General features: G+C 34.8%; 4 protein-coding genes across 4 annotated transcripts; 3 read left to right on the plus strand and 1 right to left on the minus strand.

The window, feature by feature from the left end:
• Positions 1-625: 625 nt before the first annotated feature.
• On the plus strand, positions 626-18,847 carry LOC123669364 (long-chain fatty acid transport protein 4-like). Its single transcript, XM_045602969.1, has 13 exons — positions 626-829; positions 2,082-2,317; positions 3,341-3,491; positions 6,772-7,009; positions 7,150-7,399; positions 7,773-7,974; positions 8,378-8,488; positions 14,657-14,738; positions 15,199-15,329; positions 15,534-15,684; positions 17,524-17,681; positions 18,044-18,197; positions 18,274-18,847. Exons 1-13 carry the CDS (start codon positions 770-772, stop codon positions 18,429-18,431), a joined length of 2,082 nt encoding a protein of 693 aa, XP_045458925.1. The 5' UTR covers positions 626-769; the 3' UTR covers positions 18,432-18,847.
• An 11,747-nt stretch (positions 18,848-30,594) lies between these two features.
• Positions 30,595-54,400, plus strand: LOC123669365 (long-chain fatty acid transport protein 4-like). Its single transcript, XM_045602971.1, has 12 exons — positions 30,595-30,799; positions 31,449-31,599; positions 34,162-34,399; positions 34,509-34,761; positions 38,075-38,273; positions 41,594-41,704; positions 45,197-45,278; positions 49,427-49,557; positions 50,105-50,255; positions 50,727-50,884; positions 51,244-51,397; positions 52,670-54,400. The coding sequence occupies exons 1-12, from the start codon at positions 30,636-30,638 to the stop codon at positions 52,828-52,830; spliced, it is 1,953 nt and encodes a 650-aa protein (XP_045458927.1). The 5' UTR covers positions 30,595-30,635; the 3' UTR covers positions 52,831-54,400.
• A 1,671-nt stretch (positions 54,401-56,071) lies between these two features.
• Positions 56,072-87,017, plus strand: LOC123669366 (long-chain fatty acid transport protein 4-like). The gene is made up of 12 exons (XM_045602972.1): positions 56,072-56,368; positions 72,333-72,486; positions 73,939-74,179; positions 74,832-75,051; positions 75,570-75,771; positions 76,546-76,679; positions 77,207-77,265; positions 81,112-81,255; positions 82,851-82,924; positions 83,368-83,589; positions 84,193-84,379; positions 85,470-87,017. Exons 1-12 carry the CDS (start codon positions 56,193-56,195, stop codon positions 85,619-85,621), a joined length of 1,965 nt encoding a protein of 654 aa, XP_045458928.1. The 5' UTR covers positions 56,072-56,192; the 3' UTR covers positions 85,622-87,017.
• Positions 87,018-91,740: 4,723 nt separating this feature from the next.
• On the minus strand, positions 91,741-105,139 carry LOC123669135 (golgin subfamily A member 1-like). The gene is made up of 13 exons (XM_045602770.1): positions 104,953-105,139; positions 104,720-104,857; positions 104,366-104,416; positions 103,456-103,627; positions 102,755-102,912; positions 102,036-102,198; positions 101,606-101,757; positions 100,383-100,529; positions 95,702-95,925; positions 95,054-95,210; positions 93,741-93,896; positions 93,169-93,281; positions 91,741-91,915 (listed from the first exon to the last, which is right to left on the minus strand). The coding sequence occupies exons 2-13, from the start codon at positions 104,834-104,836 to the stop codon at positions 91,741-91,743; spliced, it is 1,785 nt and encodes a 594-aa protein (XP_045458726.1). The 5' UTR covers positions 104,837-104,857; positions 104,953-105,139.
• Between the last annotated feature and the right edge of the window lie 726 nt (positions 105,140-105,865).

Raw genomic sequence — 105,865 nt, forward strand, 5'->3', positions numbered from 1 at the left:
TATGAAATTTTGTGTACATATCGGGTAAGTCTGAGAATCGGTCAACATTTTATACCCCTAAGTTATAAGGCGGGGGGATTTAGGGGGTTAATAATATATATGGCAAAACAACAATGATTAATTATTATGTGTTGTGCCTACTACCATCTATGATTGTGAATTATTTTATTTTATTTGTGTTACCGGTAACGGTGCTGTGTGGCTAAGGTGTACTGTGTGGCTACGGTGTACTGTGTGGCTACGGTGTACTGTGTGGCTACGGTACTAAAGAATATAGCCACCCCCTCTCTTCCCGTGGGTGTCGTAAGAGGCGACTAAGGGATAACACAGTTCCAGTACCACCTTGGAACTTAAAAAGCCGACCGGTGGCGGGATAACCATCGAACTGCTGGCTTTGAAATACACAAGGCCGAAGACGGGCAGCAGCGTCTTCGGTGTGACAAAGCCAGCCCTGCAGTCACCAACCCGCCTGCCCAGCGTGGTGACTATGGGCAAAACACACGAGTTCACGTTATTTTTGGCGTAAACTTGTAGAGGCCTATGTCCAGCTGTGGACTGTATAGGGTGTAATGTATGTACCGGTAACCGTAAAGTTAGTCTTAATTAAATCGCTTAAACTGTTTTACATTTATATAATTTCATTATTATTATTTCAGACGATGTAAATATATTTCATGAACAAAATGAAGGAATTGAACTGACAATAAATTGAAGATAAAAAATATATTCAAATATTTGTAAAGAGAAGCTATTTTTTAAAGACACAATAATGTCAAACATCGAAGCCAATAACAATTTAAAAGGACTTGAACCAACTACTCAAAAAACAGTAAGTTTCAGTAATTTTTATCGTAGTTATTAATTGTTTAGTCGTTTGAGTAGCAGTTAGTAGCAGAGAGCTGGCCTATGTCCAGCAGTGGACTGTATAGGCTGTAATGATTGAGTAGCAGTTGTTACAATGACGTGAAATATTTAAAACAACTACTTTATGTATGTAATATAAGTAAGGCGTATTTTATGTATGCGTGTAAAATCATATAAAATACTTTAAGATATATATATGATTAACAATGACTTAAATATTTTACGATAATGCTGCATTAAAAGCAAAAAAGTTAAAAAATCGTTGCAAATTACTTTATAAAAAGCTATTTTACACATAGCTATATACGAGTATGTAAACAAGTTCAAGTAACAAGTTGTCGTCGTTTCTCATATTTTTTTTAGCGTCACATTTTTACTCGATTGACTTTAATTTTGTTTCTCTATGTATATTTTTATTATGATTTTATTTCTTTGTATAATTTAAACGTATATAGGCATGTGTAAATGTTAGAATAGTCTATTTTTACTAAGCAAATAACATTAAAACATTTTTTCCATCGTCAATACAATGATTCTAACATATAAAATTCTTGTGTCGCGGTGTTTGTAGAGAATCGAACAACATCTATTTTTCATCCCCCTAAGTTACAAGGGGGGGGAGGTGGTTTAGGGTGTTAATAATACAAATTTTCGTCATTTGCAAGGGAATCAAAACCTTTGAACAACCTTTGAAAAAAATTTGGTACGAAGCAACGTTTTATAGCACAGATAAAGAAAAAATTGCGAAAAGCATTCATTTTTAACTAAATCATATAAAAATATTTTTAATAATTTTGTTTGTACGGAACCCTCAATGTGCGAGTCCGACTCTCACTTGGCCGGTTTTTAATAGCCAATTAATATAAGTCTTTAAACACCAACTATATACGAAGGTATGTTTTTTTTATCCATCGGTTGCCTTCGATCTATAAATATTAAACGTTTATGATGTCTAATGCGTCATTCAATGTTGGTCGCTTATCTAATCGCAGTCGTTGATAGTGTTTCCTAACGTGAAGTTTATGTTTACGAAACAAGAAACAAAATTAATACTATAAGTAGTTATTTCTTAATTTTATAATTCTAAGGTTATTTCTAAACCTTTATCGATATGGCCGTCATATTCTGTAATATAATTTGTTATATTTAGTTAATTGTTTTCATTGTGTGGTGCGCAATGCAAAAGTAAGGAAGTAATCAGATATATCGTATTGCAGGACAAAGACGTCGAAAAAGGAAAAGGTGGAAAACCTAATGGTGGTTTACCCTGGGCACAAATTATAGTAATGGTATTCGCTGTAGCTGTCCTCATAGCGGCCTGGGCCGTGGCCTGGGTGTTGTTTAACTGGTGGATAGGTCTCATAGTACTTGCAGTTATATCATTTATATACACAATTATCTACTTTTCAAATTGGCTATGGGTTGCTATACAAACAGCTCCAAGAGACTTCAAGTAAGTAATATTGATTTATTTTCCAACTTATTTTTTTAGTAAGTATAAGTCAATTCCAATTTAGTTTTTTTGACCAAGTTAGTAAAAGATTTTTTTTTTGATATATTTATAATAAGTATATACAATATCATAATTATTGTTACAGTCCTCATATTATATGTAAAGTTTATGAAGTGAAACTTTTTTAGGCGCACATGTATAAATATAAACGAGACTTAAAAATTAATTTTCCAAAGAATTTTCATTTCTGACATGTGTACTTTGTACGCGCGCACTTTTTTTTTATAGCACGTTAGAAAATTAAATTAGTTACTTGTTTATTCTTATATTAATTACAAGGAAAAGAAAAATATGGAAATTTATTCGAAACTTCACGTTACCATTATAAAAAAAATAACAGTTTGTAATAAGTTCGTCGGGTCAATGATAGTGACATTTTTAAATGGCAATGCTAAGACATTAAATACGTAACTACTCGAGTTTTAAAGAGTTAAAAGATTTATTTCGTGACGATTCTAATAATTTAAAAATTTTAATAAACTGTTGTTTTTTGGGTAATTATGTTTTTTTAATTAATAAAAAAAAAAAAAAAAATTGGTATCAATATATCGACACAATAAATGTTTTTATTCTTATGAATATTATTCGTATATTCAATAAACAAAATTATCAAATGGGAGATGAAAACACAAAAATAAACTTTTCAAAGATTTTGACAATGTCTGTAACGCAATTCTTCTATTTTAAACATTTCGTCAATGACAAACCAGTGGCTTGTTTTAGGATTTCGACCTAGTGGCGTTATATTTGCGTCACAATCATTTCCCAATGACATATTAATAAAACTATTTTTTGAAAAAAATATGGACTATTTAACTTTATTGTTAAAAATATTAATGTAAATAGGGCTTAATTTTAATAGCACAATAGTATTGAAAATACATTGTTAATTGGTATCATCAATAAAACTATAATTTTTGCTAATTAATTCACAAACTATTAAAATGTAATGAAAATTTTCAGGGCCCTCTACTGCTACATAAAAATTTTAAGATTATCGAAAAAATTCACAAAGAAGAATTGGTCTATGTCGGACATATTCCACGAAACGGTTAAAAAACACCCGAAGAAAATATGTTTCCATTTTGAAGACGAGTCATGGACATTCCAACAGGTATTTTCACTAATTAAGTTCTAGTTTGGACAATTCTTTAAGTTTAGTTCTCATTTATACTTATTGAAGGAAATGAAAAGAAAGCTTAATATATATACCACGCATTGAGTTTGATATCCATTAAACTTAAAAATTTTAAAAATTCTTCCGAAGCAAAGCAACAATATCTTTCTATTAGAATATTCCTCTTTACTGATGAGGATACAAAAATTTCAAAGATAAACTCAGCAGTGCCAGCCCGGATTCAAACCAACGTTCAATTCCACGCGAATCTCACCGACGACCTCGGCTCTGTTGAACTATATATATATGTTACCGGCCAAACCCGATTTCAGGAAAAACTAGTTTTGCCTAGGCTAAACTAGTTCTTCCTATACGTGTTAGGATTAACTAGTATAGCCTAGGCAAAACTAGTTTGTCCTTAACCCGATAGGATAAGCCAGTTTAGGCTAGTCCAAACTAATTTGTCCTAAGCCCGATAGGATAGACCAGTTTAGGCCAGGCCAAACTAGTTGATCCTGATATAAATACGCACACTTTAGGATAAACTGGTATGGCCTAGTCTAAACATTATAGTATATCAAGAAAGTCAAAATAAATGGATAAAGCGAATAAAATACTCTGTAATTGAAAAAATAATCATTTTTATTAAAACCATAATGATTCGTCGTTAAAAATTATGGATAATTGGTAATACAAACAATCATACTATAACAAATAATAAGTGTTTTTTAATAGAAGCAATAATCATATCTCAATTATTAAAATTGTTATTTATTTTTACATGGTTTACTTTGGTGGCACTTAGAATTGCAGAGTATGAGTGCCTTCTTGCACTGGCATCTGTTTGTGGAACAGTTTTTGTAGCAGCTGCATCTCACAAAACCTTGGCCTGATCCAACTGAATGTTTCGTAGCTGCAGTCCTTCACGATATTTCAGAGCCTTGGTTTACATCTGCTACCTCTAAAAAAGTTTGATTGCAAATGCCGAATTCTGATCTGAAAAAATAAAGTAAAAACATATTAGGTACTTTAAAATATCATTGATGCTTCAGAAAGATAGATAAGTAATTAAGTAACAAAAAAAATAAAACCTGCAATATTGTTTCGTCATTTTTCTGAAGAATAACTCCAATAATGTTTCTGAGATCACCTTTGCCTTTGTCAACATCTGGAATCGGTATAGTCACATTATCTCCAATGTTGGCAGGTGGATGAGACTTGTCAGAAGTAGCTTTCATTTTCTTAGCGTGTTTCACAAGATTTTCTGCTGCAGTTGTTCTAGCTTTATGAATGTCATTTTCAGATGAAGAAACTTTTTCTCGATTACTAACTTCGACAACGTTATCATTTCTATCTTCTGTTAGGTTAACATTACGATCATCTTTTATTACCTTCCTTAAATCATCTTCATCCTGAATATCATTTATGATTTCTTGCGGCAAAGAGGAAATCGAAAAGTCCTACTCTGGGTTCTATTCCAAATAATGCCTTGTATGGTGATTATTTTATCCCTGAATTGTAGGCGCGGTTTTTCATGAATTGAACGTATCTCAAATCTTCTGACCATTTCGTTGAAACGTTCTCATTCATCCAAGACCCTATCATATTCTCAATAACTTGATTGGCACGTTCAACTGAGCCCTGGCTTTGACTGTGTCTGGCAAGCTCTCTTATAACATTATTTACAAATTTCCTACCGTTATTAGATTGAAGAATGCACGGCGCTCCTATAGTTAGAAATATATCATTCAAATGGTAAGCCACCTCTGCCGCCCTCTTACATTGTAGAGCGCGAAGCAGAACAAATTTTGTTAGATGGTCTTGGTAAACCATAATAAATTTAAAATTTCCATCTGGTTGTGTCTGAAAATCGATCAGATCTACCTGGCACTTAATATTCATTTCCGAATGAAGAATGGGCTTAGAGACTAATCCTCTTTTCTTCTTTGTTTTATTTTGATAACAGACACTACACATAGATAAATACAAGCTTATCATTTCTTTTGTGATATTGGCATATTTTTTTGATGTTTCAGCTAACATCCTGTCCCGAATTTTTTTTAGACTGTTTAGACTAGGCCATACCAGTTTATCCTAAAGTGTGCGTATTTATATCAGGATTAACTAGTTTGGCCTGGCCTAAACTGGTCTATCCTATCGGGCTTAGGACAAATTAGTTTGGACTAGCCTAAACTGGCTTATCCTATCGGGTTAAGGACAAACTAGTTTTGCCTAGGCAAAACTAGTTTGTCCTGAAATCGGGTTTGGCCGGTAACATATATAAATATATATATATATATATATATATATATATATATATTATTTTGTGTTTTAAACGTGATCATATATGTTTAAGTCATGCCTCATCTATAGTATAAATGCTTAGTTTAAATATTCAATACAAGATTATTTTAGTGCTTTATCATTGTGTTGTTATTGACGAAGGTCACTTTATTTATATGAGTCTTCATATTAACAACATGTAAAACGAGTGTATTAGAATTGGTTACAATTTAAGCAAATTTCATTAAAATATTTTAAAAGTCGAATATTAATGCATTGTAAGTAAATCGTAATTTATTTATATCACCATGTCAATTTTTTTAATTAATTCAACTGCTTTTTAATCATTTCACACGACGGCAAGTTATCGCACTTTTGCACTACCGCGTTTAATCCACGTTTTTAATGTTAAGTATCAAATCTATAGTCAAACCTTTTTTGTCACCCCTTGGGGTTTTGCGCAATAACCGTAGCTGTAAGTCCTATAGCTGTAAAATTCATATTCTAATCTAGATTGAAAAGGTTAAGGTTTTACGCAGAGTGATTAACTGTTGACCTACAATATAAGAATAAAAAAGGTAACAGCTTAGGAAGTGATAAATTTCGTATATACAATATAGTACAATAGTACAATTTATGTTATGTTGATTATTATCAGTTGCCAGCCTAAATCGACTAGCCCGTTGGCACAGTTTGTAGTGGCATTGCTTTCTGCACCTCGGGTTGCGGTTTCAATACCCGCCTGAGTCTGGGTGCATAATTGTATTTGTTTATATACGATTTTTTATGTACCAATATTAATAAAAATAATAATAAAAAAGAAATTGTTTTACCAATCAGCAATTACCTGTAAACGCAAGCGTTTAGTTGTTTACCGTGAGAATAAACGACAGTGTACTAATAACTAAATAACAAATTTCAGACCTTATGAGGAGGTCGATAAATCTTTTAAATATCCATGTAATTCATAGCTACTTTATGTTGATTATTTTAGGTGGAAGAGTACAGTCTTCGCGTTTCTGCAGTTCTCCGAGCGCAAGGTGTAAAGTGCGGTGACACGGTGGCGTTGATGACGAGCAATTATCCCGAGATGCCCGCAATCTGGCTCGGAATCACTCGTATTGGCGGCATTGCTCCTCTCATAAATACCAACCAAACCGGCAATACGTTACTACATTCAATAAAGATAGCTAAAAGTCAATTTGTTATTTACGGTAGTGAGTTCGAATCTGGTAAGTGGAAGCGAAAGTTTTAACAAAGTTTTAGATTCTTCATTTTTCATCACATTCATTACTTCAAAATAATGTTAACAAGAACTTTCAGAAATTATTCATATAATGCAAGTGATTTAAAAGTTAACATTTTATTTCAGCCGTTCAAGATATAAGAAAAGATATAGACGAATCCATTAAAATACTAAAGTTCACTCGTCGTCCATTGAACACATCGGATAGCGGAGTGAAAGCAGTCGACAGTGAAAATGATTTGACCCATATGTTGGAGACCACGCCACCAGCGCCATGGTCGAAGTCTGAAGGAGAAGGCTTTAATGGCAAAATGCTTTACATTTACACATCTGGAACAACGGGACTCCCAAAGGCAGCTGTTATATCTCCTTCGAGGTATTTTTCTATCTTTTCTACTACTAGCATCAGGTTTTCCTAGAAATAAATTCATTTGAGAGATGGGTTGGGCTTACAGATAACAAATCGAGTATATGCAACAACATTATAGAAAAGCCTCGTCTCCTCGATATTCCGAGCACATAAAAACTGTAAACGGCTTACTTCAACTTATTTAAAACATGACAGCCTTATTGATTACTTCGAGTATTTTGTTGGCTTAAGGTACACCCCTTGACTTCGCTAAGCGACAGTGATGAGTCATTATTTTCTTAACGTAAATAGACTATAACAGATGTAATAAAAAGCTACGTATATTGGTTGCACGGTTAGTAATAGGTTTTTTCAGTAATACATTTTATTTTTGTTTCAGAATGGTGTTCATGGCGTCAGGTATCCATTATTTGGGAGGGTTAAATCCTAAGGATGTTATTTACTGTCCCATGCCACTTTATCATTCTGCCGGTGGCGTAATTACTATCGGTAACGCCTTTATCTTCGGCTGCACGGTAGCTTTAAAACTGAAATTCTCCGCGTCGCGATACTTCCCAGACTGTATTAAATATAACGCCACGGTTAGTATTATTACACCGTCTTAAATCTTATGAATTAACTTTGTCTCGTTTTTTGTTTCATAATATTTATTGTTAAAAATTTATCTCGTTAGAATAACAACAGGACTTCGCGTTAGTGGCATACGGCTGTTACGTTAGTAGTCGTGGGTTCGATTCCCGCTCAAGACAAATATTTGTAGTGCTTTAAACGTGATACTTGTTTGTATTTCAGACCTTTGATATTTTTATTCGATTTAAACTCGAATAAGTCCGAGGTTTCAATAGGATACATTTCATTTGAGTCTCATGTTTTTACCATTATTAAATATATAGTAATTATGTAAGGCCGAGGAATTTGTTTCTTTAAAAAATATATAAAGTTTGTCAAATTTTATTCTATTATCTATTAAAAATCGTGTTTCAGGCGGCGCACTATATCGGTGAAATGTGCCGGTATGTGCTCGCTACGCCACCCTCGCCCACCGACAAACAACACAAAGTTCGCGTGGTGTATGGAAATGGCATGCGACCCACTGTAAGACATACATACCATATTAATTACATCATTATACATGTCAATTTATTGCTTGATTTATTTATATCTGGGAGACCTTATCGAGGTAGGTACAGAAGGAAATATCGTCAACAAAATTTGAAGTGGGACGTCTAGAGAAGTACCTTACAGAAAATCGCATATATAATATATAAGTACAGCTCTCAAATAGTGCTGTGTTTCTGTGGAGAGGAAGGTAGCCAGAGCTCCTGGGGAGGGTTGGGGATAGGGTTGGTAATGGGCTTGCAATGCTCATGGTCAAGCAGAACATATAATTTTTTACTGCCCTTATGGGGAAAAAAAGAGTATTGTTTATATAATAACTTATACTAAAGCAACAATTAGGAACTTTCTCTTCGATAGAATTTACTGTTTTGTAAAATTTTAGCTCATCATAATCGCTCTCATAATCTAGCTACTTCAACGCCATCTAGCAGTCCAGTAATGAAGTTCCAACCCTGAGTACTGTAATACCGCTGTTTTTTTCTGTAAAAAAGTTCTCATTATAGTCGTGTTCTGAGTGACTTTTCTGCAGAAGCTAGTATCCCCCTCGCGTTTACACCGCCCCCCGCAGCCCCGCGGTGCCAGTTGTACTCGTGGAGTCCCGCGACTTCACTTGAGGAAGCGGCCGGTGTTGTTGCGCGGTGCACCGTCCCCGCGCGGATGTGGATGCTGAGTGATCCTGCACATCTTTGATAATCAAAGATTCCTGCAGGACACAAGAATACATCGAAGATCCGAAGATCGTGATTACCAGGCGCGGAGGGTTAAACTGGTACCCGCTCGCGGGCGCCTAAGCTAGGCCTCCCCTAGGGGCCTCACCTGGCTGGGTGGCACGCACTGAGGGTCACCGGAATAACCGGAAGCGTCAGGGAAGTCGGTGCAATTCGGACAACCCCTTAAATCATGTCTGAGGGGGAGGAACCACCCCCTCCCCTCGAACAGCGGACCAGGAGAGGCGGACGGTCCGGTATACCGCGTTTCGTCGTTCGCCGCGACATTTTCGACCATACGATCGAACCCGTCGCACCTCCCCCCGCACCCCGCCCCCGGATCAGAATAACTTATGCGGACCGACCGGCCGAGGGAGCCACTGGAGACGCTGCCGCGAACTTCGCAGCCGCCGTAGCTGAGTCTACGGCGAGCGCAGAAGGGGCGAAGCGGTCTCGGTCAGAGGAATCCTCGCCGAGAACCGAAGAGGAGGATGACAAGCGTCCGCGTCTCGACTCGCCGGACTGCGACTCTCCCATCCTAAGGAATGCCGCCGGCGAAGCGCTCGCTATAGCGCATGAAGACCCGCCGCAATCCCCACCCTCTCTGGAGCGTGGCTCGCTTCAGCCGAGGGGTTCGCGCGAACCGTCATGGCCGCGCGACTCAACCAGCTATGCGGCCTTGCCCTCCATGGCGGTTGACACGGACCCACCTCAATCACCATCTCCCCAAGCCGGGCCATCGGCGGTCTCGTACGCGGCGGCCGCCGCCACACCGGCATCGCCAAGGACCCAATCGGTGCAACCACTGCAAGCTAGCACCACTGCCACCACAAAGCCCCCCCGGTCGGGTTGCCCCCCGATTACGGCAGAGTGCCTACCAAATTGGACTCGGCACTTCGGGGAAATTAAAAAGAGGCTTGGACGTGCCGCAAATGCACGACCTATGGGGAAGGGAGTGCGATTCCTGCCCAGCTCTCCAGAAGAGTTTAGGGTGGTGCAGCGCTACTTAGAGGAGGCCATGAAGCAGGACCGGTCAATATCCTGGTTCTGCTACAGCCCGGCTTCGGAACTGCCGTCGAAGGTGGCCATCAGGGGACTGCCGTATGATACGCCGCCCGAGGAGGTGCTGACGGCCCTGCAAGAGCTGGGATTCCCGGCAGAGCGGGCCAAGTGTATACCACCCACTAGGGGCAGGCATGGATGCACCTACTTCGTGCAGCTGGCGCACATGAGCGTGGATGAGCTCAGCCAGCTGTACGGAGTCCATGAACTCCTTTACATGCCCGGTTTAACGATTGAGGCGTGGCGGGGCAACAAGGCGCCCCCTCAATGTCACCGCTGCCAGGGCCGATCAAATGTGTTCGCTGCGCTGGCGAGCACTTGGCCAGGGACTGCCCCAGACCACTCGAACAGCCTCCGACTTGCGCCAACTGCAGCAAGGCGCACACCGCGAAAGACCGAAGGTGCACGGTCTTTAAAAGAGAAGCGAGGAAGAGAGGCATCTCGCTGGCTCCGCCTCGCCCCGTTGCGCGCCAACAGGAAGGCGTACTGGTCGACGCGAACCCACCGCCGGCACCAGCGCCGCAACCAAGGCGTTCAGGTGCTGGACAAAAACTGGAGCAGCCGATTACCCTTACTGAGGGGTCGGGAGAGGCTCCACAGGAAGAGGGACCTGCGGAGCCCCCCTCGACGGAGCCCAGGGCCCCTACTACACTGATTCCGTCCGCCAACCCTCCTACTGACAGAGCCCAGCACCAGGCTGGAGCAGGAGGAGCACAAGCGAAAACCGGAGAGAAAAAGAAAGCTAGGAAGAAGAAGACCAAACGCAGAAGGCGGGCGGCCAGGTCGGCCCGTTCGGAGCCTGCGGCGGCATCCACTCCGCAGCCGAGAACAAAGGCTCCAGGGGAAGAGACAAAGGCCCCAGTAGGGAACTTGAGACTACCGAAAGAGAGGCGTGGGGCAGATGACCAGGTACCAGTTCCAGACACCAAGGAACTGGTCAAAATATTCGTTGAGGCACTAGGTAATATCCTCGTAGCCTATACGCAAGGACTCGACATTATACCTGCAATCTCAGCTGGAATCGCCGCACTAACACGGTTACATTCCAGCTGAGAATCATCTACTGGAACCCAGGCGGCATCAGGGGGCACGTTCGGGAGCTCACGTTGCTCGCCCAGTCGCAGAACGCGCACGTGATTCTCCTGGGCGAGACCAAGCTCTCGAACGACGTCGAGCTCCGAGTCCCCAACTACTACGTGTACCGGCGCGACGAAGTCTCTCCCCGGGGATACCCATATAGGGGTACGGCAGCCCTGGTGCGGAGAGACATCGTGCACGAAGACCTGGCACACTCACCCTTTGTCAGCATACGCACACAAGGGGTTCGAGTGTGTGCCGGAGGGGATGAGGAGCTAATCCTGTATGCCGCCTACAAGCCACCCGGACTACCCTTCTGCAGCGCGGATGTCCAGACGCTGTTTACCTCGCAGGCGCCTTCCATAATCGTGGGGGATCTCAACGCGAAGCATCCGGCGTGGGGCTCTCGCGTGATCAACCCGGCGGGGAGGTGCCTGCTGGAGGACAGCGAACGGCACGGCTACGGCGTAGTGGGCCCAGGAGCGCCTACTCACGTGCCCACAGCCGCTAGCCGTCGGCCGGACGTGCTGGACATCGTGCTGCACAAGGGGATAAAACACCATCTGGATGTCGAGGTCATTTACGACCTCGACACACAACATCACCCTATACTGGTCGCGCTCACCCTCCAGCAAAGTGCCCTGGTACCCAGAAGACCACGGTCGCGGACTAACTGGGACCGCTTTACCAGGGCACTCACAGGGCTGGAGTTTACGGTCCCTGCTTCGACTGATGCCGAAGTCGAGGGGGCACTTCATACTATCACCGGAGCCATCAAAACGGCCCTCGACGAGGCTACCACAACGCAACCCGCGCCATCGATCAGCAGGGACCAACTGCCTATCTCGCTTCGCGAGAAAATACGCAAGAAAAGGCAGTTGCGTAAACTCTGGGCACGCTCCAGGTGCCCGAGGGTGAAGCGCGACCTAAATCGCCTTGCAGAGGAGGTGTCGCGTGCGCTCGTGGCTCTCGATGTGTGTGACTGGGAGGACACCATCGATCGAGCATCCGAGCACGACACGAACTTATACACCCTCTGCAAGAAACTAACCGGACGTGACCTGCCTGTTTACCCGCTCATGGATAGAGCGGGTAACAGAAGATACTCCGCTAGAGATAGAGCAGAAATCCTGGCGGAGTATATGGAAGACCAGTTCTCCCCCAACGCGCCGAATACGACAGATGCAAATGTCGTCCGTCATCACGCGGCAGTCCACGAGACGGTGGAAAGGTTCCTGTCGGGCCCCATCCCGGAGCTCCAAGGAGGCGACCTCATCTCCCTGTCTGAGCTCAGGAAGGCGGTTGCCCGCCTGCCTAAACGGAAGGCCGCGGGACCCGACGGCATACCAACTGCCGCGCTGATGCAGCTGCCTACTGGATGCCTCGCAGCGCTCGCGAAGGCATTCAACGGGATACTTCAGATCGGACACTTCCCCGTCGTGTGGAAGACCGGGAAGATCGTGGTTCTACCCAAGGCGGGGAAGGACCGCCAACACCCGGGAAGCTACCGGCCCATTACGCTACTCTCGCACATCGCCAAGCTGTTCGAGCGACTGCTGCTGCGGAGACTCGCGCCGCACCTGCCATGCGCGAGGAGCAGTTCGGCTTCCGCAGCAGCCACTCGACGTCGCTCCAGCTGGCGAGGGTCCTTAACCACTTGGCCAGTGAGCTCAACAACCAGCACTGCACGGTCGGGGTCTTTCTCGACATGGAGAAGGCCTTCGACCGTGTATGGCACGCCGGGCTCCTGGCCAAGTTGATTGCCACGACAGCACCGCCCGCGTATGTGCGAGTGGTAGCGTCGTTCCTGGAAGGCCGGAGCTTCTTCGTCTCGGTGGACGGGGTGGATTCCCAGCCACGCCCAATCCGAGCTGGAGTACCCCAAGGCAGCTGCCTGTCGCCGCGGCTCTACGCGGCGTACACGGACGACATCCTCACCCTCCGCAATCACTTGCGTGAGGGGGAGGAGGACGTGCTGTTGGCCCTGTATGCGGACGACAGCGCGTTCTTTGTATCGTCATATCACCAGATCGTCGCCACCAACAGAATGCAGCGTCTGCTGGACTTGCTACCGGAGTGGCTGGACAGGTGGAGGATGGCCGTCAACGTTGGGAAGACGGCCGCTCTACTCACCGGTGGCTCCAGGCCGCTGCGTCAGCTGAAATTCCGAGGCCAGGACGTAGAGTGGAGGACCTCAGTTAGGTATCTGGGGGTCGACATCGACCGGAGGCTGCGCATGGTTCCCACCGTCAATCGTGCGGTGAGCCATGCAGCGGCAGCCCGGTCGAAACTCCACTCCGTCTGGACATCTAGACTACCCCTCAGAACCAAACTGATGGTCTACGGTGCCTACGTCCGCTCGCGCCTGACGTATGCGGCCCCGGCCTGGTACGCTCTCTGCTCGGCGCACCAGGCCAGAAGATTGCAAGTCCAGCAGAACCGCTGTCTGCGCCTGATCGCAGGAGCTCCGTGGTACGTCAAGAATGACGTACTCCATAGAGACACCAGGACGCCCACCATGCACCACCCACCACGCGCGCCATGTTTGCTCGCGCGGACAAAGGCGCGTGCGTACATCTCCACGGAATCGCCCCTCTACACGCTAGACCGCCAGAAGGGCGTCCACTGCCACGCGAGCTCCTGCAACCACCGCCGAGCCGACCCAGCGCGGACAGTGGTGGCGACGATCCGGGCGACGCGGGGGAGGACATCCCGATACAGTAGAGAACCTAAATAAGGAATTACCCAAATGAGACGACGACCCCAAGGGCACCGCGACCCTGGCCAAATAGGGCCGAAAGGATATGATCCCGGAGGCGAAGCCCCGGAGAAGAAAGCCCGGGTAAAGAGGGCAACCCTCGAGGCCCGTACCCGGACAGACCCTCGGGCCTGTCAGGAAGACCCGCACACACAAAGTAATACCGCTGTACTGTATCAACGGTCACGTCAATATCCAATCCAATTGACTATAGTTTCAGCTGTTTGGGATTTTTCTATATTTATTGATATTTTTTTCTGTCTATATGTATATATATACTATTATAAATTAAAATATAAGTTTGTTTGCTACGCTTTCATGCGAAAACTACTTAACCGATCATCATGAAACTATTATGCACATATTCTTGGAGGTATTAGAAGTAACCTAGGATACTTTTAATTTAAAAAAAAATTAATGCGAGCGAAGCCGCGGGTAAAAGCTAGTTGTTATATAAAATATATATTACGTGTTAAAAGATAAATCGACAAAATAAATATTCAGATTTTGTACTAAAATATTGTCTTCAAATATTCACAGATTTGGCCCGAGTTTGTCAAACGTTTTGGTATTAAGAGGGTCGCAGAATTTTATGGAGCTACAGAAGGAAATGCAAATATTGGTAACTATCAGTTTCTTTCATTACTTTGCCATAATTATAAAATATATAAAATTGGGTGATACATAACTAGATATCATCGATTATTTTGAAACTGTCTTATTAGGAGGCATATGTATAGTCAGTGCGTTGTAAATATTTTTAATTTTTTTGACATTGAAACAAGCAAACAAACATACAAATCGTAATAAAACAACTGTATCGATATTTTCAATAATTAATTATCGTATTGCACTGTTGTAATAATTTGATCTGACATATATGCCTATAGCCATTTAAAAAAAAATATCTCGACTCTTTCTAAAAATATTAGTTTAGGTTGAATTAACTACGACTAGTTCCAGATCTTGATGACTTCTGCACTTAGAATTGATATCTCTATATTTTTTGATTTTTGTATTCTTACATCTGTATTTTAATAATCGTTACGTAAATTTATTACTATTTTTTCTTTATTACATAGTGAACGTTGACAACAAAGAGGGAGCAATAGGATTTATATCAAGGATTATTCCTTCGGTCTACCCTATCGCTATCATCAAAGTGGACGAAGACACTGGGGAGCCCATAAGAAACTCAAAAGGCCTTTGCCAGGTGATTTACTCCTTTAATTTTGTAAAATAATTTAATTTCTGTTTTTTTATTATTATTATTAATCATTAAAAATTATTGATTATAGAAATACGATTTTAATAGGATTATATTTATTGCGTGGTTAGTTACGAGTAGCAAATAGGTAAGATAGTTGAATGTCTGCTAGTCTTAGTTAAATTAATAATCGATATTTCATTACTTCAGTTGGCTGGACCATACGAGCCTGGCGTATTTATTGGCAAAATATTAGCGAACAATCCGTCACGAGCTTTCCTCGGCTACGTAGACAAAGAAGCGTCTGAGAAGAAGATTGTGAGAGACGTCTTCAGTCACGGAGACTCAGCTTTCATATCAGGTTTGAAAACATTATCCTTTCTATAAAGATCTTTATGTAAAGAATTATGTTTATTTCAAAACAATTGTATTTCATTTTTGAAGAGATTGGTTGTTGCAATTAGACTTTAAACAAACATGTTAGAAATAACTACCGTAAAATGGGGTGAATAGACACAACTTTCAACTTCAACACTGATTTTCTTACATATTTTGTATAGAAGCTTATTAATAAAACATTGTGAAATCGTGAGTCGTGTTGTAGTATACCAAATATGAATCCCAAAAATTAGCGAAATCATGTCTATTATTTGTAAATTGAGAAAAAGTAGGTGGTTTCTATTTACCCGGAAACTGGGGTCAAAAGACACGAGAGAAGGGGTGAATAGAGAAAAAACACTAGGGCTGTCAAATTCAACTTTAATTTATTTATTGAAATAATAAGTAAGAACAAAGACAACATAAATGTATGTATATATTTTATATTTTATAAATCAGTATATGTATATATATATATATATATATATATATATATATATATATATATATATAAGTATTAAGATTTTCAGGAACATTTAATTAAATAATTTAGGAATATAAACATGAGCAGTATATTTTACAAGCAAACAAGCTTAAAAAAGTAACAAAAATATAAGAATGTTTAATTCTAACATAAACTATAAAATTCTAAAAAAAAAACTATATTTGGTAAATAATCTAAGGTTTTTTATAAAATGAGATCAAACATCACAATTGAAAATAAAATTGGGAGCATTGTGATTATAGTAGCAATATAATTCACTTTTGGGGTTTATTTTTGGAAATTAAATTGGTAACTTGTTATACTACCTATTTAATCTGAATCCATTAGAGCATTTAATATATCATCATCACACCTATTATAAGTGGGCCGCCTAGAAATGGTTTTCGTTGATGCTGTCTCAACAAATGTATTTGACAATGTTTTCTTTAATTCTGCATCACTCAGAAGAACAATTCTTTAGGATACCTAGTATACTTCTTGCCACGAGGATCTGGTTTATAAATCCTCGGCATGGCGAACGCAATACGATGTAGCGTACCTGTTTATATTTAATTCAAAAAATTTATAATTTAAAATTAAAAATTTATAATTAATTTATATTAAAAAAAAAATAACTACTTAAAATGGTTTTCTAATAATTAATTGATACTTATAATATTTTTAAAGCACGTAGGTAGCTAAGTATAATGAACTAGTCTACGATAGACAACCCTAAAAAACGTCTTTCTATTAACCCCTTTCTCGTTTCTATTAACCTCTCACTCGTATCTATTCACCTCTTTCTTCGTGTCTATTGACCCTAAAGGCGTTTCTATTTACCCCTTTCTCGTATCTATTCACCTCGAAATTGCAGAAAAATGCCTGCATCCTGATTTCACAAGAAATAAGAAAGAAATAATTGACTATTAATACTTTACCTTTGTATTCCTAAAAGATTAGAAATTTATCTTTCCAAATAAATCAATTCGCTGGGTGAAATCTTCAAAGAACTCAATATTGAGCAAAACTTTTCGCAAGGTCTAAAATCACTATTCACACACGTTCACTTTAACGGCTTTTTTCTTTAAACAATTAAACTTTACGTAAAATTGTGTGTTGTCAACATAAAGGAAAAATACTGCCGTGTAATTAATAGAAGAAATAAACCTTCAATAATAAGCTATAAATAATCTAGAGACAAAATAATGAAACTTCCAGTTTTGTTTCTATTCACCCCGCGATTTCTATTCACCCCATTTTACGGTAACTTATTTCTTTTGAAGAAGTCACAACAATGTTGTATAGATCTTCAACTAAAATGAGTATTACTCTTTCCAGGAGACATTTTAATAGCAGATGAACTCGGTTACCTTTATTTCCGTGATCGAACTGGAGACACGTTCCGATGGCGCGGAGAGAACGTCAGTACCACGGAAGTAGAAGCAGCCATTTCCAGGGTAGCTGCTCAGAGAGATGCCGTCGTTTATGGAGTTGAAGTAAGTTAACTAAATAAAATATTAACGATGCTTTAGCATGTCAAAAGTTTAATGGTATAGGAATCGATGAATACTTTTGATTTTTGTTAGAAATATAAATTAGGCTGCATCAAACTTGTACCTCATGAGTGTGAATGTGAATTTGGTTTTTTCTAAGTGAGAGTATTTTAAATGTTTTATTATAATAATATCGAGCAGTTTAATAAGTTCTCTAATTACTTAATTTTATTTTTCGTGCAAACTATTTAATTTAATTTTGTTCAATCATATCTGTCTTTTAGTGCTACGCATTACGTTTGTATATTTTTTTTTACTAATTGTTAAACTAATTCGCTTTATTCATATTTCTTTTTTCTTTTTAGATACCTAATATTGAAGGGCGAGCAGGCATGTGTGGTATTGTAGACGCGGACGGCACCTTAGATTTGGACAAACTGGCCAAAGATATTGCTAAGGATCTACCCAAATACGCTAGGCCTGTTTTTATAAGAGTTATGGGAGCTATGGATATGACGGGTATGTATTTATTCATTAAATATACATGTTAATTTAAATTTGTAATATAATAATGATTATTTTTTTTTTGTTTTAGCAACATTCAAACTTCGTAAAGTGGACTTACAAAAAGAAGGATACAATCCTAATGTTGTCAAGGACAAACTATACTACTACGACTTAAAATTAGACAAATACATCAGTTTGGGCACTGAAGAATATGAGAAAATTATATCGGGCCAGATAAGACTGTAGTTTTTATAGTATTTTTACATATGAAGTGCCTTTGCTTTATTGTATAAGACAAGAGCTAAATATTAGTGATGTAAATTATGTGAATAACGGACTACTAGATGCTTATTATTGGTTTTACTACTAAAATTTTATACAAGGCATAAGTATAGCGAAGTTACAAGTAAATATTTGTTAAACATGTTTGTTGTAATTTTATTAGTAAGACTGTTTTTAGAATATTTTATATACAGCCATTGACTGATAAGTTTGTGAAGGGGGTAGGTATTTATTTATAAACAAAATTTATATTGTGTCATTGAAACTGACATAGTTTTGAAAAGTATAAATCAAGTATGGTGTTTACTATTTCATTGTTATGTGCGGTTAATTTTGTACGGTTTTAGATAAGTTTTAATTAATTATAAGAAAGAAGTGAAGTCTGTTTTTTATTTTTAAGAAGACCCCTAATATTTAAGTACTTTAAAAAAAAAAAGATTAGCCACGTGTTGGAAGATCTTTTACTTTTCGTCACCATGATTCACTTAATGTAACCATTAAAAGATAATATTGACATTTCTGAGACTGTGTGAAGTCACATAGGTACAGCTGCCCTAGAAAAAAACAGTATTTTTTTTCTAAATGTACACGTGCTACTGTAAGTGCTTGATATATTCAGCTTGTAACATCCCACCGCTGGGCATAAGCCTCTTTCTCGATGTAGTAGAAAAAATATTATTTACTTATAATTATCCCAATATATATCTTTGTGCTATTTGTAGTCGAGATATTTTGTCCTTGTGATAAAACGATCGACCTAAAAAAATTTTACCTCCACGAATTAGAATCGACAACCGCTGGAAAATTCTAATGAATTGGAACCACGTTGCGTGAAAAATGCTGGCAACATTTTTGGCACCATAATTTCAATGACACTACCTAAATTTTATCTCTTCTCCCAGGAACTATACTAAATTTTGTGACAAAAAGTATGACGTGTGCTAACTCGTATTGTGGACTAAAATCATCTTAAGTCTTACTCAAATTACTTTGTTAGTTTCGATGTGATGCATAGCTAAGGAGACTGACTGAGAAATAGACTAATAAAAATAGGTAAAAACACTTTTTAAGTTAAACGGTTTTATGTTAAACATACATTGCAATGTTTAAGATAAATGTACTAAAAACCAAAAAATAATAAAATAGATACAGTCGTGGGAATTATAAACATATGCATAGACTAGACTAAAATAAAACCGTGGGGCACGTCAATTGTCTACAATCGTTGATTAAAATGTTTGTTTTGTAATGTTACACTATAATTAGGCAGTTGTTCAACCGACAAAGATGGACGTGTGATAAGTAGGGCTAGAATGTGGAAACAAGCTAGCAAGCTTGATTATAAGCGAGTTTTAGGGTTTCATAGTGGTGAGCGAGTAGTACTTTTATCATATGTTTTGTCGATTAAAGACAAACTACGAGCAGTGAAACGATACCTCGCCAGCCAGCAGTGTGAATGTCCAACGATAAACTAGTTGAAACATCTCTTTTATTTACATGGAGTGTATAACTATTGGAATTTCCATGAGCAAGAAAATAGTAAGTAATTTCCTCACCGTCTGCGGGCCAACTGCCTATTTTAACGACGAATTAAACGATTCTTCTATCGCACATCAAGTCGATAATTTGTAGACAATTGACGTGCCCCACGGTTTTATTTTAGTCTAGTCTATGCATATGTTTATAATTCCCACGACTGTATCTATTTTATTATTTTTTGGTTTTTAGTACATTTATCTTAAACATTGCAATGTATGTTTAACATAAAACCGTTTAACTTAAAAAGTGTTTTTACCTATTTTTATTTTCTAGTTTTTAGTTTTTATTTCGTATTCTGTTTAATTCATTTAGTGCTTCATTATTGCAAGGCCCATCTTAAATATTGAGGTTGTATAGTGCACTGTATTCTTCTTGTCAAGCCCTTTTATTTGATACCCATATTGGTTGGATTGATAAAAAATTGTTATCAGACATTTGGTAGCGGCGGCCAGCTTAGATTTCAATTTTGCATAGTAAATTGTATTCTACTTGTTGAGACCTTTCATTTGATACCCATGTTGATGGGATTGATAAAACCTAAGTTATCCGCCATTTTGTAGAGGCCGCCATCTTGGATTTTAATTTTATATAGTACATTGATTAAACTGGTTGAGCACTTTCATTTGATACCCATATTGATGGGATCGATAAAACCTACGTTATCCGCCATTTTGTAGCGGCCGCCATCTTGTATTTCAATTTTTTATAGTATATTGTATTCTGCTTGTTGAGCCCTTTCATTTGATACCCATATTGATGGGATTGATAAAACCTACGTTATCCGCCATTTTGTAGCGGCCGCCATCTTGGATTTCAATTTTTTATAGTATATTGTATTCTGCTTGTTGAGCCCTTTCATTTGATACCCATATTGATGGGATTAATAAAACATAAATTATCCGCCATTTTGTAGCGGCGGCCATCTTGAATTTATAATGATAATAAATAAACATAATTGTATTGTCACCAAAATCCAAAGTGTATACAAAATTTCAGATTAATCGGTTGACAGGAAGAGGGTGAAATTTGAATTACTAAATTTGACCCAAGAATAAATAATAAAAAAAAAAATAAAACAAACGGGGTGAGCTAAATAAAACCGTTTAAAAAAGAAGTTTTAGCGTCTGCTTTAATTACAAAATGCACCCTCCAAATAAATTTCAAATTACAGTCAATATACAAATTAATAATAATAAAATTAATTACTAATATAATAATAACATACTGTACTGCACATTTAAACAAAGAACAAAATTAACGATACAAGCGATTATAGTCATAAATTGTACAATTATTGTTTATTGCTAAAAAGCCATCTTCCAGACAACCTGATATATTCAAATGTACTGTTTTGTTTTTACTTTTAGCTTTTTGCGATAAATGCAAGTATTTACTTTGTATCTACTTGTAATATAACGCAATAACGCCGAATCAACGTAAGTAATGTCGAAGACAACGTAAGTAAATATATTTTATACATATGTACGTTTACAATAACTATAAAAAACCTTTATTTCACTCTCTAGGAGTAAAACAATAATAAATCTTCATATAAGCACTTTGGTTTTTAATTAAATGATGGACTTTTAATTGACTTTAAAAATACACAGAGTTCGAGTAAAGTATGAGAGAAAGATTTTTTTTTAATCTTGCGCCAAAAATAATTTTACAATTTAAAATAACGGACTTTTACACCACTATTTAACCCCCCTAAAATCTTTACTTAAGTATTATTAAAATTACCTAATGGTATTATTTTATTTACTTATATAGTACTAGCTAGGCTAACTTTATAATCACTATTTGACTAATCAAACATGCAGTCTTTCTAATAATTGCAGTCTTTGTTATTCGATTAGTAAGGTTTATTTTTATTCTAGGTCCTGAATTTTTGTCAAAACAATTGCTTAAATAATTTTTCGACCCGTTGTTAGATTAGTCGCGAGTCTGATAGCGGATCCAGAAACACACAGAACAAAAGCACACACGCCAAGACCACAATAAACATCTCACGATTTCACGATTTGCTAATATTTGGTTGAATTATTGTTCAACTAGTCGCTGGACTCTAGGTGCTCTACATAGAGTTATACGATTTAATGCTCGATTGGTCGTTGTCAACTAACCTTAATTTTATTTCTTTAACTAGTAGGATTGAGGATTACTTTACTAATATTGAAACATTTACCCCACTATAAATCTAAGCGAACAGCTATTTCCAAAACAAATTCCACAATTATCTGCTCGAATAAAGATGTGAAATGCTATGTGAATTATAAACAAAGATAAAAACGCCACAGCATTCGTTTTAATTCCTAGGCATTACTGCGTTAGAACATAAAAGACGTTGACTACCTAAAATTAACATAAATAGTTAGCAACAATAGATTCAGAGGTCAGTAATTCATGTTCATTGAAATATTCACAAAAACTGACATTTCTAAAAGTAAAAGCTGTGTAGGTATTTAATTATTTTAGTACCTGGATGACCGAGCTCAGCTCGGTAATATTATTATTTTTTTGTAAATCTTGTGTTTTGGAAATTATATTTTAATACGAATTATATACTGATGAAATATGAATAATATTTTTCGATTTTACCGACAATAATAATTAAAAATATATATATACTAGCTGTGCCCGCGGCTTCGCCCGCGTTGAAATCAGTGTGTCACAAAGTTTTCCCGGCACACTTCCAGTTAAACTCTCATTATAATCGGCTTAGCCGTTCCGTAAACCTTCCTCTTGAACCGCATGAAAATCCGTTCAGTAGATTTTGAGGAAATCGATCACATACACTTTTGGGGACTTTGTTTTATAATACACTAACTGTTGCCCGCGACTACATCCGCGTGGTTATGAAGATATGCATTACTATTAAGATGTTTAACGCATTTTTTTTTATTTCAGTCACTTGAAATGCTTATCACACTGAGTAACTTTTTAAAAGGCACAATTTAGTATAATTTAATACTTGTTTTTATAAAACCTCTCTATACACCTCATTTTTAGTTTTATTTTCAGGCTGTATATGTTTCATACAAACTATCAACCCCAATTAAACCCCCTTAGCGGTGGAATATCGCTAAATCTCTCTACTCTACTACTATTATCTACTAACTATAATCTACCTCCCTGCCAAATTTCATCTTTATCCATCCTAGATGGATGGACCTTCCAGCTGTTTTTGGGTTCTCGTGATGAGTGAGTCAGTGACCTTTCTCTTTTATATATATAGATTACGATGTATTATTTGGACACCTCCTCACCATCTATAGAGCATATATTTTAAATTTCAAGTCTCTTACTTCAAAGACAGAACTTTCATACAAATTTCCAAGCCCCGTTTTATCCCCTTAGGGGTCGAGTTTCGTAAAATTTGTTCTTAGCGGATGTTTACGCTCTATAAGGAACCTACCTATCAAATATCAAATTTGTAGCTGTTATAGTTTCGGGGATTTCGTGATGAATGAGTCAATGTACCACCCCCCGTTTTAACCCCGAAAGGGAGTTGATTTCTAAAGATACATTGTTTAGAGACCTCCTCACCATCTATGGAGCATACATTTTAAATTTCAAGTCTCTTACTTCAAAATCATAGGACATTCATACAAACTTGCAACCCCCCATTTCACCCTCTTAGGGGTCGAGTTTCGTAAAATTTGTTCTTAGCGGATGTTTAAGCCCTATAAGAAACCTACCTATCAAATGTCAAATTTGTAGCTGTTATAGTTTCGGAGATTTCGTGATGAATGAGTCAATCTACCATCCCCCGTTTTAACCCCAAAAAGGAGTTGATTTCTAAAGATACATTGTTTGGACACCTCCTCACCATCTATAGAGCATACATTTTAAACTTCAAGTCGTTTACTTCAAAAACATAGGACTTTCATACAAAATTCCAACCCCCGTTTTATCCCCTTAGGGGTCGAGTTTCGTAAAATCCGTTCTTAGCGGGTGTCTACGCCCTATAAGAAACCAACCTGCCAAATGTCAAATTTGTAGCTGTTATAGTTTCGGAGATTTCGTGATGAGTGAGTCAACCTACCATCCCCCGTTTCAACCCCAAAAGGGAGGTTATTTTTAAAGATACATTATTTGTACACTTTCTCATCATCTATAGAGCATACATTTTAAATTTCAAGTCTCTTACTTCAAAAACATAGGACTTTCATACAAACTTCCAACCCCCGTTTTACTCCCTTAGGGGTCGAGTTTCGTAAAATCCGTTCTTAGCGGATGTCTACGATCTATAAGGAGCCTACTTGCTAAATTTCAAGTTTGTAAGTGTTATAGTGTGTGTAGTTTTGGAGATTTCGTGATCAGTGAGTCAACCTACGAACCCCCGTTTTAACCCCAAAAAGGAGTTTATTTCTAAATATACATTATTTGGACACCTCCTCATCATCTATTGAGCATACACTTTAAATTTCAAGTCTCTTACTTCAAAAACATAGGACTTTCGTACAAACTTCCAACCCCCGTTTTATCCCCTTAGGGGTCGAGTTTCGTAAAATTTGTTCTTAGCGGATGTTTACGCTCTATAAGGAACCTACCTATCAAACGACAAATTTGTAGCTGTTATAGTTTCAGAGATTTCGTGATGAATGAGTCAATGTACCATCCCCCGTTTTAACCCCGAAAGGGAGTTGATTTCTAAAGATACATTGTTTAGAGACCTCCTCACCATCTATGGAGCATACATTTTAAATTTCAAGTCTCTTACTTCAAAATCATGGCACTTTCATACAAACTTCCAACCCCCGTTTTATCCCCTTAGGGGTTGAATTTCGTAAAATCCGGTCTTAGCGGATGTTTACACTCTATAAGGAGTCTTCCTGCCAAATTTCAAGTTTGTAGATGTTATAGTTTCGGAGATTTCGTGATGAGTGAGTCAACCTACCATCCCCCGATTCAACCCCAAAAGGGAGTTGATTTCTAAAGATATATTATTTGAACACCTTCTCATCATCTATAGAGCATACATTTTATATTTCAAGTCTCTTACTTCAAATCATAGGACGTTCATACAAACTTGCAACCCCCATTTCACCCCCTTAGGGGTCGAGTTTCGTAAAATCCGTTCTTAACGGATGCCTACGTCTTATAAGGAGCCTACCTGCCAAATTTCAAGTTTGTAGGTGTTATAGTTTCAGAGATTTCGTGATGAATGACCTTTCGCGTTTATATATATAGATTATTATAGATTATAGATTATAGATTATAGATAGATAAACTTAAAAAAAAATATACTTAAATACGAATTAGATGCGTTGAAAAAGGACTCCGTAATAGTTTTTCTCACAAAAGAAGCAACTTGAAAAAAAAGAAAAAAATAATAATAACATCTGGATTCAAACCGGGGTCTTCACATCGGGGATTTCCCATCTGAGCTATTATAAATTTGTACATATTGGCGAAATTTACCTTCGTATTACAATGCTATTGTAATAGTCTTTCATTACCTTTCAGGTACACGGATAAAACGACATTTTCACAAATGAACGACCTAACGAGATCGATTTATCGCCCCTGAAACTAAATTTCATGAAAATCGTTTTCAAGATCAAAATTATATATGCACTTATACAATAATATAATAGTATATATACAATAATCGCTGGTTTAAAGGTATAAGATTTAAATTCTTATAATAGTTTTTATCATAAAATTCTCAAATACGAGAGTTAAATGTAAATGATACCTTTTTATTATAATTATGCTTGTTCTTGTGCTTGCTTATCTTTATCTTCTACCATTTTCCCAATTTTTTATTTTTTGTTGTTTAAAATTAAATGTACCTCTAAAAATAGTTATATTATAACCCATAATTAGTTGTAATGGCGAAAACTTTAAATAAATACAAATTTTCAAACATTTTCTTTATTTTTTTCAATTTATTTTTTTCAAAATAATTATATTAACTATATTAAGTAGAATTTATAACAAAACTGAACCATCGAAATATATTAACGCAAATGACTTCCAACGGCTGCACCAAAGAAGATAATCATTTATTGTGATCGTAATTGTCACGACATGATTAAAAAAAAATTGATATATTCACGAAAACAATAATCACACAAGACCTTACGTTCAAAAATTCGAAACCTTCAATTCCTATTTGGGTAACTACTTATTACTCGACAAAGTAACAGGTACCGGTTAGCTTTGTATGTAGGTCTTGGTAATCGGTAGTGATCACTGAGCTCCGCTACCTAGTTTAAAAGTTATATATTTAATTCTTTGTTAGGTACTATATATAAAGTATTAATTTTATGGTAAGACTTTCTTAGTAAATTTACCACTGTAGTTTCATGAGGTACTAGGGAATGTACTTACAGAAACTAGATGGTGACTATTTGTTTATGAGTCTTCTTTTAGTACAGTGTATTTATTGCAAATGAAGTTTCTACTATTCGTGTCAACTGTTATTATTGCCAAAGGAAAAACATGTTCGTAATTAATTATTTAGGACATGACGCTATTGACATTCATTTTTTAATTCTATTTAGTTACTTCATTTTTTCTTTTTCAGTCTGTTGATGAATTTTACTATTTAACTATAACTAGTTTTTTCCCGCTACTTCTTATGTCTAGATAGTACTCTAAATCACCTATTGTTACTCAACTGGCAATGAAGGAATTTTAAATCGAATCATTACATGTGATGAAAAGTGGATCATGTACAATAATCGGAAGCGCTCATTGCAATGGCTGAACCCTGGCGAGCCAGCCAAATCCTGCCTCAAGCGAAAATTGACTCAAAAAAAGTTACTTGTAAGCGTTTGGTGGACTAGTTTCGGTGTCGTTCTCTATAGTTTTTTTTTTTATCTGGCCAGACGATTACTGCAGATGTCTATTGCCAGCAACGGCAAACCATTATAGAAAAGCTAGCTGCTAAACAACCTAGGCTAGTCAATCGCTCTAGGCCACTGCTCTTTTTTTTGGTATCGCAGGGGAACCCCTTTACGGCCGATGTCCAGGACGCCCGGGTAGGCAGTCCTAGACCGTATGTCGACTTCAGTAACTGGGAGTGCAATACCAACCAAACCCCTGCGGGAGCCTTCAGCTGCTTTAATTGGAGGGTCCCGGATCTGCAGCCAACAGGATCCCTCTAGTGACAGGCTTCTCCTCCATGGAGCCAATGCTGATTCATGACAACGCTAGACCAGACACTGCACAAAAGACAGCTACCAAATTAGAGGAGCTTCAATTGGAATGTCTAAGACATCCACCCTGATCCCCGGATCTTGCTCCAAGATATTACCATTTTTTTCTAAATGTGGATAACTTCTTGCAAGGGAAAAGTTCAACTCTGATGCGGTAGTCCAAACCGCCTTTAAACATTTGATTCATTCCCGTCCGAGAGTTTTTTTTTTGTAAAGGAATCAATGAACTACCTATAAAATGGCAAAAGTGCATAGATAGCAATGGTACATACTTTGATTAATTTTTGGGGGGTGATGGAACGGGGTGTTGAGTTCCTTGTTCGTCATCGCAAAGGGAGGATTAATTTTCAATTCGCAAGTAATACAAAGTATGTAGACGAAAAAAAATAAACAAATGCACTAGTCGTTACTACGATGGGATATATCCTTTCCAACAAAAAAAGAATTATCAAAATCGGTTAATAAACGACGAAGTTATTTAACGAACATACATTTAAAATATAACCTCCTTCTTTTTTGAAGTCGGTTAATAAAATCATAATTAATTGAAATAATAACACTTTAAAATATTCTATGCAAATAAAAAAAAATACACACAAATAATTGATGCTTTAAGTTACTTGTCGGCGTTTCACTATATGAGTTCGAGGAAGGGCGTTGGGTCCACGCTCGAAGTCTCGTCTATACTATTCCGTTTGATGACAGCTCACAAGGACTTACGTAGAATCACTTCCTACTGTTATACGTTAGATATTTTTATCCAGTCCTCTTTTTTAACCGACTTCAAAAAAGGGGGAGGTTACTCAATTCGACCGTATATATGTTTTTTTTTAATGTATGTTCGGAGATAACTCCGTCATTTATGGGCCGATTTCGATAATTCTTCTTTTGTTGGAAAGAAGATATCCCCACTTTGGTACCATGATTAAGAAACCAGGATCTGATGATGGAATCCCAGAGAATTCGAGGAAAACTTTCAAAAATCCGGATAACTCTTTACTGGGTGCACCGATTTTAATGATTTTTAATGTAATCGAAAGCCGATGTTTATCATGTGGTCGCATTTAAATTTCATCGAGATCTGATTACAACTTTTGGAGTAATCTTTGATAATGCGTATTTACTCGACTATTTTTTCGTCTACCGACGTTTTATTACTTGTCAATATAATTGAAGTCGGTTTTTCTTCGTTTGCCTGCAAACACAATTATTACTATACCGAAGTCTTGTCAAAGCAAATCGCAATATACTATAATCTCAAAATTTTATTAAGTTATGTTTTACTATAAATTTAAATAACATTACATCGGTTTCTGTAACGGTTACGGATTTCAATTAATTAATACTAGCGGCCCGCCCCGGCTTCGTGCGGTTGCCAAAACTATCAGTGTTCATTTACTATATTATGCATATTTATTATTATGCATGTATCATACATATAAACCTTCTTCTGGAAGTAGTAGTAGTTTTAAAGATACGTATCATACAGACAGCTGGAGTTTTAGTTACTAATAGTTTCGGTGACTTGAATTGCTAAAACAGAACGTGTACGTAATGAGTTGACTTTATTTTTATCATTTAGTACGATGATGATGAGTCTAGTTTGAGTCTTTTACTCTGTGGAAAATTGTGATGAATTATTTTATTGCAATTATGACTGACGAGTTACGATTAAGGTATAAAATAAAAACAGTACAAAGGACGAGCACGATTTTTGTGTTTGTTTGACCGGATAAACAGTAGGTATAATTATTTACTTATTTGTTTATTTCATCAACGTACAATGGTACGCATAGCATTGTTACAGCTTAGACTAATGTGATGTTAAAACTAGTAATATTTCAGAACACATATGTACACACACACATGTTTTGAAATCTCATTCAGCTGCCACAAAGCTTGTGATATGGGGGCAATTTCGAGCAGATAAGATTTTGGCGATGGCATGCAAAACAGGTTGTCTGGGTGATGTATTCAGTCGCGCTGTACACTCACCACGTATCCACGAGACCACGTTTCTAGACAGCCTGTTGTACCTAACTTACCCATGACGAATAAGCTCAGATACACGTCTTTTTTTGACAAAGCTTTGGCGCAACGGTCACCACACTGGTTTGTGGCCTTTGCGCTGGCGGTTGCAGGGTTGATCCCCAGACATGACAAACATTTGTATTGGCCATACAGATGTTTACCATGGTCTGGGTGTTTGTGCAGTTCTTGTAGGTCTCTCCACCGTACCTCGAAGTGCACATCAAGCCGTCGGTCCCGGTTTTTATAATGTACACCTGATAGCGATCGTTACTTATACTAGCGCCCAAAACCCGTAGATGCGAACTTATTCCATATATTATGCCTTTTGTAAATCAAAGTAAGTGGCAACTTTTTGTCCTCCAGCATTGACGATTAATGCCAGGTGGGACCCAAGCGACAGTAAGTTGCTTCTCGTACTTCCACGCTGTCAAAAACCATGAAATCTATACTGTACCCCTGCACTGCATTTAAAAACACATAGAGTAAAGGATTCTCAAAAGCTGACACGTATTAATAAGGGCCTGTTTCACCACTTGTGGATAACCCTATTTGATATATATATAGTATAATATATAGATTACCTATATAGAAAGATTTAAAGGCTTAAAGGCTTAATATTAAGTTTTTTACCATCGAATTCTACTATATTTATGAGATAATTCTATTCGCATATAATTAATCTTAAAGTTGCAATTTATTAATTGAGGAGAAACAGGTCCTGCTGGCTTATTCTACCTCCCGTCTATTTGTGTTATCATCCCTTAGACTATGTTCCGATTCAAAACTATACGAACTCTTATAACAGATTCAGCTACGATTATGGATACATTTTTAATTCAGATATTCGAGATGGTTACCGGTTACGTTACCGTTTAGGGATCACCCATCACTCCTCTCCCTATTCCTATAAATGACACTGACATTTCCATTGTATTATTTGACAATGACAATAAAAAAACAGTTATTGTGTCAAGTCAATGAATGACGACAATCCATATATCCGATAAGTTTTCTAAGTAAATACACAATTACACATCTTTAATACGTATTTGTTGACAAATAAACAAACATTAAAAAAATTATGTATTGATTTAGAATATTATAATAACGTCAGTACTGAATTTCTAACAGTAATGAAATATTGAATACAATAACTGAGCTGTCATAAAGTGAAACTGGTCTCAAATTAAAATATATTTCTTAAAAAATAAATTATTCTAATCGTTGCCGTTCTCCGTTAAACAACTCATAATAGAGATGTGAGGATCTCTTTTGTTATAGTTCACTCTAAGACGAACAGTCAGAGCGCTACTAATGCGTATTGGAAGTTACTATATTTTAGTAAAAGTATCTTACAGTAATCACGTTGTTTCGTAGACGTTTTCGTTTGTCAGTTAGACGCGCGTCGTGGCGTAAAGCGGTCACCATGTTCGCGACAGTGGGTCTTAGTGTGGCGATACTCGCCGTTTGGCTATATCTCGGCCTCTTGCAAACAGTTCTAGTTTCCTTATTCCTTGGTGGTGTTTATCTTTTATTATTCCATTGGAAATGGTGCTATGTGTCTATGATTACCGCACCACGAGATCTCAGGTAAAGTTGTACAATAAGTTTATAATGATTCTTACTTAACTAGTATAATAAGTACACAGTTCTTCATTGTACTTATAAAAAATGTATGGTTTCTATTATTTTTTACATAAATTACTTGTAAACAAAGAGTATAGTTAGTGACTCAAATTATCAAATATATTTATTTGAAGTAGTTATCATGTATATAAATTGACTCGTCAATGAAGTATAATTGTTTATTTTATATCTTAAAATATATTAATAGAATGTAGACATTTGTATGTAAGTTTATTATACATCTACACCACCTACCCAATTTAGATAATAAGTTTCCTTTTTATGTCTGGGTTGTCTGGAAGAAATAGCTAATTAGCCATAAGTCCGCCCATTGTACTTCACTGTCTGTAACTATCTTTATGCTTTGTTTGTAATATATTTGTGGTGTACATTTGTGGTGTAAAGTATAAAATAAATAAATTTAAACCTTATATTAATCTGTAACAATAAATGTTAAATTATATGTAAAATTCATGATAAAGCAAAAATTAAAATTCAATATAGACATCCTTATGAGTATATATGCATATGTCAAATGCATATTTTAAATTATTAAAATTATACAATAAGCATATGTATTTATGAATTTTATAGTTTGTATCGATAATTTAAGGGCCCTCTGGTGCTACGTCAAGATTTTATGGACTGCGAAAAAGTTTTCCAGCAAAAACTGGACTCTGCCAGATATATTTCATTATACAGTACTGAAGCATCCTGATAAGCCATGCTTTTTATTCCAAGATGAAGTTTGGACTTTTAGAGAGGTATGTTTTTAGTAATGATAAATAATTTATATTTCAAAATTATAATCTATTAGACAACCCTTAAAGTTTTACTATATAAAGTTTAAATTATTATCGCTTCAGCCTGTAACATCCACTGCTAGGCATAGGCCTTTTTCCCCATGTAGAAGAAGAATCAGAACTTAATCCACCACACTGCTCCAATGCGTGTTCCAAATTATTATACTGATTGCTATTTTTGACTTATTAATATTCCTATGAGAGATAGTGTAAATTGATAATTTGAAGCATCGTTACCAGAAATTTTTGCCCATCAGATTGACAAAGTGCAGCTGAAATTATTGTACTTTTGGAGTATAGTCACATTGAAAAATTGTCAGTTCGCTTTAAACAAAAAGACTTCCACCCAAAAAAAAAAATCTAAACAACTGTTATCGAAATTCAGTCGGCCAAAAAAAACCTCATTGCTGCTTCTAATTATTGTATAATTTCATCAAGTTTCAAATAAATTCAATACATACACTTGGGATCACTGATTTGAAGCCTGACGACAAGCATAATAACAACAAGTTGTTGAACTTTGAAACCACAAATGATTCAACTTTATTATTATTTCTTTAATTAATGATAATATTAATAATATAATATGGTTAACAAATGTACAAATCAACCATTCGTGAGGTAGGCGATATAATGCCTGAGTTATAGGTAACAATAAAGTGATGTATAACTTTTTTTAAGACTACATGACTGAAGTAAACTTCTACACAATAGGCCTGCACTGAGTCTTAGATATATGAAGCGTAACTGGCTATGAAAAAAAGAGGAAAAGAAAATGTGTGCTCTCATCTCTCTCTCTTGCTCCGTTCGTCCTGCTCGATCACACTTTTCGTAACGCTCTCGTCACGCATTCACTAGCTTACTCCCCAAGTCTAGCATGCGTAAAAAAATTTTTCATCAATAATACACACACATACATATTACCCTCAGACTCAGTGCGGGTATTAAACTTATGACCCTGGAACAGAAAGCAGGGTCAATAATGTACCAATTAATTATTTTTATATTTATTTTATTAATGTAAGATACATTGATGCAAATGTGTATTTAATTATTTTGTAAGTAAATAAGTAAACTCATATTATCTTTATTGTACCTAAGGTGATTAATAGTAAAATTAATTGTTTTACCTCTCGTAATGTAGCTTTATTAGCTGTTTATTTATAAATAAGAACATCCACATATTATCATTTGTTGATATAGATTTGCATAAATAACTTGTAATTGTATGGAATGAAGTACATATTACAATTACTGTCTTGTATCTACATTAAACTAAAAAAAAACCTTAAGTATATATATATATATACATAATATAATAACAAAAAAATATTATTAAAAGCAGTCCCTTTAGGCCAGGGTTCCAAAGATACTGGCAGCGTTCCCCCTTTGAATAGCTAGACTAATTACACATAACTTTTTACCTACTGGATGTACCGATTTTGATCATTCTTTTTTTGTTAGAAAGGAGATATCAGTAGTTTTATACTATGATAAGGAAACGAGGACTTGATGATGGGAAACTCTCGAAAATCCGCATAACTTTACTGGGTGTACCGATTTTGATAATTTTTAATTTAATCAAAAGCTGATGTTTATCATGTGGTCACATTTAATTTTTATCGAGATCTGATAACTACTTTTTGAGTAATCTTTGATAACGCGTAGTTACTTGACTATTTTTTCGTCGATCTACGTTGTATTACTTGTCAATGAAGTCTAGAATTCTCTTGTAATTGAAGTCGGATTTGTTTATCGTTTGCCTGCATACACAATTATTTTTAAAAGTTCATATCGCCATGTTGATACCCAAGAAATCTTATACCGAACTTTTGGGTTTTATAAAAAACTCTATAGATACCACTAATTACAATTGTTCAGGTCTGTGTTAACTATTATTACTATTATTATCTTATTATGTGATAAGAGATGATGGTAAAGCATGTGTGTTGCATAATTAATAATGTAATATAATTTTAGCACCTAGAGGTGTTTAGTGAATATTATTCTTCCCTATACATCCCTATAAATCTGCTACAAAGAAAGTATGATTCAAAAATGGATATCTCTCTCTCTCTCTCTCTCTCTCTCTCTCTCTCTCTCTCTCTCTCTCTCTCTCTCTCTCTCTCTCTCTCTCTCTCTTTAACATGTTTTGGCTTACATTTTTGGTGTGAGATTTTGTATTAGCTTTAACAAAATAATAATCCCTGATAATCTGTGATTTTATTACACACGGTTACCACTTATACACACTACACTATTTTTACACATTACACTATTTTTAAAGAAAGGATTATTTATATATTTTTTATTAGTTTAAGGTTCCTAGATTTTAGTAACCATTTTGTTTGGCTTAACTCTAAAACTACATTTACTGTCGTTGTTTACAATTAGCTAACATTAACGCACAGTTTTTCAGAATAGTGACAAAATTATGCATTATAAAATATGTAAACAAAATGTTTAACACAAATATACTAAAATGTATTAAATTTTTATAGCTGTATTTATTTTTGCTAAAAGGTGGAAGATTTTAGTTTACGAGTCACGGCTGTTCTAAAAAAGTATGGTGTAAAGAAGGGCGACATCGTTGGTTTGCTGGTAAACAACTGTCCTCAAATGCCCGCGCTGTGGCTCGGCAACGCCAGGCTAGGCGGTATTACGCCACTGATCAACACCAACCAACGAGGCAACGCGCTAATACACTCGATTAACGTTGCTAAATGCGATGTCCTTATATTTTCGAGTGAATATCAATCAGGTAGGACGCAATTTTACTGAGGACATTAATATGTATGATATAAATTTTAATACTGCATATTATGAGTATACTTTACGTACAATCGTGTAATGAGATGAATTCATTACAGCAATCCAAGATATATCTAGTCAGTTGGATCCTGCATTGAAATTGTTTAAATTTTCGCATCGACGATTGAACACTAATAATAAGGAAGTAAACGCGAGTGGTGATGGAATAGAAGATTTGACTTCTTTATTGGAGGTTACTCCTCCTGCACCCTGGACTCTAGCTGACGCTGACGGGTTCCTAGGGAAACTACTGTACATCTACACTTCCGGCACAACTGGTCTTCCTAAAGCGGCAGTTATTTCAAATTCTAGGTGAGTCTGAAAATTAATCAACTAATTGTCTTATTGTAATTAATATTAAGATTATTTGCAAATATAAATCCTTATACATAATTATATATATATATATCATCATCACAGCAGCCTTTCGCAGTCCACTACTGGACATAGGCCTCCACAATCTGTCTCATTTGTTTTGCCCATAGTCACCACCCTGGGCAGGCGGGTTGGCGACCGCAGGGCTAGCTTTGTTGCACCGAAGACGCTGCTGCCCGTCTGCGGCCTGTGTATTTCAAAGCTAGCAGTTGGATGGTTATCCCGCCATCGGTCGGCTTTTTAAGTTCCAAGGTAGTAGTGGAACTGTGTTATCCCTTAGTCGCCTCTTACGACACCCACGGGAATAGAGGGGGTGGCTATATTCTTTGATGCCGTAACCACACAGCATATATATATATAATTATTTATAAGGATTTATATTTGCAAATTAGCTACTAAGACTTAGATTGATAGATTAGATTGCAGTTTAGACTGATTCCGTACATTCGTCTTAAAACATGGAATATGAACACGGGAATTCTTAATCTATAAAATCTTTTATCTTTATATCAATAGATACCAACATATTATTCAGATTATTTTTAAACAACTTCAAAAGAGGAATTTATTAATTTTTTAATGTGTGTTACCTCATAACTTATTATACTGAGTGTACTCATTTTGATGATCTTTTAGTCGTTACGGGCAGCAGCGTCTTCGGTGCGATAAAGCCAGTAAGTGCTGCGGTCACCAACCCGCCTGCCCAGCGTGGTGACTACGGGCAAAACACATGAGTTCACGTTATTTTTGGCGTAAACTTGTGGAGGCCTATGTCCAGCAGTGGACTGTATAGGCTGTAATGATTAGTCGTTAGCTGATGTTCGTCATGTGGTATCATTTAAATTTGATTGAAATCTGACGAGTACTTTTTGAGTTATCCCTAATAATGAGTTACGTTATATATTATAGATAGCAAGTAAGTGTATATATAAACATAGATAATAATGACAATAATAATTAAAGTAAGAAAAAAAAAATTAAAAAAAAAGTCAATGTCTTTTTGCATGTAAGATATCAATGAAGCTAGCATAATTTTAGTCGGTGGACTCACGTCTGCATTAGGGATACTAAGATAGGATAATTAGTTCTCTTAATGTAAGCTGCAGTAGTGTAACAAGTAAACGATCACTAACAAAACTAAAAATTGAAATAACAAAAGCACGGGCATTGTAAGTCTGTGGACATAACTCTATATATATAAAAAAAAATGAGTTACGATTACTTGACTACCTACCCACCTTATATCACATGTCGATGTTAATTTAAGTCGTTTTTTTTTCCTTAACGAGCTGACATATTTATTCTTTATATATACACGTTTTCTCTTTAAAAAATATATGAAGCTACATTATACAAAAAATTAAAGGTTACTGCTACATAACCCCATACCTATTACACGATCTACAGTATATATACATACGAAGTATTACACGATCTTTTTGACTTTCACTAACACAATTTTCACTTTCTCATACGAGACAGTTTTGTTCCCTTGTAAAAGTAAACATAATGTCTTGGCTTAACTTAAATTAACGTTTTATAATGAAATTGTTTTTTTTTTTTTTTTAATTTTATTTGGTAATGATGTTGCATATGTGAACTAACTTCAAAATTGGTATGTTTATTGTTGAACAATTGCTTTGTTTTGATATTTTATTAAATTTGGACACATATTTTTGTAAAGTAAGTATTGTTTGGAACTCTAATTATATTAATATGAATATTATTCTAGCCATATAAATATTGATAGGCAGTAAATAGTGTCGTAATAAATAAATTTAATTATTTACGTATATATTAATTTTCATATGGATTCAATTAGTTCTGCGTCGGTTGTAATAGTTTTAGGTTTAGTTAATAACGTGCTAATTAACGAGTGACGTGAAAACAATCTAAAGGGAAGTTAAAATGATTGAACATGTTATAAAATATTCAGTACAATGTTGTGTATTTAATCGATTTTGAGTTTTTTTAATAGTATGCAGACATCTTGTGCGGTCTTAAACATTTTTTTTTGTACTTTCAAGAAGAATATTTATAGTATTTTGCTTAAAAATAATTATGTTGCTTTTGAACAGACTACTTTTCGAGATATATCAAATAATGCATATTTACTTGACTATTTAATAAAAAAAAAAATAAGGGGAGGAGAGGAGGTAAGTGTACCCGCATCCGTCCGCCACGGTACAATAGTCCACCGACCTCGCGTCGATGGACCTTCCTCAAGAGATCAGCAATTTATAGTGCGCCTGCACTTGTTTATAATATAGTTGTCCAACAAGTGCAAAAGAGGTAACAGCCGAAGCTGTGGTATTAAAATCGAGACCGAAGTCTAACATTCAATTGTAATAAAGCAAAGGCTGAAGGCAAAGGGACAAACCCTGATATAAAGTATAGTAGATGATCAATCTCTGGCTTTATATCGCTTGACTTACATTGCCATCGACGGCCAAGTATCAGCAAGCGCTTTATTGAAGTTGCCACCAAAGTGGAGTAGGTAAACATTGCGATTAACGCAAGATTATGAGTACTATAGATGCCACCGAAGTGGACCGTAGGTGTCACTGACGTGGACTTGTAAATACTCTACGCATATTCCATTCAATTCAATCGAATGGTATTTACAGTCGCGTGTTCATATACCTAATATTCACGTTTTTATGTCAATATCCTACTTTAAATGTTTGACACAATGCAAAAATTCACATATTATTTCGTTGAGAGAGACAATAAAATAAAATACAAAGATAAAAAGGGAAATCTTCGAGCACCTATTCGTATTTATTTTAATATGATCTTATTGTAGGGGTCGTTTGAGGCATGGTAAATACTTATTAAGAATAATTCAAGCTAAACAATGAACTTGAAGTTAATTAAAATATAAGTAATGCTTGTTTACGGTAACTTTTTATATACTTACGTATTTATTTTAAAAAATTAGCATTAGTTTCACAAGTTAGGGTTTTTAGATTTTAAATAAACATACAAAAACAATAAATAGAAATAAAATGCTAGGACGAAAAAGATTTCTCAAAAGTAATTTTGCTTATTTCAAAAGTATTTTATTTGTGTTGATTATAAAGAAAAAAAGAGAGAGGAACAAGGCAATTACTTTGAATATGGTCTTACCACATAATCTAACAATTTATCGTAAGAAAACAATGACGAATTGCTTTATCAACCTACATAAAAAATAATTTGTTAATGTGTTTTATAATATTTGAAATATATAAGCATATTTTCTTTTCAGATATGTGTTTATGGTATGTGGGCTCCATAACTTAAGTCTCAATAAATCCGATACAGTGTATTGTCCGCTACCTCTGTACCACACAGCCGGTGGAGTGGTCAGTGTGGGGCAGGCTTTAGTATTTGGATGCACAGTTGTACTGAAGACGAAGTTTTCAGCCTCACAATATTTCCCAGACTGCGCTAAGTACAAAGCAACGGTGAGTTGAAACTTTAATTTAGTATGGCATAATATAGCATGTGACTTAAGACCTTGTTAGTATGAGAACACGTTTATTCCGGAAGTTAAAAGGGTCGAACGAAAATTGTTACGTGATTTGTTTTACGGCAGTTTAAATAAGAACAGAGAAAAAATGCTTACCACACTAAAATGTATATATTTTTTCTCGTGTCAATTTAAATTCTTGTAGAATAAATTAATACTCAATAAATAATTTAAAATATCGTTTATTATTTTAATAGGTTATTTATGAATAACCGTTATCGAAATTTTGTTTAGAAATAAATTGCTTTTTTTTTCTACATACGAAGGTATACATATAATAATCATAAATAAGTGGTATGTATATTTCTAGGAAATGTATATTGTAATTTCTACGTGTACTAGGTACCTAATTATAACACAGTATTTTTTAGGGCTTGCTTTGTTAGTAGCCAGCTGTCCGTTTCTCACAGGGTTATTTCGTTAGAACAATACATAAATGTCTTAAATAAATCGGTTATTGCGATGTTTCACCAAGATTCTAAAAAAAATGTGTTAAATAATGTACGGAATTATTATTTTATTTACATACGCAGTAATGGTTACCTACTTAATTTCAATGTTCCCTTTTAAATAAATTTTACTTTATTGCGTATTTTATAGGCTAAGTTCATCAACCTCTTTTGTTTTAATAGCTTATAATTTATTTTGAAAATATTCCAGTAATTATTGAGATTGGAACTGTATTGATTAATGAATGAAATATTCTGTATATAATTATTATATATTATAATGCAACTCAAAAGTCTGGTGTAATAATACATTTTAAAGCAGTTTATAATTTCAAATAAATAAAAAAAAGACATAATTACCAGTATATTCTCATTATTGTTACAAGTAAAAATAATGAGAAAATTCGAAGTATAAAGAATATCTTCAAAATGTTTAAGAATAATACTAACTTAATGTAAATAAGATTGTTATTACTTTGTGAATACAAGGTCAAAATGTTACAACTTGTAATGCAGTCATTTAATTGATTGTTATATTAATTTATTTACTAGTTTTTTTAAAAATAAGTGCGTATTTTTTTACATAAATTTTATTTATAGATTCTTCTTACGGAAGTAAGAATGTTAGTTATTGTAATAATTTCCTTTTAACTTAATCGTAAAAAATAAAAAAGGTCAATTTAAATCCAACTTTGTTATTTACTTTCGATAAACGACGTTATGAGACAAAGTTCCATTGAGGTTGTAATCTCTACTACATCCATAAATAACGTTTGTGTCTTCACCACTCTACGTGACGTTGGTATTGATAACTCATCTATGCTATTAGAAGCCACTTATCCAAATGGACAAATGAATCAAATATTAGGAAAATTAATTCGTTTAATCGAATAAAAACCCGCGGAAAAGATCCGTTAAGTGACAATTTGTTACTCATCAGTAATCCAAATTTTTTTATAGAATCTAAGTTCAGGAAATACGTTATTTATTATAATAAGAACCTTGGTATAAGGTTATCGCAATTAAACAAGTTATGTGTCGTAGTAATATATAACGTGTTCAACTCGTAACCGCGTTGCTACTAATAGGGGGTTCTGTAGGTATAATGCTGTGTGGTTACGGGCAGCAGCGTCTTCGGTGCGACAAAGCCAGCCATGCGGTCACCAACCCGCCAGGGTTGTGACTATGGGCAACACACATGAGTTCACGCTATTTTTGGCGCGAACTTGTGGAGGCCTATGTCCAGCAGTGGACTGTGATAGGCTGAAGTGATGTAGGTGTAATAGATCACGTTCCGCGTGAAAAAAAAAATCCTAGCCCATTTTAAAATTTGACTTCGTTTAAATAGGCGAGCTTCTTTGATAGACTCACGACACCTTTCGTAAGTTATGATTCATAATAAGAAAAATTCTACGACAATAATTGTGTTTGCTGGCAAACGAAAAAAAAACGACTTCAATTACATCGACAACGTACCTAGTTAGACGAAAAAATAGTCAAGTAAATACGCATTATCAAAGATTACCCAAAAAGTTGTAATCAGATCTCGATGAAATTTAAATATGATAAATGACAAACATCGGCTTTTGATTAAATTAAAAATTATCAAAATCGGTACTCCCAGTAAAAACTTATGTGAATTTTCGAGGGTTTCCCTCGATTTTTCTGGGATCCATTCATCAGATTCTGGTTTCCTTATCATGGTATCACACTTCGGATATCTCCTTTCCAACAAAAAAAGAATTATCAAAATCGGTTCATAAACGACAAAGTTATCCCCGAACATACATAAAAAATATATATATATACGGTCGAATTGAGTGACATCCTCCTTTTTTGAAGTCGGTTAAAAAGAGTTCGAAAAAATTAAAAAAAGGGTTTAGGATGTTTTTTACGTCTAACGTGATATAACACATACGGGACCCCCTATTTGAAGGAACGAAATTAGGAGTCGAATACCGTCTATAATTTGTACCAATAAATAAAAGGTTTTATATAAAAAAGTTTCTGCGATTAAAATCAATACTCCGTAACTGCTGTTATATCAGAATGTTTAGATCAGTTAATGATAAATAATGATTCAAGTTTTTTAACTTCACGAGTCACCCGTGACCGTGGGGCGTTTGTAATGTCGCCGAAATATCGGAGTTTCAAAATTCAATCAAAATCCCATAAAATTAAAAGCGTTTATAAGATTTGTTTTTCAATGTTTTAGTAATGCTGTAACACTGAGTTTAATTACTGAAACCTGGGGTAGTTATTATTTTATTTGTGGTAAAACTTAGACTTCCTAATGAGGATACAAATTATCAAACAACTTCATTTCCAATATATTCCAATTTATTATTACGACGTAAAACGGATGATTGTTTATGTTTGTCAATGATAATTCGACGTTTCCGTTACTTCGGTACACATTAAGGTGTCATGGCCATATGTAAACGTAATACTGTTAATGCCACGGAAGATATAAAATTGAATACCATTAGAGACTATTGTGATTTTACTAATCTAGTAGATACTTTTTAACTGACTTCTCAATTTGTCCGTATTTTTGCGTGTTACGTCATAATTTTTTGTTGGGTGTACCGATTTTGACATTTTTTTGTTTATTTGAAATTTGATGATATAAGTACGTGTGGCAAAATTTGAACGATACTTTAAGTACTCGTAAGGTTATTGAGTTATCCCTGATAATGTGTATTTAATTGACTGACTAAGTTGATACGTTGATGTTCTCATTTTATTACTTGCTGATGTAAATTAAAGTTGGTTTTTCATGGAAATAAATAGTACGTGTCTCTAGGCCGCTCACTACATCGGCGAGATGTGTCGCTACGTGCTCGCTACGCCGCCGTCCCCCGCGGACAAGCAACACAACGTGAGAGTCATATTCGGCAATGGATTAAGGCCACAGGTAAATAATATATAGGAACATTACATTCTTACATACATACATACAACATACATACGTAGATATACAACGTCTATACATAATAATTATGTTTTAGTAATTTTTATAAGAATGACTAACTGTCTACTTTTTACATAGAACATGCAATAGTTCGATGCAACTAGTTTGTTCATAAAATAAAGCTTTAATTTTTTCCGAATAATATTTAAAAAATCTGCTAAGTTTCTAAGTATATTTATGTATTTATATGCGTATGTTTATTTTGCTTGTATTGTTTTATAGTCTTTTTTTTTTTTTTTTTTTTTTTTACGTGGGGAAAATCCATCATGGATACCCTCCAGCGCGGGGGCGCCAGAGGGTTATGTCAGACTCCTACTGACTAAAAACCACCACGTGTAAGCAGTCATCCGCCTGGGTGGGGCGAGAGGGGTCGCGCTAGCATTCGCCATTATAGTCCTACCTCAACACTTACTTTTACTATTTTTTACGCCTTAAGGTTGACTGGTAGATAAGGCTGTACGGCCTTAAGTCCGCCTTTTGCGCAACGTGTTATCTTGATGTGTTGTTATGTTGTTGTTTTTTTTTGGAGTTAATAAAGTTGTAATAAAGTTTAAATAAATAAATAAATAAATAAGTTTAAGTTTCTTCTGAGTAATTTAAAAACGTAATCGTAAACACATGTGTTTACGTCATTAAGGTGTTTGCAGAAGCTGTTCTTCTTATACATTCCTATATACCTATTAAGGATAAAGTCAATACACAAAGAACATCATTACTCACGAGTAAAACCTTCGTTTGATTGGCGTCATGAATTAAAGTCTAAAGATTAAGGACCTTGCTTAATTTAACTGCGTATAATTCAATGGTTATCTAATTTTTTTAAATATAGTCTATCTATTTTATACATATATAAAATTCTCGCGTCACAATGCTAGTTACCATACTCCTCCGAAACGGCTGGACCGATTTTTATGAAATTTTGTGTGCATATCGGGTAGGTCTGTGAATCGGCTAACATCTATTTTTCATACCCCTAAGTAACAAGAGTCGTGGGGGATTAAGGGGGTTAATAACATATATGGCAAAAAGAAGAAGAAGAAGTAGGAATAGTGTGTGAAATCATAAAACAATTTCGAAAGTTTTATTATAAAATTAAAATTTTTGGGTCGATGTTAGACATGGTGTACACTTAATAATAAAAGAAAATTAAAATTTATTTAAATATTTCGTCTTGCTAAGATGTAAGTCCACCATGTAATAGTTTTTTTCAATTTCCATTTTATACGAAATGGATCGATACCTGTAGCCTTCAATTTAAAAGTTTTAGATTAACACTAATAAATATGTATAAGGAGCACTTAAAATTTAAATTAATATCGTGCTATAATAATATAGTATTATTTTATTTAACCATCAACAATTGTTTTAATCTGGTAATTTTGTATAAATTTTCATTTACGTCAACTTTATCCTTACTATTGTGTAGTTATACACAAAAAATATCCCAATCGTTCAAATTGTTCTCGAGCTATGTGCATACATGAGAAAATATAATAACAAAATGTATATACCTAAATATATTTATATTATGTTCATTCTTGTTATACGTATTACAAAGACGATACATATAAAATGTTTATTATTTTGACTGTGTGAGTTATGATATAGATTTTTTAAATATAAATTTTATAAATATACAAGATATTATAATGAAACAACTTTTTCGGATTTTATTGCGTTTTTTTTTATGTAAAGTAGCCGAAGCGTCGGGCATCTATAAACATAATAAACCTCGTAAAATCCGAGTGAAATTCGCGTAAATGTTAGAAAACAATACAAGTTATATTCCATTAAAGTATAAGTATTCAATTGTAATTAGGTCACAGGTCTTAATTAGAATTGTCAAGTTCCGTATTGAGTACTGATATATATGTTTATAATAAAATTGTCGTGACGAAGTGCTTAGAAAACTAATATCTAGTCTTTAAAACGTGCCGTCAACGCGCGTTAGTATAAAGTAGCCAGACGTGACCTTGTAGCTTTTCAAAAGACAATTCGTTCTGCTCACGAACCGTTGAATTTTGAAAATGTCGTGCTATTGACTTTTTGACGTTTTACAGAATATAGGGCCCAGGCTATAATCAATACAGATGCACGTATGTAGCGGTGCAGATAAATTGATAGCGCGCGTATGTATTGCTTCAAACGCAAATAAATTTTCTCAACGTGCGTTTCTATAACACGCGTCGACAACACGTTTAAAAAGTACGATGTATGCGATCTCTTAGTTGTACCAATTCGTAATTATACTTTGTACTGTAAATGTTTTTATGTTGTGAATGTTGGAATATCAAAATACGTGATTATTTAATACGAAAAAATATAGCCGATGAAAATAAAAGATTAAAAATAAAGTGTGTTATGTTGTATGTTAATATTTAACAAGTTTTGCTTTGTAAAATATGATATTGTTTTTTTAATTTTATCTATTATTAGTTTCTTGACCTTTACTGATAACCCTCTTACAAATATCTTTTTCACTTTATTTTAATTACATAAATACATAATGGTCGAATAGTCATTAAATATAATTTAATCTAATAGGTATATAAAATTCTCGTGTCGCGGCTCCTCCGAAACGGCTTGACCGATTCTGATGAAATTTTGTGTGCATATCGGGTAGGTCTCAGAATCGAACAACATCTATTTTCAACCCCTAAATGTTAAGGGTAGTCCACCCCTAAATATTTTTTTTTAATTTTTAGATAAATTATTTATACTTTTATTTTTTTATGATACAACATTAAAAATATATAATTATATACAACCCTAAGTTTTTAACCCTCTACGATCAACCCCTATTTTTAAATAACGTTTAGCCGCAAGATAACGTTTGCCGAGTCAGCTAGTATTATTGTATAATTTACTAAATGTTAATCCCAATTTCATCTGTTAAGTTTTAACAATGTTGAGTTGGCCTACTATTTGTTTATCTATTCCAGTAAAAAGTACTTTGATGATTTATGACTGAATTGAAAGAGTTTGTAATCGTCCAATGCTAGAAAAGACTTCTATTATCATACAGGGGAAATGTCGAAACTTAATCAGTAGCTAGTTCAATTGTGGTTTTTTCAATTGGATATTTTGCCTCCAACGAAAAATGACGTTGATAGTTATTAGGTTTTTATCGTAACAAGTAGGTTGGATGGTTTCGCGTTTTTTCTAAGATATGGTAAAGGTTCTAACTCAGAAAGATATAAACTCTGCCAATAACAAATATTTGTACTAATACAAATAGTTTCTCCGAACGGTAATCGAAACGTAAGCGCCGGCTTTAATGCGATACTTTCGTAACCATTACACTGTGATGACTTATAGCCTATAATATTTGTTAATAAGCGGGTAAAAAAAAGGAAATTTCAGTCAAAACAAATTTTTCATCACACCATACAAAACAATGATCTTCATGCTTCTAAATATATTTTTGTATTTCAGATCTGGACGGAATTCGTTACGCGCTTTAACATAAAGAATGTCACCGAGTTCTACGGAGCAACAGAAGGAAATGCTAATATTGGTAAAAAGATAAACTTTTATTGCCTTTTTCATCGATTGCGGATAACGCTATTTGATAGATGGCGGTATCCAATGGATAAAAGTTTATGATATATTATTCTTTTTCACCATCGAATTCCACTATGTTTATGAGAAATTTTTATTCGAAATTCTTAATTTAAATTTCATAATTTCTTAATTCAGGCGAAACAGGTCCTAATGGCCTATTCTAATTCTTACTGTTTAAATCTATTCGTAGCCTATGTGCAGGATAAACCAATTCCGAAATTAGGAATTGAACCAAACCGATGAATTAGGCACTTAATCTTATAAATTTTCTTAGGTTTGTTTATATAATAAGGCAGGTTTTTCGTAAAAACAAAAAATCTTGGGTTCCCCTATATATACTTTGAAACTAGTTTTCATACTACATAATTATAACTTTTGTTGTGTGGTTACGGCAGTAAATAATGTAGCCACCCCCTCTCTTCCCGTGGGTGTCGTAAGAGGCGACTAAGGGATAACACAGTTCCACTATCACCTTGGAACTTAAAAAGCCGACTGATGGCGGGATAACCATCCAACCACTGGCTTTAAAATACACAGATCGAAGACGGGCAGCAGCGTCTTCAGTGCGACAAAGTCAGCCCTGTGGTCACCAACACACCTGTCCACCGTGGTGACGACAGGCAACACACATGAGTTCACGCCATTTTTGGCGCGAATTTGTGGAGGCCTATGTCCAGCAGTGGACTGCGATAGGCTGAAGTGTGTGTGTGTGTGTGTGTGTGTGTGTGTGTGTGTGTGTGTGTGTGCGTGCGTGCGTGCGTGCGTGCGTGCGTGCGTGCGTGCGTGCGTGCGTGCGTGCGTGCGTGCGTGCGTGCGTGCGTGCGTGCGTGCGTGCGTGCGTGCGTGCGTGCGTGCGTGCGTGCGTGCGTGCGTGCGTGCGTGCGTGCGTGCGTGCGTGCGTGCGTGCGTGCGTGCGTGCGTGCGTGCGTGCGTGCGTGCGTGCGTGCGTGCGTGCGTGCGTGCGTGCGTGCGTGCGTGCGTGCGTGCGTGCGTGCGTGCGTGCGTGCGTGCGTGCGTGCGTGCGTGCGTGCGTGCGTGCGTGCGTGCGTGCGTGCGTGCGTGCGTGCGTGCGTGCGTGCGTGCGTGCGTGCGTGCGTGCGTGCGTGCGTGCGTGCGTGCGTGTGTGTGTGTGAATGTGTACTGTAATGTCACGGGTCAGAAGCCACTTACGTCAGTAGTTACACTTCTCTTCACACCGGAGCTACTTTCGTAATCATCGTAAGCAGTGGACTGTGATAGGCTGAAGTGATGATGATGTGATGATATAATTTCTTAACAAATTCTATTTTTCGTATTTTTCTTCTTCCAACACTGTTTTTTTTGGGTTTAGTGTGTACAAACCTTAATAATAGCGAAACAAATATTTTCGAAATCCCATGAAACCACACATAATTAATACAAAATAAACCCTAACATATAAATATATTTACAAAATTGGGTTTCTCTGTAAGAAAACCTTTATTTTGGTTATTTTACATGTAAAAATATGATGCACGCGAAATAAGTTTACATAACCTTACATACCTCTAAGGAACGAAACGACATTTAATGTTATTCAACGCAAATTCCTAAATCACAATCAGATTATCCTTTTACGTAATTAATTAACGATGATATTTATTGTATAAATTGTTTTGATTTGACAATGAAGAGACGATTTTTTAGGTTATATCTTTACCATAGATTACGAAATTAAATCTTTCATGTTACGGGGCGGCTCGATGACATTGTTGCGCGGGAAAATTTCAATTAAGGAAACCTATTTTGTTCTTTACATATACAAATAGAACGTATAATTTATATAATAGAATGATTTAGTCAACTGTATGACCTATATATACATGACGTATCAGTATAAGTAGATGAGTATATAATATATATGTAACATCAAGGTAAGTAAACAAATTTTCTTACCTTGTTTAAACTAATCACATTTCAACCTAACCTATAGTTATAAACCTCAATGTTACAAACAACAAGTAATAACTTAGTATAACAAATACTTTCTAATTCCATTCAGCCCTGCCATATTGAGGTTGCACTATATGATTTTATGGTGATATATATTTATTATTATCTTGTTATTAATTTATGGTTTTATTTATTAGCACTGATAATAACTTTTATAAATTGATAAAATATATAAATTGAACAAACAAATCTTAAATTGCCTCTCTGTTACAAATGTTTTTTTGTATTACAAATTTTATCCTAAATAGTTTCTAATACCTGAATATTCTCTTATAAGTTCCAAAAGTTTTGATCTGACGATCCTAATAGACAAGTTCTGAATTTCGAGTTTTAATTATTTTAAAAATTATAGTAGCTGAAAAAAATATGCTCCATTTTAGTGCATCCAGCTTTTAAATGCCTCACCCCTGGATTAAGTAATCTTCCACTTCTTATTAGGATCTTAGTTTATTCTCTTACTTTTTTTTTCTGCATATTGATTTTTAAAAATTTCTTGAACTAGTTCGTTCGACAATTTATAGTGGTTATCAGTTACCAGGTTTTTTCATGGTTTTATTCTTTATCACCAAACGCGATTTGAGTTTCAAACTGAAACTTAACTGAACCTTTAACTGAGGTAGGGCACAGCAAGAATTTCCTGCTCAAAATATGGAGCAGCCCGACTGGGGTAGTACCTCGACCTTACAGAAGATCACAGCAAAATAATACTGTTTTCAAGCAGTATTGTGTTCCTGTTGGTAAGTAAGGTGACCAGAGCTCCTGGAGGATTGGGGATTGGGTCGGCAACGCGCTTGCGATGCTTCTGGTGTTGGAGGTGTCTATAAGCTACAGTAATCGCTTACCATCAGGTGAGCCGTACGCTTGCATGCCGACCTAGTGACATAAAAAAAAAACCTGCTTTCCTACCTATCGTCTAAAATCTACGTTAAAACACGTAATGATTGAATGAGATCAGCTTTTCAACATCCTATGTCTATGAGACAGACTTAGAATATACATGTATCAAAATTGCAAATGACCGTTAGACTATACATGTATCAAAATTGCAAATGACCGTTGTCTCTATATGAGCAGAAACGAACTATAGTGCCTATTATGAGAGCAATAAAGATATAATAATTATTTTTTGAATTTTCGTCCGCCTGTTTTTCTGTATGTTTGTTCCGGCTTAGTGCTATATCTACAGCATGAAATAGAATAGATAGATTGAGGTTAACAGTCGTGATTCTCGAAGTCTAACTTACAATTTTGTGTAGGTTTCATTCTGATACACCTTTAAGAAGGGGAGGCATTACTGTATAAATAATTGTAATTCAATTGTAACTATGTTCTTTCGTACTATTCATTTACAGTAATATATACAATAATCTATGTTTCCTATATACGATGTCAGAAGTAGGCAAGTCACCTTACGTAACCGACATTGTTCATTTTGCCATTTAATATTCATTCGTCACTAAACGAGTACAACCGGTTTCAATAAGTTACCATGCATTTTATTGAAATAGATATAACTTAAATAATATACCAGTAAACTTGATTTTTAGGGTTCCGTACTCCAAAAGGAAAAAATGGATTTCTTATAGGATACTTTGTTGTCCGTCTGTCTGTCAAGACCTTTTTTCCTAGGAACGTTTGGAGGTATCAAGGTGAAATTCATATCAAATACTCGTCAACTCTATATTGGAGCTGTGAAAAAATCAAACTTCTAGCCAATGCAATCAAAAGATACAACCGTTTATGCTGCAAAGAAAGGGAATCAAAACCTACAGGGTACTTCCCGTGAACTCAGAATCTTGAAATTTAGTACGAAACAACGTCTTATAGAATAGATAAAGGAAAAATTGTGAAAAACATAAATTTTTAGTTACATCATAATAAAAATATTCTTAACAATTTTGTTTGTACGGAACACTCGGTGCACGAGTACAATTCGCACTTGGGCGGTTTTTATTTCTTTATTACGGTGTGCAATTATTGAAACATATGTTTTTCAAAAACCTATTTTAAAAAAATCTGAATATCTATGTCAATTGTTACCTACACAGGAATTAATTTGTCTACCTTAGGAATAGACGATCCTGTGTATGCAATTTTTTTTATATTCTAATTATTTGTTTATTTTTTCAGCGAACACTGACGGCACTCCTGGAGCAGTTGGTTTCTTATCGCGATCCTTCCCGAAAATTTATCCCATTGCTATCATCAAAGTGGACGAAGTGACCGGAGAGCCTATTAGAGATTCACGTGGACTGTGTCAGGTACGCTCGTCGAAGTCATCTATATCTACTGAACCAGTATACATAATAAACATAATATACATAAACAATAAGTAAAATTTAATTTATCGTTAGTAACATCATAATAATCTGTGGGATCGGAGACAACTTAAAATATGAAGCATCCCAACTGGCAAAATACCACAATCTTAAAGACGATCACATCGAAATACTCCAAAGTAGCGTTGTGTTTTGTGGTGAGTAAGTTAGCCAGAGTTCCTAAGGAGGGTTAGGGGTAGGGTCAGCGACTCGCTTGTGACGCTGCTGATATTGCAGACGTCTATAGATTGTATGCTACTCTAGAAGTATTATATATATTCAACTTGCACTTATAAATGATAATAAAAAAACATACGTGACTACCTTAAGTCTTGCTCTCGCACGTTATGTCACTTACATGCGCGACAAGATGAAGTATAATAAATTATTATGTACCGACCGACATCTAGTAATGACTCTGTGAATTTATAACCAACTAATATCATATCTTGTAGACATTTTCAAGCAAACAATATATATATACCATTAGATCGCTGAGGCGGGCGAGCCGGGAGTGTTCGTGGGCAAGATCTCGCCCAACAATCCCACGCGCGAATACCTCGGCTACGTGGACAAGGCCGCGTCCGACAAAAAGGTGGTGCGGGATGTGTTCTCGCCCGGGGACTCCGCTTTCATCTCCGGTAGGTAGCACGCTACCGCTCTGGTGTAGTGGTGCGAGAAGTCGCCTCAAACGTCGACGGTTTGCGGGTTCGATTCCCGCTCGGGATGAATATTTGTACGGATATTCCTTTCCGATTTGGATGCCTGTCATTGTGGCTCTCCCCACTATGCCTCGGAGAGCAAGCTAAGCCGACGGTCCCGGTTGTTTTCATAAATAGCTGATATATATCGTTACTCGTAGTAGGGAATCCGCCAACCCGCAGTAGAGCAGCGTGGTGGATTAAGCTACAATCCTTCTCCTACATGGATAAAGAGGCTTATGCTTAACAGTGAGATGTTATAGGCTGAATGCAGGTAACATGGTAAAATCGGAGGGTAGTTTGAACTAATAGCATGTGATTAAATACCGATTTCTTTATTTAAGATGATCCGTTTTGTCCACGTTCATACAATTCAAAAAAATATGTAATAACGTTTTTTTTTGTGTTTAGGGGATATTTTAGTATCAGACGAGCTAGGTTATCTGTACTTCCGAGACCGCACGGGCGACACGTTCCGGTGGCGCGGCGAGAATGTCAGCACGAGTGAAGTAGAGGCCGCCATTTCAGGAGTCGCAGACCAGAGAGACGCTGTTGTCTATGGTGTTTTGGTAAGAATTTATAATGTCGCATATTATAACGCAAATAATGAATAATATAATAAATAATACTCTGTTTGCGAAACATGTATTTCTGTTAGCTAATATCAATTACTTAAGACTTGATGTTTTTATTTATATGGAAAACAACGTAAGTCGCAATTTGCTGTGCTTAGATAGTAACCGTTGTTCACTGTTTTTGTAAAATTTTGACGATATGACATTACATTTCTTTTGTGACTACTATTGTAAAATATATCAACAATCTCATGGGATATAACTTTTACCTAAGTGAGGAAGAAAAGGCATAACCAATAACAGTAAGGAAAAAATGTCTCAAAACGATCGGGCTAATATATGTCGTTGTGAAGGTGCCTAACACCGAGGGCCGCGCGGGGATGTGCGGCATCGTGGACGCGGACGGCTCGCTGGACCTCGGGCGGCTGGCGCGCGACCTGCAGAGGGACCTGCCGCCCTACGCGCGCCCCGTCTTCCTGCGCGTCATGGGCAGCGTCGACATGACCGGTGAGACGCGCGGCGCACACGCGTTCACACGCACTCTAATGCACGCATACACGCATATACATACTCAGGCACGCAACACCCCCACACACGCACACTAACGCACGCAAACACACACTCAGGCACGCAACACGCGCACACACGCACACTAACGCACGCATACACAGTCTCAGGCACGCAACACGCGCACACACGCACACTAACGTACGCATACACTCGCTCAGGCACGCAACACGCGCACACACCGCCCGCTACTTACGCATACTTTTGTCACTTTTGCACTTTTTATACACACGGATGGCTACAATTGCGTAAATTTATACTGCGTTTACTATCTAGGCTGTTTGTCAAGGAATGATGTACTATAATGGGTTCATCTGTGTCACAGGCAGACACTAAAATTTAAAAAATGTTTTATTATATCAGTATAATATAAAAGTTCATATAGGCTCTAAAATATATATTGGGTAGTCTAAGTTACTATGACATAATTTTTTTTTACATATATAATATATTTACATAACCTAAGTTTACATATATAGTTTATAACTACTATAATTAGTCATACTAACATTAACTCTAATGCCATGATTAATAGTTGAGCTTACAATAAGTAACTTTGGGCAATAAGAATTAGGAAGTATTTCTGTTATGGACAAAAAAAAAACCCATTGAAAGTTTATACTTCAATCCAAAAGCCAATGTTTAAGGATTGGCACTAAGATAACCCTGATTCATATATTTACTGGCACGTGGCAGATATTTTCATATCTTGCGAACTGCCAAACGCCCGAATTTTTTAATATCCTAATTTTTTCATATCTTATGAACCTTTTACAGTCTTTGAAAACTTGAAATAAAAAATAAAAAATGACATATAGTATATTCTTCTAGATTTTTTTAAAAAATTATTTATTTTAAAAAACGTTTAAACAATATGAAGCCGTTGTTGGGACATTCTTTTAAGTGGGTGTTTAACCTGTGTCAGGATGTCCCGCTCTTCCATATTCATATACATTTAAAATTAAAACTGAAAATTCTCACAATTCAGTCACAAAAAAAAGAGATAACGTCACCAAGGCAAATGGGTGTCATTGTAGAAGGATTAGATTAAAGCTTTATAGCACAATACATTAATAAATTCTATGTATTCGTTTTTATAGTAAGTGTGTGTACTATTTATTACATTATGAATAATTTTTAATTTTAAATACATAACTAAAGTAATAAAAAAATATTTTACGCTCCAAATATCAATTTTATATTTCATAACAGGTACATTTAAAATGAAGAAAACCGACTTGCAAAAGGAAGGCTTCGATCCGAGCCTAGTGAAGGGAGACAAACTGTATTACTTGGACTTAAAACAATCAAAGTATTTGCCACTAGGTCCTGAGGAGTATGAGAAGATTTTAAAAGGAATTATTAGACTGTGATTTAAAATATGCACTGATTTTTTAAAAATATTGATGTTACGCGGTGTAAATGTTTACTGTAGTTTAGAAAATATCCAAATTGTTGCTTATTCTTAGCGTTTGTATACCAATGGGTTTATTGTCATATGCGCAGTAAACGTATATACATAGCAGTAGCTGCGGAATATTTTTGTGTTACATGTAACTACTTATTGACTGACAATAAGCCAGTTGGTTAATTTATGTTGTTAATATTGATCTGGCACATTGCGTGTTTAAAAGACTCAAATAATATTAGATCTGATTTATATGAAATTACAAATGTAATTTTTTTTTGTTATTAATAATAAAATTTATGATTTTGTCGTAAACAATATTTAGGAAAATATGTTTTATTTCAATATTATTGTATGTAACTGTTTATATATTAAATCTTTTTATCTCTATCACTTATAAAACTATATGTAAATCCTTTCATATATTATTAAACGCACATTAAGAAAGATTTGCTTTGGAATCCCTTTAATATATTTTCTAAAAGAGAATTTGATCTATTTACTGCGTATTTTTATTATAATGGTTCTAATATAAAAAAACACTGTTTTGTACCTTAATATGAATAAACTTCGATTTCCTATCAGTATATATAATATATCTTATTTTCTGATTTATATAACCAACTTTTTAAGTATTAAACACACACAAAATTAAATATCGAATAATTCTCGAATGAACAATTGTTAAGAAAAAAGACTATTTTCGTATTAAGTAAATTAAATAAAAATATATATATTAACGTTGGTAAATCATCCAACAAACGTTTAAAATTTGATTCATAAAATCGAACGCGATTGTATTTTAAGAAGCGATTATATTGTGACAATATTGTTTTTGCTATTGTATTTCTTACGCCTTCCATTCTTGGCTACCCTGCTTCCAACTGGCGGACATTCAATGTTATTTCTATACAAATTAACATTTAAACATTTCTATATATACTTTAGGTTGATAATTATGATATATTTGTTATGTATTCTAGATAAAACCTATATACTCGTAAAATAAATAAATTGTGACACTTAGTGATGAAATTTGTGAAGAAACTTAATTAAGTGAACTCAATTCAATATTGTGTATCGACGTGTGTAATGATTAAAACATTTGATTTACGAACTTTGTACTTAAGCTAGATAAACGGGTTAAAAGGGAACGGTATCGGCTCTTGAATATATTTGAATATTATGTATTTTGTATATTTGCTCTATTGATGATATTTGAGTAAACAAATGTTGATGTAAATAAAATTATATGTTTGGTATAAGTTGATCAGTTTTTGTTACAATGTTCATGTTTTAATTCTTGATTAATTGTTGTTTTTTTTAAATGTTATTATTGAATTTACTTGCCCCTGTTTGTATGCAAGTTATGCTGTGTCAATTTGTAAACGTTATCGACTTTGTAATCTCATTCCAGTCTCAATGTGAAAGACTGAAGTGATATACATCATCTGTTATTATTTTACAAATAAAGAGTAAATATCGGTAATGGGTAATGTCGTTAAATGCCTAATGATTAAAAAATTGATTTTTAATATATTTGTTTTATTAAAGATTCTATCGACTATTTTTTTCGTTACAGGTAAAGTTTATTTATAAAAGTTACCTGTGACATCGAATCAACGGCTCAAATACTTCATTATAGTATAATTATGATATGATAAACTTGGTAAACAGAACTATTAAGTTATACATTAGTATCGATCTAGATGGGTTCAAAGGGCGCGTAGAAGGTACACTCGTAAGTTAATTTAATGTAATTATAGCTTTGTATCAATATACCATTATGTTGAAGTTATGGTATATTATATATTTCACAGTAAAATTTTTCGTTAAATGTCTTTTAATACTAGAAAGATTGAAGCTGAGTACATACCTAATATTGCCCAAAAGCAGTCAAAATAACTGTGAAAAAATAACTAACGTGTAGAGAAGAGGATTTAATGAAAAAAATTTAAATATGTTATTTACAGTTATAAACAAGTTATTAAAAAATTTTAACCGACTATAAAAGGAGGAGGCTCTCGATGGGACTGTTTCTTTCTTCTTTTTTAAGTGCCTTAAGTCATAACTGTTTACTGAGTGTACTGATTTGATTAATCTTTTTTTTATTCGAGAATCGAATCAAAATAATGTACCTACCGTACTCGGTGCGGAAGATATCGAAAAAGTTTTGTCACGATCGAACATCATATAAGAATAATCTTAAAGTTTTCTCAAAATAAGTAAGCGTATTCTGCATGTAGAGTTACGTTATCTTTTAGTCCCATATATATTAAGCCTATTATGTAAATGAGAAACAAAAAGGCCCCAAAATTGATCCTTGGTGTACCCTATATGTTAAAGAACAAACATTACTGTGTAGCCGTATTGTTTATTGTACAATAAATTCACAGATTTCAAGTACGTCTCTAATCTGTTGTAAATCAATTGGTAAGACTGAATCGGGATGGTAGTTTTTAGGATCAGATTAATTTCCTATTTTATAAAAAGGTCACACTGTTGCAATTTTTTATGAGTTCACAATTTCTATTTCTTTTAATTATTATATATATTGGTTAGGCACATAAAAATTAAAATGTGCTAAACCGGACATGAATCCGCGGTTTGCAGATACACTTAATTTTTCCGCTGGACTATCTCAGCTTAAGCTTCTCGCGTTACACACTACAGCATCTATAGATGATTAGGTTTCTGTATTTACCTTCATAAAAGTCTTTGTCAATTTCTGAAAGTGTCTGTCAATTACTGAAAAAGTATGTTTTGATAGGGTGGCACGAAATATTGCGTACAAACTTTCCTGGAATAACGAGCTTTGGCGTATAAGAAAACATTCTGACTGCAAGTAAAATCGTATAAGTACCTACATGTTAACAAATATACTTACTCATTTTTAAAGTATGAACCGGCATTACATAAATTTGTCATTACAATAAAGTATAAAGTAAAAGTATAAAGACGTTTGTCACATTCAAAATTTGGAATCAACCCAAAATAATAAAATGTCCGCAATATTTCCGTAATAGCTATCAACAACCTATCTCAATAATTTTGTACGCTGTTTACATGACTTAGGCGACGGTTATTTTTTGTGTATGGAGCGATCCCTTCGGGGATCAGCTGTTCGCGCATGTGCATCTGGCGCCGAGGGGCGCTCCGCCATTGACGTGTCGCGTGGCGTTAGGCGCACGTCCTTGCGCATTTACTGGAATCTGTTCCTCGCCGGCAGACGTATCATACGCTCGGCGTTTGCGTATCATCAGTGCGTTTGTTTGGATCCCAGTGCGTAGATAGATTTTGGTGCGTCCCACTGGGCTGATCGCCAGCATGGACGCTCTTTTGGCAGCGCTCGTTGCCCTCATGGCATTAGCCGCCGCGATGGCCGCCGTGCTGAGTACGCTTTCGAAAGCGGCAATTTTCGCGATCCTCGCGATCGCGCCTTGCGTCTATCGATACAGGAAACGAATTTATGTGATCGTGAAAACTTTTCCTCGGGATGTCAAGTGAGTATTGAAATACTTTGATAAATATTTGTGACATTTGTGATTCATATTTTAAATAAAACGAAGTGATAATCCCGTAAATTATTGATGAAATGTATAATTATGTTGTTACGAATATTAAGATTAGAATAAGATGATAAGTTCTAAAAACAATACAACAAAGGAACGAAACTATGTAAGTAGTTAACTTTTGTATAAACAATTGATTTTTGTTTGGTAGAATGAGGTAGGTAAAGACAATTTGAGCTTTCATTGTTAGCAATATAGTGATATTTCCAAGTGTAGTGGACAAATTAGTTCTAAAACAAAAAACTAATTAGTTTTAAAACAGGACCCATGTACTTTTGTTCGACTTTATAAGAGAAACACCTACTCGTAGTTTAGATTTATAAACAAAGCTGCCATGGATGCGAGAAAATTTTTTGATCTCGAATAAGTTGTATAACACCCCGCTAATGGTGTTTTCAGTCGTGCGAGGTTCAGCAGACACCTAACAGTGTTGGTTTTTAAGCTTCTAATTAAAATTTCCTCGGTTTCGCACATTTCACATTTTATTGGTGACATTTTAAATGCTGTTTAGCTCAAGAGTAAGCAAACAAATGTTTAACTCTACATATTTTAATATAAGTATGGTTCGTCTGTATGCTTTTTGCATACTTATGTCTTTCATAGGTTTCGCAGAGATAAAGAAGCCTTATATATATTTGTTTTATTCAATATAACAGTCAGCTATCATACATAACATATTTTATTAAAATCATTTTATATATAAATATATTTATAGCGTATTCTGTTAAGGCTATTAATTTTTAATACTATATTATTGTTGGATTATCACGAGTGCATATTACATCGTTTATTGTTTGTATAAACCATTATATAATACTACTAACTAGCTATGCCTCGCGTTTTTACCCATGTTAATTTGAGAAAAAATAATTACTGTGCAATTTGGCTTTACACACGTGGCGCGATATGGTGTCGTTCTTTAATTTGATTTTATATTATCTAAAACTAGCGACCCGCCCCGGCTTCGCACGGGTGCGATGCTGATAGTAAATATAAAATAAATATTTACTATGTAAGCGCAAAAAAATGTGTTTATTTAAGACATCACATTAGAAACCTCTAAAACTAGCAGTGTTCTTCTACTATATAATGCATATATTATAGTACACATAAACCTTCCTCTGGAATCACTTTATTTACTATAGAAAACCGCATCGAAATCCGCGTATTTTTGCGTAGTTTTAAAGATCTAAGCACACAGACAGCGGGAAGCGACTGCTTTATACTAAGTAGGTATGTAGTGATTATGCGTCCAAATAAAACGCTATAAAAGACAAAGTTGATCTTTATAAAATTGTCTCAATGATGAAATACTTTCATTCTTAAGTATTCCTATTGTGCCTGGTTAATACTAATGGAATAAAAAAAATTGTGACCCTTTAATTTGTAGTTATCATGAATTCGTTGTGGAGTTATTTTAAAACTATTATATTTTCTAAGTTATCAATTGAAATCAAATGATGTCAAGTGTAATTTTGTACAAAGTAAATACTTGTGATGAATAATGTATCTATTTGGATAAAGATTTATATAATTTCTATAAAATCACCGTCCCAAATAGTGTATTATTTTAGAATAAACTATATTACCATAAAAAAGATTATAATGAGTAGACGCATGCTGCCGGAGATTGTTTTTAGAACTTTTGATGGCGATCAATTTCGTTAATCAGTTTTTGGGTAGGTTTAACTTATGCATCGGAAGCTCTCAAAAAAAAATATTTTTTTTTCCTTTTTATTACACTACAAATGGTCAGCTCCTATGGGTCGTAGTATGATGTTATATAGCAAATAGCTTTCCTCGGTAAATGGACTATCCTACCCAAAAATATGCTTTCATTTATAACCAATAGTTCCTGAGATAAACAAACAAAGTCTTCAGCAGAGCTGGGCACCGTTAATCAAATGGTTAGCTTCGTTAATCGCTATTCCGCTAATACAAAAATTAGTTTCGTTAAACGTTAAAACGCTACATTTTAGAAGATTTAACGCAAGTTAAAGTTAATCGTTAATCGTTAACATATGACTAAAAAAGCTGCTTATTGCTGCTTATTTAATACCGATAAAGAATGAAGTATAAAAGCAAATTTTTTAATTTGCTTAATGGAAGTTCTCCCTAGTATGTAAAATATTATTGTAAGCTCTAGTTAAAGAAATAAACTTTATTTTATTTTTTATTTATTAATTATTTTTATAACACAATAAAATACAGAATGCAAATTTAATTAAATCAATTGATTGATATAACTAAATTTGCATTCTGTATTTGCAGTTGAACGTCTTTTTTCAACTAAATTTAGCTGTCCGGCACTATGTGCATGTTCCCTTTGATGAACATCAACATATTAAAATTTTCATCAGAAAGAGATGCTCTTTTCGGTGCTAAAATATCTTTTCCCGTTAAAAAAAGACGTTCAACTGCTGCGCTCGAAGGTATTGCCGTGTTATATTTGATAAAAAGATTAATCAAAATCTGGTCTCCAAAGAATGCAGCGTCGTCAAGTGAGTCCTTGGATGGTGTATCTAGCCACATTTTGACTATGCTTTGAGCTTTTGTCTTCAAAGAGTTCTGCCTCGTTGGCCTTTCCTTGCACTGGGTAGTTACCGACTTAAAAAACCAGTTGTTACGTGTTAGGGTTCGAAGGATTTGGAAAGAAAGACCTGCTGACTCTTTTCAAGACTTTATTCACAAGCACTAGATCCAACACAAAGCACTAGGTTCAAACACTAAGCACTAAGTTCAAACACTAAGCACTCACGATGTCCTCAGTCGTAGCCAATGTCGTAGGTTTCGCTGGTATCACTCTTGATCACTAGTTTTCACTCTTGAAGTCGCCTCGAAGATCGCTCAAACTGAACTCGCCCGCCTACCTGCGGCTATTTATATCGGCCGACACGAGGCCCAGACCATTCTGGAAAGTTCGCGCACTTTTCTTAACGTCCTCTTGACACCTAGATGACCTCCTGATACGCCATCATGTATTTCACGGAGAAAATCTGGTACTCTCGTTCTTGGGACAATTATCTGAAGGTGGAACTCTCTGCCGTTAGTCTTCTCCCATTTCCGGTAGAGTATTCCGTTTTGAAGTATCAGACTGTCCCATTGAGCTCAGTACGCCTTAGTGACAGCGCCAGTGGGTGCAACCTCACCCCAGATTGGTTTTACGTCACCCCGTTTCTTCCATGTGATGATGTGCCGAAGGTCGTCATCTCTTTCTTGAGCTTCCCTCATAGCATCATTCTCCCAGATACCCAAAGGACTTGTTCTTGTTAGCTTTAATGTTACTTTATTAGATTCTTGCTTAACACAATGTTTGCAGTCTTCCGAACACGGCCTTCGTGAGAGTGCGTCGGCATTCCCATGCATCTTTCCGCTGCGGTGTTCCGCCTTGATCGCCTTTATCAACATATCAAATGTTTCGCTTTCGACAACATGTAACGGAATCCTGTTAGAAATAAAAAAGTTTACTATACATTTGTCCACTTTGGTTTGAGGTACACCACTACCGGTAGATGCAATACCGAAAGATTCTCCAACGCTCCTCTGACGTATTTTTTTACCTGGATTACTGGTACTTGCAGCGCTATCATCGTCATTTTAATTTTCAGCTTCAAAGATTTTCCTCTTAGGCTTGCCCCGATTAGAACCCGCCCTGATAATCTCTTCAAACCGTATGTATTGGGACTCGTGAACTCTCCTCATGTGTTGTTTTAAATTGTTGAGGCTCGATGCATGAACTTTTATTTTTGTTTCTTTAGGCAAGCATCTTTTACACACAAAGAGTATTTGTTGTCCCGATTTGGATACAAAATCAACATACTCACTCAAATGTGGCCATGGATTTTCTTCAGTCTCACTGGAATCTGAATCCATGATATTTTTTTAATGATCACACACTTTATTTATAAACTTACACCACACCAACTGCACTGCTCATATAAATACGCAATTTCGCAGGAAAAGACAAGAAAACAAAACAAACACTCGTTAGCTCTTGACCGTAACCGCCGATAATAAGTAATGAAACCAAAACAAAAACAATGTGAAGTGAATTTCATACAGTGCAGTTTTCCCGCTCGCACGCGCCACACCTAAGCTATATTTGTTTCACTCACACCGCGGCACGCGCTCCGCGCTGCAAGTGCCGGCGCGCTCGACCAAACTTGTCGAAACCTGTTATTCCCGCCGCGCGCGGTGCGTACTTCCATTGGGTTAACTGTTAACGGGTCCGTTAACCATTTTATAAGTTAGCTTAAAAGTTAATCCGTTACTCGAAGTGTTAACTTCGTTAATTAACTGTTAACGGATTAACGAGTTAATGCCCAGCTCTGGTCTTCAGCTTTATAATTAGTATAGATATAGGTAGGTATAGAAATGGGTAGGTATTTTCTGCATAGTAAGACAAAAAACAAATGAAATGGGTAGGTATTTTCTGCATAGTAAGACAAAAAACAAATCAACATCACCGATACCAGAAATGCTAGATCTTGAACTACATTCACGTATGTAGTTTGTGTTACCTTATAAGTTTCGTTTTAAATTCAGTTTATCAAAAGAGAACAGTCAAATGCAAAGCATTTGACTGTAGAGTTTCACTTGGTTAGACAATAGTCTAACCAAGCGAGAATTTCATATAAATATTAAATGTTTACACACATTTTTAAGTTTTAACTAGCAAGGCGGTACAACTTTATAGTAATTTATTACTTGACATAAAGGCTACAGCAATATTGCAAAATCTGTGAAGATTTTAAGTGTCTAGGATGATTCCAAAGATGTTCTGTAAAAGAAGAATTGAGAACGGAACCTTAGTAGACTGGACCCTTAGAACCTCGGTGTACGGATCTTTAAGACATGTTTGTGTCAAAACTTTTCGTAGTTACTGTATAATCCTGTAACATCATTTAATTTTATGTACCTGTGGTTGAATTTATCAGTATTATTCGTTTTAATGTTTATTATTTTATTGATCTCATCGTCAGCATTAACATTAATGTTACGAATATTATTTACATAATGAAGACCGATTATCGTCGTACTAACGATAAGTCGCTATATCATTAAGTACATTATTGGCCATTCAGAAAAATGTTGTACATTATAGTTAAGATGAATATATGTAAATAGAATTATAAAAATAAATCTCCGGTACCTAAAACATTAATAAAGGTCACCTATGATTATCATCAATAATATATTTACAATAACATAAGTGGATTTGTTTGAAAGTCTAATCGATGTAGGTATTCAACCTGTTCATAAAAACAAAATTGTTACGTGAAAGAGTTCGCGTTGCGTTTATTGAGGAAGGTTATTTAATTTAACGAGTGCGAAAATAACGTAGTCGATCTGTTACGTTTTCATGGACAATATGTTACTATGTATACCTTCTACACAATAATATGGTAACAAATAGGATATACGGGAAGTAAAATTCTACGTGGTCAAAGTCGAGCATAACCATTAGTAAGCTCTAAAGTAACGTGCTATTCACCGAGTCACAGGATCAAAGCAGGAAACTGTGTCAGTCAATCAGACAAACATCAAATCTTAATACTGGTAAAACAGCACGGAGTAGTGGATACTTAATTTAAGATCTTTGTAATATGAAGTTATTGGGGCCTGATTATTTTTTTAAAATTATCTTCTATATCTATAATTCTATACTAATAAATGGAGAGTCGGTTTTTATGGTTCCGTACCTTAAATTGAAGTTTTTTCTGTCACTTTTTCTCTTCTTCTTCTTCTTCTTAAAATGGCTTTCAATAGTGCCAAATGAGCACAGATGATTTCGCCAATGTCACGTAGAGACACTTTTTCTCATTAACGTGTAGAGGTATCAAGCTGAAATTCATATCAAATACTCAAGTCTAGTGTCCCTTGGAGCTGTGAAAAGCTCAAACTTCTAAGCTAACACAATCAAAAGATACAGATCTTTATGTTGCAAATTTTCGACACTCACAAGGGAATCAATAACTACAGGTTACTTCCCGTGAATTCAGTATCTTGAAATTTAGTATGAAGCAACGTCTTATAGCACAGATAAAGGAAAAATTACGAAAAGCATAAATTTTTAGTAACATCATATAATAAAAATATTTTTAATAACTTTATTTGTACGGAACCCTCGGTGTGCGTATCCAAATCGCACTTTACCAGTTTTTTTTTGTTCGTTTATACTGCGAAAACTATAATCGATATATACTGCGAAAACTATAACCGATCGTAATAATACTTATATCTTAAGATGCAGTGTTTGTGAAAAGGTTTTAGTAGGTATATGAGGAGCCATAAGTCCGCTCATTGTACCTACTTCACTGTCTGTAACTATATTTATGCTTTGTTTGTAATATATTTGTGGTGTACAATAAAGTATAAAATAAAATAAATAAATAAAAAATATCACAGACGTCGCTAGTTTAAACTATAAATACTAACTATAAATACAAGTTCAAATGCTTGAAAACATTTACTTGAAAACGATTAAAATCAATCCATATAGTCAACTATGAAAAGATGTATGTTACCATTTCTACCAAATCATACTTATGCAATATTTGCTGTCCTATAAATTTATATAATAATTTAACAGCATAAACACGTCACTGCCGCCAACAAGCTTTGACGTTACGACTTCGATCGATGCTAGTCTACCTAAAATACCATTGGCTACGACGTGTATAAAGAAAAAATTCCTTAGTTTAGTGCCAACTAACAATTGATTGTGCTCTGATTTTTCTTTAGCTATGATAACACTACGGCTCCATTTTAGTAAAACCCTTACATCTTTTTTACTTTAGTTTTCATAAAGAAAGAATATAAAAATAATAATTTAGGTTACTTTTTATTTTTTAATAAAAGACTTATAATTAAAAAAATTACACAAATGTGTTTCTTACATAGGTTTATATTTTTTTTTTCAATATTTAGCTGTGGGGAATATATGTGGGTATCGTGAATTTTCCTATATTAGTCAGTTGGTTGCTCGTTAGTATGCTTGCGGGCCCTGCATAAAACCAATCAATCAATCAATCAAAATTGGGAGATAGAGAGTTTTTAGTTATATTACTAGCTGTAGCCCGCGTTTCCACACACGTTAGTTTGACGAAAAAATAGTCTTTTTCATTGAATGGACTATCCAAAACAAAAATAATTTATTCGAACCAGTATTTCCTAAGATTCGAGTCTAAACAAACAACCAAACTTTTCAGCTTTATAATATTTGTATAGATGTATAGATTTGCTCGCAAAAATTGTTATATTTGGTGGTAGGTATTCGGGCACAGAAACACGGGTTTTACCTCGTAAATCCCGATTTCGCAATTCCGTGATAAAAAGTAGTTCATATGTTACTCCACAACCTCCTCTATCTTAAGTGAAAGTCCCATCGAAATCGATTCAGCTGTTGCGAAGATTCGCCAGGGCAAACAGACAGACAAACAGACAGACAGAAAGACAGGTAAAATCTCAAATATTCAGTACGTGTTCTATATTTTCCAAGATCACGAGTAATTTTATTAACTTAATTAAAAAAGAGAGGAGGTTCTCAATTCGACTGTACAACTTTTTTGTGTACCAATGTCACCTCAGAACTTATGACGTGGTGAACCGATTTCTATGATTATCTTAATCGAAAGGTGTTTGTTATGTGGTCCCATTTAAATTTGATCGATCATTAGTGCTTTCTGTGTTATATATTTTTTCGTCTACCAACGTTATATTCCATGTAGTCCATGTAGGTAATTAAAGTCAGTTTTATCGTTTGCAAGCAAACACGATTATTTTATGAGTACACGAGTGGGTACTCGGTAGCCGGTACGCAATTCCTACTATACATTTAGCGAGCTAAAATTAAAATGAACTTTGCCCATTGTGCGTGCGAACTCCAGATTTTTTACTACAGTTCCCATAGAACGTAAAAATATAATTAACAACATTAAAATGTTTATTGTGTAATATATATTTATCAATTTAATTGAAGTTAATTATTTTTTACGTTGAAACAATATACCTACGTGCGTTTTTTAAATATATAATTATTCTGGGACAATCAAAACGAATTATAAGAATTCACAGACATACATTTTTATTTCAAGGTAAATAAAAGAGCTTATAAAAGTTTGTTTCTAGAGACTGCAGTCTTGTGAACCGGATCCGGTAATGCGGTGGATCTGGCATCAGTTTGCACCTACCGGATCTGGTGCCAAAAATGCCGGATTTGGTGATGGCATTTTTTGAGAAAATAATCGCTCTATTGAAAAGTAGACCGTGATTCTTAAATGTAGGAGGCTTTTGGCGCTGAGATAAAAGACTTGATTGGTAGTTTTCAGCCATTTAGATAAGCTATAGATGCGATATAGTGAAGATATTCAGCTCTATTTACAGCTAAAACTACACTGAAGTTGCTAAGAATTAAAGCACTCTATATTGTAGTTACTTGCAGAATAATAAGAAATATTGAGATTCAATGGGATGTTTTGGAACCTAACAACTATAACCATAACTAAGTATTGGATATGCGAAACAACTCAAACATTAAAGTTTTGGATGATTTCACAGGGATCTATCGCAGAAGGAATTTAAATAATACATGTTGTGCTGTTTCTTTCTTCTTCTCTCGTTTCTGATATTTTCCCGGTCAAATAAGTCGCGTGTGTCCTTTATTTTTTTAGAGTATGTACTCAGAATTTGTTACAGTAATTACTGTATACAATAAATGTTAAATATTAATTAATTGTAATAACATACTCATTGTAGTAAGTACTGACGTTTCCTTTAAAATCGAGTTTCTGTAACTGAAATTAAAGGATAATTCGATTTTTTTTAATCTGTAACCATATTCAGAAATATTCTTATTCACATCCGTATCCGGAGCTACATCCGTAATATTTCTGATTGAAACCAAGATACTAATACGCGTGAAACTTGTGGAAGAAAAAGTAGAGAAGATTTACAATCACTACAAATGTTTAACATTAATTGGAATAATTAAAATGAGCCGCTTCACCAAGTGGTAACACGATATGTTCGAAATTGAACTGTTCGTGAGTAAAACGAATTGTTTTTTTGAATAAATGAACTCGGTTTAATTCGAGAAATGTAGGAGTTGTGAAACCCAATTTACAGCTTACATTTGTAGCTCTAATAGAAATCGATTTGAATATTTTTAGCTTCTTTTTATTCGATATTATAATTTGTTTTGGAACTGACATTCTCAATATTATTATTAACGTAATTTAATATAACATGTACTGTTTCTTTACGCTTCATTAACGTTCTACTTATGTTGGAATGAAAAAGAAAAGTTAGGTTATTATGAATGAAAACGACACCGGATTGTAATCCCTGATTGTATCCTTATTATATGGGTTAATCCGAAATACTTTATCTTTCTATTTCTGGCACTTCGGTGTCTAGACCACACTTGAAACAACATCTTATGAAAAATAATTAATCAGACCCTCAAATAAGAATGAAGAAAAATCAAAATGTTGATTTTTTTTAAATGATATTATTTTTGACGTTCGTTAAGTGTGTGTTACCTTGTGGCGAAATAATTTCGACTCGGCGTTGTAAACTTCGAAATGATTTTGCGATAACTTGGGAACACATTGAAACTGATGCAGTTACAAGCGCATTGGTCAAAAATAGTGATAGGAAGCGTTGAGAAATTTTATTTTTCGTGTTTTTTGTTACATGTCGATATTTCAAAATAAAGATCGATCCATTTAATTTGACTAAAGATTTTTTTTTGCATTAGCGCTACTTATACTATTCTAATGCAGAGGTAGTAAACACTTAATATATAAAAATCTCGTGTCGCGGTGTTTGTAGTTAAGCTCCTCCGAAACAGCTGGACCGATTCTCATGAAATTTTGTATACATATTGGGTAGGTTTGAGAATCGAACAACATCTATTTTTCATCCCCCTAAATGTTATGGGTAGTCCAACCCAAATTTTTTTTCTTTTATGTTTTAGTTAAATTATTTATATATTTTTTTTATATCACTAGGTCGGCAAACAAGCGTACGGCTCACCTGATTACCATCAGGCGATCACCGTAGCTTATAGACGTCTGCAACGCCAGAAGCATCGCAAGTGCGTTGCCGACCCAACCCCCCCCCCCCAGGAGCTCTGGTCACCATACTCACCAACAGGAACACAATACTGTTTGAAAACAGTATTATTTAGCTGTGATCTTCTGTTAGGTCGAGGTACTTCCCCAGTCGGACTGCTCCATATTTTGAGCAGGGAATTCCTGCTGTGCCGTACCTCAGTTTTTTCGCAATTTCACCTGCAATAAACTTTTATAGGTAGTCCCTTATAGTCCTAACATACAGCATAATATTCATGCCTTTCCCAATAACGAAAATATGTTTTTGTTTATATCAGATCTGTAACTGCGACATGTAGGAAATACTATTATCATATACGATTATTATAATTATTTACATTACATTATACAATATTTACTGTTGTCGACTTTTCGCGTATTCTGTGAAGAAAATTATGATTACTCGTGTTTCGTTACACATCTTATAGGTATATATAAAATTGTCGTGTCACAATTTTAGTCAATATACTTCTCCAAAACGGCTGGACCGATTATTATGAAATTTTGTGTGCATATCGGGTAGGTCTGAGAATCGACTGACATCTACTTTTCATACCCCTAAGTTATAATGGGGGGAGAGGGTAAGGGGGTTAATAACATATATGGCAAAACAACGTTTGCGGGGTCAGCTTGTCTTATATATAAAATTCTCGTGTCACATGTTAGTTAACATACTCCTCCGAAACGGCTGGACCGATTTTTTTGAAATTTTTGTATATGGCAAAATAATGTACGCGGGTTCAGCTAATAATTTTATAAAAAAATGTCGGAGGTAAATAATTTCTCTATTTAAATAATCAGTATGTATATTCGACCGCTTTCAATCGACATCGGTATCATGAAATGCGTGTGTATTTTGTTTTATTTTTTATATGTTTACTAAACAGTTATGTTAGTGGCATCGGAACCATTTGCTCTTCTAGTAGTCTTATCGTAGTTATCTTGACATCTTTATCTTAAAGAATCGGGCAACTATTTCACAAGTTATACTTTATGTATAAAGACTAGCTTTTGCTCACAAATTCATCTGTAAATTTATTTCGTGCAAATTTGTTAATCAACCGGAGAAGCGCAAACATTGTCTACAAGTAACATAACTGTCATGATCGGTCCTCTTAACTAATAATAATAATAATATTCTTTATTGCACACCATTAAAAGATACAAACAAATGTAGTATAATTAGAGGAAGATGTACAAAGGCGGTCTTATCGCTAAAGTGTAAGATAAGAAAATTAAGTGTAAGATATAAAAAAAAAACGGATTAATTAACTTGAAATATCTTCAAATATGGTTATAGAAGGTCGATAATTATATAAATATTTTGAAAAACCAATAACAATAAAACATCTATCGAGTGAGCTGTAACTTCAAGTCTCAAGTAAAATGTTTTCTTTCCAAGACAAGGTCATAAAATAAACATTCACAGCATTTACATTAAAGTTTATTAGAAAAAAAATATTATATTATAGGTAAGTATTATAATATTAGTTAAGTGTCCAATATAACATTTCATAAGTTAGTGACATTGGTTGTCATGTTCTTTCAATGCTTATTAGAACATTATACAGTTCGTTTATATCTAACATACATATCACTTGTATAAATGTTAACAAACGTATTGACAAATTTAATTCCGTCACTGTTGGATTTTTTTTATAAAACATCCTATAATCTTCAAATTTTTGTTCAATATATTAAATATACTAATATTATAAAGCTGAAGAGTTTGTTTGTTTGTTTGTTTGTTTGTTTGTTTGTTTGAACGCGCTAATCTCAGAAACTACTGGTCCGATTTGAAAAATTATTGTAGTGTTACAAAGCCCATTTATCGAGGAAGGTTATAAGCTATATCACGCTAAGACCAAAAGGAGCGGAGCACCATTGAAGAATGTTTCAAAGTCGGGGGATTCTTTTTGGCTTTTGAGAGCTGCCGCTGCGTGCGTTGCGGAAACAGTTAAAGTTTCGCAAAAATCATGTATGACAGAATTGTTCCCCTTTAAAAGTTCTAAAAAAAAAAAATATCTTTCTTTTATATCTATCTTTTAAGGTTGGCTCACTATAACCTTTTTTATGCCAACAAAGTTTGTTCTTAAATAATGCATTATTTGCGAAGATGTTTTTATAAACATGACATTGATCCTTATCTAAATAAATGCGTTATTCATCACAAGTATATAATTTAAAACAAAATTGCCTTTTACATAATTCGATTTCAATGAGTATCTCAGGAGATATCGCAGTTTTAAAATAACATCGCAACAAAATAATGATCAAGTATTGCGCGCGCCTCAGTTCCACTAACAGAAAATTATTTAATATTGTGTTTTTGCTTATATAAAGAACTTTTTTCAAAATTTGTTAATATAATAGTTTTGTTTTTATAGTTGTATTACACTTCTGTAGATATTTATTTCTTGATCAAAATTAATACCAATCCTTATGAGGTCACTGGTTTGTTTTTATTATCGTCCTAGGATTTTGTCATTTATTATATGAACGTTGTTTGAATATCTTGTAGCGTTTTTGGGTTAGGTATTTTTTTTGTCTTGTAGAAAAAAAAATCGGAAGTGCTTAGCGAAATTGAATTAAAAAGGTGAATAAACTTAAACATTTTGCCATGTCCAAATAATGTAGGGAATGATCCCCACATTAGCGCTCGGAATCAACTGAATGTGTGTACGTTACCAGTATACTGAACAAAAATAGACTAAATATATGTATATTTAACTAAATATTCAATATAATATATATTTTATTCAATAATCCCTCGACGATGAAATTTCAAATATTTGGTTATGACTTACAATTTGTATGAAAACTAGTATAAAAGTGGAATTGTCAATCACTAACAGTTACCCCACTGTTGCAATTTTGTTGAATTTTGTATAATTAAGTTTGAATAGAGGCTGAGTGACCTACCTTTGCGTGGTACATTGCGGAGCAGATTATTGGAACGAAGTTCCTTACGGGCAGGCTTGACATTTGGCTGGGCGACCGAACTGAAAAAAAATGTGATACTAAAACCCTAAGAAAAATTGTATAACGGAAGTGACGTAATATCAGTCACACAACTGTATAATATGACTGTATTATATTATGTTTGTAAAACTAAAATATTACTAGTAAGCTTTTTTTTAATATTTATGTAATTTTATAGTGTCGACAAAAATAAATAGACATATTTTTTTTTTATTTCACTTAATAGTTTAAATTATTATTATTATTATTATTTGGTTTGATTTATTTTATTTTACGTTATTTGTTATTTTGTAAAATAATGAATTTCCTAAATACTTTTATGTACGTAATTAAAAACCAATCAACAAAATTAAAAAAAAATCAAGAACTAGAAAATATATATAAAATTCAAATTTTTTTTTTCAAATTGTGTTGCTTCTATATTATCCGAAGGAACTTCATTCCTACCTGGTCCTGGTGTCCCATGACACCACAAATTTTTTTTTGTGTACTTTTTTGTGTCTGTATGTTTTTTGCCTACTTCTCGTATTTTATTTAACGAACAGTATGTGATACCACAATAAATATATAGTTTTTAAATTTCAACCAACTAAATTTCAACAAAGTAGGTCAACTAAGAATAAATAGATATTATTGACGCAACGCTACGTAACATCAATATTACTTTGTATTTCTAACAAGTTACAAAAACTTTTTAAGGGTTTATCGATCTAACGATGATAGTGAAATAAGCTATATAACATTTTTCATCGTCGCTAGTGCGACCAAGGCTGCGTGGTCTTCATTTAATTATAGGATTACGATCGCGTCGACTTCGCTGGAACGGGCTAAACGCCGCAATGCCGTTTGATTATTTTCTAAACACAGTATTTTACTTTCCAATCGCTGATTTTAATAAAAACCATTTGCTAGAAGGCATGGGACTTTATTATGTACTTTATATTTGTTGTTTGAATTCTTTTCTTGTTTCATTGTACTAACCTTATTATTAAGAATCAATAATAATAATAATCAAATTTATTTTTTTCATAAAATTGGACGATTTCACTGGTCTTTTCATTTATTAATAATGAATAAATGTGAGGTCGCGATCTCTTGATGATGTAATCCCGCAGCCTGGATTTCGGGATTCGAGAACTGATATATAGGTTTTATACACGGTGCAAGTTTGCACCTGCAACTCATTATGTACCTCTCATTAAGCTTTAAACGATTTAACAATTATGGATTTTAGAATAATAAGTTAACTAGTAATATTATTGGTTAAAAACTTCTCACTATTATTTCTAATTAGTCTTAGCATTAACTTGTTGGGCTGTTTGAAAGAAATAGATAATAATTAGTAATAAGATGCCCATTGTATTCACATTCTGTAACTATAGTAAAACTATGTTTCATTTATTTGTATTAGGTATGTAAAGTGTACAATAAATTATAAATAGTTAAAAACAACTATTACTTTCATAATAGTGTCAATGTCAGTGGACCGGCACTTTAGGTACATCTAGTTATAATAAAGCAAAGTTCTGCCTCATTATCCCTCGCTCAGATAATGTTTCCAAATACGGCGTTATTAAAGGTATGAATAAATACCTGAATATTTGCTCTTGTTTGCACATTTATGCCCAAATAACAGCTACCTACTTTCTATCTACTTGGAAAATATTGACGTCTTCCACTATTTGTTTTCCATATCATAATAATCAATCCAAAAAATCCTTAAATCCTAAAACTTAAAATTATTTCTTGAAATGCAGTTCTTAAAATTTATCATGGTAAGGAAACAAGCATAACAGCGTAACGAAATTAGTTCCATTCCACCTTCTTTATAAAAAAAGTGCCCTTGCAAAGCTATAAGACGTGTAGAGACTGTTAGAGTGTAACAATTTTTACAAATTTCATTGTAAACAGAAAGTTTTTACCTAGATTACAAATCAAATCACTCATAAGTCATAACGCATTACTTATGGATGTACATACTCAAAACTAAGACATGTATTATTACTATCTATTCTTGCCGTTTAGCTTTAAATATGGATTTCCACAGTAGTAGTATATTATGGGAGCTCCTACCAGTTGTCATGTGTCATATGACATTTTCTCATATGAATATTTAAAAGTAAGCTCTCTGGAAAATGTTTTATATCGATTATTATTTACTTTTTCAATTGTAAAAAGAACCTTACACTTATATTTATTGATTTATTATTAAAAACACGAATAAGCCCTGCGTATGATGTTTGATTTGATTGATGAGTAAATTGAATAAAAAAATAAGGTATTAATTACCAAAATATTACGTCATAGGTAACATTTCTGGTTCAATAAAATTTAAAAAATTGCGGGTATTCCAAGCAAGAGGGCTAATCTATGGTTATTCAGAAAATACAAGATATATACTAATATAGGAGATATAGGTTTAAATATTTAAAAAGCTATTAGAAAACATGACTGTGTTTATGATATGTTAGGATAATTTGGATTCAAGGCTTTTAAAAGTTTTGTAATACATTCAAGTAAATACATTTTTAGTTTTAAATATACAAGCGCTAAGGTTAAAAATTGCTATTCAAAAAATACCAATCATTTAATGGTATTTTAAAATTCTGTGCTTTTATATAAACTTGTATCTAATTCTGAAAAATCTAATTAGACGTGCCATTGCGTTCAGGCTTTTGAGGATTATGTCACTTCTTTCCAACTAATTTGTTTAAGCATATAATTGTTGTTAATGTACCCTTTTTAAATTATCATACATTTTATAATTATTCATCATATATATTAAACTGTTATTATAGATTTCTATGGCGATATGCAAACGCGATGGTCCGCTCAAAGCGGTGGGGGCGCAACAATTGTACGGTGGCGGAGCTTTTCACAAAACGTGCGTTGAAGAATCCCGATGCGCCATGCTTCATCATGGTTGGAGACAAAACTTGGACATTCAGAGAGGTAAACTATTAGGTTCATTGTAAAAAGAAAAATTAATTTTACTGTCAAAATTCTTGTGAGTTTTACATGATTTAAGAGCCATTTCACAATTTTACGCTCTGCAAGTTTAGGTAAATTTGGTCGCATCGCGCGAGTCGTACGAGCCGCGCGATCTTTGTGCTAGTACGTATAGTGTGACAACCAAAAGACCATCGTGATCATTTTCTGATGTATAATAAAAATTATAACTATGGTATAAAATGTTTTTTACATAATTAATTTGTTAAAAATTTCAAGTATGTTATATAACAACAGTCAATAAATTTAAAATAAAATAAAAAAAATCAATTTTATGAAACAATTTTTTAAAATTGATTTAGTTTTTTCAGTTTACGAATGAATCTAATATTTACGATATGAATAAAAAAGCATTTAATGACATCGACACCGACAAACATATTAATTAACAAATAACAAGACAAACAGATTGAAATGCCTATTTGTATTGATAGTGTGAGAAAAGAAAATTAAATTATACATTTGTTTACAGAAATTATCATTATATTATTTTACAGTCATTTTCGTAATATGTTTATTTTATTTACATTTTATTATGAAAGTATCAAATGCGTTTTATCCGCTATAACAACAGGCGCTTGGCGCGTGTGAGCGAAAGAGACGGCTGCGCAGAATTTGGCGTGGACCTTACCTCTAAGAGCGCTAGCGCTCGACTGATTTACCGGGCTTGATGCGTGGCAATATATACTATCTTTTTATTATTTAATATAAAATGTATTAAAAATAATTACATCTTTTAATTATTTTTTTTTGTATTCCTTAATGATGTAAGTTTACTTTGATGAAGATAGTTCGTTAAAATTTCTTAGTTTTCTAAGAGAAATATCGCTTTTAAAATTGTACTTATTTGGAAAATATTCGTAACTTTAAATTTTTTTTATCGTTTAATAGAGATACAAATGGAATAAAAATCTATGATAGTGGACAACAAAATTATATTCCACATATTATGATATTTTTTTAAAATGGTTTCAACGTAGAGGTTATTGAAAAGTAGGACTTCAAAGTATACATTGCGACCGTTTACCCAGGGAGGAGGCTGATGAAAAGGTTAATAATTTTATACAAATAATATAAATCAAAATTCTGATCTGACTATGGACTACAACAAAGGTTGCTCTATTATATTTCAAGAATATAAATTACATTATTGCATCCAACACTGAGGTTAACGACGTCAAAATATTACAATTTCGCGGATTGTTACCGATTTTTGTGAAATGGCTCTTAAAATGAAGACTTTTAAATTATAGTAATATATTTTTAAACAATTACTGTTTATTGTTTAAGTTAACATTTACCAAATGTTAGTTCACTGGTTTGGGTTTTATGAGTACTACAGTGAAGCTTATAGAATACAAAAACATACGATCATCGAGAGTTGTAATATTTCAGATAGCATTCAACTCAAACAGGGTAGCAAGAGTGATGCAAGATCACCTGGGCTTAAAGCGAGGTGATGTCGTGTGTGTGTTTATGCCAAATTGCGCCGAGTACGTATACACGTGGCTCGGTATGGCCAAGCTCGGCGCGGTGTCTGCGCTCATCAATAGCAATCTGAGGCACCGGCCTTTGCTGCACTGCATTCAAGTAGCAAAGGCGAAAGCGATCATATTTTCTGAGCCTTTGGCTAGTGGTAAGTGTAAAATAAAAATTATGTACATTAGACGAAATTCGCTGATTAAACGTGACAATAATTACTATTTTTTTACATTTTTTACGCAAAAGTAATAAACAAAAAATGGTTACACAGGCTACTAAAATCTTTATTAAAATTTATATTAGATAATTATGATTAGATAATTTAATTAACAGAGAATTTATATAAAATGGACGTTAGGCTAGACGTGTACGTATGTACCTCGATATTGATTTTCATTTTCTAATAGGTAGAGCTTTACGTTTTACCTGTTTGATATTAACTATAATGTAAAGGCTTTTAAGTAATTTGATATTAATAATAGATATTAAGTTAATGAAGTTCAGTTAATCATATTATCTTCATTGACGTCACAATCATTTAATGCCTTAAATGTGATATAAAAATTAAATCAATAATGTGTGCAACATATGAAAGTAACTCTTTTCAAAGTGTTTTTCCAATCGCCTAAATTCGTAACTATATACTTACGAGTTATTTGTCGATGAAGTCTCCGAGTACTTATTAATAACACTCTTACACATTCTATGGATTGTTTGAAAAAAAATTAATTCCCAATTTAGATGTATATAAAATGCCACTTTTGACAATTGACCAAGACTAACATCTCAAATTTTGTCCTTCTTAGCTATCGCAGAATTAGGAAATCAACTTCCGCCCGATATGAAGCTTTTCCAACTGTACGGCGATTGCGCCCCAGGGGTAATTGATCTCTGTGCTGAAATGTACAAGCACCCACCAGACTACCCTGTCCTGACAGACAAACCACAATACCGGGATACGCTTCTCTACATTTACACATCAGGAACTACTGGCATGCCTAAAGCTGCTGTTTTACCGAATTCTAAGTAAGTAAGATTTAGTGAAATATTATAAATATAGGTAATGCATAAAAGAAAACCACGTATCACATATACCTGCGTTACGATCGATAATTGCATATCGGTTCAATGAGCATAAATTCCGTTTCAATGTCTGGCAGCATGAGTAAAATAAAATAAATAAAGTGCTCACATCGCATAATTTTAAATAAAATCGTACGTACGTAGTTGTACGATTACTAAGTTTCTTCAGATTTTTAACCAAAAAATACAACAATATTCTATATCTAACATATCTATCTAATACAAAAATATTCATCACATCATCATCACATCAGCCTATCGCAGTCGACTACTGGACATAGGCCTCCACAAGTTCGAGCCAAAAATGGCGTGAAATATTATATATAGTTGTTGACTTTTTGTCTACGACTCTAAAGTTGATTAAGATCCCAAGCAAGTTTTGTCTATTGCAAGTTTGCGATATTGTCAAGTGTTATGAAGTCCAAATCCCTTGACAAGAGTTTAATAGAATTATTCGACAGGTACCTGTTGATCGTGGTGGCCACAGTGCACATGCTGGGACTGCGCTCGTCGGACCGCATGTACAACCCGCTGCCTCTGTACCACACGGCGGGCGGGCTGGTGGGCACAGGCGCGGCGCTAGTCGACGGCATCCCCTCCGTGCTGCGTTCCAAGTTCTCTGTCACTAACTACTGGACCGATTGCATCAAGTATGACTGCACGGTAAGTTGAATTTTCTCTCCCGCCCTTGCCAAACCTCCCCAACCTAGTGTGATGTCACCATTGTCACTTATTTTGCATTTTTATTATTTTCATTTAACTAACAATTAGATATACTCTATTCTGAACTGTGGTGTAACAAAATTTAGGATTCCTCCCCGCCATTTATCACACAATGTCACACTTCGTCGACCCCCTATCGTCGATTTTTGTTTGAATAGGTAGCAAATTTTTCCACTTCCTTAAACTGCTGATTGCAGCGTATATTATATGGCTGACCTCAGCAACTTGAGGTCTCTACGGAAATGAGTTGTCAAAAATAACAACTAGATTTCTTATTGTATTACTAAATTCTAATTTCGAGTCATTAAAACAGACGTAAAGTAGAGAGGAAACAATTACTTTAGATAGTTATATATAATTACCTTATTAGAATTTATCGACAATATGACCATATGATTTGTACCAAGAACATATAACTGCAAGTTCCTGGTTAAGTTTATCAATATATATATATTTCTCTCCTCTTCCTTTTTTTGAAGTCGGTTAAAAATGCACCCTCATTTTCAATTGAAAATTCTCACGTCAAGGTACCAGCTTTTTTAAAAATGTTGGTGGGTTTTTGTTAGTTGAAATCTCTACTTTCTGATGGTGTCAAAAAAAATACAGTACTATGGTAAATGTTCTCAGAAAAATGCAGAAGTTGTGTCTAAAAAGTAGTTGTAGTCGGTGTAAGACAAAGCAAAAGCCAGTGTAGTGTGTTTATGTTATACACAGGTCGCACAGTACATCGGCGAGATGTGTCGCTACCTGGTGTCGGCGCCGCCTCGAGACACAGACGCGCAGCACCGCGTGCGCATCCTAGTGGGCAACGGCATGCGCCCCGCCATCTGGCAGCAGGTAGTCGACAGGTAAATATTCGAAAATCGCTAGTATTGCTGATTTAGCAAAGATTATTATTCCAGAAAATGTTGGTCATTATAAATAAAATGTGCTGTTATACTTGACGGAGTTATGTCTCTGCTAAGGCTATTTTTACTAACAGAATATCTGTAATTCTTACAAGTTATTTCTTTATATTGATTTTAATGTAAATACTATTAATATAATTACCTATTATTTATATTACACACCCCTTAAATACAGCAACATTTGCAACAAGTAAAGAAAGATGTACAAAGGCAGACTTTTAAGTTTATAGTCAGATGAGCGATCTCTTCCAGACAACCTTTGTGTACAGGACATAGTATAAATAGTGAAGGCAGATTAGGGAGTGTACAAAAAGCTTATACGTATAATTATCATTAAACCCTGTGACATTGGGATGTGGATAAAACGTTTTTATGAAATTGAATTAGTTTTTCCATTTCGCGGTGCTTGTTGTTTCAAGTGACTAATATTTTGTTACACTTATTCATTTTACATATTTATTTTGTAGGTTCAAAGTTCCACAGATAAATGAGATTTACGGCGCGACAGAAGGGAACGCTAACATCAGTAAGTATTTAGTTATCGTATAGTCGTGTCGTATCGTATTGTCGTATATGGTATAGTTAGGTATCTGGATTATTTGTTTTCGTTGTTTGATATTACAAAAACAAATACCAATGACATCAGTGCGTACAGTATAATTTTTGCGGTGTATAATTGTTTAATCATAATTAATATTTATTGAGTCACTTGGTACACAATGAGTAGTGATTATATACATGAGAATAATTATTATGTATTAATAACGCTGGACTTTGGTAAAGTTGTCGGTAGTTAGATTAACCTATTAAAAAGTTAGTTAGTTTTAACTGTTAACTTTTGATGTAAGTACATACTTAAAAAGCGTTTTCGGTACGACAAAGTCAGCCCTGCGGTCACCAACCCGCCTGCCCAGCGTTGTGGCTATGGGAAAAACACATGAGTTCCTGCCATAATGTCTGGCGTGAACTTGGAGAGACCTATGTCTAGCAGTGGACTGCGATAACCTGAAGTGATTTTAAAAAAATACTGGCGCGTAGCCACGTTCGGATCTGACCCTGCTTTTCAATCCGAGGTCGTGGGTTAATTTGCCTTAAGTACAAATAACCGTATTAAGACTTATATATTTAACATATCAACACCAGCAATTTATACTAAGCTAACTCATAAAAGTGAACTTTACAATAGAGGCTTATAAAAGGGAAAAACGTGATAGGTACCTTTTATATTAATTAAGAAACTTATTTGAAATTTAGTATCTTTAATAGTTAATTTATTCATTGCAATTTCACATTTTTTTTATCAAGTTTTATCAAGTTCGCATTAAAAAACCAACTTATCGAAAATTCGAGTTGGCGTAGTACCTATAAATTGTTGGTGTCGATATTATTTAAAAAAAATGAGAATTATTTTCCATTATAATATAAAATATATATTTTCTTTTTTAATGCATTAACGTTGATAGTAGTGAAGTACTATCAATTAATGGTATTTAACTAATGGGTTTGCGATAAATATGAAGAATGAACAAGTAAATTATTTCAGGTCTATTTATTATTCAAATTTGCGCTATAAAACATGTTGTTGACGTATACATTAGTATCTACAACCGCTCAGGTATATTGGTGCGGGTGGGCACTGAGTAAAACTCGGCGGTCGGGGGCTTTATTCTTATTCAGGATAGATTTTTGTGCTTGTATAAACATTTGTTTCCATTTATTGTGCTTTGGGAGCACGTAAATATGTCGGTCTCGGTCATTACTATAGACACGGGAAAGCGATTGTAACTCATCATCTATTCGTACGATTTATTTAATTGCCTAAAGCACTGACACGATCAGTCGGAGATGCAGGTTCGATCCCCTCTGGAACGGTTAATTTTTGATATGATATTAAAATTGTTTATACATCTATGTCTATATATCAGTCTATATCTATAATCTATACAAATAAATAAAATTATAGTGTCTGTTTGTAATATTAAAATAACAGCTTTTTACTAAATGCATATGGATGTATACACGATACATATCATCATTTCAGCCTATTGCAGTCCACCGCTGGACACAGGCCTCCACAAGTTCGCGCCAAAAATATGTGAATTCATGTGTGTAGTCCATAGTCACCGCGCTAGGCAGGCGGGTTGGTGACCGCAGGGCTGGCTTTGTTGCACCTAAGACGCTGCTGCCCGTCTTCGGCCTGTGTATTTCACAGCCAACGGTTAGATGGTTATCCCGCCATCGGTCGGCTTCTTAAGTTCCAAGGTGATAGTGGAACCTTGTTATCCCTTAGTCGCCTCTTATGACACCCACGGGAGGAGAGGGAGTTGCTAAATTTTTTAGTGCCGTAGCCACACGATACATATACCAAAATAATATTTTTTAAAAATTTCGTCTGTCTGTCTGTTTGTTCCGGCTAATCTCTGAAACGGCTGGACCGATTTGGACAGGACTTTCACTGGCAGATAGCTGATATAGTAAGAAGTAACTTAGGCTACTTTTATTTTAGAAATTTATTTATTTTATAACTCTGCGAACTGATCAATTACTTTTTTCTTAAATTTCACGCGGACGAAGTTGCGGGCGCAGTCAGTTAGGAAATATACCCACCAATCCGCACTGGATCAGCGAGGTGGATTAATCTCCGACCCATCTCCTATATGGAGATTGAAGAAAGAGCCTGAAGCAGTAATACATTACAGGCTGAAACGCCATCAACACAATGACATATTAATTCATAAAATAACATATTAATATAACTTTTTTTGTCTAAACTCTCTAAACATCGCTAATTTATCTGTATCATCGTAAACATCACATATTATCTTTGTGAGTTGACTTACTACTTGAAGTATCGTCGAGTAGTTTGATGATACATCACGCATGTTAATATAATAATATACCACACTACGAACAACGTTTTATAATTAGTCTGTGAATTAAAACACATTGTTTAGAACTGTTTACAAATGTTGCATTAGAAGTTAATTTTAAATGTCAACGACATTAAAATAGTTGGCAATTAAGTACATCTAATATTAGACTGAAATCGCTCTGTCTGTCGTCTGTACTGTTGTGTGTACCGCGTGAGAATATTTAAATAGCTACAATAATGGAATGGCAGATATCAAATATCGAGCTTGCAACTCTTTTGTTTAGACTTTGAGCGTAAAGATACTATTTTTTTTAATTTAACTATGAATAAAATATGTGTTTCATTTTTACAGTCGTATAGAACAAGGGATTGATAAATTTAATTTAACAACTTTTTTAACCTATCATAATACTTTTTCTTAAAATCTCCGTATACATTCACAGTCACTTGTCTTTTTAATTTTACTGAAATGTGAAACATTTTGACGTCATTTTCATTTTTGAGGAATTTAAATCTGGTTCATTTCGTTGATCTAACGAACATTTTATATATCTACAATAGAAATTTTAGTAACGAACTACCTATCGATAAGTAAAGCTTCGATGAAAATATATTTCGTAGTATGTTATAAATAGCTTTGTAACTAGTAAATATTTATAATACGGTGTATGCAGGTTTAAATACTGTATGTTGAAAGAATTTTCCTTTTAACCTTAATTTAGTGTCCGTAATTAAATTAATAGCGCGTACTTTTAGATTACTTTTTCATGTTATTTTTAAATAGCTGTACCCGCGACTTCGTTCGCATGGGAGATTTTACCTGGATAGTGTTATTATCTTTTAACGGCGTGATCCTGATCCCGTAAGAATTATGTGATAAAGAGTACACCTATGTTATCCTGTGACCTCTTTTATGTTATTATAGGCGTTTCAGAGACAGATGACATACACATAGAGAGACATACATACAAACATTTGAGAATGTTTTTAATTTACCATTTAAATAAAAAAATAACTATAAGGACTTAACAAAACAAAGTGAATTATTTGGTAAGCAGAATGAAGAATTTTTTTTTGCTATTTTTTGTATTATTTACTTTAAAACATACGCTTCTGGCGCTATCTGGGTAGTAGTTACTCGCGCGCGATAAATGTGGTTTTCCACGTAAATCCCATTTAGCGAAAATTACTGGATAAAATCTGTTCAGTAGTTCCGAAGATTAGTCCGGACAAACGGAACGATAGATAGACAAAAATTTCAAAATCGTTTATTCGTGTTTTAGTAACGTTTAAAAAACTATAAATGCAGTAGAAAACCACAGTTCTTTTAAATTCATAGACAACACATCAATTTTATCTAATATATAAAATTCTCGTGTAGCGGTGGTGGATTCTGGGACGAATAGTAAGGTGGTGTGTACTTGTAAATGTATTAGGCTTGTTCTATACATTGATGGTATATAATTATATATCGTAAATGTAAGACGTGTTAATCTCCAGTCAACGTGGACAACACGGTGGGCGCAGTGGGCTTCCTGCCGAAGCTGGTGCCCGCCTGCCTGCACCCCATCGCGCTCGTGCGCGCCGATGACGCCGGCGACCTCGTGCGCGGACCCGACGGGCTGTGCATTCGATGCCAACCAAGTAAGTATCCCTATACTCTAAATTAAAATTGACTTATTTCGAGTAGGCAACAACACGCTTTTTTGAATCGTCATTTCATCATCATTTCAGCCTATCGCATTATCATTGCAATCGTCATTTATTTTTATTACAAATTAATATTATATTCGTTTTTAATAAGTTGATTATAGTCAACGTAAAGTTACCACCGAATCATAATATCATTATCATCATCATTTCAGCCTATTGCAGTCCTCTGCTGGACATGAGCCTTCACAAGTTCGCACCAAAAATGCCATGAACTTATGTGTGTTGCCCATAGTCACCACGTCGAGCAGGCTGGTTGGTGACCGCAGGGCTGGCTTTGCTGCCCGTCTTCGGCCTGTGTGTTTCAAAGTCAGTGGTTGCATGGTTATCCCGCCATCGGTCGGCTTTATAAGTTTCAAGGTGGTAGTGGAACTGTGAGGGAGTGTATAGAGAGGGGTCTGTTCTCGTGGGTGTCATAAGAGGCGACTAAGGGATAAGCCTGCCGCCTGCCCAGCATGGTGACTATGGGCAAAACACATGAGCTCACTCATTTTTGGCGTGAACTTTTGGGAGGCCAATGTCCAGCAGTGGACTGTGATAGGCTAAAATGATGAAGACCGTTTTGTATGTTTTAAGTTTTAGGTCGTCTTATTTAAGTGGACCATCTAATTAATTATAATATGCAAATATTTTTTTCTTATATAGCTAATGAGCGATTAGCGATTTATAATCGTGTTTGCTGGCAAACGAAAAAAAAACCTACTTTAATAACATCGAAAAATTTCCTTATCATGGTACAACACTTAGGATATGTCCTTTCCAACAAAAAAAGAATTATCAAAATCGGTTCATAAACGACAAAGTTATCCCCGAACATACATTATATATATACACGGTCGAATTGAGTAACCTCCTCCTTTTTTAAAGTCAGTTAAAAATAGTCCTAATTAAGCTGAAAATAAAGTGATAAATAAAGTTAAAAATAAAATAAAAATTTTATTAGACTAAAAAAATTATAAATACTGTCTATCATGGCATAAATTACACAATATGCGGATACTGTTTTCCGGTATGTCTACACTCGCTTGCAGAGTATGTCATACGATCCTTCCTTATAGAATATATACATAGAATGATATATGATGATAATGACGATCCATATATATATATAAGTACGTTAACTACATTGATTTTTTTGGTCATAATCTAATAAGTACATTCATCAAAACTTTTAGTGTAAATGTAGAGTCTCTATTGTGGAATAATTGCTTTTTTATTGCCTATCTAGAGATAATTTATACAAATTTAATTTCCACTTAACTAATAGGTGACTAAATCTATACTAGTATAAATAAATGTAAATAAATATCAACACAGAAAGTTGGTTCTCATGAGCCAACCATAAGCAATATCAGTTAATTTAATAAATATTATTTTATTAAATGTAACAAATGCAAATTTGCGTGACAGAGACAGCTAATATTTTATAGAAGTCAAACTGACAACGTTATGTTAATCAAAGCTTATATGGTCGATAGCGTGTCTGTTTGCGTCATAAAATTAATTTAATGAGGTGTTTTGTATTCCAGACGAGCCCGGGATGTTCATCGGCCTAATCGCGCAGGGCAACGCGTCGCGGGAGTACTACGGCTACGTCGACAAGGTTAGTATTTGACTCTCATAAGTTTACTGATGAAATATGTAATTTATGAAAGTCAAATTCATTCAAAGTTTTGAATGAATTTGATCTGCATCCCTGTGGTGGCAAATATTTTATTGTTGAGTAAAATAAAAATAATTTATTGGTTGTATGCACGTCATCCCTAGATTTAGAATGTTAATTACATGTTAAGTATATATATGAAATTTATAAGATAAGTAGGTGCCTATGTATTACTTTTAACTCGAAATTATGCGATAAAGTTTTGTTACGTGCCCTTTATCAAGCACTACTCTAGCGTAGGTAGGTTAGTGCACCTAAGCACCTAAGTGGTAAAGTTACCATCTTGTGAATATCCTTCATTTACAAGATATTATACATTTATTTATAGTACTTATCGGTAAAACATTGAAAGTTTATAAAAGTATAAATATTTGTCTCTTCAGAGCGACAGCAACAAGAAGCTGGTCCGCGACGTGTTCCGCAAGGGTGATGCTGCATTTGTAAGCGGTGATATCCTGGTTGCGGATGAGCTCGGCTACCTGTACTTCCGCGACCGCACCGGCGACACGTACAAGTGGAAGGGCGAAAATGTCGCCACCGCCGAGGTAGAGGACGCCTTGCGCGCCGCGCTGCAGCAGTGCGACTGCGTCGTCTATGGCGTCTCGGTAAGATACACCAATATTTGCCAGGTCGTTAAACTTAGTAGACAGACAGACAATTTTGCCGAAGATTTGGTTAAAAAGGCGATCACCCTAAATTATTAAGGATTTTGTCTTATCATTAGTAGATATTAATACGACATACGACAAAAAAATTGAACAAATGCGCGAATTGTGCTTCGTGAGAGCGAGGTGACTGGTCAAATTTAAAAAGTCAGACAAGCTATACATCGTTTAATTTTGCCAGGCACGCATCCGAAAAACCTAATTATCCGGCTTTATCCGGACGCCTGATGGATTTACTGAGTAGCTAACATCTTATACGTTACCATCAAATTTCTTCTTGTACTTATTATCAAGAAAATATTGGTATTATGGCGTTACGTGAAGTGTTTTAACGTTTATAATATATATTATAATAGATTTTAAGCTTGATAAATTAAATATAGCGGTATGATATAGGATTAAGTTACGATACGATATAACCTTTTCAAAATTTAGTCTCTATTTTTATAAAATAAATCATATATTTTTTCTAAATCGTTGCGACATAGTCGAATTTTGATTTCGCCTATCGTAGTAATCACATAGTATCGGTCACACCTCCAGATCCCGCAGACGGAGGGCCGCGCGGGCATGGCGGCGGTGTCGCTGAGCGCGGCGGCGGGGCCGGGCGCGGCGCCGGCCGGCGAGCCGCGGGAGGACGCGCGCCGGCTGGCGAGCGCGCTCGACCACGCGCTGCCGTCCTACGCGCGCCCGCTCTTCCTGCGCTTCGTGTCCGACATCGAGATCACCAGTTAGTAATCTAGCGACTAAACCAAATATTATGAATCCTTAAGCTTACGTGGGAAGACTTTAGTTTACAAGCTAATCATGTATAACTGATAACGATCGTTACACATAGTAGGGAACGTATTCTCCAACCCGCAGTAAAACAACGTGGTGGATTAAGCTTCAATCCTCCTCCTACATGGAGAAAGAATGCCCAGCTGTGGAATGTTACAGGTTGAATGCGTAAATGCGTGTATATCTGTGACTAAAACAAAAAACAGTTATTTTGACATAACCATTTTTATTGCAATGATTGGAATTTTCTACTAAATTGTTTTACTAAGTTATTACTGAGCTTTCGATTGTAAATTTTAAGTCGTTAAGTATATTATAATGCCTAGTTGTTAATCGGACGCTTACCAAATTAGAACAAATTATAGTGTGAAATAACCACCGTAAAGACGATAGTTAAGTTACCTCTCTTAAAATTGTTAAAGATTTTGTAATATTGGGCAAAGTTATTTTGAATGCAGTGAGCTTGAATATATGGTATGGAGAAGCTAAAATGTTCAGATAAAGCAGATGAAAGTCCACGATGCTGAACAAATCTGTTTTTTAAGAGGAAAGGGTACCTGAGAGGCTTTTAAAAAAATAGGTATTTGAATAAAATGTTCCTGTCTCGCTGTATATCAGCTCCGCGCCTCGAGCCTAGAAAAAGAGAACTGCAGCTCAGACCGTTTTAGGTAGATAATTATTGACCAAAACAGCATTTCTTAAATAACTCAATAACTTAAAAATTACTTATTAGATCATCTTTCGATAAAAGAAATCCTCGAAATCGGTCCACCCAGTGAAAAGAATATGAGGTAACACATATTTAAAAAATACAGTCGAATTAAGAGCCTCCCACTTTTTTTGAAGTTGGTTAAAAAGTATTGCCAATTGTGTCACAAATAAAACAAAGCGTTATATCAAAAACAAATTTTTGAAGAGAAATATTATGTACATATAAATAGGTATGCTGTGTGATTGTTGAAACAAATTTCATACCTTTTACACTTTTTTTTCCTACCACACACAATTTATAAATTTAAACCAATGTTATTATTTTTCAGGTACATTTAAATTAAAGAAGTTGAAATATCAAAAAGAAGGTTTCGATCCAGACGTAATCAAGGATCCACTATTCTTCAGATCAGGTCCGGACTTTGTGCCGCTTACTACGCAGCTATTCAATGACATCTGTAACGGTCGCGTCAAACTATAGTCTCATATAGATACAATAATTATATACCTACAATGAAGTCCATTCGTTTTATTAGTAACTTCTTAAAATACATCACCGTATTATCAGTCACAAGTTGTAAAAAATATGGACAGGACAGGACTCGAATGATGGCTAAAATTCTTCAGTGTTTAAGCGAAAAAAATGTCTATACACTTATTACACATTTTGTGGTTTGCCGTAACTTTATGATCTGTCTTTATCATATAAAGGTGACATTAATTGATAGTTCAGCGAATGGATCATAGGTAAGATTTTTCGCGAATGGTACAGTTTGGTTCCATGAAGAAACCATTTTAAATTAAATATTGGGTGATTTAAAAAATGGGTAGTTCAAAATATTCACTGACTCCAAGGGAGTATTCTTGAAAGAGAGAATTATTTAAGCTTATAAAAAATAAATATTTTATATTTATTTGCACTTTTAATCTTCTTGGTGTACAAGGAAAGGATTAACAAATTATTAGTAAGGTGTTTACGGTGTATCAACAGTCTAGATAATTAGGGTCTGAGACCACATTTCAATCGAAAAATTAATGACAAAATATGCAAAATTGTCTCTTCGTTAATGAGATTAATAGACCTCTTTTATATGTACTTATAAGCTTTTTAAAATATGTGCTGTGATCTAAAAGCGACTTGTATTCTGATTCATTCTATACCTATTGTAAATTATTTCTTGACAATACAATTGCGAGTCAATTTAGTACGACATATCGTAGTTTTTTTTTGTTACTAACATTTTAGAATAAATAGCAAACATTTTCTATTTGATAGACAATTCATCAAATATTTCTTTTTAATATACCTAACTACTGATACATATTAGATCTCAAATTAGTCGGATTTTTATTGCTTGTTGAGATTTATATTTGTCTAGCAAATTGATAAAATTGATTTTTTATAGGTCATGATGTCCAAAGTATTATTTATTCATAAAATGACCAAAGCGATTTTTTTTTTGTAATGATTGTTCTCCTCAGATGTACCCAATAAATGCTATATATAGTTTTGTTTAGTATGATAAATATATTTTTTTTAATATCAGTTAATCCTTTGAATATTATGATTCTGGGTTTGTAAGCAATATTGAATCACTAATTAATTTTTTTTTTGTTTTGTTTTAGTTCCTTGTGCCGTTTATAGTAAATTGTAGATAACATTCCGCAGTCTAGTCTATTAAGTTGTGTTTTAGGGTTCCTATATTACATATGCATTCGCTGATAGGTTTCCTATTCATTTTCGAATACCTACATTACGTATAGTGGAGTTTATAATAATAGATCTAATTCGTGCCTTGTTACAAGGACCGCAAAGAAAGGGCTGTACTGACTGCTCGATAAAATACTGTAAGTTGTAAATAAATACCTGGAAAATATTTTCGTTTTTTTTTTCATACCATTCTGACATCTATCCATTTCCTTACACGTGCAATAAGCAAATAATTTACATACACGATTTCGTACGTTTCGCCTCCGTGAAGCGCGATGGCCAAATATTCTGACAATCAATTAAGGGCAGACAGTCAGTTTCCACTCAAATTTTGTATAATTTAGTTAGTTTGGATAAATACGATGCGATTCAGCGTCTACCACGGCGTTATGAAATCAACTTAGATAGACGATATAGACAAACTTAGATAGATTAAATAAACTTGATAAACTTGAGTTACGTTGGTGAAGTGTGGGAATTAGTGGTACACACGATTTACCTGCTAGATAACTGTGATAGTAACTACTCTCAAGAAAAATTTGACAATCTTAATAAACCTTACGAAATGTTTTAAGACTAATGAAAGTAGAAAATATGTCTTAATTATTAAGACGACGAGCGTCACCTCTTACCGTCTTCAACCAACTAATTTCGCTATCACAGGGCGCACCCCATTCCGTAGTTTAAGCATCACGAAAAAAAAAGTTCTTTTTACAAAGTATATTAAATTTTTATTTGTTTTGATGCTGAATTTTAGTCGCCTTATGTATATGTTATTATAATTTTTTTCTTTTTGTTATTCCTTACCATAAGTATGTTCCTGTTTTCCTGCTGTTTGTTTATTATTATTTTTTTTTATGTTATCGCTGTCCATGCTGCACTTCTTGTTGATTTTATATACACGGTGTGCTCACTAAAAATCAGTGTTGGGGCAACGATGTCTCAACGAATACTAAGTGGGCGTCCGATTGGTGACATCACAAATTCATTTTTTTACGTATATTTTTGTATGTAGCTTTGTAATTTAGTATTAGGATCGAATATTGTCGAATTTTATCTTATGTAAGCATTGTTTGTTACCAATAAAATTTATTTTATTTAAAAACTGCTAAGTGAAACACAATTGTTTGAACCTACATTGAGGATTATAGGTAGGTACAATGCGAGCCCACCATCCCACCATTTGATTTAGTGTCGTATGTCTGAATCTCTGAAGCGTGAATGAGAGTACTGCAATATCGGAGGTAGGAAGGAAACAAAAAGAGGAAATCTTTAAATCTCAAGGTCAGTGCAGATGGCGACAACGACATACGTATGTACTACATGTGGTCTAAGAAGTACAAAACCCGAAACATTATATCGTAAGCAACATAAAAGTTAAATCAAAGTAAGTAATGTTTTGATTAAAACTTTATAACTACAAACACCTAAAACAAAAATCCATTTTAACCACACACGTCATTAAAATATTTGTTTAAAATAAAAGAGAACATTTTTAAAAATATCATTTATTTAAAGAATCAAAATATATACAATTTATTTGAAACAACAAACAAAAATGATGTGAACAAAGAACAAAAGTTCGATTACAAATACTTTTCGCTTTGAACAGGCAAAAAAATATAACTGTGATAAAGTTGATAAATCGAATATTAAACGATGTTTACATTATAAATTTAATTTCTAACTTATAGTTTCGAGGAGGCTAAGACTAGAACCATTTACAGTAGATTTTTGATTTATTACATTATCTACATTTGTGTAACGAGTGCTAACAGCTAGGTACCGATTACGTTGAGATACGTGGTAATCAGATCTTATTCATACAAACATACAATAAAACAATATAATATTCGATAGTAAAAATAAAATATCTTTCAAATGATCTTTCGGCGCTAATTATTAAAATTAAATTAAATAATACTTAAATTTGTTGGTTAAGTATACATATATGTAAGAATTAGTAAATAGCACTTAATATCAAATAAACCGCATTAATATTATTGTATATTTCAACATCTCACAAAACAATCCATGTATGTACAGAATGCATCGTCTGTTACAACCATTGAGTTACTATTATTAGCGTAAGTAATAATAAGTTCGATGGGCTCAACGGCATTTTTTGCACTAATTGCGTTATAATTCTTTAAATTATAATATTGGAGCCATATCTTAAACTTTTACTATAAAAGCCTCATTCCATTACGAAATACGATTTTCTTAAACTATTCCACAGAATGTCTACTAACAACATTAAAGATTATACTTATTAAAATCATGATCTGTACATATTTTGACTAGCAACTATTAAGGCATTATTTTCGAATATTTATCATTATTCTTTCATAAAGTGTAACTACACGATTAAATACAAAAGTAAAAATTTACAAAGTACGTTAATGTGATTTTACAACAACACATCGCCACGGTTATACAAACATTACACACGCGATATATTTAATGCTACAAGAAGAGGAATGTAAAAATAAATATTTAAATATAAAAGTGTAAATAATTTTAAACTTTATATATTTATCACAAAGGAGTAAGTACGTAACAAAAGCTATAACTTTTTAAATCAACTATAAACAAAGTATACTATTTAAGACAAAATACAAATTAAAGCTCAATTCTATTGTTTCTCTCAATTCAATGTTCAAACAATGATGTATTTCATATTAACAATATTTCTCTTTTTGCTTAAATCGAATACAGTTCACACTCCTTAATTCCGTAACTTAAAAGTCTAGAATTTATTGCACGTTTAGTTCATTCTACTTGCCTTCTGACATTTCATTAAAAGTGTTAAAGAAGTCAATGTCCAAACTTATAATTCTTATTGTTATTGAGATCATTTATCAAATGATAATTCAGTTTGGATCGTATTTAAGCCAATACGATTGAAATCGAGCTAAGTTTCTTCAAAATAAGTGGTTGTTTTATTGTCAATTAAGACGAAAAAAAAATGACTTCTGATGTCGTTAAAATAAGGCATTGCAGTATTGCTAAATTATCGCTGTCTTGGAGATTACAATTTATGAATACACCACATTTTTTTTACCCCAAGTCCCCAATTTGTCTGAATACTTATGAGTTATTATGTAGAGTGGGTTTGTATAAATAGTAATTTTATTTTTTTATAAGAAAGAAACAAACAAAAATTAGGTGTTGTCGAAAAAATGAAGCAAACTTAACTTAATTAATATTTTTAACACTAAGATATCTAATATATATTTAATTTAAAATTATATAAAAACAAAAACAAATAAATATAACATAATTAATTTTTGTCTGTTGTATTATGTAATTTTTAACATTTTTATAGAGCACTCGATTTCGTATTTTTCGAAATTCAAGATTAAAATATAAACACTAAAAGCTGCGATAAAAATACGTTTTTGTGCGTTTTCAGAACCAAGTGAATCTGAAAATTTTCATATCCGACTGGTATGCATGCAGGTTGCGATAATTTTTGGTAGTGTAACGTAACAACCGTTAGCAAATAAAAAGTCCAAACCGATTATTCTCAACTCTTTAGCAGTGTCAAATAATTTAGTACCCAAGTCAATATTTTGACATATTTGACAGTTTACCATATATGATTGCTCTATAACGCTTCAACATATCTGATGGCAACATGAGACGTCAAAAGTGTTTTTTTTTTTGTAATAAAATAAAATAAAAAATGAAAGGCGATATACAAAATCAAATAATGATAATGATTTAAAAATTGTCGCAATATAAATAGCGGCGGTGCGAATGTATGTAAAGAAAAAAAAAAGTCGATATTTTCGCTGAATAATTTTCACATACATTTGAGAGTAAATTGGTTATGCAACAATTTCGAAACAAACTGTTATATTTTCAGTCGGGTATAATCTGTGCGGGCATAGCGTAAAGAATTGAAGTTAACCAGGAGTTCTCTTGTTGTACCGGTATAGCTTTATGTTTTTGAAATTTAGATGGCCAGGTCTATCTCTATGTGACGCTTCTAAATTCATATAAAAAACTTCGTTACGGATTGGTTTATATTATATATTGACAGTTTATAAGCAAATTTAAAAAAAAAGTTACGAAGGGTGGGCATTGCTTACACTACTCGGTTACGCTTACGAGTGTAGTCTATGTGTGCATCGTGAGTCACGTGTCACGTATTTAGGCAGCACGAAAAGGGAATCAGGCGGTGAGAGCTCAGCGAACGAGCAGCGTGCCTTAGACAACATGACATTGACGATTTGCAAATTTCGAAATTCGAGAACCATTTTCTCAAGGCTGGACCGTTCCTTCTGGCTACGAGTGTAGTCTACGCGTGTATCATGCACGTGTCAGTCGATTTACATTCTACTGACGAATCATAAACAAATTCGAGAGCGAACTACGGCGCCGCCGTCGCGCACGCGGCTCAGGCGGCGCGCGAGGGGAACCAGGCGGCGAGGCCGGAGCGCGCGGGCAGCGCGGCCCGCAGCAGCGCCTCCTCGTGCGCGGACAGCCGCAGTGGCACGTGCCGCCGGTCGCGCCGCGGCTCAGGCGGCGCGCGAGGGGAACCAGGCGGCGAGGCCGGAGCGCGCGGGCAGCGCGGCCCGCAGCAGCGCCTCCTCGTGCGCGGACAGCCGCAGTGGCACGTGCCGCCGGTCGCGCCGCGGCTCAGGCGGCGCGCGAGGGGAACCAGGCGGCGAGGCCGGAGCGCGCGGGCAGCGCGGCCCGCAGCAGCGCCTCCTCGTGCGCGGACAGCCGCAGTGGCACGTGCCGCCGGTCGCGCCGCGGCTCAGGCGGCGCGCGAGGGGAACCAGGCGGCGAGGCCGGAGCGCGCGGGCAGCGCGGCCCGCAGCAGCGCCTCCTCGTGCGCGGACAGCCGCAGTGGCACGTGCCGCCGGTCGCGCCGCGGCTCAGGCGGCGCGCGAGGGGAACCAGGCGGCGAGGCCGGAGCGCGCGGGCAGCGCGGCCCGCAGCAGCGCCTCCTCGTGCGCGGACAGCCGCAGCAGCGCCGCCAGCGCGCGCGTCAGCTGGCGCGCCTCCAGCTCGCGGCCCGTCAGGAACCGCAGCACGACGTGCTTGAGGTACCTGCGGCAGAGCGCGCCGTGAGTAGCTCCGGCCGGGGTTCGCACGCGTCGTATAAATTGCGATAGTTCTAGGAGTATACTACATTTAAAACGATAAAAGGGTCGTTTTATAAAAAAATATGAAAGTTCAAAACGGTAACGCCGAGTGTAGTGTGTTGTCTCTTGCGCACCTTTGACTTTGGAATCGTGTCATCGTCATCACTTCAACCTATCGCAGTCCACTGCTGGACATAGGCCTCCACAAGTTCGCGCCGAAAATGGCGTGAATTAATGTGGGTTGCCTGTAGTCACCACGCTGGGCAGGCGGGTTGGTGACCGCAGGGCTGACTTTGTCGCACCGAAGACGTTGCTGCCCATCTTCAACCTGTGCATTTCAAAGTCAGCAGTTGGATGGTTATCCTGCCATCGGTCGGCTTTTTAAATTCCAAGGTGGTAGTGGAACTGTAGTAATCGTAAGAGGCGACTAAGGGATAACACAGTTCCACTCATCATCATCATCACATCAGCCTTTCGCAGTCCACTACTGGACTTAGGCCTTCACAAGTTCACGTCTAAAATGGCCTGAACCCACGCGTTCTGCCCATAGTCACCACGCTGAGCAAGCGAGTTGGTGACCGCAGAGCTGGCTTTGTCGCACCGAAGACGATGCTGCCCGTCTTCGGCCTGTGTATTTCAAAGCCAGCAGTTGAATGGCTATCCCGCCATCGGTCGGCTTTATAAGTTCCAAGGTAGTAGTGGAACTGTGTTATCCCTTAGTCGCCTCTTACGACACCCACGGGAAGATAAGTACTATGTACAAAGGCGATATTATCGCAAAATAACGATTTCTATACAACCCTTAAATAAGTTTAATAAAACCAAATGAAAACATTTATTTCGTTATAAGGTGATATACACACTTAACGAAAGTCAAAATAATGTCATTTACAGAAATAGTAATACAAATAAATTTAAAAAAACACCCACGACACCCACGGAAAGAGAGGGGGTGGCTATATTTTGTACTGCCGTAACCACACAGTAAATTGGAATTATTGTAAATCGGATATATTGGAATCATGTATACAGCAGTATATTTTGGTCAATGAGTCATGAGCCGTTAACGAGTAAACTTCAATCGCGTGCAAGTTGACATACATTATTTTAAACATTTTTGAATATCATACATTATTTTTACAAAACAAAGTTACTATTAACTACCTACAAAACACAGTATTACTTAATAATGTACTACACTTGAATGAATCTACTCACCGTCTACTAATATCCTGTTCCTCTGCAGATGTAAGATCTGACTTACTGCTCTGTAGTTCTCTTTGTAGTGTTTTCTTCATATCCGATATTCGATTATCTAAAGTCTTAATTTTCTGAAACAGAAAACAACAAATTCAATCTAAACAAGTAGTCACTTGTGCTGTGTGGCTACGGCACTAAAGAATTTAGCCACCCCCTCTCTTCCCGTGGGTATCGTAAGAGGCGACTAAGGGATAACAAGGTTCCACAACCACCTTGGAACTTAAGAAGCCGACCGATGGCGGGATAACCATCCAACTGCTGGCTTTGAAATACACAGGCCGAAGACGGGCAGCAGCGTCTTCGGTGCGACAAAGTCAGTACTGCGGTCACCAACCCGCCTGCCCAGCGTGGTGACTATGGGCAAAACACATGAGTTCACGTTATTTTTGGCGTAAACTTGTGGAGGCCTATGTCCAGCAGTGGACTGTATAGGCTGTAATGATGAAGTAGTCACTTGTGATTTCGTTGACCATCATATTAGTATATTTTATTTTAAATTTTTTTTAATATATGTAGCTTATTTAGTATACCTTATTTTTATCACAGATTTCAGTTTGCAAGTCTTGTATATTTCTTTTAAGAGTGTTCTCACTCTCTGTGAATGCCTCGATTCTTTTCTTCATTTCTTCCATTTCTTTTAATCTTAACGCCTCGTTTTCTTTTATTATCATACATTCGGCTTGATTCTGAAAGGATATAAAAAATAGAAATGTATTTATCAAAACAATGTACAACAAAACACATGATTATTATATAAATAAAAAAATAAAAAAATGAGTAAAAGACAGTGATATAAAAAAAGTATTAACTACAGTGACGACTTTTATAGTGCTGTTAATTTTCGTTAAAATATCAGTATTTGCACTTACGCAATTATTTATTTACCGATTTATAAGTTATTTTACATATACATGACATAATATCCTTGAGTATTGTTTACATATTGGGTACCTTTTTAGATAATTATAGTTATTAATTGTTATAAATTGGCAACGGTCACAGCACTGTTTTGTGGCTGTCACGCTGGCGGTTGCGGGTTCGATCCCCGCACATGACAAACATTTATATTCGCCATGCAGATGTTCTGCTGTGTGGTTACGGCAGTAAAGAATGAAGCCACCCCGTCTCTTCCCGTGGGTGTCGTCAAAGGCGACTAAGGGATAATACAGTTCCACTACCATCTCGGAACTTAAAAAGCCGACCGATGCGATGGCGGGATAACCATCCAACTGCTGGCTTTAAAATACACAAGCTAAAGACGGGCAGCAACGTCTTCGGTGCGACAAAGCCAGCCCTGCAGTCATCAAACCACCTGCCCAGCGTGGTGACTATGGCTAAAAAACATAAGTTCACGCTATTTTTGGCCTGAACTTGTGGAGGCCTATGTCCAGCAGTAGACTGGGATAGGTGAAGTGATGATGATGATGATGATGATGATGATGATGATGATGGTGATGATGATGATGATGATGATGATGGTGATGATAATGATGATGATGATGATGATAATGATGATGATAATGATGATGATAATGATGATGATGCAGATGTTTGCCGTGGTCTGGGTGTCTGCGCAGTCCTTATGTGTCTCCCCACAGTGTCTCGGAGAGAACGTTAAGCCATCGGTCCCGGTTGTTATCATGTACGTAGGTGTATGTTGGAAATATATCCGCCAACCGACAGTGGTGGGTTAGGCTCTGATACTTCTACTACATTGGAAAAGAGGCCTATGCCCAGCAGTGGGAAATTACAAGCTGAAGCGTATAGTTATTAATGGTGGAGAGAATATCCTGGTCTTAAAAGGTATTCCGAATTACATAAAATAAACAATTATATTACTTACCTCTTTGTGCTGAGCAATAACTCCTTCTAGATCTGTTATTTTAGTTTTCAATTCGACAATTTCATCCTCCAAGTAACGCACGTTGCACTGGCTCATTTCAATGTTCTGAGACATGTGTGCGTTGCGTAGCAGAGCTTCGTCTTTTTCCCGTTTTTCTCTAAAATTTTTAATATTTTAATTCTCATTTTATACACGTAAATTGAAACTGAAGTCAGTCAGTCAGTTCAGCCTGTTGGTTAAGGTTTTTTATCATATAAATACTTATGTAATGACGTTTTATGTTGGTGGTAAAAGTTTTAAACGAACTAGATTAGTATGTATGCGATGTATACTTTTTAATTAGTATGCGATACTATTACACATACACATTACTTACATATTAAAAAAAAAAAAAGTGAAATATGAAAAAAAACAAGATTCCAATTTTTAGTATATATATTTTTACATCAAAATGTTTTTAAAAATCATTTAATAATGGCGAATTTAGTAACGATTCAAGTTATGAAAGATTCATATAAAATAGACAAAGATCTGTATTGTGAATTAAAATTAATTGATTATAAACAAATAAATCCCTTTTCTCACAAATATAGACTATAAATAAAAGAAAACACATTGTAAAGAATAATAATGAATCACGTGACTTACTTGTCAAACTTCCTTTGTATGTCAACATAGTCATGTTGCATGTCAGTCATCATGGAGTTGAGGTGGTTAACTTCGACCCTCTGCTCGTCGTACAGTCTGTTCGACTTTTCAATCTTCTCTCTTAATATCTTGACCAACGTCCTTTCATTTTCCAAAGCTTCCGCTAGTTCCCGGTTCTCTTCCACCAGCCCTTCGATGCGGCTCTCTAATTCCGTCGTCATGTCCTATAAAACATTTTCGTATCGATACAATTAATATATCTTATTATTAAGTGTTAGTTACATATAAAGCATACCATTTGATAGAAAGAAAATCGTATAATTTTCCAAGTGTATATGCCAATTATATTTGTGTTTGTGATGCTGAAAATAGAAAGCGAAAAGATATCACAGCGAATCTCTCGGGCTATTAGAGGTGGCAAATTTAGTATTACAATCCAATATTTTTTTTCTGTTTTAATAATTAACTCAGTGTAATAAAAGAATATTTCTAAATCTACTAATAAAGCGTCCAATATTGATAAAAATACGCTGCAGTGTTAAAGAATTTTATTAATACTACTTCCAACGCAACGCAGTTAATTACCATGCATACTAAATACGTTAACACATGTAAAATATACTAGAAAATATATTCTAAATTATTAAACAAAAGTGAAAACTACTACATATTTTATTACAATAATAAATAAAAGAATTAATAGGTGATATTAGTAAGCAAAATAACTACAACTCCATGCTAGTAATAAGGTAAATAAAAAAATCAAAAATAAAATAAAAAACAAAACTTTATTATATAAAAGTGCTGTGATAAAATATAAAATACGTTACGTGTGTAACAAAATTACAACCAAACGTAATAATAAAAAATTTAAGTTACCGAATTGCTGGTAAATGTTTACATTTTATTAAAAATAAAACATTCTTAAAACTTACGTGGAATGTCTAAATTCAAACAACTCAGTACGATAAAGCGGATAAGGCAAGTGTAACACAACAGTCTAATCAGACTCGCAGTCATGTGATGTGGTACATTATCTATATCGAATTTGATAACATGACGAATACAAACAATAGGTGCACACCTAAATAAAGCTATGCTAAAACTAAAAACGTAGTGCTCGTTTCAAAAAAAAAAAAAAAACTTAATTATTGAAGTAAAACTTCTTTACACACGCTTGACTTGGGGAGTAAGCTGGTGAATGCGTGACGTTACTAAGTGTGACCGTGCGAGACTAACGTAGCAAGAGAAAGAGAGAGAGAGATAGATGCGAGCACCCATTTTCTTTTTCTCTTCCTCTCATTGCCGGTAACCTTTTGTATATTTTAGACACAGTGCAGGCCTATTCCTAAAGAAACTTTACTTCAGTCGTGTGGTCTAAACCTCACTCAATTTTTTTTTAAATTCTATTCACACATTAGCGATATGCTTATTATTATTATAATTGTTAATAACAATATGTATTTTTCAATAATATATGAAATTGTAATATTAAATAAAATAGGAACATAATATGAGCTGCTGAATATTATCTTACAAAATTAATAAGAAATAAATCACAATATTTGTTAACAGAATAGAATATAAGTACATGAATAAGTAGCTTTATAATTTATTATGCGTAGAGTAACAGTATAACATATGTATATATACTATTACTTCATAAAATATTGCACCAGTGTGGCAGTCCTAATCGATTTTATATATATCCTTTCTTTTCTATCTTTTAAAATATATCGACAAAATGATAAAAAATAATTAAAAAATTATAAAGAATATTAATTAATGAAAAAGTTTTAATTTTAAATTATAAATATTGCACACAAATTATGAAAATTTAGTTCCCAAGTGTGTCAACCCTGTCACTAAATTTAGCTATGGCATCACAACACCGACATCTTGTTTTATTTTAAAATCTTTTATTAGCCAATGATTTACTATTAGGATTGATTAGTTTGTCGCAAAAAAAAAATATTATTATTTTTATAAATATCACAACAAAGGCGGATTTCCAAATATGTCACCTTGTACAGCTTGTAATTATTCAACTAAACCTTATAATATAATTTATAAAAATAAAAATAAAAATAAAATACATTATTTGTCGAATATGTGTAAAATATGTCATATTTGTAAAATGTTTATGTAATTTGGAATGCAGCAATAGCCTCTCCAAAGTTCAACTACAGCTTAGGTTTTTGAGATATTCGTCTGTAAGGCCGTCCGATATTATGGGCGCTTTCAACTTAGGTTTGAGTCGTTTGCAATTATAACTGCATATGAACCGTCTTATTTGAAGGGATATGTTCGCAGGACTATGGTATTTTAGTTATTTAATAATATACAATAGTTAAATGTTTAGACAACAAAACAAATTAATGGTTTTTGCAATGTTGTCTGCTGCCAATTGGTGTGATTAATCTTGTATTGAGAGTATTACCATTGCAAATATTACCCAAGTCTACATTAGAATAGCACCACCGTCACCGTGACACCAATCGTCTAACTTGAAAGCGCTCTAAATAATGGATACTTTATTAGACTAGTCAAGAAGCGAGTAATTTAGCAACCAAATTTTGTGGTATTTTTGTTGTTAACACACTAGTCTAGTATAGTAGACACGAGGATATATTATAAAATACTAATGTTGTATATTTCTAATAAGCTCGATTTCTGAGACAGTTCTCGCAATTTAAACTCAGTAAACCAGAAATATAAAATAAAAACTCGATTTTATTTGATAAAAAATTATAAATTGACTCATTTAGTTTTGAATGAGGTCAGACATTTTACAAACTAAGTAACTCGCTGCTCGATTAAAGCCCGGTAGCTATAATCAGAAAACTGTTCGTTTTGCTTGCAGACCGTAAAATTTTTAAATATCAAATTTAATCAGTTCGTAAGTGAAACGAACCGTTTTTAATCCACTTAAAAAAAGGAGGTTATCAATTCGACTATATACTTCTTTTTCTTGTTTTTAATATAGCAACCAGGCGTAAGTCACTAGTCAGAATGGGCGTACCCACAGTGGGGCAAGATGGGGCATTTACCCCATCCCAACTCGAAGCTAAAAACAGAGTTTTTTGATATATAATTTAAATTTTAGATTAGTATAACTGAAATAGTTTACATAGTTAAGATAAAAAAACCATTTTCAGCTTTCTACCCCGTCCTTATTGAATTAGTACGTGTATTGTGCCCCGAGGCTAACAACGTCCTGGATACGCCCACGCTAGCCAGCCAGTGCGGCGCGGGCGCGGCCCGGAGCTAGGCGGCGACAGAGCGACTCACGGCGGCGCGCAGGGCCCGCAGCTCGCGCGCCTGCGCCTGCGCCTCCGCGCCCAGCCGCGACACCTGCCCACACAACCCGCTGTACTTCCGACCCCGTTACCCGCTTACGTCGAAGGCACTGACCATTTTTTTTTTACCACTTTTGTAACACATTAACTCTATCACATTTCTTTTATAATTACTTTTGTATAAGATATGATATGAACTATTTTATTAAACTTATTTAAGGGTTGTATAGAAATCGTTATTTTGCGATATCGTCTTTGTACATAGTACTTATCTTCCCGTGGGTGTCGTAAGAGGCGACTAAGAGATAACACAGTTCCACTACTACCTTGGAACTTATAAAGCCGACCGATGGCGGGATAGCCATCCAACTGCTGGCTTTGAAATACACAGACCGAAGACGGGCAGCAGAGTCTTCGGTGCGACAAAGCCAGCCCTGCGGTCACCAACCCGCCTGCCCAGCGTGGTGACTATGGGCAAAACACATGAGTTCACGTCATTTGTGGCGTAAACTTGTGGAGGCCTATGTCCAGTAGTGGACTGGGAAAGGCTGATGTGATGATGATGATGATGATGTGATGAGGTGTATAATAAAGTGTACTCCTACTCCCTCTCCCTCTCTCTCTCTCTATCTCTGTTTCTCTCATTAATATTATAATACCATTTATTGTATCCAAGTAAATGCAAAACTTTGAATCCCACTATTTGGATTTTGATATTTCTACTTTATTGTCTTTTACCTAAGCACGGCAGTATATACTGATGCAACTCCAATGCTTCACGACTAGGGTGACAAAAAAGCATTGCTGTTGTGACAAGTTAAACGGTTAAATGAGCCTATGGACGCTCGCAACATCAAAAGCTTATAAATCGATTGGATTAAATCGACTTTGATAATCCTATTATTAATAAATAATATAAATAGAACTCAAATATAGCCTTTGTATGTGTGTCCACACAATGTGTGGTACACATATAAAGGCATCATTTTGATTTTCATAACACTTTTACGACGTGAAATAATTTTATGAAAAAGGAATCCTAAATTGATGTTAACTTTACTGCCGAATCACCGGTTTAGATCTTAAAACAGCAGCTAACATAATGTAAATTAATCTATTTCCTGAAATCATTTTGACAAAATGAATAATGCCATGTCATGAATATTTTTTTTACCGCTTTAAATTTTAATACAATTCCTAATAAATCACACAATATAGAAAACGTTTGAAATAATTTGCAAACAAAAAACTATTTTCAATAATCTAACATCAAAATAATGTATGTAGAAAATCATTCGACTGTGATTTAACCAACAAAGCTAAAAAATAATTCTTAAGTAAACAAATCTACTTTTTAAAAAGCTACTAAAGACGAGACTGACCTTAGCTTCGCTGTTGGCAAGGTTTTGTTTGGTTTTCTCTAGCTCGGCGGTCATGTTGTCGATTTTCTCTTGTAACTCTTTTTTCTCCGCCTCAACTCTCCTTCTCTCCGCACCCTCTTCCCCCGCTTGACGAGACACTCGCGCCACCTGATTGAATAAATCTTAAAAAATTATTATCACATTTCATAAATAATTTTTCTTAATTAATATGTTATACGATGTGTGAGTATTGTGACTCATATACATATTTTAAGGTTAATGAAAAGAATTTATAATAGTTAACGAGATTCCAGTCAGAACATAACCATATAAATTAATCATATTTACAGTTCATAACCACTTTTACAGAAAAAACCAAATATAAGATTAAGTATTAATTAAGTAGAAGGTCTGTCAAGAATATTAATGTAAAGAAGTAAACAGAATTAATATTCTAAGGAAAAAACAAAATACCTATATAAATAGATAAATTACCAAAATTTTAACTTACCTATAAGGTATTGTGTAATTTTTCTTCATTGCAACACCGTAAGTAATACGTTTATATACCGTAAATAATATATTTATTTGATCTGTTTGCACTGAACATATAAATATCAATAAATATTATAAAAGAAATAAAGATAATTACTGTATTTGTTAAAATTGCGTGTGTGTGGGTGTGTTCTTGTGGCTGAATGTTTAAAAAGAAATACTTTTTTTTAATTTATTGACGACGAAAGAGTATTATTTTTATAAGTATTATTTTTTAGTACATACCTATATATTATTTACCTATGTATAGAAAATTTCTTTTATTACCTAAATATCTTGTAACACGGTGTTTATAAATTGTGGCGCCATCTTGCCCCATAAGATTAATTATATTGAAAAAGATAAAAGATGGCATGCAAAATCAAACATAATAAATTTACAGAAAAACTTATAATGTCAAAGCGACGGTTCGATCACACTACACAACACACTAACAATGTATTCATCTGTAGCGGGGATGTTTGTTTGAGCGTGCTAATCTATGAACTTAATCTTTGAGCCAGATTTTTTTTTGTTTTTAAGGTGTTCGATTCAACACAAATGAAACGACATTTTGATGCATATACTCATGAAAAATTTCAAATTCCGAAAAAAATAACTCCAAAAATCAACATGCCCTCTATGTACAAAAACGTAGTACTATTTTCCTTTTTGTCACAAGCGGTATTAAAACAAAACTGTAAGCTGACCTGAGTCTCAAGAGAGGCAATCTGTCCACTCCATGAAGTTTTGACGTCGTCCAGCGCCATTTTAGCTTCTTGTAGCTGTCGTGTTAACACAGCCCGCTCGCGGCACACACGATCAAAATCCGAACACCCAGTCGGCTTTAGTTCTCGTTTTTCTGCGGGTTATTTATTGTTATTTCAATATTGTTAGTTTTCTTAAGTTTATGTTTCCATTTAAGTAAATATTTATACAAAAAAAAAAAATGTAAAAGATTTTTTTTATAAAACTATATGATTATACTACAAGGGAGCCGTACGCTTTGCCAAAATAGTTGTATATTAAAAAAAAAACATAAATACAATTAACTTGTATACAAAGATAAAAAAAATATCTTGATAAATGATCCCTTATCAACAAAAGATTAAGAACCACAGGTGTAATGTAAGTACGAACCGTCATCATGCATGTGATGGTGCTCGTGGTCGGGCGGCAGAGCGGCGCGCAGCAGCTGCAGCTGGTCGGCGAGGTCTCTTGCGCGAGCATCTGCAGCGCTTAAAGCGGCTGTTAGCTCTCCGCGCTCCCGTGACCACTCGCGACGACATTGCTCTACTTCCTCCTACAAATACAAAACATGGTATGAGATCTCGTACACGGGCATCTGCAGCGCTTTAAGCGGCTGTTAACTCCCCGGCTAGCGTGACCATTAGCGTTCACTATTGCTCTACTTCCTCCGCCTCCTCCAGATACAAAACATGGCACATTTATTAGATTGAGTTTCATTATATTATCTAGGTTGTTTTGTTTTTAGTAAACAGATGATTTGTCAAATAGTAAGTAAAATGTGCTAATACGATAGATTTGCATAATTGCATTTATTATGAACAAATATTTAAAATCATTTTAGTATTACCTTAATAAGTTTAACTGAGGTAGGGGACAGTAGAAAATGTTCTGCTCAAACCAGACAGAAGACCTCCTTACAGAAGATCACAGCCAAATAATACTGCTTTCAAGCAGTGTTGTGTTTCTGTGGTAAGTAAGGTGACCAGAGCTTCTAGAGGGTTGCAGGCTTTATAAGCTATGGTAATCGCTTACCAGCAGGTGAGCTGTAAGCTTGTTTGCTGACCTAGTTGTACAAAAAAAAAGATAAAGATTGAATGTTTATAAGTTACCGTTAGTATATCAAGTTTTTCCTGAGCATGTTCAGCAGCTGCAAGTCTTGCTTTTAATTCACTTAGCTGCTTCTCAGCTGCATCCCTAGCACTTATCGCTTTAGAGGCTTCAGCTTGAGCTGTTCTAGCTACAGCTTGTGCTGCAAGTGCTTCTTCACCTTTCAAAAAAATTAAATTATATCTACAGCTCAAAGATGCTGAAGAAAATATTACTAATATTAGGGCAAAACAAATAATCACAGTAAAATATTAACAACTCAAATCTATAAAATGAAGGGTAGTTCAGATAACTGGTGTTTTGATGTAAATAATAAAATCAATGAATGAAATGATCTAAATAATGAAATGATTTTAAAAAATTATCAGATACAATTACTTACATTAAATATATTATGTATATTTTTCTGTTACATTATATTTAGACTTACTACGGTACCACACTTAGGATATCTCCTTTCCAACAAAAAAGGAATTATCAAAATTGGTTCATAAATGACGAAGTCATCCCGAACATACATTAAAAATATATAAATATATATATATATATATATATATATATATATATATATATACATATATATATATATATATATTTATATATTTATACATTTTTAATATACATATACGGTCGAATTGAGTAACCTCCTCTTTTTTTGAAGCCGGTTAAAAACAAAGTTCATGAAATCTTAACAATATCTAACCTTGTACAGTAGCTAGTGAAAGTTTCAACTCTTCAATTTTTTGTTCCCAATATAAATCTCTGTCTTTTAGTTTCATTTCAAGCTGTTCCGCATATTGTTGTTGTAGAGCTGCTTGGTCCACCTCCCCTCCAGTACGATCCGACAAGTAAGTTTGTAATTGCGGTGATATTGACTACAACAATATTTCAATTACTAAAATTAATCTCTTAAAGTGTTAGAATCATTACTCTTTCCTATTTACAAATATACCATTTGATATTATTCAAGTTACTACAATTTTTTTTTCAATAGTTAGGCGTTAGGCCTGGATTTAATATGGACACCTGATACAGATTGGTTACCCTTGGTATGAAATAGATCTGCCTCTAAAGCAGCTTAGTTTATATTTAGTTATTGCCAATTGGCAATCAATCATTCAACCTGTCAATTAAAAATACACTGATTCTGTCCACGAATTACAAGATCAAGATTAAAAAACTGTTCAGATACTTTATTGATAATTTTTTCACTTTGCCATTTGATGATAAAAATGTATTTAATTGAATCACTAATTACTAGAAACTTATACATCCTTATATTATATATAGGTCAAAATTTTAATTTGATATCATCTAAAATAAACTAAAAAGTAAACATTTTAATGGAGCCGAGGTCGATTTAACAATATAATGTAAGATACTATTCAATTGGTTTTTAATTTTCATAAAAGTAACTTTATGCTACAGTAATATCACAAGTATTGTTTATCTCAATAAATTTGTAAATGATACATCAAATTACTATTCTCATAATATTGTTTTTTCTTTAAGTGTTAAAATGGATGTTAATACAAAAATTTATAGCAGAAATATTGAGTAATTAATTATTTATGTATTGATAATAATATATAAAATGTTTTTTCAACACTCACATCTGAAGTTGAATCTCCAGGGCCACCTGATGTTGAAGGACTGGTAGTAGACTAGAATAGATTAAAAATATATTTTTTCTTTTCAATAATATACATTACATTTAGTTTTTACCTTTTAACTTACATTATTGTGACTTAAATGACTTTCATTTTATTAAAATATACATACAAATAAAAAAATTGCATTGCGATACAATGATTAAGTATATTAATCTTTATAATAAAACAACTTTTTCGGATTTTATCGTGGTTTCAGATACTTTACAGTAAACATGGTCACAAGTGGACCAATAATTAGAGGAGGATATATTAATAAGTAATAGCGGCAAATACAATAATAGTTTAATTGCTTACGGAGTCATCTCTTAATGTAATTCGTCCCAAAAAGGCTCCAGTTCGCCAGCTACTAGTCAATTTGCTAATATCGCTGCCAGTTTCTTCCTTAATTTTACTTTTTAAGCTCGCAAACATATTTATTCTTTAACAATTGTTCTGTAAGCATGTAAAAAAAAAATACGTAAAAAAAGAAATAATTGAATAGATTTTGTGCCCAAATAATATAAGCTGAATGGGTTTTATAAGCTTACCTTTAGCAATGTAAGTTTCTGTTTGAATTTCTATTACTTATCCATAGGGTCATAAAAAGTAAAGCATTTTTTCATATTATAGTACATGTAATACTTAAATTCACGTCAATGTTTGTTAACAAATAACAATTATAATAAATATGTTTCTAAACCATGGTTTCTAAAGGAAAACTTTGACAACATTACTATCATTGTTGTTGTTTTAAAATTTATCCCCAATAGGGAAAGGCAAAGGACTATAATCCATACAGCCTAGTTTGAATTTGTAAGTTTCGTTCTGATATATCAAAAGGCCGGAGCCAAGTCTGAAGTAACTTTATTTTTCTTCTGATTCGATGACTGGTAAACTAAGGCCGAAGCCAACTGAGATTACATTACTATCATTAATCATTGAGATTTCAGAATTCAGCGTATACATATCTCAAAATTCTGCAACAATTATGCTTATCGTAATTTTTATTTAAATAGGCAGTTCTTATTTTTTATTGTTATGTCGGTAAAATCGAAAAATATTATTGTGTTGGCAATATAATTACCGATTTTCCGGTCTTATGCTTATTTTCATAATCGATTCCTTTCTATCATTTAGTTAAATGTGAATGTATACACCAATAATATTAGGGAAAAATTTGTATACTACGCAAGTCTTAAGAATAAAAGAGTTATAATGTTACCCAGCTTTAAAGCTAGCTAGTACCTAACAGCCCTAACATATTCTTTTCAAGAGTAGAAAATATACGAATAAAGGATCTATACCAATTTCTACATATCTTTATATTAAGTATTATAACTATTATAACAGCTCAACAGTAGGTATTATAAAAGCATCAAATAATTAGGTTAGATTTTAGATAATGACAATAATTAACAAAATTAGTACTAATATATTTTAAAGGTGCTCTCTAAATATTTT

The sequence above is a fragment of the Melitaea cinxia genome, chromosome 3, assembly GCF_905220565.1.
Source record: "Melitaea cinxia chromosome 3, ilMelCinx1.1, whole genome shotgun sequence".
NCBI classification, from domain to species: Eukaryota; Metazoa; Arthropoda; class Insecta; order Lepidoptera; family Nymphalidae; genus Melitaea; species Melitaea cinxia.

Excerpts from the sequence above, each read along its gene's own strand:
- LOC123669364 (XM_045602969.1), top strand. The coding sequence starts at position 770 with ATGTCAAACATCGAAGCCAATAACAATTTAAAAGGACTTGAACCAACT. Across the intron at positions 7,400-7,772 it reads GCTGTTATATCTCCTTCGAG|AATGGTGTTCATGGCGTCAG; the intron begins GTATTTTTCTAT and ends TTTTTGTTTCAG. Across the intron at positions 18,198-18,273 it reads GGGAGCTATGGATATGACGG|CAACATTCAAACTTCGTAAA; the intron begins GTATGTATTTAT and ends TTTTTGTTTTAG.
- LOC123669365 (XM_045602971.1), top strand. The coding sequence starts at position 30,636 with ATGTTCGCGACAGTGGGTCTTAGTGTGGCGATACTCGCCGTTTGGCTA. Across the intron at positions 30,800-31,448 it reads ACCGCACCACGAGATCTCAG|GGCCCTCTGGTGCTACGTCA; the intron begins GTAAAGTTGTAC and ends CGATAATTTAAG. Across the intron at positions 51,398-52,669 it reads GGGCAGCGTCGACATGACCG|GTACATTTAAAATGAAGAAA; the intron begins GTGAGACGCGCG and ends ATTTCATAACAG.
- LOC123669366 (XM_045602972.1), top strand. The coding sequence starts at position 56,193 with ATGGACGCTCTTTTGGCAGCGCTCGTTGCCCTCATGGCATTAGCCGCC. Across the intron at positions 72,487-73,938 it reads AAACTTGGACATTCAGAGAG|ATAGCATTCAACTCAAACAG; the intron begins GTAAACTATTAG and ends GTAATATTTCAG. Across the intron at positions 75,772-76,545 it reads GCATCAAGTATGACTGCACG|GTCGCACAGTACATCGGCGA; the intron begins GTAAGTTGAATT and ends TGTTATACACAG.
- LOC123669135 (XM_045602770.1), bottom strand. The coding sequence starts at position 104,836 with ATGTTTGCGAGCTTAAAAAGTAAAATTAAGGAAGAAACTGGCAGCGAT. Across the intron at positions 104,417-104,719 it reads TTACATTAAGAGATGACTCC|TCTACTACCAGTCCTTCAAC; the intron begins GTAAGCAATTAA and ends AATCTATTCTAG. Across the intron at positions 101,758-102,035 it reads CCATCACATGCATGATGACG|AAAAACGAGAACTAAAGCCG; the intron begins GTTCGTACTTAC and ends AATAACCCGCAG.